The following is a 144,179-nucleotide window of genomic DNA, read 5'->3' as shown; positions in this document are numbered from 1 at the left end:
TTGGAGTTTCTCTTATAAATTGAGGTGCGTTGTGGTTGGGTGCATAAATATTAATAATTGAGATCTCATCATATTGAGTATTACCTTTAACAAATATGAAGTGTCCATCCTTATTCTAAATTATTTCAGTTGGTTTAAAGCCTATTGCGTCTGCAAACAGGATTGCAATGCCTGCTTTTTTCTGCTTTCCATTTGCCTGGAATATAGATGACCATCCCTTCACCTTGAGTCTATATCTGTCTTTTAATGTAAGATGCGATTCTTGGATGCAGCAGATATCTGCCTTGAGTTTGTGTATCAACCTATGCCTCTTTAAACCATTCACATTAATTGAGAATATTGATAAGCCTTTCGAGAGACCGGTGGACATTTTTAATCCTTTTGCAACTGTGGAAGTTGGAATTTGATCAACAATTTTTTGGGTGGGTTTACTTTTGTGGTGGAGAATTACACCGGTCTTTATGGAGGATAGGTCTAAGAATGTCCTGGAGAGCTGGTTTAGTTGTGGCAAATTTCTTCAACATGTGAACGTCATTGAAGTATTTAATTTCTCCTTCATAAATGAAGCTCAGTTTAGCTGGGTACAGGATCCTGGGTTGAAAGTTGTTTTGTTTTAGGAGATTAAAAGTCAATGACCATCCTCTTTTAGCTTGAAAGGTTTCAGCAGAGAGATCTGCAGTTATTCTGATATTCTTCCCCTTGTAGGTAATGGTTTTCTTTCATCTGGCAGCTTTCAGAATTTTCTCCTTCATATTAACTTTAGTGAAATTGATTATGATGTGTCTGGGGGATGTCTTATTTGGGTTGAGTCGTGCTGGAGTTCTGAAACTGTCTGCTATCTGAATTTCAGATCTCTTGGCATGTCTGGAAAGTTCTCCTTCATGATCTCATGGAGAAGAGACTCTGTGCCTTGTGAAGCCACTTCATCACTTTCGGTGATCCCTAAAAGACGACTATTGGTTTTCTTCAAATTATCCGAGAGCTCTCTGAGAGAGTGGTCTGTTTTTGCTCTCCATTTCTCTTCTTCTTTGAGGGTTTAGGAGCGTTCAAAAGCTTTGTCTTCAATGTCAGAAATCCTTTCTTCTGCTTGTTCCATTCTGTTACTGAGGGATTCTACTGTGTTTTTCAGATCTTTGAGGGATGCAACTTCTTGTCTCAATGTGTTGAAATCTTTGGTCATTTGGTCTTTGCATCCGTTGAATTCTTGAGATAACTTTTGGAATTGTAATTCAATCTTATTTGCTATCCAGATCCTGAATTCAATTTCTGACATCTCAGCTATTTGTTTGTGCATGGGATCTTGTGCTGTTTCTGCCCCATTGATCCTTGGGGGAGTTGATCTACTCTGATTATTCATATTGCCAGAGTTTTCTGTTGATTTCACCTCATAATTGTTTTTCACCGTTGCCTCTGGCTGTCCTCAGAGTTGGGGAGGTATCTCTCCAAGATTAGCCCTCAGCAGGATCACTCTATTGTTGCTGGATCTTTATAGGGAGTGACCCTGTGTAGTTCCTCTGGGGCTGCTCTAGCTAGGGAGTTCTGGTTGTGGAAGCAGCTCTGGTTTGTGACACACCCGGATCCAGCAACAGGGCTGGGGGTGGTACGCACGGTTCTGGGAGTGCCAGGCACCCAGTGACTTTGGCACAGAGAGCCCAAGACTCCAGCAGTCTCTGGCCAGGAGAAGAGCTCTGCGCAGAGTCAGGGAGGTCTCCAAAGGGCACGCAGCTACCAGAGTCCCTGTCCAGATGAACAGGCTAGTGTGGAAGCTGGGAGGACACAGGAGGGAGGACGCAGGGTTGTGTGGCTCCTGCAGTTCCTGGTCAGGGAATGTGGAGGCCCAGTGGGTGCGGGTCACGGGTCGGGGGTTGCTGCAGAGCTCTTATGGAGGTCTGGGCAGCTCCAAGCCCAGTAGTTTGAGGTTGCTATGAGCCGTGACGTCACGGCACTCTACCCAGGGCAACAGCCCAAGGCTCCAGTGTGCCAAAACTGTCTCACTCTACCTCTAAGGATTAAGTCTGTAAGGCAGCTCAGTCCCCGCCTTTAGGCTGCTCAGTCAGCAGGTTACTTTGACCCGCCCAATCCTTGCTCTGAGACCCTGAGGGTGGAGCTTGCCTGGGCAGTTCTTTCACAATGGCTTCCTGTGCCCAGCTCAGTGGCTCAGTCTGGGGCCCCAGACAATGCCCAAAGTTCTCCACACTCCTGCTCAAGCTCTCCCCAAGGCAGTTCAACTGAGTGCCAAGTCCAAGAACACCAAAACAGTTCACAGGTAAGGACTTTCTGGTTTGCATTCTCACTGCTGCTTGTACTCACGGTTGCCGGCGTGATTATGTGGATCAAACACACGCAACCACTTGCCAGTTTTCCACTGTTTTTGTCCTCATCTTGGGTTCCAGAAGTCCCTTGCTGGCTCCCTGTATCCTCAAAGGGATGATTATAGGCAGATCCCACTGGCCAGAGTCTTGTCTCCCCAGACTGGAGTCTTGTCTCCCCAGACTCGCTGTTCCCAGTTGCAGGGAAGCTGTTACTCGGCCACCATCTTTAATCTCTCCTACATCTTTTATAATAACCTGGAGTTGGAGAACATTTTTCTTAATAAAGTATCACAAGAATGGAAAAGTAAGTATCCAATGTACTCAATACTAACATGAAGCCAGTACATGAACAAATACATGCCCACACAAGAAAAAAGTTCAATTAATTCAATTTGGAGGGAAGAGGGAAGGAGAGGGGGGAATTGGTGTGCTCCCACATAACAGACACATGTAAAGGGTACATGACACACCTCCTGGTGGAGGAGCATAATTACAACACGGATTTTACCTAACAAACATGGACAATGTAACCTAATTGATTATAACCTCATATTAATTTGAAAAAAAAAAATACTAAGAGCTGACAAGTAATGTAGAATTCTGCTGGTTGCAAGTGTCCTGGCAGACACAAGGGACACCTGACAGCCTGGCAACAAAGTGAGAACCAAAAAACTTTGAAAACAGAGGACAACTCTTTTTAAAAGTGGATCAGTCTAGGCCACTCAGCAAAGAGACACCTCTTACCCACCTTGACAGTCATTATAGACATCGCTGTATTATAATAAGGGTATTTTTTCCCCAAAAAGATAATTCAGCTATCAATAAACTATTAAATTTTATTTAACCTATGTTGCTTAAGAAAGCTGTGAAAATATCTGAGACTATATTAGATGGAAATTTAAACTATTCTGGCATTTGATGGAATAATCTTTCAGTACATAGAAAATTAATTTCACTTGATCAGCTCATTCTAGGGCAGTAGTTCTCAACCTTCCTAATGACCCTTTAATACAGTTCCTCATGTTGTGGTAACCCTCAACCATAAAATTATTTTCATTGATACTTCATAACTGTAACTTTTGCTACTGTCATGAATTGTAATGTAAATATCTGGTATTAGTTGACCCCTATAAAAGGATTGTTTGACCCCTGGTATTACTTTGGTAGGGTAATAAAGGCATCTCAGTCTTTGATAAGCTCTACAGTGAATCTCACAGTATTTTTAATGTGAGCCTTTTTCCTCTTAAAAAATATGCATTTGTCTTGTCCTATTGGGGCTTATAATTCTGAATACTGTTCAGTTGAGGGCCATGAGGGTTTCTCTGTATCAGTTACTGCTTTGACCACCTGAATACATAGCTCATTGGCCTTTCTTGTGATCTTACCAGATTTCAGCACATTGGTATATCTATGGCACCTGGAGTACCTGGGATGAGTTCACTGACATCTACACTCTATGTAGATGTAGAAAAAGGGCGGAACCTGTGGCTCAAAAGAGCAGGGCACCAGCCCCATTATGCCAGAGGTAGGGGGTTCAAGCCCAGCCCTGGCCAAAAACTGCCCCCCCCGCCCCCCCCAAAAAAGATGTAACCATATAGTGTCAGAGAGGGTCTAGAGATACCTAATCCAAGAATTTTAATTTGGAGATGAAGAAATTGAGTCTAGTAGCTTCTCAAGATACATGGCTGGTAAATTCATAGCCCAGCACCAGGATCTGGATCTCCCAATCCCAGTCCCACCCAGTGCCCTCATCATGCTTCCATCAAATTTGAGCTAATCAGGCATCTGTGGCAATGAGTTATCTTCAAAGGTGCTCAGAACCCCTGAGTCAATAGAAAATCACTATTTAGACTTTTAATAAAAGCTACTATTCAAATAATGAGAACATAAGATATCATGTATTAATTAACTACTCTACAAATGCTCAACTAAGCATTTGCACTGACAAACCACACGTTTACTAAAGAAAAAATCCTTAAGAGGGATAAAGAAAACATTAAAAATTATGCTCCCAGGCCCAAATTCTAAGGCAATGGAGAGAAGAGGGGATGGGGGGTATAGGGGATCCCACCCAGGGAGCAGCTCTTTAGTTATCTGTATTATATTCTAGAATTACGCACAAGGTTTCTTCATTAAAAGAGCTCATTGTTAGAAATAAAGTCTGAGAAACCACTTTGCATTAACAGAAGCACTGGGCCCCATCCCTCAGCTGGAACACTCTTGCCCCTGTAGCCTAGACCACAGGCCCGTGCTCCCTGGGCTTTGTTTACAGCCCCTCCTTTCTCAGGCTCCTACTCCACCTTGGGGGTCTTTGAGAAAAAATTTGCTACCTTGTTACAATTAAGGGATGCCTATAGGAAAGGTTTACAAAGCAGTTCCCTGCTGAGTATATGAGCAGGTTCCTTTCACACCTAGGTCCAACATCCCAAGTAGTCTAGGAATTGGTAGTTTATACCCTTTTACAAATGTCATGCCAATCCAGTTACTTAAGTATTTTTTATTGTGGTGAAAATGTACAATAAATTTGGTAGCTTATAAACAACAGATATTTGTTTCTCATTGTTTTGGGGGCTTTGAGGTTCAAGATTGCATTGGAAGACTGAGTACTTAGACAGGGCCAGATAACTGGTTCATTCATAGAGAGCACCTTCTTTTTATGTCCTCACTTGGCAGAAGAGGCAAAACAGCTCCTTTGGCTACTTTTATAAGGGCACTAATCGCTTTATGAGGGCTTTGCCCTCATGGCCTAATCATTTACCAAAGGCAAATCACCTATCTCTTAATCCCATTGGAGTTTATGATTCAACTTAAGAATTTTAAGGAGACACATTCAGACCACAGCAATCTCTTATTAGATTTCTGATTTACAAATATTTTCTTCCATCCAGGGGGTCTTTAGTTTCACTCTGTAGATAGGAGTCTTTGCATCCACGAAAGATTTGATTTTATTGAAAACCAATTTATCTATTTTTTCTTTCGTTCCCTGTGATTTTAGTGTCCTACCTACAAATTCATTGCCAAATCCAATGTTATAAAGATTTATACTATGTTTTCTTCTAAGAGTTTTATAATTTTAAAACTTATATTTAGGTGTTTTATCTATTTTAAGTTAATGTTAGTGTATAGTTTAGGGTAGGGGTTCAACTTTATTCTTTTACATGTTGGTATCGTTTTTCTGATACCATCTCTTAAAAAGACCATCCTTTCCTGTTAAATAGTCTGGCAGCCTTGTGTAACATCATTTGACAATATCTGCAAATATTTATGTCTAGACTTTCTATTCTATTGTGTTGGTCTATATGTCTGTCCTTATTCTAGGACCACACTGTCTTGATTACCATAAAGTTTAAAAATAAGGATGTATGAGCCTTTTAACTTTGTTCTTCCTTTTCCAAGATTGTTTTGGCTATTTGGAGCATACTACAATTCCGTGTGAATTTTAGGATTTTTTTTCCTATTTGTATCAAAGACCATAGCAATTTTGATAGGGACTTTTTTGAATCTATAGATTACTGTGGGTAATATTGTTTTCTTTCTGTGTGCTTTGGGTTTTGTTTGCTCTTCTCTTTCCAGTTCCCTAATATATGGAGTTAAATTCTTGATTTGATATCTTTGTTGTTTTTTTTTTATGTATGCATTTACAGCTATAAATTTCCTTCTTAGTCCTATTTTAACTGCATGTCATACATTTTGGTATTTTGTCTTCATTTTTATTTATCTCTACTTTCTAGTTTCTTTTGTGATTTCTTTTTTAGCCCATTGGTTGTTTAAGAGTGTGCTATTTAATTTCCACATATTTGTGGCAGTATCAGTGACCCAACATGTAATATGAGCTTGTATTGACAGTGAAGAATTTAAGGCAGTAATAAAACTGATAAACATTTGCTTTTGTTATGTGTCAAGAATTTAAACAATGTCAGTGATAAAATCTGCTTTCCTGAAAAAAAAAAAAACCTTTCTGGGTCTAATAGCCTAAATAATCACTGTAGTTAGTACTGCATTTAAATAATATATTTTAAGCTTCAGTTACATTATATGCCTTCATCCAGAAAATAGAAAACAAAACCGGGTGGCGCCTGTGGCTCAAAGGAGTAGGGTACCGGCACCATATGCCAGAGGTAGTGGGTTCAAACCAAGCCCTGGCCAAAAAAAAAAAAAAAGAAAACAAAACCCCAAAATGAAGTGCTCAGCAGCAGCCTCAGAAACAAAACTTTTCTCTGACTTTCTCTGCCTTCCTGTCTCTCAGTTCATTTCTCTCTTGAGGCTAGCAATAGAAACTAGAATCCCTCCTCTCCAAGGTGGACATAGAAAGCAGAAAAGAGCTTTTTTCACCAAAGCCTTTATTACATATTACCAGGTTGGTTCAACTTACAAATTATGACTGAAAAATTAAAAGTTGAGCAAACATTCCACTTGACAGGAGCCAAAACTGTTGCACCCAGATCAGCTGCAGACAGCAGCAGAGCTTTCAATGGAAATTTTTAATAAGTGGGATCAAAATCCTGAAACAGTTTTTCAAAGAATTGTAATAGGAGATAAAACATAGCTTTACCAGTATAATCCTGAAGAAAAAGCATAATCAAAGCAATGGCTACTAATAGGTGGAAGTGGTCCAGTCAAAGTAAAAGTGAACTGGTCAAGAGCAAAGGTCCTGGCAACAGATTCTTGAGATGCTCAGGACATTGTGCTTGTTAACTTTCTGGAGGGCCAAAGAATGATAACATCTACTTATTTTGAGAGTGTTTTGAGAAAGTTAACCAAAGCTTTAGCAACCAACAAATAAACAAACAAAAAAACCCTGGGACAGTTTCCCAAAAAGTCTCTCTCCACCAGGACAATGCTCCTGTTCATTCCCCTCATCAAACAAGGTCAATTTTGTGAGTTTCAAAGGGAAATCATAGGCATCCACTACACAAACCTGATTTGACTCCTCTGACTTTTTTTTGTTTCCTAATATTTGAAATAATTTATAAAGGGCATTCACTTTTTTTCAGTTAATAACATAAAAAAGACTTCATTGACATGGTTAAATCCTCAGTATCTTCAGTTTGTTAGGGATGGACTAAATAGCTAGTTATCACCACTTACAAAATAATCTTGAACCTGATGGAGCTTATGTTGAGAAAAAGTTTATAATTTTTGTTGTTATCTTTTAATTTTATTTTCCATGAACTTCTTGACATTGCCTTGTATATACCTCATGCACATATGTGATTTTTTGTGTGTGTATATATGTATATACGTATATTTATATTTATACATATATAATCTTTTTTTTAAGACAGGATCTCACTGTGTTGCAGAGGATAGTCTCAAACTTCTGCCCTAAAGCAAACTTCCCACCTCAGATTCCCAGAGTGCTAGAATAAGCCATTGTACCTACTTTTCCACAAATATAAACATTTCAGCTGAGTGCAGTGGCTCATGCCTCTAATCCTAACACTCTGCGAGGCTGAGACCTTGATGCTTGATTTTGAGAATTGGAGACCAACCTGAGAAATGTGCCATCTGTCTCTACTAAAAATAGAAAAAAAACATCTGGGTACTGAGGCATGAGGATCACCTGAAGCCAAAGTTTGAGGTTGCTGTGAGCTAAGATCATGCCATAGCACTCAACCCCAGGTGTCAGAGAGAGATTCTGTCTAAAAATAAATAAATAGATAAATAAAACAAACAAACAAAAAAACCCCCCAAATATAAAAATTTCCTCATTTAATTATGTTTTTCAACACTTTGACTTTAAATAGCATACATTATAATTACTACAGCAAATCTTCTATTGTTAAGTATTTAAGCTACTTCTAATTTTTCCTTATTATAAAATACTGCTGTGATGAACATCCCTGTGAAACAAGCAAGCATACAAGCACAGTTCCTAGACTATGTCCTGGAGTACAGATCTATAATTCAAATTGACAAATCAAATTATACATCCATTTCTAAAGCCTTTTATTCTTGTTACTAATTTGGCCTACAGAAGTGAAATGCCAGTTTATGTTCCCTGCTACAAATTATAAGGATGTCCCTTTCTGATTTTTTTTTTTTTTTTTTTTTTTTGCAGTTTTTGGCCTGGGCTGAGTTTGAACCCACCACCTCTGGCATATGGGGCTGGTGTCCTACTCCATTGAGCCACAGGCACCGCCCTGTTTTACCAATTTTAATATGGTAGAGACTCAAGCTTACTAAATGCTAAGTGGAAAAAGCCAGTAGAGTGGCAACGATTGAAGGGAAGAGAGTAGAGTAAAAATAACTGACAGAGCAGGGTTCCTGAGAAAAATAAGAAATGTTGAAATTTGGAGTACAGGAGAGGGGGTTTATCAGCCTTAGACAAGAAGGGCCCTTCAACCTTGGAGTGTTGATGTGGTCAAGCAGATGGGAGCTCAGATGGAAACAGAGGAAATCTCTCATTAATAGCCTCTAGTTTCACTTTGAAGTAGGAAATAAGACTTAGAAAGATAGTAATTACCCTTGGATGATGTTGTTAATGAGGGATCAAACCAAGATTTGAGATCACCTCTCCCAATTCGTTGCTATATTCGTAATTTTAAGTAATTTTCACTAGATAATTTTGTTTCAGCTAAAGATAATTGTGGCAGACAAACACATATTCAGGAAAGAGGCAGTGATCTTCAAACACTTTTTTCCTCCGATAGCCCCTTAAATACTTATTGAAAAAATATATCACACCACTCACATTTTTAAGTAATATCTAGAATTTTAGATAGAATATCATAATTTTAAAATGCTGCAAAGAATGTAATTTTTAGGGGTTTCATACCTACTGGCATATTTAATTAAAATGGGCATATCACTACTTTAAATTTTTCAGTGGAACCTAAAAAACAATTTTATTCCTATTATCACTTATTTTAAAAACTATAGGAAAGTATCTTCTTAAGGAGTGGGAAATTTACATTATTTAACTTTCTTATTGAATTTGTGTTTTTAAAGAATTTTGTCTAGGGTGGAGCAAGATGGCAGCTGAGTAACAGCTTCCCTGGATAAGACTCCAGGCTGGTGGGATCTGCCTATAATCATCTCTTTGAGGACACAGGGAGTCAGCAAGGGACTTCTGGACCCCAAGAGGAGGACAAAAACAGTGGAAAACTGGCAAGTGGATGCATGTGTTTGATTGATCTAATCCCGCTGGCAGCCATAAGTACAAGCAGCAATGAGACTGCAAACTGGAAAGGCCTTACCTGTGAACTGTTTTGGTGTTTTTGAACTTGGCACTTAGTTGAACTGCCTTAAGGAGAGCTTGAGCAGGAGTGCGGAGAACTTTGGGCATTGTCTAGGGCCCTAGACTGAGCTGCTGAGCCGGACAAAGCTAATAGTGTTTGGCTGTGGCCGCAGAGAGCCATTGTGAGAGAACTGCCCCGGCAAGCTCAGCCCTCAGGATCGCAGAGCAAGGATCGGACGGGAGCTAGTAACCTAGTGACTGAGCAGACTAAAGGTGGGGACTGAGCTGCCTTATAGCCTTAACCATCAGGTGCAGAGCGAGACCGGTTTTGGCACACTGGAGCCTTGGGCTGTTGCCCTGGGTAGAGTGCTGTGGCGTAACAGCTCATAGCAATCTCAAACTCCTGGGCTTGGTGCCGACTGGACCTCCATAACAGCTGTGCGGCGACGCCCGACCCACGACCCACTCTTGCCGGGGCTCTGCATGCCCTGACCAGGAACTGCGGGAGCTGCGCAATGCTCGTGCTCCCTACTGTACCCTCCCTGCCTCCACACCAGCCTGCTCATCTGGCCAGGGACTTTGGCAGCCACATGCCCTCCAGAGCCCTCCCTGCCTCTGTGCAGAGCCCTTCACCCAGCCAGAGACTGCTGGAGCCTTGGGCTCTCTGTGCCAAAGTCACTGGGTGCCAGGCACTCCCAGAACTGTGCGCACCACCTCATGCCCTGTTGCTGGATCTGAGTGTGTCACACTCCGGACCTGCTTCCACAACCAGAACTCCCTGGCTGGGGCAGCCCCAGAAGAACTACACAGGGTCACTCCCTACAAAGATCCAGCAACAATAGAGTGATCCCACTGGGGTCTAATCTTGGAGAGACACCTCCCAAACTCTGAGGACAGCCAGAGGCAATGGTGAAAAACAGTCATGAGGCGAAATCAACAGAAAAACACTGGCAATATGAATAATCAGAGTAGATCAACTCCCCCAAGGATCAATGGGGCAGACACAGCACAAGATCCCATGCACAAACAAATAGCTGAGATGTCAGAAATTGAATTCAGAATCTAGAAAGCAAATAAGATCGAAGTAGAATTCCAAGCAGTAACCCAAAAGATATCTCAAGAATTCAATGAATTCAAAGACCAAATGACCAAAGATTGACACAATGAGACAAGAAGTTGCAGCCCTCAAAGATCTGAGAAACACAGTAGAATCCCTCAGTAACAGAATGGAACAAGCAGAAGAAATGATTTCTGACATTGAAGACAAAGCTTTACAATGCTCCCAAGCTCTCAGAGAGGAAGAGAAATGGAGGGCAAAAACAGATCACTCTCTCAGAGAGCTCTGGGATAATTCGAAGAAACCCAATATTCATCTTATAGGGATCCCCAAAAGTGATGAAGTGGCTTCACAAGGCACAGAGTCTCTTCTCCATGAGAATATGAAGAAGAACTTTCCAGACATGTGAAAAGATTCTGAAATTCAGATAGCAGACAGTTTCAGAACTCCAGCACAACTCAACCCAAATAAGACATCTGCCAGACCATCATAATCAATTTCACTAAAGTTAATATGAAGGAGAAAATTCTGAAAGCTGCCAGATGAAAGAAAACCATCAGATTTGCATAACCGTAGATCTCTCTGCTGAAACCTTTCAAGCTAGAAGAGGATGGTCATCAACTTTTAATCCCCTAAAACAAAATAACTTTCAACCCAGGATCCTGTACCCAGCTAAACTGAGTTTCATTTATGACAGAGAAATTAAATACTTTAATGACATTCACATGTTGAAGAAATTTGCCACAACCAAACCAGCTCTCCAGGATATTCTCACATCTATCCTCCATAAAGACCAGTGTAATCCTCCACCACAAAAGTAAACCCACCCAGAAAATTTTGATCAAATTCCAACTTGCACAGTCTCAAAAGGATTAAAAATGTCCACCGGACTCTCGAAAGGCTTATCAATATTCTCAATTAATGTGAATGGTTTAAATTGTCCTGAAAAGTGGCACAGGTTGGCAGACTAGATACAAAATCCTCAAGCCAGATATCTGCTACATACAAGAATCACATCTTACATTAAAAGACAAAAACAGACTCAAGGTGAAGGGATGGTCATCTATACTGCAGGCAGAAAGAAGAAAAAAACAGGCATTGCAATACTATTCACAGACGCAATAGGCTTTAAACCAACTGAAATAAGGAAGGATAAGGATGGACACTTCATATTTGTTAAAGGTAATACTCATAATGATGAGATTTCAATTATTAATATTTATGCACCCAACCAGAATGCACCTCAATTTATAAGAGAAACTCTAACAGACATGAGCAACTTGATTTCCTCCAGTTCCATAGTAGTTGGAGATTTTAACACCCCTTTAGCAGTGCTGGATAGATCCTCCAAAAAGAAGGTAAGCAAAGAAATCTTATATTTAAACTGAACCATTCAACATCTGGACTTAATAGACATCTACAGAACATTTCATCCCAACAAAACTGAATGCACATTCTTCTCATCAGCCCACGGAACATACTCCAAATTGACCACATCCTAGGCTACAAATCTAACCTTAGCAAATTTAAAAATATATAAATTATTCCTTGCATCTTCTCAGACCATCATGGAATAAAAGTAGAACTCAATAACAACAGAAACCTTCATACCCATACAAAAACATGGACGCTAAATAACCTTATGCTGAAGGATAGATGGGTTATAGACGAGATTAAGAAGGAAATCACCGGGCAGCGCCTGTGGCTCAGTCAGTAGGGCGCCGGCCCCATATGCCGAGGGTGGCGGGTTCAAACCTCAGCCCCGGCCAAACTGCAACCAAAAAATAGCCGGGCATTGTGGCGGGCGCCTGTAGTCCCAGCTACTCCAGAGGCTGAGGCAAGAGAATCGCTTAAGCCCAGGAGTTGGAGGTTGCTGTGAGCCGTGTGATGCCACGGCACTCTACCGAGGGCGGTACAGTGAGACTCTGTCTCTACAAAAAAAAAAAAAAAAAGAAAAAGAAGGAAATCACCAAATTTTTGGAACAAAACAACAATCAAGACACAAATTATCAAAACCTCTGGGATACTGCAAAGGCAGTCCTAACAGGTAAATTTATAGAACTAGAAGCCTTCCTCAAGAACACGGAAAGAGAGGAAGTTAATAACTTAATGAGACAGCTCAAGCAACTGGAGAAGGAAGAACACTCCAACACCAAACCCAGTAGAAGAAAAGAAATAACCAAAATCAGAGCAGAATTAAATGAAATTCAAAACAAAAGAATTATACAACAGATCAATAAATCCAAAAGTTGGTTTTTGAAAAGATCAATAAAATAGATAAATCTTTGGCCAGCCTAATCAGGAAAAAAAAAGAGTAAACTCTCTAATTTTATCAATCAGAAATGGTAATGATGAAATAACAACAGACCCCTTAGAAATTCAAAAAATCCTTAACGAATATTACAAGAAACTCTACTCTCACAAATATGAAAATCTGAAAGAAATCGACCAATACCTGTAAGTATGCCACCTACCAAGACTTAGCCAGAATGAAGTGGAAATATTGAACAGGCCTATATCAAGTTCTGAAATAGCATCAACTATACAAAATCTCCCTAAAAAGAAAAGCCCTGGACCAGATGGCTTTACGTCAGAATTCTACCAAACCTTTAAAGAACAACTAGTACCTATATTACTAAACCTCTTCCAAAATACAGAAAAAGAAGGAATATTACCCAATACATTCTACAAAGCAAACATCACCTTGATCCTCAAACCAGGGAAAGACCCAACAAGAAAAGAAAATTATAGACCAATATCACTAATGAATACTGATGCTAAAATACTCAATAAGATCCTAACAAACAGAATCCAACAACACATCAAAAAAATTATACACCATGACCAAGTGGGATTTATCCCAGGGTCTCAAGGCTGGTTCAATATACATAAATCTATAAATGTAATTCAACACATAAACAAACTAAAAAATAAAGACCATATGATTCTTTCAATTGATGCAGAAAAAGCTTTTGATAATATCCAGCATCCCTTCATGATCAGAACACTTAAGAAAATTGGTATAGAAGGGACATTTCTTAAACTAATAGAAGCCATCTACAGCAAACCCACAGCCAATATCGTATTGAATGGAGTTAAATTGAAATCATTTCCACTTAGATCAGGAACCGGGCAAGGTTGCCCATTGTCTCCATTGCTCTTTAATCTTGTAATCGAAGTTTTAGCCATTGTAATTAGGGAAGAGAAGGCCATCAAGAGTATCCACATAGGGTCAGAAGAGATCAAACTTTCACTCTTTGCAGAAAGAGTGAAAGTATCACTCTTTCATATCAATTGAAATGATATCTGCAAAACACTAGGGATTCTACTACAAAACTTTTAGAAGTGGTCAAGGAATATAGCAATGTCTCAGGCTACAAAATCAACACCCATAAATCTGTAGCCTTTATATATACCAACAATAACCAAGCCAAAAATACAATCAAGCACTCCATTCCTTTCACAGTAGTTCCAAAGAGGATGAAATATTTGGGAGTATACCTAACAAAAGACGTGAAAGATCTCTACAAAGAGAACTATGAAACTTTAAGAAAAGAAATAGCTGAAGATGTTAACAAATGGAAAAACATACAATGCTCATGGCTGGGAAGAATCAACATTGTTAAAATGTCTATACTACCCAAAGCAATATATAATTTTAATGCAATTCCTATTAAAGCTCCATTATCATATTTTAAAGATCTTGAAAAAATACTACTTCGTTTTATATGTAATCAGAAAAAAACTCAAAGAGCCAAAACATTACTCAGCAATAAAAACACAGCAGGAGGAATCACACTACCAGAACTGAGACTGTACTATAAATCGATAGTCATCAAAACAGCATGGTATTGGCACAAACACAGAGGAATATATAGTTCTCAAAGGGCTCCTCAGTAGACCAATAATGGCGGAGGGGAGTTAACCTGGTACATGATGGGCTGGAGGCGCACTAACTTGGATAGGACACTGTTAATTACAACAAATCACAGACCAAGGCCTGAAATACTAGGAAAGGTCTGTTCTAAAAACTGCTCCAAAATGTTACCAGTGACCAGGCAGTCTCTGTACTCAGAAAATACATAGTAATTCCCTAAGCATTCACTGAAATTAATAAATTAATGAATTAATGAAGGAACTAAAAGACAAATGAAAAATCTGTAGATAAAATTTTGGTCAGTAATTTCAAATGAATATACTAGACTTCCCCGAAAATGTTTCAACTGAATTATTTCCAGGTCTCTTAAAGGACAAATCAGAAAAAATAGAAACCAAAGCTCATCATTCGACCCCTTCTGTAATATTTAAATTTGCTGATGTAGATGCACTTAAAACAAAGGAATTACTCCCCCAATCCAGGGATATTATGTCAAGTGTAGGTGCAGGAAAATACTTTTCAAAATTTGTGTACAATGAATCTAAAGTTTGTAAAATTTGTTCAATAATATTTTTATTCACTTTACACCTTGTCACTTGTTCAAACATTTCGTTTAATCCTCTCCTTCCAGGGCAGTAACTTTTCTCTGAAAGCATTAATTTTATCTGTAGATGTGAGAATGTTTTCTCTTATTAAGAGTATTCAAACATTGAAATGAATCTGCAGGAAATGTAACTTTATTATACCAAACCTCATCACAAAGTAAATCACCTAATTTAGAATGTTGCATTTTTTTAAGTTGATGCTTCTTTTAGTTCATAAAATCTTGATAGAACTCTTCCTCCAGATGACCATCTCACTTCAGTATAAGAGCTGCATAGGAGAAGCATCATTGAGGAACATAATCCTGCAAACATTGATTGCAGTGGCCTGCTTTTTATATAATTAATAATTTTAATAGTGTTGTCTAGGACCTTTTGTCATTAGGCACTAATGATTTTGACATTAGCCTTTCTGTGTGTAGAAAACAGTGTGTAAAAATAATTTCTGGATTCTTTTTTTGTGAAAGTGTAACAAATCCTTTTATACTCTGAACGTAGATGGGTCTCCATCTGAGCAAATACCTTCGCAGGAATCCCAAGACAAGTTATTAGAGTTAAAGTAATTATCAATCAAATCAAAAATACCTTGGACCTTTGTTGTTGTTTAGAGTGGTCAAGAAAATAAAAACTGTGCTATGATTCCTTCTTTATAGACAAATCTACTAAATGCTAAAAGTTGGAGTTTACCACTGTTATCAGTAGATTCTTCCAACGGAATTGCAAACATATTTCTTGGAGGTGAGATATTGCTTGAAATTCTATATTTTCAGATAAATCCTTAACACGCTGGGAAATTATATTATCTAAAAGCAAGATTTTTAAATTTTCCTCTTTGTATTCTCCTCCAAACATTGTTTTTACATTTGCACAGCAGGCCGAGAAAATAACAGATTCTGTGGTTGTATGAGATTTCATTTTCCTCATATGAGTTGCTGCAATTTCTGCAACTGTGTAACTTGCTTCTTATGCTCTTTCTGATCTCATTGCATGTTTGGCCCATAGTTTTGCTTGTTTAGTATTACTGAGTGCAAGTCGTTTGAAATATCCCACCAGTTTTTTGGATAAGTAGGAATGTCTGGATTGTAAACGTCCCTTGAATTTGCTAGAAACCATAGCTTCATTTGCTAATGTTTTGCCACAAATTATACATGTGTGATGTGGTGATTTCTTTTACTACATATGCAACCAAATGATACATAATTTTCATTATATTGACAAGTAATTTTTTAATTTAGTTGTTGATGTACTGAACGAAGCAGAATTCAACACACTAGAATCCTCTTCTATTTTTTTCTCTACTAAAACCTTATCCATTTTAATTGAATGCTATGTAATAAAAATTAAAATCGTCCAATCAAAAATAATGAAAATAAGTAAATACACAATCCACACTTTGAAAAATTTTTGAAACTTAGATTTGCGAGCTAATTTCAACTACCTCACTATTTCAAGTCTAGACAGAACCGTATACACGTTCGATATGAACTCCACTTCCTTACAACTTCAGGCACAATGGGGATTGCTGAGCCATGCTGCTTCCTTCACTTCTGGTGATTATGGTTGGTGTTCATCAGCAAATTCTTGTCAAATCGTGCCATCTATGGACATGTTGTGAAATCTTATTTTTCAAGGAAACACCCTACCCACTTCCGAAATAAGCTAGCATTTACTTATTATAACAATAAAATATTTATTTATTATAACAATGATATACTTACATAACCAATTGAAAGAGGTTTTAATGTTGATATATACATTTATCATGCTTTCCACTTCTCTTGAAAATAATTTAATTAACAATCTTTAAAAATTTCATGGCACACCTGTGTGCTGCAAGACACAGACTAAAAATCAGTGCCCTGGGTGGTGCTTTTGTGTCCTCTGCACCGATGACCCAGCAGGGAGGGGCAGGTTCACTAAGAGCCTATCGTGTAGCTATTTTGTTTGTCCTGTTCCCTTGTGATTGTCACTGTTCAAGCTGGTGCTGGATGATCTTCATGCAGGGTGAAAAGTTGATGGAAATTTTAGTTAGGAGCCAGTTGAGACCCTCTCCATGGAGTCTGGTGCCATGGGAAATTGCTCCATCTGGGGTCTCTCCATGGAGGTGACAGTGGCAGCTTGGTGGTCTATCTAGGCAGTGGTCTTGGGTAAACAGGCTGTGGACATTTACTCGAAACAGGTCCAGGTGTCATGGTGGCTCAAGGCTGGGGGTTCCCTGACTGAGTGTTGGACCCTGGACTATTCCACATGCCCAGTAGCAGTGATGGAGACTCAGGAATGGGGTTTTGGGGTTCAGGCACAATGCTGAAATCTTGAGGTTGGCATCGTGGCACTAGTGGGCAGAGCCACAGGGGCAGGGCCTTGGGCCTGCATGCAACAAGAGCCTCAGACCTAAAACTGGGGATCATGAAGGCAGAGTTGTGCAGAAAGGGGTCTGTTCCAGTGGTATAGGGACTGCAGGTGCTAAGCTGCACATCTAGAGATTGTGGAGGGAGGTCAGGGCCACTGAATGGGGTTCTCCCCTGCCATGGTCCTGCTGACACTCTTGCCCAAGGCTTCTGGGTTGTGCCTATGGCAACTGAGGCACCTTCATTATCAGATCCTGCACTGGGGAAATGGGATCACGGCAATCAGTCACAGAGCATGGCACAGGAGAGCATCTGCGCTCTCCATTCCCTACCCAGACCAGCGAGGGAGATGTGAAGGGGACTGTTGCAAAGCCAACTTTTGCACAGACCTTGCGCTGTGCACCTGACAGCTCAGGATGGTGTCAGCTACAGAAACCCAGGATCAGCAGCCACCTGATCCCTGCTATGCCTGCTGTCTGGGGCAATGTCTCTGCACAGACTTGTAGCAGCTCCTTCATCAATCTAGACATCTGTGGAGGTGAAAGGAGCCCTCTCACAGCTATGGCTGCAGTGCCTGTGGGGTGAACATGGAGGCCCAGTGTTTTATCTTCCTGACCTTCCCCATTTGGGCAGCCCTTCGATCTTGCCAAAAGAATCCCCTATCATTGTCTCCTTCCCTGTGAATGTCTCCATCACTTCTCTGGAATTTTACAGTATTCTTTCCAAAAAGAACCATTGGTAGGTAGGCATCCACCTGCAACATTTGATCCTCTCCTTGAGATTAGTGTGCACAGTCTCCTAGTCTGCCATATGCCCACAAGTCTCCCAAAATTTATGTTTGACATGATCATTTTTCTATTAAAATTTCTCCAATCTTCTTTCCTTGATGCTAGTAAATCTACTGAATCTGGACTTTCGTCATTGGTTGACTGAGAAAAACATGGTTTCTACCCCTTTTCTACTTATTTTCTGCTCCATTAACATGGCTTATGATTTTCCTAAAATCAGTTCTTATTATTAGTTTTATTACCCACAATATTCCCAAGCTGATGTAGGTGATATAACAAGATTTTCATATGAAGGGTGCAGGGACTTTTCGTGTTTTGACATGAAGCGTTGTTGAACCCATTGACATTTACAGATTTGGTCATGCTTTGAAGTAGATGAGAGGTAAATCAGGGCTAAAGACTTAGGCAAGAAAAAGTAGAAGTTAAAGTTTTAAAATTACAGATTATATTCTCAGAATTTAGGTTGGTTGAAGATATGGTATTCTTTGCTTTTCTGTTCTTGTTTGTGAATTTCTAACAGACATTGGGAGATAAGATAAAAATCAAATATAAGTTGGGCAGATCTTCAAAAATAGATACTGAACCCTTATGACAAAAAAAAGGAGGCAAGGTGAGGATACATTTTGTTCTTCATATGATCTGCATCCCAACCCTCTGCAGTCAGTTCTTTGTGGAACCAGGCTGTGTCCCCTAAGAGTCTGCTTCAGGAAGCCTAGAGGCTAATCAGTGACAATTAAAAGTTTCATTGGGCACCATTAAAACTTTCAAAGTCAATGAGTTGGAATAGCAGTGGCAAATGAGTGGCAATGGGGATTGTTAAATAGTCACCGTTTGCAAGATACATCAGCCGTAGGAGTGTGCAAATTAAAAGATTTCTCCTGCGACGCCAAGTCACTGGGAAACTCATCCCTAAATAATTAGAAGCTCCGTGCCTTCATTAAGAACCAAAAATAAGTGCTTGCACCATGTGCAGGTAAATGACAGCAGGGACATGCAAAAGTTGTTTTTTAGATCAGACTCAGAAAAAATGTGTCATTTTTATTGGTTGAAGAAAAAAATTCCCTATAATAATTTTGTGATTATGCTCTCATTAGGAACCATAAGAGAGCTCAGGAAGCCCAGAGCACTCATAAAGTATCCTGTTATTTCCATCTCCTCCTCAATAACAGTTTTATGGTAAACTAACATAATGAGACTTAGGTCTCTTTAGCCCTTTTGCCTGGGGATTCTCAATGATACTACACACATTAAGGTTAAGATGAGCCTCATACCAAAAATATTAGGTGGCCAGAGAGCTACACAGTCTATAATGGGTGCTTTTTCAAAGAAAATTATGTCCAAATATGTTTGGAGTTTGGTTTGGAAAGAAGGAATGCATACGAAATAGAGGAATATGTCACCTTTTAGCCATTCTTTCATGGGAAGTAATATTTCCTCTGAGCTACTGGTAATGCTCTCTCGCACCAAGGTATAAACTCTGTTGGGATGAGCCTCATATACAGATGCTTTGTTTGATATCTTGACAATAGCTTCAGTTTGAGTGGAAGAAGGAAGACATTATGCATTCCCTTTATACACATTTTTAACTTAGACAAAAAATACTGGGGTAGGAACCAAGGGATATACAGTGTTGAATCACTTACACACCTTGACTTTCAAGAGTTTATGCACAGACAGAGAAGATAAAGCAAGTTCCTCAACACTGATAATTCAAAGTAGAGAGAGGTGGGTGTTTTTAAGTGCCTGAAAGATTTCTGGAAGACATTGTTAAAGTTGTTTGGAAAAGGCAGCTGGAAACCAGGAGTGAGACAGAGATTGTCTTTTAAAAATAATGATGACTTTCACAGCTTTTACTACGTGCCAGGAATTGCTCCAGGTGCCTTATTTTTGAGGGTGTCTAGTTATCATATGGTAGAAAATTGACGAGTTTTCTGCCTTCTCGTCTTAAAAAAAGTTCTATCTACAATAAAACACATATATGCAGAAGTTCACAAAATACAGCTTAATCTACCATAAAGCAAACATTCATATACCCACAACCCAGGTTAAAAAATACAACATTGCTAGTCTTTCTTGGGCTCCCTCTGAATCACTACTTCCTCCCCTCTTGGCACTTTCCAGTGTAACTGCAACCTATGTGTGTCTCCAACCTAATCTCCCACTACTCTACCCTACATCAAACTCTTGCAATCTCTTGATATTCTTTACAATTCTCTGCCTCTGTTCCCATTCTTTCCTTCTTCCTTAAATATCTTCTCATGGTCTCCTCCTTATATCCCAGACCTTATTCACTTAGTAAATGTCTTCAAAGATCCAATTAAAAAGTCATTCTCATTTGAAGCCATTTCTGGTGTGCTCAATTAGTATTTGCTAGACAGAAATTTATAAATGAGAAGTGTGGGCAGGGCCCTTTGCTCAGCAATGACTATTCGAAGTGAGTGAACAAACTTCTGAGGCCACTGATATATGCTTTTACTAAATAAGTCAAGAGACTGACAAGTTACAGATAATGCTAAAAATTTATTTTCCTGTGTATCTTTAATTTGGTTTGGAGTCAAACCAGCAGTGCATCTTACAAGGGTATATGTGAAACTTGGTAAACGGTCTGTGAAGATAGTGAATGCTGCCCCATGATCATATCAATGTACACAGCTATGATTTAATAAAAAAAATAAATAAAATAAAAATATAAAAAAAATGCATAAAAAAGTAGTCAATCCATGAAACTCAAGAATCTATAGGAACACTGCAATTTCTAAAAGACAACAAGGAACTTCTTCCTTTGCCTCTTAATTTGGTTCCTGCTGGAGCCTCTTAAGTTAGAACAAGTAAAATTTAAGGAAATATTGCAATAAATCTTTTTAAATGCCAGTAACTGAGATAGATACAATTTTCGAACTTTACTAAGTTTCAGCTAAATGTCTAGACACTTCTCACAATGATAGTGGCTATTGCCAAAAAGACATCATCAAATAGAAGTTCAGAAAACAAGTCCTTTCGGTTGACAGTGGACATGCAGAACAACAGATGCCCACTCCACAAACTGTGGAGATGAAGGGAAACCAGATAAGAAAGTGAAAAGGGGACAACGTCAAAGTGGGAAGAGATTCAGAAAAGTAGAAGTCATTGAAAATTTCAGGAAAGCTGAAAATGAGAAGGCATTCAAAGTATTGTACCTCCCTTTCTGGCAGAAGCAGTCCAGAAAGGCATTACTCTGTAAGTCTTAAAAGGGCAAAGCCCTATGCTAGTCTCACACAGAAACAGAGGAGCATAGAGTGTGGTCTGAGGAAAGGGATGTGGAACAACTTAGTGGTGGGAGCTGATGCCAGATTACATAATATTGAGAAGTAAATGGGTAAACAGAGAATAAAATGGAGCCAAATTTTATACTTAAAAAATGGGAAAAAAGGAGAAAAACTGGATAATGACCAAAATGGGTACCTAGGTGAAAAAATGTGGTTTGTTGGGTGGCTCCTGTGGTTCAAAGGAGTAGGGCCCTGGCGCCATATACTGGAGGTGGTGGGTTCAAACCCAGCCCTGGCCAAAAACTGCTAAAAAAAAAAAAAAAAGAAAAAAAAAAGTGGTTTGTTATTTTGTTTTGTTTTATTTGAGGATAAAAAGAAAAGAGTCCATGGAGAGAGAGACAGCAAGGGAAACAGAGAGGGCAAGAGCAAGAGAGAGCGAGATTAAGAGAGTGTGGATTCATCTGTTGAAGTCAGCTTCCTGACAAAGTAGGAGAGGTATAAATTGAGGGGTTAGTGCTTAAGAAGGCAAAACTCTTACTCTGAAACCAGAAATAAGGTTGTAGAAAATGGGTAGAAATATTCATGCTGTATGATCTCTAGCAAAAAATGAAAGAAAAGATTATTTATGAAGAGTGAAGATAGGGAGTAAACTATGAAGTAATTCTTATGGGGACATGTACTAGAATCAGCGAGGCCCTGCTAGCGTGGATCAACAGGAATCGGGTTGGATCCCATACCAGGAGGCCCTGAAACACCATGATAAGAAGCAGAGGAGGAGGAGGAGGACCCTGTGTAACGGAAGGCTGCATGTACGTGGAAATGGTGGCCGTCCCTGGTGGGAAGGGCATCCCTGGAGCAATAACCATGAAAACAAGTAGAGAAAACCAATCCCTAAGACCACATAGGAAGAGCACATTCCACATGCCCAAATATCTTTTCTAATTGAAGACATTCAGATGGAAATTTTAGTGTGAGATGGAAAGTGTGTGGTAGGCATGAATGAACACAGCTCTCATTTGAGGTCTTCTTTGGCCATCCATGGACCTAACCATACCACTGCCAGACTGCTTCAGCTGTGGGTGGGGTCTTTCTAAACAGATTGTTACCTTTTGTTAGCTTCTTGAGAGAACAGAGCCCATTTTCGTAAACATCTGTTTTTTCTTAGCAGGGCTAAACCATGTTTATGTGTATGTGAGTATGTGTGTTTTATGACATACTTATAGAATTCTTTATATAAAGAAGATTAATTGAGTAAAGGAACTCCATATACAGGTAAGTTTGAGAGAAAAACTGCCGATCATCTGCTAACTAAGCCCTATTGCTTACTAATTGTAATGTAAAAGTCTACTGAGTATGTTGAATATAAATATAAATACTATAATATTAGTATTTCTTAGTGAAGTACAACAGATATACAAAAAATAGTGACTGTATCTGGTAATAGTGACCATTGCTGGAACTAATACTTAGATTGTGCTTATTTTTCAAAATGTGTTAACAATGAGACTTTTTTCAATTTTTAAAAAAAAAATTTTTTTCTGGTATTTTATAATGAGACCAAGAGAGAAAAGGAGAGTGTAAGGCTAAGAGAAACACACACAGAGTGTATGTGTGTGCATGTCTCTGAGAAAGAAAGATTAGTTCATTCTATGTCTGTGCATCAGCTATTTGTTTCAATAATAACAGTTTTTGAATTGTTCTTGAATGTCACTGAAAGAAACTAAAGACATAAATAAATGGAAAGACATCCTTTGTTCATGAATTGGAAGAATATTGTTAAGATAGCATTATTTCTCAAGTTGATCTATAGAGTCAATACAATCTCTATCAAAATACCAGCTGCTTTCCTTTTTTTTCTTTTTCTTTCTCTCTTTCATGTTTTTTTTTTTGAGACAGAATCTCCTTTATCATCCTGGGTAGGGTGCTGTGTCATCATAGCTCACAGCAACCTCAACTCTTGGGCTCAAGTGACTCTCTTGCTCAGCCTCCCAAGTAGCTGTGACTAAAGGTGCCCGCCACAAGGCCCAGGTATTTTTAGAGATGGGGTCTTGCTCTTGCTCAGGCTGGTCTCAAACACCTGAGATGGAGCAATCAACCCACCTCAGCCTCCCAGAGTGCTGGTATTACAGACGTGAGCCACCACACCCAGATTTGCTTTCCTCTTTTGCAGAAATTGATAAGCTGGTTCTAAAATTCATATGGAAATGCAAGAGACCCAAAACAATCCTGAAAAAGAACAAATTGGAAGACTCACACTTTCTGATTTCAAAACTTACTGCAAAGCTGCAGTAAGCAAGATATTTCAATTAATAAAATAGAATTGACTGTCCAGAAATAAGCCCATGCAGTTTTGTGTCAATTGATTTCCAAAAAGAGTGTTAAGATAATTCAGTGAGAAAAAGAATAGTCCTTTCAACAAATATTACTGGAATAATTGGATAACCACATGCAAATATCATACATAATAATTAACTTGAAATGGATCAAAGACTTAAATATAAGAGCTAAAACTATAAAAGCTCTTAAAATGAAACATAGATATAATTTTCCTAACCTTGGGTTATGCAATGCATTCTCACATATAATACCAAAAGTAAAGCATAAGTAATCAAAGAAAAAATGCATACATCAGACTTCTAAAAAAATTAAAAACTTTCACATTTCAGGGGCAGCCCCTGTGGCTCAGTGGGTAGGGCATCGGCCCCATACGCCAAGGGTGGTGGGTTCGAACTCGGCCCCGGCCAAAACTACAACAACTTTCACATTTCACTCTTTTTTTTTTTTTTGGCTGGGGCTGGGTTTGAACCCACCACCTCTGGTGTATGGGGCCGGCGCCCTACTCATTGAGCCACAGGCACCGCCCAACTTTCACATTTCAAAGGACACTATTTAAAAAAGTGAAAAGACAATCCACAGAATTGGAGAAAATACTTCCAAATCATACAAATAACTCCTAAAGCTTAATAATAAAAAAACAAAGAACATAATTTAAAAATGGACAGAGGATTTGAATAAATATTTCTAAAAGGAGATACACAAAAAGCCAAAAAGCATATGTAAAGATGCTCAATATCATTAGCTATCAGGGAAAAGTAAATCATGAGCATAATCAGTGAAATGCCATGTCTTATCTAATAGGGAGGCTATAATCAAAGAAACAATAACAAGTGTTGGTGAACATGTGGAGAAAGTAGAACCCTTGCACATTGCCAGTGGGAATGTAAAATGGTGCAACCACTGTGGAAAACAATTTAGCAGTTTCTCAAAATGTTAAATACAGAGTTATGGCTCATCAATTCCACTCCTAGGAATGTATGCAAGGGAAATGAAATGTATGTCCACACAAAAATTTGTATACCAATGTTCCTAGTAAAATTATTCATAATATCCAAAATGTGGTAACAATCTAAATGTCCATTCACTAACGAATGGATAAACAAAATGTGGTATATCCATACAAAGGAATATTATTGAGCCATAAGAATAAAGTGCTACTACATGCCAAAACACGGATGAACCTTGAAAACATTATGCTAAGGAAGAGAAGCCAGACAAAGAAGGTCACACCTTGTATAATTCTGTTCACATATTAATAAAAAGTCCAGAATAGATACATCTGTAGAGATGGAAAGTAGATTAGTTATGCTAAGAGCAAGGAGGGAGAGAAGAAAGGCAAGTGACTGCCAGTAAGTAGGAATTTCTTCTGGAGGTTATGAAAATGTTCTGAAATTATACAGTGGTGATGGCTACACAGCTTTATGAATATACTACAAACCACTGAATTATATACTTTAAAGGGATGAATTTTATGTTTTGTGAATTATGTCTCAATAATTTTTAAGAACAATTAACCTTTAAATTTGAATTAGGTGGAGGGAATATAAAGCAAACCAATTTTTTTATTGCATCATCTTGTTATTTGGCTGGAACATGTGTTTGTTAGTCAGTGTGGCCAGTCAACCCAATGACCCCACATAGCTTTATTCAGAGGTGGTAGAGGGAAGGATCATTTTCTATCCTAACTGCCTACTAGACTGTATGCTATAATGGTTGAGGCTGTCTCTTTTTATAGCACTTGTAAATATGCACGGAGGCTTTCAATTAATGGACAGAGCTAATAAACATAATGAATAGATTAATAATAAAATCAAATAATGAAAGGAAAAGAGCAAATGACTGGTGTGCGCTGTTGTCAGAACAAATTCACCAAAATGAGAACAACAGCCTGTCAGATTCACCTGCTAAGGAACAGCAATTTATTGAGACAGCAGCTGCCTCTTCAGAATGGATTAGTTTCTGATAAAAGTGATGACTATGTATGTATGAAAAGGGAAGTGGGCTGGGTAAAGATTGCACTCAGGATAGCTCAGTGGATTCCTTTCAGAATTATACAACTTGGCTGGGCATTGACCTTTCAGTAGCAGTGTGGATGGAGTTGACACACACACGTTACCTTGCCCTCCATATTATACCAGTTAATTGCAACCTACAAAATTAGAAAAAAAGACTATCCCCATAAGGATTTAGGATTGGGTCATTTTCCTATTCTTTCTGTCACTAATATATTTTATGAATGTAAAATAATCACTGTACTTCTTTGAACTGCTCAAGTAAAAGGGACATTCAAGAGCAGGTCTGTGTGATGAAGAATGGAGCACTGTGTGTACATTTTCTGCAAAAAAAAACAGGTACACACACAATTGACAATAGCTTTTTGCCGCCACACCTCGTTAGGACAGAGTAAAATGGGGAGACGTGACTGAAATTGGAGGCCTTGGGTGAGAAGGTAAGAAGCCTTCCCAGCTTCCTAGATTCTTTTTGATCCTAGATAATAGGGAAGAACATTTTTGTTTCTCCCATTGGCCAAAGAAGTCTCCACTCTAGTCAGCCAAGTCCCCAATCTACCTCTGATCAGGCCAGCCAGGAGCTATGAGAAAGCAGAGTGGAGATGGAGTAAGATTCATACACAGGTCTACATCCCAGTTCTGATAACTTTGACCTTGGGGATATTATTGACCTCTTAAACCTCAGCTTCTCATCTATACGATAGAGATAATAATAGTGTGCAATCTATAGAAGAGTCAGGGGAGTCAGGGAGATAATGATAGAGCTTTGGACATTGAGCACTCAGTAAGTATTAGCTGCTGTTGTTATCATTATACTACCTCTAGTATAATAATATAATGATAATGTAGGGGGTGCAGAGATTTAGTTACCAGTTGAGAATATCAAGTGATGAATATTAATCTTTAAAAAAAGAATGATTACCCTTAGCTTTAGACTGTATTCAGAAAATTGCCACCTCTGGAATTCAGTGGCTCAGTTTGATAACACATAAGGCAGGTGCAAGTGATTGTGGAAAGCCTGGGGATGGAGTTTTCCACCCACTGTCATGTGCTGTACATAGGAGGTGGGGACTCCAAGGAGGAAATGTTTAATGGAGGGGAAAGGGAGAAGAAGGTGGCTTTCCATATGGCTGCTCTTCGCCCACAAATAACACTGGCTGTAAAGAAGACTAATTACAGTCTCCAAGGGTGCATCCTGGATGGGTCCAGGATTTGTTGAGTCAACAGCTCAACTAGACATTTTGCTCGCAGCCTTTGGTATTTATGCAATTTGGGGGTGAGAAAGAAAAATAACATTTAGAAACCAAAAGAATTGTGCAGCAATGTGACTGTGGCACATGGGTATTCATCTGACTTTTTTCATGGAGGATGTGGTAAAATGGAATTACTGAGTATCTTTGTTGTGAAGCATTGCTAAATTTTCCATTTGCTGTGTGTGTTTTAAGTTTGTCTTATCTGAAAGGCACATGGTTCCTTTTTACTGGAAGTACTTTGTTACTTCAACTACTTCGGAGAGCAACTGCTAGGAGAAATCATTTTATGCAAACTTCAGGACTTCCTAGTGAGGAAAAGCTGTTTCAGAAGAGGAATAGCAACTATTCTTTTTCTGAGGAGGATCAAATATTTTTTCCTTACTATGAACAAGTCACAGACATTCACATTACAATACTCTAGTTTCTCTCATATCATATAAATCTTTTGCCTTTACTAAAAAGATTCACATTACTCATACAGACAGCTGATGTGACCAACAGTTCTCTTTCTACTTATGTTGTTTATAAGAAAAGAAGAAAAAGAAAGAGCAGCAGATGAGCCACAGGGGAGGTAAACTGGGTTTATATTTCGTTTTAATAGTCAAGCTAGGGCAAAGAAATACTTGTGGCTGTGACCAAGGGAAGTTGTGTCAGACGAGTAAACTTTTTGACATGAAGATAGCCTGAAATCCCTGCTTTATCCCAATAGGCTATTCCAGGAATGATAACAATACAAGCACTCAAAGTGAGTTAGAAGGAAACTTTCACAAAAGCCTGAGGATATGAATCAGGTTTGGACTGAGCAGTGGTAGACACCAATGTGAAAAGATTCCTGATTTTGTCTAAGCATTGAATTTTGAATCTTGCACTTTTCAGGTATTTGTTATATTATTTTAAATGGTTGTGTTTAATGCAAGATATTTAAATATAAAAACTTTGTTTTTGTTTTTAAAATGAAGAATAATAGAATAGATATCATGGCAATCTTTCTCTGTTGCTTACCTTTGCTCAGGGTTACCTGGCTATTTGGACCATGAGATAGATAGTTATAAGATCCTGGGTGTGAAGGAAAATTTAAGAAAGCAATTAGCTACATTGCTTTCTCCCTCAAAGGGGCCAAACTTGATTTGTAACATTCTCTACCAGGAGTGCAATATTTTTTCTTTTCTGCCACACATTGGAAGAATAAGAGTTGTCTTGAGCCATAAAGTAAGTACCCAAACACTAATGAAAGTTGATGAACAACAACAACAAAAAAAGGAAAAGTTTGCACATATTTTTCATGATATCCAACACCACAAATAAGCAAAACGGGCCTCAAATAATCTTCATGCAGCCTGCAGGTTGTACCCTCCTGCTTTCTAGACAATTTTATATGCTTTTTATTTCTTATTTGCCCCTTATTATCCTATTCCGCTTTCATAATAGGAATATAACCTAAAGCTTCTTCCTTTGACTAATTTTATTATTATTATTTTTAATATACATAGAAGAAAGGAAAGCCACTAGTGTTTGTCCTAGGGTACATAGTAAAAAATGAGGGAGGATTTTAAGACTAGAAAGCAAAACTCAAAAGATCAGAGCCATTTGATCTGCATTTCCTGGCTCTGGAAAGAGGCCCACAGGAGGAAGAGGAGGGGGCCCAGACTGTATGCAGGGGTCCTCAAATTACGGCCCGCAGGCCACATGCAGTGGTGTGATTGTATTTGTTCCTGTTTTGTATAAGATATGTGCAGTGTGCATAAGAATTTGTTCATAGTTTTTTTTTAAACTATAGTCCGGTCCTCCAACGGGCTGAGGGACAGTGAACTGGCCCCCGGTTCAAAAAGTTTGAGGACCCCCGTTATATGGCATAGAAGAGCACATTGTGTCCGCTTCTGCCACACTGCCTGGACATCGCCCAGGAGCCAGACTCTTCCCCAGCTTCCATAGTCAGCTCATTGCAAAGCAATGTATTATTCTTCTATAGCTGCTAATCCCCTTCTTGTCTAATTTGGCATCTATCTGAGGCCTCTATTTATCACTCAGGATTTTCAATGTGTCTTCAGATTATGGTGTTCAATATATTCTAAACCCAGCTCAAAAGTAGACTTTTCGGTTACCCAATAAATATCTATAGAATTCCTGCCATGATGGACCTAGTACTGGTACAGCTACTGGAAACACAAAGATAGGGAAGGCAACATGCCCCCTTCCTATCATGTGTCCCGGGAAAGATGCTGTAGGAAAGACTGGCAATTAGACCAGTTGTATTTGACGGTGGATAATTATGAAGATAAAGGAACTCCCTGCAATGGAAGAACACAGCAAGGGTACTTGATGCAGGAGGGGCTGTCAGGGGAAACTTCTCAGAGTGAGTGAGACCTAAAGAGTGCACAGGAGTTAGTAGGGTGAAGAAGAAGATAAAAAGCAGAGACAGGGCCAGGCACAGTGTCTCACCTCCCACCTCACCCCGGGAGGCCGAGGCAGGCAGATGGCCTAAGCTCACCAGTTCGAGACCAGCCTGAGCTAGAGCGAGACCCTGTGTCTAAGAATAGCTGGGCATTGTGGCAGGCACCTGTAGTCCCAGCTACTTGGGAGGCTGAGGCAAGAGGATCGCATGAGCCCGAGTTTGAGGTTGCTGTGAGCTATGATGCCATAGCACTCTACCCAGGATGATAAAGTGAGACTCTGTCAAAAAAAAAAAAAAAGCAGAGACAATGTACAGCAAAGCCTAAAGGTGATAGAATTCCAGTATGGCTGGAAAAGAGAGAATGTGTGTGTGTGTGTAGATGAAAGCAGAGCATTGCCAGAGGCATGTCAGACACAGAGCACCTCCCAATTCTTACCAGATAACCCCCCAGTGGATATTATTTAATCTCCGGAAAGCAGGCCTCTACCCAGCCTACAGAGTAGATCATGACTGGCCTAAATAAACCTCTTAGTGACCTCACTCCGCTCTGGCCCACTGATTGCCTACAAGCAGGCCTGTGGAAAGAGTGGGCTCCCCTTAAGAGGGACACCGGGAACTGCTAGCCTCTGAGGAGAATGGGACTTCAATTAGAGCCAGAGGAGAAGGAATAATCTGTTAGACATAGAGGAGTTTATTCACCATTGGACAGATTCCATGCAAAGCATGGGTGGAAAGGAAACTGCAGGAGATGTAGTCAAAGGCACAGAACACAGAGATGAGAGCAAAGGGCAGGAAACGGGAAGGGATTCTATGCTGGGTAGTGAAAAAGGATAAATGGACATGTGGCCATTTGGGATTAGCTGATTAGGGTCTTTTTAGTTAAAAGTAATAGAAAGATCCCTGAAGCAGTATGATATAAAAAAGGAGAATTTGGCAGAAGGATAGAGTGCCTTCTTGGAGAACGCAGAGCAGGAATGTAGCTGGACCTGAGGAGGACTCTGGAAGCAAAAGCCTTTCTTAGGCCTTTGCTTCTCTCTGCCCATTTGCTTCCTTATATCTGTGTGCAACTAGTTTCTTTTCTGCTTCTTTATCCACAGAGCAGACACAGCTCTGTGGACAAAGAATTTGGGATACCAAATTCTTACCAGATCAAGAGGGTCTGGCCACCTGTCACTGTCCAGTCAATATGTAGACCGTCTTGCCTGCCTCAGTTACACTTCTAATAATTTTTGTAATGAAATGTCAAAGATAACATTATATTATCAGAATAACCTTTACTCTACCAATATCATGTCTCTTGTCTATGTGTTACTACTTCCTCCAAGTCGCCTGAGACAAACATCCTCACAATCATGGTGAAACCTTAGCTAGATAATTTATTTAATCACAGGGGGAGGGGCAGCAGTGTGGGAAAGAATGTGAGCTGAGCAGACTCGTCAGCTGCACTGCTTCGGCTAGGCTTCTCAGACTCCATCTTGCTGGCCACTTTTCTGGCCTTAAAATGAGTAACCAATTTTCTAACTTTCAGACCCTATTCTAAAACCACAGGAGAGAAAATCTGATGTCACATGTTGGGTGGATGTTAGGTGGCATTACATGGGACAAATGTGACAGCTAGCAGCAAACTACTCTGAGTCAGGAGCACTGTCCCAAATTGTGACCTAGGAACTTATGGCGAGGCACTCAAGATAAGTCATCTCCACATATGCTTTTTGGATACAAAGGGTTGGCAGTGGAGGGGGTCTCTTTGCCCTCTCAAGAATTAGCTCATTCCTGGGTAGGTTATCTTGCTGAGTCACTTCAGACGTCTGATGGCTGTGGAGGCCCTGTTTTCTCAGGTATGCACTGCAGCCCTGAATGAATGAGACAGATCACAGGAGAGACTTAAGCTGCACAGCACATGTGTGGCCTGGCAAGGCGTTCCCTCTCTCTCCTATCAGCGACCACCCTTTGCCCTCTTGGCTACCCTCTACTGCAGAGGTTCTCAACCCCTTATGTGCATCAGAATCAACTAGAGAGCTAGTTAAAATTCAGATTGCCAAGCCCAATTTTGAGTGTTTTTAATGCAGTTGAGGCAATACTTGGGAGTCTTCATTTTAAACAAGTACCCCAGGTGATTCTGATGTATAAGGTCCCTGAGCCACACTTTGAAAAATTTGACACTGCAGGATCTATAACTTCAGGGCCCTAATAATGCAACCACCTAGAAGTCACTCCTTATGGCTTTATTTAATTTATTTTATATGCCTACATATATCAATTTATTTCATTTATTAACTCAAATTTTCATTAAATACAAAAGCATGTCTTTTTGGCATCACGTTGTATTTATATTCACAAATCTCCCAGCATTGAAACTGCTACTTCTTAATCATTTTTGATGGATGCCTCTGACTTTATTTTCTCAGCAATGCTTTTACTTTATTGAAGAACTTACTGCTGGTGACACTCAATTCATCTGACAACCTTACTGTTCACATCAGTTGGCTAACACAGTTGTGGAGGAGCATAAGAAATGTTTTGCTGCTAGACCTGTTATTTCTACTTTTTTTAGGTTACAGTAATAATATAAAACATGCAATACACAAAAATGTTAGCTTGTGGGCTGAATGTGGTGGGAGGCCAGATAGGAGGATCACTTGAGGCTACAAGTTTAAGACTAGCCTAAGACCCTGTCTGTGCAAAAAATAGAAAAATTAGCCAGGTGTGGGAGTACATGTCTGTAGCCCCAGCTACTCAGAAGGCTGAAGTAGGAGGATCATTTGAGCCCAGGAGTTAGAGGTTGTACTGAGTTTTGATGAGGCCACTGCACTCCAGCCCAGGCAACAAAGTGAAGCCCTTATATATATATGCATATATATAAGTTGGGTAGAGTAATAAACTGAAAATCAAGAATCCTAAATCACCTATTTACTGTAAAAACAATAAAATGCAGAAATACCAGACATATTAAGGAACTTAGAATTCTTAATTCGTAATTAGATGCCTATAATCACATGAACTACTATTCATTAAGTACCTGTTCTGTGCATGGTATTTTAAGACTTTGTGTGCATTTTGTCATGTAATCTGAGGGAAGGACATTATTCCTAATAGAACCGAGATTTTAAAAGCAACTCACCAGGCTTGATGCATAGGGATAGTCAATTAACAGGGATCAATACAAAGTCATTTCCCTGGTGTTTAAATCCAGCTGAACAAGTTGGGGATAGGTAAGATTGGGCTTATTGCTATTTCTATAAGAAGACATGGGTGTTTCAATGGACTGGTGGTTACATAGACATCAGCACAGCCACTGCCCAAAAAGCTAAGTGTTCACAAGTGCACAAACAGAAGCTTTGTCCTGCTGTGTGGGGTTCATTCCAGGCAGCACAATCTATGAGAAATTTTGACTTACCAGACCCGCGGAAGAGAGCTATGGAATCTTGAAAGACATTTCCCATGAAGAATATCTAAAGGAATGCAAAATATTAAAACCCAGAAAAAGTGAGATCTGCTTTGAACACTTGAAGAGCTGTAAGAAGGACTTATGAAGGAACTGCGAGCACAATGGGTGGACACCCTAGGAAGGCAAGTTCCAACCAGTATAAAGAAGCACTTTCCATGGATAAGAGCTGTCCAGTAGGGCCTGGGCTGCCGGGGAGGCAGCAGGCTCCCCATCACCGCAGGCACGTGTAGAGACAGAACACCACTGGCCCTGGCGGTTTGGGAAGAAATCCATTCCTGGGTATAGGATGGTGGCCTGAGACCTCTTAGATCTCTTCCAACTTCAGGAATTTCTTATTCTGGTTCAACAAACAAGTATTAGGAAGCTACTATACAAGATATGCTATATCAATGTTTTAAAGGATAAAAAATAAACAAGCTATGATTCTTGCTTTCAAATGACTTGTCTATTAGTGGATTAAAGGTTGATATATAAATTCAATAATGTATGGTTCAAACTTCCCTTTTATAGATGAGATCACAGTCAACTAACATCTTTGTAGCTTCACTTGTAGATGAAAGAATTGAAATTGAAGTGATTGAATGAATACTGGACCAGTTGTCACACCTGATAGAATGCACATGCTATTAAGTAGAATGTGATCACATTTATATTGTATTAAAGTGGCACTTAATTCAGGAGATTCAAGCATCAGCAAGCCATGACCCACCACCTCTCCATTAAGAGACTCTGCGGTTTATTGACAAAGAACAGAGTCTATCAAAGCAAGATAAAGTGACACTGTACAATATCTGTAAATTAATCCCTAAGTTCCCAATGTCAGATTCCAGTGGTCTAGAATACTCCCCTGAGAGAAATACTTTCCCTACATTAGGTTGGTTTGAAAAGCCCACTGTTAGGCCCACTTCTGTGTACCTTCCACAAACCCAAATCTTCACCCCAGATCTTTCAACTATAATCGGAAACAAGGAAATGAAAAGTCTCTGTTTTGGTTCCTCACGCGGACTTGGCTTCTGCTTCCTTCGTTGGGGCTTCTCAATCCTGAGCAATAGATTCTACCATTCTGTGGGGCAAGAGAAAGAAATATGACCAAGGCTGCCCCTGGAAGGAAATAAAAGTAAAGAAGAGGAAACACCACTATCCTATATGCTGACGTTGTTCTGGTTAAGTTTCACCTGCTGGTAACAAATGTGGCCCCTCCGAATCTGCACTTCTCCTCAGAGAGAGGCTTCTAATTGATCCCAAACCATCCTTTAAGAGGGCAGGAACAGGGAAGGGTTGGATGAGAGACAATCCAAGAGGGGTTCTAGTCAGAACTTTCTAGACGTCAGCATTACTGTTTTGTTTCATGAAATTAATGATGCCTGTTTCCAAGTTACCTTTTACATTCTTTTGATTGGTTCATCACAAGTTTTTAATACGATGAGCTCTTTGAAGAAATATGTTAGCCATGTTATGGCTTAAGACTGAACATTAGTCAGAATCTGAGATAAGTTTTATAATATGAAGATAAGAATGTACTGAGCATACAACATGTAACAGGCACTATATTTACACCTGTGAATAAATCATGACATTTACTCTCATAATGAGTCTGTGAACACTAGAATAATACAAGGTTTTGCTTTCCAGCATACTACAGTTTTGCACAGCATACTTCGGTTCATTCTGTGGCAAAGTGTTTAAGTGAAAACTCTGAGTGTGGGTCTCAGTAACCTGAGATGTGCTGATGTTTTATGGGTGTGTTTAATCTACACAAATTCCACATATCTTCTTTGCTGATACCAAGTCCTGACACTTTTTTCTGTCCATTTTCTCTGTTGCCCCTCCCAGGCTTCTGAGAATTTCTGTAACACAAAGCCACACTCCTAGGGTCCATCCTGGCACATGCAATCTCTCCTAGTCTGGAGTCTCACTCTGTTCAGGCAATCACTTCACTCATCTCTTGTTGAGTTGCTGATACATCCCTCCTAGACTCTGTTCCAATTGTTTCCACATTCCTTAAGACTCCCTCCCTCCAACCTCACTCCTTCTCCAAGACCACTTCATTCTTAGCAGAGGGCCATTATACTAGAATATAGCTCCCCCATTCCTTCAAATGATGCTCCCCTGACTTCACTCCAGGGAGACTCAGTCGCCATGGCAACCACTGCTGCCTTGGGTTCATTTCATTCAGAAACCCCAACTGGCAAAGATAGCTGAATCAAAGAACTTTTGCAGGGAAATTCTTGGAGCTCTTGATACTGGGATCTGAAATCTCAAAAGCAGCTCTAACATCAAATAACTGGAAATAATTCCACAAACACAAGGAAGAAGCAAAGGTGGATGTGGAAAGAGAAATTCCTTGTTCTGCTAGCTTCTTGAGGGAAGTCACAGGTTCTATGAAAAAATCAGAGTTAGAAGACAACCAGAATTTGAGATCTGTTTTCAAAATATAGCTTGTTTTATTGTTTCAAGTATACATAAGAGGTGCATACTTTAAAGAAAATGAATGTCTAACTTGGTCTCTCTCTTAACTATAATTCCAAAAACTGACTTGTGGAATTATGGGGTAGAGTGTGATCCTTTAAGCCTATTTAGCAAACATTCATTCCTATATTCTTTGTGCCAGACCCTGTGCTGGGTTACAGGAAAGAATGGATACAATTTGAATCTGCCCTAAAGGAGATACGTGCATATTACCAGGAAACGAAAGTCTCAAATGACTCCAAAGTTAGCTCTCCCAGAGGCACTTCCTTCCCAAAGCACAAGCATTTGAAAGTCTTCCTGGGGAAATCCATGAATTTGGAGACTGCTGTCCAGTAAAAAAATTTCTCAGGCTATAAGCACATCTGGGTGACGAAAGCAGTTCTTCTATTTTGAATCAGCTCACAGTGAGTGAGGTAGCATGTGTCCTATAAGGGACTCTTCCTGCCCAGGTCTTGGGTGCTTGAATTCTCTTTCCTTCATCACCCTCATCCTCACTTGCCCAGAAGCTGAAGAAACAGTTCCCCCTTAACCAAAATTTGAGGAAGACAATTTAGGATTACACAACAAACAATTATACTAAAATGTGGCCATTCTATAATCCATGTAAGAACAAAGAACAGTGGGAACCCAGGAAAGAGGGCCTTTTGGACATGGAAGCAAAAGAATTGGAAGAGAAAATATTAGAACTGTAATTTGTCCTCTTCCTTTATCCCTAGGTGATATTTTAAATTATATTCTCCTTTTTGATAAGTTAAAAATAACATTCTTCTTATTACAAGAGAAACACATATTTATAGAAATTGGAAAATCAACATAACAGTTCACTTTGCATCAATGAAGCTTACAAGAATATTGTCAGTAATTCTGAGTACAGAGGGTTTAGAAGCCAAGTAATGAAGACAAGCATTTGTTATAATCAGGCCTTTAAAAACAAAATGGGAAAGTTGGAAGAAGAGGAACATTATCCAGAAAATTAATTCCTGTATAACTCTTGCGAGCCTCTGTCTAGACTTGCCAGAGGATCTTTTCTAGGTGATGGACTATGGGTGTTTTCATCAAGGACTGTCTGGGATAGACCTTTATTTCCCTAATCTATCCCTGAGGCAGCGTACAGTCACTGATTCCCCTTCCACATTCCTTAAGCTTGCATGACTTAATTGCTTTCTTACCATTAAAGTAGAATAAAAATTCTCTTATTAGTTTCCTCAAAGGGATTTGGAAAGATAAAGGAAACTGTCAAGTCAGTGTCTCATAAACCTTGGGGACATACGTGGCACTCAGACATTAGAGATGGTGTCTAATGATATCATTTTTAAAAATGTCTTTCATTATGTTGCCATGTCCTGAAATCCCATTAAAGCATAACAGATATGGGTTTGGGACTTTACTAAATTAAAAATTGTAAAAAGGGAAGAAAAGAAATGAAAATTTCCTCAATTTTCATTATTGTTCTTTCCAAATTCCAGAAAAAGGAAAATATTAGTGAAGATGCATACTCAAATGACTCTATTTAATAGGAGCCAAGGCCAGGTGCTGAAAATTTAGCAAAACTGATGAAAATAGAAAAAAAATCAGCAATCAAAATCTCAGGTTTCCCACTGGCAGCACTTCCTGTTCTATTCCCCAAAATGTTTCTAGGGCTCCACCTATTATACTTAGAATAATCAACATTGCTAAAAGAATTTTAAAGGTATTACTTATCTACCTACTGTCTTAATTAGCTATGGCACACATCTGGGAGAAAATCTGAAGGGGATGGGTTTCATGAGCCCCTCTTTGAGGATAAGAAACCAAGGGATTAAGAGAGGTTATTTGCCCCAAGTATCTAAAAGGCAGATTGGAAATGACAGCTGAACTGAAGTTTGGTTCATTCTAAATAAAGAAAAATGCCACCTAATTCATTAACATCAAAATATTTGCCTTCACCTACAAAATGAGGTTTTTTTTCGGGCACAATATTTTCCCCCTTCCTTCAGCCTCAGAGATGATACTAATGATTACCAGAGATGGTAGCGAAAGCCAAGCTTAATCACCATAATTGACAATTAAGTTGTGTAGCAACACAGAGACAGGTGATTTCACACAAGGCTAATGAAAATGGGCTATTAAAATCCACACACATTTGGCAGCAATTATGAGTTCCTAGAGCCATTTGCTTTGAAATGCGTGTATTTCACAGGCGGTTGCCTGCCAACTAGACAACTCTGAGCAGGACCAAGAAAGCAGGAGGCAAAGACAGAATTGCTAGAGGTTTCTGTAAGTGCCATTTCCTTTCAGTGGCTTGCTGCATCTTTATCATTACACACCTGATATTTTAAAGCTAAAGAAAGATGTAAAGCTTACAGCTCTTGAGAATAATAGCCCATTTTCCTAAAGAACTACAGTGGAATTAGAAGAGGACAGGGAATGGCTACTAGTGAATGCAGGGTGGTAGAGCAGAGAAGACACCATAGAGTAAGTGGTGGCCATGTGAGAGAGGACGGGAGGCTGGATTTCCTATCTAGAGTATGTGGAGGAGCCTCATTTTAACAGTGTTTACAAAATGTGAAATGGAAATAACCCCTGCTTCCCAAGAATGACAGAATAGTTAAACAAGTTCAGTTCCTTAAAAGGTAGTTGGATTGAGAAGGTGAAGTCACTTTACTTCAGTTTTATGCATCTCCTATTTCCCCTCTATGATTCTTTTATATTCAGCATGCCACCATTCTGATCAAAGCCCCTCTTTCTTGAGCTCATACTATCTGGATATACCAGTTAGTAAGGAAAATTAGTCAGCTTCTTTTAATGACAAAGAGCAGTGACAATTTGTCTCACAGTAGTCTAGGAATGACCTCTGTATTCAAATATAGGAGTTCAATCTTGTTTTTTATCCACTCTGGTAATCTCTGTCTTTTAATTGGGGTATTTAGACCATTCATATTTAAAGTGTTATTGATATTGTTGAATTAAAGCCTACTACTTTTCTATTCATTGTACTTTTTCTTTCATCTTCTCTTTTTCTGCATTTTCTCTTCTGATTCCATTTACACTTACTTTTTCAATTTTTTGTTACAATTTTTTTAGTATATGTACTGCCGAAGCAAGCACCCTTTCTCAGCTTTTAAGTAGTTGCCCTATGATTTGCCATAAACATTTAAAATTAACATGTCTACCTCTTCATGTATAGTGAAGGTACCATATAACAGAGCATTCCCAATTCTTTCATCCTGTCACTTATGTCACTGCTGTTGTTCATTTTACTTATCTATGTAACATATTCACCCAATACATCATCACTGTTATTACTCCAAACAATTATCTTCCCAATCAATAAATAATAAGAAAAATAAAACATTTATTTTACCTTCATTTATTCGTTCCTTAAAACTTTCCCTTTCTTTATGTAGATCCATGTTTCTGACTATATCATTTTCCTGCTCCATGAAGAACTTCTATAGTATTTCTTGCAGGGCAGTTCTGATAATAACTTATCTCAATTTTGTTTTTGTGAGAAAGTCTTTGGTTCTCTTTCATTTTTAAAGGAACATTTCAGTGGATATAGAATTCCAAGTTGGTAGATTTGTTTCTTTCAATAAGTTGTATAGTTTATTCCATTCTCTTCTTGCATGATTTCTGATAAGAAGTCATCTATTATACTTTTTCTTTTTTCTTTATAGGCAACTTAGTTTTTTCTCAGCTTTTTTTGAACAGTTTCTCTTTGTCTTGGTTTTCTAAAGATTGAATATATTATGCCCAGACATAGTTTCTTTGATATTTATTCTTCTTGGTGTTCTCTGAGCTTGCTAGTTTAGTGTCTCTGGTTATTTTGGAAAATTCTTAGTCATTTTTATTTTAAATATATCTTCTGCTCTATTCTTTTTCTTCTCCTTCTAGTGTTTCTATAATACATGTTGCACTTCTTGAATTGTTTCACAGTTCTTGGATATTCCATTGTGGGTGGTTTTTTTTGTTTTTTTGTTTTGTTTTGAGACAGAGTCTCACTATGTCATCCTCGGTGGAGTGTCATGGTGTCACAGCTCACAGCAACCTCAAACTCTTGGGCTTAAGTGATTCTCTTGTCTCACCCTCCCAGGTAGCTGGGACTACAGGTGCCCACCACAATGCTCAGCTATTTTTTTGTGGTAGGTGTCATTGTTGTTTTAGCTGGCCCAGGATGGGTTTGAACAGCCAGCCTGGGTGTATGTGGCCGACATCCTACCCACTAAGCTACGGGCACCACCCTGTGGGTTTTTTTTTTTTTAACTTTATTGTTAAATCATAGCTGTGTACATTAGTGCAATCAAGGGGTACAATGTGCTGATTTCATATACAATCTGAAATATTCTCACCAAACTGTTCAATGTAGCCTTCATGGCATTTTCTTAGTTATTGTATGAAGACATTTGTATTCTGCCTTTAGTAAGTTTCGCCTGTACCCTTTCTAAGATGCACCGTAGGTGTGGGTGTTTTGTTGTTGTTGTTGTTGTTGTTGTTGTTTTCATTCTATTTTGTTTTAGCATTTTTGTTTTGGGAGTATCAATTAATCTTAAATTTCATGGATTCTTCCTTTGGTCATCTTCAGTTTACTGAGCCTATCAAAGGCATTCTTTATTTCTGTCATAGTGTTTTGTATTTCTAACATTTCTTTTTTGCTTCTTTCTTAGAGGTTTTATCTTTCTACTTCCATTACTAATATGTTCTTACACCTTATATTTAAAATTTTCAGTCTAAGAATAAAAAATAAAAATAGGTGTTATATCTGAATCTGGTTCTAATGCTTATGTTGTCTTTTAAAACTGTGTTTTCTCCTGACTTTTAAGATGACTTGTAATTTATTTTATAGCCAGATATAACATGCTAGATAATAGGAAGTGAAATGAATAGGGCTTTAGCGTAAGATTTTGTTTGTCTAGGAGTTAGGCTATGTTTAGTGTTTGGTTTAGCTGTGTCAGAACCTTACAATCTTCTGTTTAAAACTCTTTCTCTCTTTTAGTGGGCAAAAGTCTCTGGACAGTAACTTCCAAAAAAGTTTTTAAGCCATTTTTTTTTCTTACGTGAGCCAGGAAGTGGGCTGGAACTGTCTGACTGCCCTTTGTTTGATCAGATAAGGTTCTGGTAAAGTGGTTTCTGTTGAGGGTAGGCCTTTGTTATGACGAGCAGAACACTCTGGGCTAATTTCACAAGGGTTACTTTTCCCTTTCCCCCCTGCCAAAGCACAAGGAGATATTTTTCCTCTCATCTTCACTGTGAGAATTGGGTTGCAGGGCAGCTGGATACACAAAATTATCTTAAGCAAATGCTGGGTTAATTCCAATGAGACTGTTTAATGTATCACTGATGGAAGAGGTGATTCAGTCTTCCCTTGACCCCTCATTAGCATGTCATCCAAGGGCAATTAACATTTTAACATTTTAAAGCCTTGCCTCTTACCTCAAAGAGAAACTAGAGGGTATTATGAAAGTTTATGGTGCCCCATGATCATATTGATATACACAGCTATGATTTAATAAAAAAAAAAAAAGAAAGTTTCCCTCAGCTTTCTGCCCCTGCCTTCTACCTGCTTGACTATATTTACTCACTAGAGGAGGAGAGTTCCTTTTCTGTCTATGGCTGATTACCTCCTCCCTTCCACACCCTCAGTGCTCTGAATCTAACTATTTCCCATCTCTCTCTCAGGGGCTCTGATCCATAGGTTATTTCTCCTTTCTCTCTTACCTTCAACCACTGCAAATCTGTTGGACTTTCTCATTCTGCATTTAGAAAGCTCAAATTCCTCCCATATTAAAAGTGGAAGCAGGATGTGGAGGAAAGGCCATTCTTACAATTTCTGTTAGGAATATAAATTGTCATTTCTTTTCTGTAAAGAAAATTGGCAATAGGAATCAAGGCTTTATATAAATGAATAATTTGGTTTATTAGTCTTGGTTCTAGCAATATATCCTTGGGAAATAATTTGGTATGTGCTCTTATGTGTATAACTGTTTTACCTGTTGGGAGGTTCATCACAACAATGTTTATAATAGGGAAAAACTAGAAACAACTTAAATACTCCTCAGAAATCTGTTAAATTAATATGTCATTTAATATGTCAGTGTAGAAGAATGTGAGATAATGTTTACAATACATTCAGTGGGGAAAGGAAGATTACAAAATAATTGAAAATAATAAAATAATACGTGTAAATACGTGGTGAAATTATGTATATGTTTTACACACATGCAAATGTGCACATACACACTTACTTAGAAAAAGATTAGAAAAGTATATCTTCCAGTGGTTACTTCTGAGTGTAGAATAAGACTATTTTTCTTGTTATGTTTTACTTAACTTTCTTTACTTATTATAATTAACATGAGCTGCTTTTTATTTAACTCTTTACATTTCTTTCCAGCTGATATGCACAAAAGAAAAAAACAATGGGAGGTCCAGGGACTTGATGGAGTAGGTAATGGTAAGTGAGAAATTTCTAGAAATGAGATAGCAAAGTTCTTGTTCAAAACAACCTATTTCCTCATTTCGTTTATATCAATAGCATTAAAAAAATTTATTTGTGGATCACTAAATTGGCAAGATATGTTACATTTCCCACACCCCATCCATCCCATTTTTTGAAGAAAAAATCTTGTTAATAACAGATTTGAAATGAAAAAAATCCTGCTATAAACAGCTGGCTAGTAGCTTTTATTTATATTACAAGTATAAAATATGCATATAAACCAAGGCCCTAAAGATTTTAAATTATACTTATACTGAGTTTATACTATAACTTTAAGATCAGAAATTATAGATTAAACACTGATTTATCTTCAAGTTCACCAATTCTTTCCTCAGCAGTGTCTAATTTACTGATGAGCCTGTAAAGACAGTCTTCATTTCTTTCTTTCTTCTTTTTTTTTTTTTTTTTTTGCAGTTTTTGGCCAGGGCCGGGTTTGAACTCACCACCTCTGGTATATGGGGCCTGCACCCTACTCCTTTGAGCCACAGACGCTGCCCCATTCTTCATTTCTTTTTCAGTGTTTTTTATTTCTAGAATTTCCTTTTGATTCTTTCTCAGAGTTTCTATCTCCTTACCTTACACTCTGTTATAACATGTTTTCTGGTTTTTTCAGTAGAGTCCTTACACTGTTAATCATTTATTTTAGATTCACTCTTTGATAATTTCAAAATCTACATCATCTCCAAGTCTGCTCATGGAACATGCTTTGTCTCTTCAGACCTTTAAATTTTGGTGTTGTTTTGTGTTTTGTCATTTAGTGTGCCTTGCAATTTTTTGTTGAAATATAAACGCGATAAATTGAGTAATGAGGACAGAGGCAAAAGGCCTTTAGTGTCAAGTTTATTTTAGTATGGCTGTAAATTGGGCTATTTAATGTTTACTGTAGCTATAGGTGCCAGAGACTTTAAATTCCTCTATGAACTTTTTTCTTGTAACCTCCTTAATTATTGGCTATACCTTGCAGCTCTTTCAGCTGTAATCTGCTGAGATCTGTATTACATTGAAACCCTATTCATGCAGTGGTATGATATAGGGGAGGAAAATCGTTTATAATTTTGTGATTAAATCTCAATCTTTTAATGGGCCTGTGTCCCTGTGCTGTGACTTCTACAAGTATCTTTCAGCTTCCTCTTAGGTGAGACAGAAAGGCTGAAATGACTATAGCTGCATAGATGTTCTTTTCTCTTGATGGGGTAAACTTCTGGTAAAGTTTTTGCCCTTGGAGAGGGCAGTCCCTTATTATAGAGAATGTCTGGGGCACATTTTAAAATGGTAAATTTTCCCCTCACCCCGCCAGAGCCAGGAGGACAATTTTTCCTTGGCTCTTCACCATGAAGACCTGGTCGAAGTCCTGAAAGTAAAACCCATGGAAATGTGAGGCTCGGGACTCTAGGAGTTTTTCATTCACAGTTGATTTTAGCTGTGGTTTTTTTCTATTTTTTGCCCCTCTCCAAAGTTCATTGTGACACGTTTCCCTGCAACTTCAATTCTCTGAATCCAAGAAAAGGCACTGGCTTTCAGATTTTTTTTAGCTTTTAAGTATGGAGTGATAATTCCTGAGTTATTTACCTGGCAGAGCTGATGCTGCAATCCAGTGTCTTTAATTGTAATTAATTTAAATTTAAGTATAAAAACTGATATTCAAATCTGTTATCAGAACATTTTTTGTATGTTTAGAACAATTTGGGCATGGAAATCTATTTTTTCAATTGTAAATTATATTAAGTCCATATAGATTACATGCTTTCTATGAAAATTTACCATTCAAACTGAAGTGTGCTGAAAGTGTGAAATGTACACCAGATTTCAAAGGCTTAGTATGAAAAACAAATATCCCATCAATATTTTTTGGTGTTGATTGCATGTTGAAATGGTGATATTTTGAATACATTGGATTCAATGAAACTGTTAATATTGATTAAAAAAAAAAAAAGAAAATTTCAAATTACATTATGTGGTTTAGATGTTCATTTGTCAGCATTGCCCTATAGTTTAAAATATGAATCTTGAATTTATTACAATCTATCTTGATTATTACAATAATATTGTAACATTCACTTAATTATAAAAAACCCTTAAATAGTATTTCCATTCCCTCTCTTGTCTTTTGGTCCATTGTTGTTATATATTTTACTTCTATATGTTATGAATCACACACTAAATTATTATTTTGATCTTAGTTATCAGTTATCCATTAAAGCCCTTTAAAGTGAGGGAGAAAGTCTTTTTTATATACCTGTTTATATGTAATTTCCTGCCCTCTTCATTTCTTTGTATAGATATAAGTTTACAAGTTACATAATTTCCTTTTTGCTTGGAGAATGTTGTTTAACATTTCTTATAATGCAACCTGTTTGTGCTTAATTTTGTCACCTTTCACTTACCTGAAAAATGTTTTTAGATAGTATTTATTTTTTTATTTATATAAGATTTTATTTACTGACTTCTCTGAAACATGCTGAAATTCATATGGTTAATAGAACTTAGTAAACTAATGTGTTTCTGAATATGACAAATTTCTTCGAAATTTATTCTAAGGTTGAAGTTATTCATTTCAGTCATGAGAAATCAACATGAACATTACATTTAGGTGGTAAAATTCAGTTTATAAAGTAAGATAAATATCAAATAATATACACCACTCTTCTGGTTTACCAGAAGTGACATTCATGCTTAACACTTTGGTTAAATAGCAAGAGAAAATTGGCAGGGGTGTCATAGAGATAGGTAAAGATTTCATGCAGTTCAAATAATCTTTAGCCCTTCCAGAAAATTATAGATGATAAATATGTAGTAAATACTTCTGTAATATGGTGGTTTCAGTTCACTATAGTAATTATCATTTCATTCATTCATTCAAATAACTGCTATTGTTTCTGATCACTGAAACTTAGATTTTGCAAAGTTAGTCATTGCTTAACAAGTTGATGATACTATAAAGCCCTTACACTACAAATTACAGCTTAAATCTGGAAAGGTTAAGGCAAAGCATACTGGTTATTCATAATTTTTTATATACAATAAGACTATGCTACTATATATAATCAGGTATATTATGGTGCATGTTTAATTCTAATTACCATATTTTACATTTATTGATCATCAACAGCACAAACTTTATTCTCCAAAAGAAATATACTGATCTAACAAAATGGTTACATTTAAGCTTCTTCTTCTTTTTTTTTTTTTTTTACATTTAACCTTCTTTTAAAAGACAAATCAACTAAATTGATGGAAGAACTGGCTTTTCTCTATATCTCATTTTCAAATTACTAATACAAATTTATCAAAGAATTGTATACTTTACCTACTATCAAATAATCTACAAATTTCCAAGATAAATACATTTCTTGTTCAATTTCCAAAAATAAAGGCTTTCTAATTGAAAGCATTTGCATTCCTAGCTCTCTAAAGTAGGCATTAACAAGAAAATACAAAAAATAATCTCTTGGCTTTTGAATAGTCCACTTAGTTACATGAAGTATTTTCTGTCCTAACATTTTTTCAAATTCAAAAGATGTTTACATCCAAATAACATGACAAACAGAATCTTCATTTCAAGTCTTTCACTGTTTCCGTGGTAGCACTGGGCTACCTGGGCTACCATAGCTGACTATGGAATTTCTCAGTCTTCTTTACATCTTGAGGTTGGTCTGTTCTACACATTGAACAAACTAAATCATCTGTTACTTTAATACACAAACTCCCACCCAAATACTGATATTTGAGAACTACACATGTCTTCATAAGGTGGGCGAGCTGGCTGAACTCCTCCCAGGTCTGATACTGTGACATAGTGACCCTGGGGTGGAATGAGAGAGGAGCAAGTCTGCAGGACCACACCCAATTACCTCCCCACCTCTCATAGCCACCAACCAACACAGGACATTCAGATAGTCTTTAGTTTTGAAGGATAATTTTACTCGATAGAAAATTCTAGGTTGTGGGAGCTGGTAACCCAGTGACCAAGTAGCCTAAGGGTGGGGTCTGAGCTGCCTTGCAGCCCTAACCCTCAGGGGCAGAGTGAGACTGCTTTTGGCACACTGGGTAAGTGGATAGCCACTTCAGCAGTGATTCCAGTGACAAGCACTTTCCTGGGAAAGCTTCTGCTCAGTAAGTTTACAAGTTCAAAGTGCCTTTTAAGTGGGCTGAAGAGAGATTTAGGGTATCTACCTGCTGGGGTTTGAGAAATCAGCAGCCTCCACTCGTATCAGAAATGTGATTAACATCTCATACCCCAGAAGACCACGTGTTGCCCAGACAATATTCAATAACATATACATACTGCTTTGTTTTTTTTTTTTTTTGGTTTGGTTGGGTTTTTTTTTTTGTTTATTTTGATGTTGTTGATGTTGTTTTGTTTTTTAATTTCAACCCTTTCCATACAGATCCTTTTTCTTTCTCAGTTTTTCTAGTTTAATTATAATTTCCCATTGCTGCCTTTTTCAATAACTAGAACTTCATTTTTGCTAGTGTTTCTACCGCTATCATTTGGTTTTTCACCCAATTTTATCGCGTAAAGTTTTCTGTTTGCTTGTTTTGGTTTGATTTATAGCATTTTTGTCTTCCCTGTCTACTTGGTGGAGATGGGGTATTGTGTCTGATCAGGTTAGCAAAGAGCTGCTGACCTAAAGTGAACCACCCAACTGGGCACCCCCAGAAGGTGAAGTATTTTAAGGGAGTATCAAAGTACCCTACTGTAAACCGATATTGCTCTGTCTCCCTCTTTCTGTGCCTCTCTTCTTTTTGTCAATATTCCTTTTACCCACCCCCTCTCCTTTCTCTATTTTTCTTTTTTTTTCTTATCACTCAGTCCTCCTTTCTTTCATCCCTTTTTTGCTCTTCATGCTTCTCACCCTTCTGGTCCTGTAACCCTTAGTCCACAGGCACGAGAACTTAAAGAGCAAGAGGAAGTGAAAGGAAAATTAGGGCAAGGAAACAGATAAAAGAAATCACTCATGAGGAAGAATCAGCAGAAAACTCCAGGCAACATGAAGAACCAGTCCAGAACAACCCCGCCAAGGGACCGTGAGGTAGCTACTGCAGATGATTCCACCTATAAAGAAATGTTAGGAATGACAGAAAGGGAATTTAGAATACACATGTTGAAAACAATGAAAGAAATGATGGAAACAATGAAGGAAACTGCTTATAAAGTGGAAAATAACCAAAAGGAAATCCAAAAACAGAATCAAATAAGAGATGAACGATATGAAGAATATAAAAAGGATATAGCAGAGCTGAAGGAACTGAAACAGTCAATTAGGGAACTTAAAGATGCAATGGAAAGTATCAGCAAAAGGTTAGACCATGCAGAAGAAAGAATTTCAGAGGTAGAAGACAAAGTTCTTGAGATAACTCAGATAGTAAAAGAGGCAGAAAAGAAGAGAGAGAAAGCAGAACGTTCACTGTCAGAATTATGGGACTTTATGAAGCGTTCCAACATACGAGTTATAGGAATTCCAGAAGGGGAAGAAGAATGCCCCAGAGGAATGGAAGCCATACTAGAGAATATTATAAAAGAAAATTTCCCAAATATCACCAAAGATTCTGACACACTCCTTTCAGAGGGATATTGGACCCCAGGTCGCCTCAACTCTAACCGAGCTTCTCCAAGACACATTGTGATGAACCTGTCCAAAGTCAAGACAAAAGAAAAGATTCTGCAAGCTGCCAGGAGTAAGCGCCAGTTGACCTACAGGGGCAAATCCATCAGAGTGACCGTAGACTTCTCTAATGAAACTTTCCAAGCAAGAAGACAATGGTCATCTACCTTTAATCTACTTAAACAGAACAATTTCCAGCCCAGAATTCTGTACCCTGCTAAGCTAAGCTTCAAAAATGATGGAGAAATCAAATCATTTACGGATATACAACATTGAGGAAATTCGCCACAACAAGACCAGCTCTACAGGAAATACTTCAAGCTGTTGTGCACACTGACCACCACAATGGATCAGCATCAAAGTAAGAACTCAGAAATTAAAGGACAGAGCCTAACCCCCACACTGATGCAAAAGATTAAGCAATGGACTCTCACAAAATAAGATGAATAGAATACTACCACACTTATCAATTATCTCAATAAATGTTAATGGCTTGAATTCCCCACTAAAGAGACATAGATTGGCTGACTGGATTAAAAAACACAAGCTATATCCATTTGCTGTCTGCAAGAAACACACCTGGCTTCAGAAGACAAATTAAAGCTCCGAGTCAAGGGTTGGAAGACAATTTTTAAGGCAAATGGAATTCGGAAGAAAAGAGGAGTTGCAATCTTATTTTCAGATTCATGTGGATTTAAAGCAACTAAAGTCAAAAAAGACAAAGATGGTCACTTTATATTGGTCAAGGGAAAAATACAACAAGAAGATGTTTCAATTCTAAATATTTATGCACCCAATTTAAATGCTCCCAGATTCTTGAAACAGACCTTACTTAGTCTGAGCAATATGATATCTGATAATACCATAGTAACAGGGGACTTTAACACTCCTCTTACAGAGCTGGATAGATCCTCTAAACAGAAATTAAACAAAGATATAAGAGATTTAAATGAGACCCTAGAACAACTGTGCTTGATAGACGCATATAGAACACTCCACCCCAAAGATAAAGAATATACATTCTTCTCATCACCCCATGGAACATTCTCCAAAATTGATCATATCCTGGGACACAAAACAAATATCAACAGAATCAAAAGAATTGAAATTTTACCTTGTATCTTCTCAGACCGTAAGGTACTAAAGGTGGAACTCAACTCTAACAAACATGCTCGACCCCACCCAAAGGCATGGAAATTAAACAATCTTCTGTTGAATGACAGATGGGTGCAGGAAGAAATAAAACAGGAAATCATTAACTTCCTTGAGCATAACAACAATGAAGACACAAGCTACCAAAACCTGTGGGATACTGCAAAAGCAGTTTTGAGGGGAAATTCATCGCTTTAGAAGCCTACATTTGAAAAACAGAAGGAGAGCGCATCAACAATCTCACAAGAGATCTTATGGAATTGGAAAAAGAAGAACAATCTAAGCCTAAACTCAGTAGAAGAAAAGAAATTCCAAAATCAAATCAGAGATCAAATGAAATTGAAAACAAAAGAATCATTCAGAAAATTAATGAGACACCATGGTACTCTACTGAGGGCGACATAGTGAGACTGTCTCACAAAAAAGAAGAAGAAGGAAGAAAAAGAAGAAGGAAGAAGAAGGAAGAAGAAAGAAGAAGATTTAAGAGTATAATTGTCCAAAATTCAAACTTATAAAGAAGGTATTATTTAGAAAAAAAAATGTTAGAGAATGTTAAAAACATGCTGGCAGCTAATAGAGATTTCTTTGATGTTAATCTCAAGAACTGAGAAAGAATTAATGAAAAAAAGGACAGAGGAAAAATAAAGAATGGAGAACTAAATTGGAAGTGAGGTAGAAACTTATATGAGAAGACAAAATCTGAGGACTCTGTTTCACCCTCTTCTTTACAGCCTGAGATATGTGTATGACATTCTTTACTATGGACTACTCTCAGAGATACCAGAGGGCATCAAGGCCACAACTCTTACCCTAAAATTGACCAATGAGGGTATGGTTTCTCCTCAAGACATCCAATTATAGAATAGCATTAACAGTCACATTTACTTCTATTTTCGAACTTTTTTTCCACAAAAGATCTTGGACAGCAAACTGGGAGTAATTTTCTAGCATCTCAGACATTCTGAACAGCAGACAAACAATGGCATTGCCAAAACACCCCACGACAGATTCTACCCAGCTAGCACAGCCAGACACCAAGAACCCTGAACTGGAAATGCCCAGGGAAGAACAAGTATTTTCACAAGACACAAAAAACAGCAAAGTTTCTGTCTTCTGTAAGATCAATCTTCAATAGTTTAAGTCATCACACCAGTAATGTAATAAAACCTTAGGTGCTTCTGTTTCTTAGAATCCAGATGAAGATTTTTTTCAACCACAGAAGTCTCTTCCTCCCTAGGGAATCCTGAAATGTCTGCATCTTGTGACTAAAAGACAGAGGGCAGAGCCTGGAGATACAGAAGACATTATTTCTCATCAAACCCCATTGCTGATAATTATTATGCCCTCAATCTGCTCATGTGCAAACGGGGGCAATCTGCTTAAGGTGGTTTTGAAGACCAACGAGGCAACATACATAAAATGTCCGATATGATGCCAGGCAGACAGGTGTTCCTCCCTAAATCCATGACATCTATTAGTTGTTAAAATCCTTGAAATTAATGTTACTGTAGCATTTATTACACTAATGTACCAAATGGTTAATATGAAAAAAAAAAAGAAAATTCTAGGTTGACAGGCTTTTGAAATTTTCTTAAAGTTGCCATTCCAGTATCTTTGGACTTATATAATTTCTGATGAGAAGTCAGTAGTAATTCTTATCTTTTTACTGTACAGTGTTTTTTCTGTGTCCTAACCTATATGTACAGTGTCTTTTTGTAATTGATCTGTTTTCTAGTTTTCAATAATTTTACTACGGTATGTCTTGGAGTGGGTTGGTGTATCTGGGAGTGTATAGATGTCTCTAACTTGAAGTTCATTGAAAACTTTTGTTCTTCAGAGGTTTAAAAAGTTAGAAAATGTTGTGCCACTATTTTTTCAAATATTTTTCTTCTACATCTTGTCTCATCTCTTTCTGAGGCACCAATTATGCATATACTATGTTATTTTAATATTCCCACAAGTTGTCTCAGTGCCTGTAGCTCAGTGGCTAGGGCACCAGCCACATACACTGGAGCTGGTGGGTTTGAATCCAGCCCTGGCCTGCCAAAAAACAATAATAAGTACAACCAAAAATTAGCCCAGTGGGGCGGGTGCCTCTATACTTGGGAGGCTGAGGCAAGAGACTCACTTAAGCCCAAGAGTTTGAGGTTGCTGTGAGCTATGATGCCACACACTCTACCAAGGGCAACATAGTGAGACTCTGTCTCCATACATATATCAATATATTCCCACAAGTCACTAAGACTTTTTCCTCACCTTTTTATTTTTGGTGTACTTGAGATAAAAAAAGTTTGAAATATTACAAGAATTACCAAAATGCGACACAAAGTAAGCATATCCTACTGGAAAAATTGTATTGATAGACTTGCTTGACATAGGAATGCCTCAAACCTTCAATTTGTGAAAAAAAAAAAAGTCTGAAGTATAATAAAACAAGATATAAATATTATCTTGACTGGTTTAAGACTCTTAGGTCACAGTCCTAAGTGACCTAGAAAAAAGTTGGGTGTCTTTTAGGGTCACTTTAATATAATTTTGATGAATTCTCTGCTCGTGTCTTTTGTTTGCTTTTCTCTGATTTTTTAAATCACTTCTACCCCATTTTTAATAGTTCTTTGTAAATTAATCATATTAGCCTTTTAAGACACACTGTAAATATTTTTTCCACCAATTTATCACTTATTTGCGTATAGTATTCTTTTGCCATGAGGTTTTTCAAAAGTATTTGAATTTATCAATATTTGATTTTACTGTATTTGGATATTTAGTTATAATTAGAAAGCCTTTGTATCCAGCTTAGAGAGGAATTCTCACGTGTTTTTATGTATTTTCATTTTTTACATTTAGATCTCTGATCCATTTGTCATTCTTGTATATGGTGTGAGGTATGGTTCCAATTTCATTTTTTTCCAAATGGTTATCCATTTGTCCCAATATCATTTATTATAAACCCTGTCATTTCCAATACGTTGAGATTCTACTGTAATTATATTTTGGAGCCTCTATTTGGATTTTCAATTATGTCCCAAGAGTCTGTCACTTAATGTAACTGTATGACATTATTTTATTTATAAAGACTTTTTATCATGAATTTTCAAATCTAGTAGGACTAGTCCTCCCTATGGTTTTTTTATTATTATTATTATTATTTAGGATTTTCCTAACTATTCTTGCATGCTTATTTTCTTCTTTATGAAATTTAATGTGTAAACTCTGGCCTTTTGGTATTTTAATATGAATTGCGTTAGATTTATATGTTAATTTAGGAACAATTAACAGCATTATAATATTGATTCATCCTATTCAAATATAAGAAATGTGCTTCCATTGGTTCAAATATACTTTTATGTCTATAACAGTCATTTTGAAGTTTATTCATATAGGTTTTATTCATTTCATATTCTTGATTTGTTTTTGTTTTTTTATTTTATTTATTTTATTTTATTTTTTGTGGAGACAAGAGTCTCACTTTATCACCCTCGGTGGAGTGCTGTGGCATCACACAGCTCACACAAACCTCCAGCTCCTGGGCCTAGGTGATTTTCTGGCCTCAGCCTCCCAAGCAGCTGGGACAACAGGTGCCCGCCACAATACCTGGCTATTTTTTTGTTGCAATTTGACAGGGGCCAGGTTTGAACCCACCACCCTTGGTATATGGGGCCAGCACCCTACCCACTGAGCCACAGGCACTGCCCTGTTTTGTTATTTTAAATGTGTTCTTCCTTGATATCTTCTAATCAGTTGTAGCTTCTATATATGAAGACTATTGATCACTGTATGTTAAATGGTATATCCTGCTCTACCAAGTTTTTTTAATTGATAGAGTTGGTTTTGATAGGCGTTTTCAGGTATATTACCATTTCATATACAGTTTTGTGCCTTTTCCAATTTTTATGTCTTTAATTGATTTCTATGTGCATTAGCTAAAACTGTATTAAACAATAAGACCAATATTAAATAGCAGAGAAGATAGCAGCTTTATTCTTGACCATAGCGAAAACAGCTATAGTGTTTTCACACTTTGTCAAAATATTGACTATAAGAGTAATATATATAATTTTATCATGTTTAGACTGTACCTATCAATTCCTATTTTGAGAATTTTTAAAAATCAGGAAAGATTACTGAAGATTATTATAACTCTTTTTAGCATCTAACATAATAGTATTAAGATTTTTCCTCTTAGACATATTAATATAGAGAAAATTACCTCGATGTATAATGACATATATTTATATATATTTATATAGATATATATTTAAAGCTATAGTTGTAGATACAAAAAATTTAGAGTTATATTTGCTTTATACCTTTTATCAGGATGAGATACCTTTCTTTGATGCTTTGTCCTGAATTTTATTTTGTCTATTTGCTGATCCTGAAATCTTGCTATTAGTACTGGCATGTATTTTCCATACAGTATCCTTTTGTTACAATAAGACCAATGGTTTGCCATGAATACAGTATTGGTTGGCACCTATGCAATTCTTTCTTGGTGGTGACCCAAATGCTAGATGACTTTCTTCTAAATATATGCAAATGATATTATGCTTCTGGGATCAAATCTATGGGAGAGCCAGATGTTGTGACCTCATAAATGAGCACGCGAGACACAGATTGAGAGCACAACCCTCAAGAGGTGGGGTTCCCATAGGTGCAGGACAAGTGCTAAGCACTTCTTGAAGAGTCTTTTTATTGAGAAGATACATAATGGGTGGAAAGATTACAAAGCAAAAGACATGTAGGAGCTGCGTGCTCAGGAAAATGATCTCCAAAGGTGCTAAGAGAGTATGTACTTAAGGAAATATCTCCAAAAAGACTACATGCAATTTTTCTCTAATAATCCTTGAAGTAAGTGCCACAAAACGCTTAATGTTTAACATCAGTCTTACTACTACAGGACTGAACTTTGCTCCTCTGGGATTACTGTGTTACTTGGTAGCTTGCCTTCTAAGTCACAAGAGATTTCCAAGCTTGCTACTTGGAGGCAGAGGCAGGGGAGAATCGCTTGAGCCCAGGAGTTGGAGGTTGTTGTGACCTGTGATGCCATGGCACTCTACCCAGGGCAACAGCTTGACACTCTGTCTCAAAAAAAAAAAAAAAAAAAGAGAGAGAGAGAGAGAAATTTCCAAGCTTGCCAGGAGAATGTCTTGTTCTCAGTAATTCCTCAGATGAGTTATGAGATCGTTACTGTTATAGTAAGTATGAAGTATGATGTTTAATCCTTCTATATTTACCCCTTTCTGTTTTTAAAAATTGACTTGCATAGGATCAGGAAGAAAACTGCATTTGTCTGTTTCAATTGTTGTTCTCTCTGGGAGGCTCTTCTTCGTACTAAAGAAATATAAGGGCACAAATGATAAGTAAAAGGATTATACCAGTAGTACTTGAGAAGATTTTTGTAAAAGAAAAAGGTGAAATATTAGCAATACTATCAGAAATACTTTACAAAACTTCATTTCATATAATAGATTGTCATTGTTTAGTGAAAGTATCAGAAATATGATAAACTGTTTCACCTTATCCCAGCTAAAATGAGTAACACAAAAAGAAGTATTCTTTTCTTTTTATTGTTAAATCATAGCTGTATACATTAGTGCAATCAAGGGGTACAATGTGCTGGTTTCATATACAATCTGAAATATCCTCATCAAACTGTTCAACATAGCCTTCATGGCATTTTCTTAGTTATTGTATGTAGACATTTGTATTCTGCCTTTAGTAAGTTTCACCTGTACCCATTCTAAGATGCACAGTAGGTGTGGCCCCACCCATCACCCTCTCTCCACCATAACCTCCCCCCTCCTTTCCCCTTCCTTGACCCTTTCCTCATAGTCTTGTGCTATAGTTGGGTTATAGCCTTCATGTGAAAGCTATAATTTAGCTTCATAGTAAAGCTGAGTACATTGGATACTTTTTCTTCCATTCCCGAGATACTTTGCTAAGAAGAATATGTTCCAGCTCCATCCATGTAAACATGAAAGAGGTAAAGTCTCCATCTTTCTTTAAGAATGCATAATATTCCACAATTTGCTAGTCAATTCGTGGGTCGATGGGCACTTGGGCTTCTTTCTTGGGCACTTGGGCTTCTTCCATGACTTAGCAATTATGAATTGGGCTGCAATAAACATTCTGGTCCAGATGTCTTTGTTATATTGTGATTTTTGGTCTTCTGGGTATAAACCTAGTAAAGGAATTATAGGGTCGAATGGTAGGTCTATTTTTAGGTCTCTAAGTATTCTCCAAACATCGTTCCAGAAGCAACGTATTAGTGTGCATTCCCACCAGCAGTGTAGAAGTGTGCCCTTTTCTCCACATCCACGCCAACATCTCTGGTTCTGGGATTTTGTTATGTGGGCTACTCTTACTGGGGTTAGGTGATATCTCGAAGTAGTTTTGATTTGCATTTCTCTGACGATTAAGGATGAGGAGCTTTTTTTCATGTGTCTGTAGATCGTGCATCTGTCTTCTTTATAGAAGTTTCTCTTCAAGTCCCTTGTCCACCCTGAGATGCGGTCATGTGTTTTCTTGCTAATACATTTGAGTTCTCTGTGGATTCTGGTTATTAAACCTTTATCGGAGGTATAACCTGCAAATATTTTCTCCCATTCTGAGGGCTGTCTGCTTGCTTTACTTATTATGTTCTTGGCTGTGCACAAGCTTTTTAGTTTGATCAGGTCCCAGTAATGTATTTTTGATACTGCTTCAATTGCCTGGGGAGTCCTCCTCATAAAATATTCACCCAGGCCGATTCCTTCAAGAGTTTTCCCTGCACTTTCTTCAAGTATTTTTATAGTTTCATGTCTTACATTTAGATCTCGTATCCAGTGAGTGTCTATCTTAGTTAATGGTGAAAGGCATGGGTCCAGTTTCAGTCATCTACAGGTCGCCAGCCAGTTCACCCAGCACCATTTGTTAAATAGGGAATCTTTACCCCAGTGAATGTTTTTAATTGGCTTGTCAAAGATCAAATAGCAGGAAGTAGCTGGATTCATCTCTTGGTTCTCTATTCTGTTCCAGACATCTACTTCTGTTTTTGTGCCAGTACCATGCTGTTTTTGATCACTATGGATTTATAGTACAGTCTCAGGTCTGGTAGCGAGATTCCTCCTGCTTTGTTTTTATTGCAGAGTAATGTTTTGTCTCTTTGAGGTTTTTTTCTGATTCCATATAAAACGAAGTATTATTTTTTCAAGATCTTTAAAATATGACAATGGAGCTTTGATAGGAATTGCATTAAAATTATATATTGCTTTGGGTAGAATAGACATTTTAACAATGTGGATTCTTCCCAGCCATGAGCATGGTATGTTTTTCCATTTGTTAACATCTTCAGCTATTTCTTTTCTTAATGTTTCATAGTTTTCTTTGTAGAGATCTTTCATGTCCTTTGTTAGGTATACTCCCAAATATTTCATCTTCTTTGGCACCAGTGGGAAAGGAATAGAGTCCTTGCCTGTTTCTTCGGCTTGGTTATTGTTGGTATATATAAAGGTTACAGATTTATTTGTATTGATTTTGTAGCCTGAGATATTGCTATATTCCTTGACCACTTCTAAAAGTTTTGTAGTAGAATCCCTAGTGTTTTCCAGATATACGATCATATCATCTGCGAAGAGTGAAAGTTTGATCTCTTCTGACCCTATGTGGATATGCTTGATGGCCTTTTCTTCCCTAATTGCAATGGCTAAAACTTCTATTACAATGTTAAAGAGCAAGGGAGACAATGGGCAACCTTGCCTGGCTCCTGATCTAAGTGGAAATGATTTCAATTTAACTCCATTCAATATGATCTTGGCTGTGGGTTTGCTGTAGATGGCCTCTATTAGTTTAAGAAATGTCCCTTCTATACCAATGTTCTTAAGTGTTCTGATCATGAAGGATGCTGGATATTATCAAAAGCTTTTTCCACATCAATTGAAAGAATCATATGGTCCTTATTTTTTAGTTTATTTATGTACTGAGTTACATTTATAGATTTACGTATATTGAACCAGCCTTGAGACCCTGGGATAAATCCCACTTGGTCATGGTGTATAATTTTTTTGATGCGTTGTTGGATTCTGTTTGTTAGGATCTTATTGAGTATTTTAGCATCAGTATTCATTAGTGAAATTGGTCTATAATATTCTTTGCTTGTTGGGTCTTTCTCTGGTTTGGAGATCAGGGTGATGTTTGCTTCGTAGAATGTGCTGGGTAATATTCCTTGTTTTTCTATATTTTGAAAGAGGTTTAGTAATATAGGTACTAGTTCTTTTTTAAAGGTTTGGTAGAATTCTGATGTAAAGCCATCTGGTCCTGGGCTTTTCTTTTTAGGGAAATTTTTTATAGTTGATGCTATTTCAGAATTTGATATAGGCCTGTTCAAAATTTTCACTTCATTCTGGCTAAGTCTTGTTAGGTGGCATACTTCCAGGTATTGGCCGATTTCTTTCAGATTTTCATATTTCTGAAAGTAGAGTTTCTTGTAATATTCGTTAAGGATTTTTTGAATTTCTGAGGGATCTGTTGTTATTTCATCATTACCATTTCTGATCAATGAAATTAGGGATTTTACTCTTATTTTCCTGGTTAGGTTGGCCAAAGGTTTATCTATTTTATTGATCTTTTCAAAAAACCAACTTTTGGATTTATTGATCTGTGGTATAATTCCTTTGTTTTCAATTTCATTTAATTTTGCTGTGATTTTGGTTATTTCTTTTCTTCTGCTGGGTTTGGGATTGGAGTGTTCTTCCTTCTCCAGTTGCTTGAGATGTTCCATTAAGTTATTAACTTCCTCTCTTTCCATTTTCCTGAGGACGGCTTGCAGTGCTATAAATTTCCCTCTTACGACTGCCTTTGCAGTATCCCAGTGGTTCTGATAATTCATGTCTTCATTGTTGTTTTGTTCCAAAAATATGGTGACTCCTTCTTAATCTCATCTATAACCCATCTATCCTTCAGCATAAGGTTGTTTAGCTTCCATGGTTTTGTATGTGTATGCAGATTCCTGTTGTTATTGAGTTCTACTTTTATTCCATGAGAAGATGCAAGGAATAATTTCTATTTTTTTTTTTAATTTGCTGAGGTTAGATTTGTAGCCTAGGACTTGGTCGATTTTGGAGTATGTTCCATGGGCTGATGAGAAGAATGTGTATTCAGTTTTGTTGGGATGAAATGTTCTGTAGATGTCCAGATGTTGAATGGTTAAGTTTAAATCTAAAATTGCTTTACTTAGCTTCTTTTTGGAGGATCTATCCAGCACTGCTAAAGGGGTGTTAAAATCTCCAACTACAATGGAACTGGAGGAAATCAAGTTGCTCATGTCTGTTAGAGTTTCTCTTATAAATTTAGCTGCATTCTGGTTGGGTGCATAAATATTAATCATTGAAATCTCATCATATTGAGTATTACCTTTAACAAATATGAAGTGTCCATCCTTATCCTTCCTTATTTCAGTTGTTTTAAAGCCTATTGCATCTGCAAATAGGATTGCAATGCCTTTTTTCTGCTTTCCATTTGCCTGGAATATAGATGACCATCCCTTCACCTTGAGTCTATATTTGTCTTTTAATGTAAGATGAGATTCTTGTATGCAGCAGATATCTGGCTTGAGTTTTTGTATCCAGTCAGCCAACCTGTGCCTATTTAGAGGACAATTTAAACCATTCACATTAATTGAGAACATTGATAAGTCTTTCAAGAGTCCGGTGGACATTTTTAATCCTTTTGCGACTGTGGAAGTTGGAATTTGATCAAAATTTTCTGGTTGGGTTTACTTTTGTGGTGGAGGGTTACACTGGTCTTTATGAAGGATAGGTCTGAGAATATCCTGGAGAGCTGGTTTAGTTATGGCAAATTTCTTCAACATGTGAATGTCATTGAAGTATTTAATTTCTTCGTCATAAATGAAACTCAGTTTAGCTGGGTACAAGATCCTGGGTTGAAAGTTATTTTGTTTTAGGAGATTAAAAGTCGATGACCATCCAGTTCTAGCTTGAAAGATTTCAGCACAGAGATCTACAGTTATTCTAATATTCTTCCCTTTGTAGGTGATGGTTTTCATTCGTCTGGCTGCTTTCAGAATTTTCTCCTTCGTATTTACTTTAGTGAAATTGATTATGATGTGACTGGGGGATGTCTTATTTGAGTTAAGTCGTGCTAGAGTTCTGAAACTGTCTGCTATCTGAATTTCAGCATCTCTGGGCATGTCTAGAAAGTTCTCATTCATAATCTCATGGAGAATAGACTCTGTGCCTTGTGAAGCCACTTCATCACTTTCGGGAATCCTTGTAAGACTAATATTGATTTTCTTCGAATTATCCCAGAGCTCTCTGCGAGAGTGATCTGTTTTTGCCCTTTTTTCTTACTCTGTGAGAATTTGGGAGCATTCAAAAGCTTTGTCTTCAATGTCAGAAATCCTTTCTTCTGCTTGTTCCATTCTGTTACTGAGGGATTCTACTGTGTTTTCCAGATCTTTGAAGGATGCAACTTCTTGTCTCAATGTGTCAAAATCTTTGGTCATTTGGTCTTTGAATTCATTTAATTCTTGAGATATATTTTGGGTTACTGCTTGGAATTCTAATTTGATCTTATTTGCTATCCAGAGTCTGAATTTGATTTCTGACATCTCAGCTATTTGTTTGTGCATGGGATCTTGTGCTGTGTCTGCCCCATTGATCCTTGGGGGAGTTTATGTACTCTGATTATTCATATTGCCATAGTTTTCAGTTGATTTCACCTCATGCTTGTTTTTCACCATCGCCTCTGGCCGTCTTCAGAGTTGGGGGGGTGTCTCTCCAAGATTAGACCCTAGCGGGATCACTCTATTGTTGCTGGATCTTTGTAGGGAGTGACCCTATGTAGTTCTTCTGGGGCTGCCCCAGCCAGGGAGTTCCGGTTGTGGAAGCAGCTCTGCAGTGTGATACATCCAGATCCAGCAACAGGGCTGGGGGGTGGTGCACAGGGTTCTGGGAGTGCCTGGTGCCCAGTGCCTTTGGCACAGGGGGCCCAAGCCTCCAGCAGTCTCTGGCCAGGAGAAGGGCTGTGTGCAGCGGCAGGGAGGGCTCCAGAGGGCACACAGCTACCAGAGTTCCTGACCAGACAAGCAGGCCTGTGTGGAGGCAGGGAAGGTACAGGAGGGAGGACACAGGGTTGTGCAGCTCCCACCATTCCTAGTCAGAGCATGCCTAGGACCGGCAGGCATGGGTCACATGTCAGGGGCCATGGGGCAGCTCTTCTGAGGTCCAGGCGAGCACCAGTCACGGTCACAGCGTAGCAGTTATGAGGGTCTGGGCCAAGAGCCAATCACAGTCCTGGTGCAGCTTTTATGGGGGTCGGGGTGGGAGCCAATCACAGTTGCAGCACAGCTTTTATGGAGGTTCAGGCAGGCACCTATCGGGGTCATGGCAGAGCTCTCACAGAGGTCCAGGCAGCGCCTATTATCAGCCATTTGCAGGAGATCTGCAATGTAAGGATCATCTGGTGGGGAACTGGATATGAACTGACTTCAGAGGAAGGAACTGGTTCATTGATTAACATATGCTGATTCCCAAAAGCAATGCTTCTTTCCTTGCCACCGGCAGCTCTGCCACTGCTCCTTCCTTTTGCAGCGGCATGGCCCGTGTGACACGCCTTCCTCCATCCTTCTTTCCCCTGGCCACTGGCTCCGGAGGTAGAATGGTTTGAAAACCACCCAGACAGAGGTTTCCGTGGGTAGGGAGGAGAAAAGAAGAAATATTCTAATCACAACATAATTTGATTTGTCTTTGTAAACTAACTAATTGATCTCCTAAAAGGATCTAAGCTTCTTTAAATCAATTCATTTATTATTCATTTCAGAATCTATTCTTCATTGTATAGTCCAGAATGTTTCTGAGTCTTTATACCAGCTTTGAACAAAATCAACTGTTTGTATGCTTTGATGAAGGGCCCCTCCAACAGTAGCTGCTATGGCTGTAACTGCAATAATACCTATAATAATGGATATGATGAGTCCAATCATTCTTTTAGTTCTTTTCTTTAAGGTTTCTATTATATGTTGAAGATGAAATGCTGACAGAGAATCTTGCCAGGGGCAGTTCATATGAATAGGCAGCCAAATACCTATATGAGCTCTTAAAACAAATACTTTCAAGATTGTGATTAAAAGGAGTAGAGGAATTAAAACAAGTAAACAAAGTACAGTTTAATAAGTAACGATAGAGTCTTTTGGACGCCACTGAACAGGTCCTTTTATTAATAGATATGGAAGTAATAGATATGGAAGTCCCACACAGGCTCTGATAACATAGGACTCATTACGAGTGAAAGTTAACATGGTATTGTTATTATTATCAACAGAAATATTACCTCCTCAAGCAAATAATGGTGAGAACACTGAAGAAAGTTTCCAAAGGTAATGCTGTGTGGCTCCATGCAGCATAGGCATAGCTGGAGACATATCTCCCCCATGCCAGATGATACAGGAATGTTCAACTATGGTTTTGATTGTGTTGTTGTTTTGATACCAGTGTAACTCATTACCTAGATGTTTATCTCAATCTGACCCATGGGACACTTCCATAGGAAGTATTAACTAGTACCCGAGGTTTCTCTCCTCTGCAAGTAGTCCATTACACCCATTCAGACAACTGAGTAGCAATAGGCAGGGTGCAGATAGGTAGGTCAGGTGGAGGGATGGTATTATTTATGATTTCAGAGCCATGCCAAGCTAAAGTCTGGAGGAATAGTATAGTTTTAACATCCTTAGTTTTGTACTATTGTGAAAAGTAGAGAACCATACAGTAGGAGTCAGTTGAAGACAGTCCCTGCCATTTCCTATGCATATGGATAGGTCAGAAACTCCCAAAGTGTAATTAAAAATGTGAGTTCCTTCTTCTCTGGGTTTAAGTGGTCCCTGGGTGTCATTAGGACCAGGTAACCAACTTGAATCATTGACATAAATAGGAATAGTAGGGTCATTACAGGATATAACTCTATTTAAAGAGATTGGGAATATAAACCCAGTATGAAAAGTTTGTGGTGGAAACACTTACCTTAGTCTATATTAATGCAATTATGGCCAAAAACAGGAAGTCTTCTGTTAGTGGTTTACCTTGTCATCTCACTAAGTTTTCAGCTGCTGTTGACAACTTCTTTATCTTTCCCCAAGAGGGGAAGGTGGCATTAGTGGCTCCTGGAAGGGGGCAGCATATACTGGTTTGCTGAATGATCATGTTGTTAAAGATATCAGTGAAGGCTGATTCATCAAAGTGCTGGCAAGGTCACTTGCTCATGCAGTGGCTTGATCCAATGAGTGGGTAGCCACTGTTTCTCTTGTTGTTCTGTAATGATATGAGCAAGACCTTGGCCCCATTGTAACATACCCAGGCTTCCATTCTGCACTATCAGGTTTTTTATAAAAAATAGATTGTTGTATTTGAGGAGGTTTTAGGTGAGTAAGAGACCTCCAGTGATGTTCTGCTGCTTTAGTTCCTTTATTATCCAAATTTTAAAAATTAAGAGTAAATAAGGCTTTTGTAAGATTATATCTGGGACTATTGTTAATAGGGAGTATATCATCATTTTCTCCCCCTTTCTGTTTTAAAAGCATGGTTTTGGGGGTTCTATGTTGATGTTCAATAATAGCTTGTCCTTGTGTGAATTATATAGAATGCCATGAGAAAGATATATGTTCCAAAATGAAAGGACAGAATGTAGTTTCTGAGCTGAATAAGAAGGGGCATTGTCAGTTTTTATAGATAGAGGTAACCCTATAATATTGAAGCATTCTTATAAATGTTAAATCACATGGTGGGCTTTTTCTCTGGGTAGGGCTGTAGCCCAGAAGAAGTGAGAATATGTATCAAAAGTATTGTGTACATATTTTAATTTACTAAAAGAAGGAATGATGGTTACATCCATCTGCCAAATTTGGTTGGTTGTTTCACCTCTGGGATTTGATCCTTCAGAGAATGGTGATGATGGTATTTTTGAATAGGATGGACAGGTGGATAGAATGCGTTGAGACTGAACTTTTGTGAGATTGAATTTTTTACAAAGTAATTTTGCCTTTGCGTGTATATAAGAAGGAAAAGTTGGGGTTGCATGTACTGTATGTGGAGCAGTTTACAGTGAAGCGGAGGCAGAGTGGCTTCGCTAGCTCCTCTCCACTTTCCCACAGAGAAACACTGACCAGACGCTGAGTGCCAGCCACACACTCCCTCACACCTGGAGGTCACTATCATATGACAAAGGCTTTGCCGCACTTCATTGTCCTCCCTGTGTACTTTCCATTTGCCTTCCTGGGGGAGAGGCGGAGCAAGAGGGCAGCTGAATAACAGCTTCCTTGCATCTGGGCACCGTGAGTCTGGGGAGATAGGACTCCAGGCATCTCTGGCTGGTGGGATCTGCCTATCATCATCCCTGTGAGGATACAGGGAGTCAGCGAGAGACTTCTGGACCCCAAGAGGAGGACTAAAACAGTGGAAAAATGGCAAGTGGTCACGTGTGTTCAATCCATCTAAAACCGCCTGCAACTGTAAGTTCAGTAGCAGCGAGACTGCAAACCAGAAAGGCCTTACCGGTGAACTGTTTTGGTGTCTTTGGACTTGGCACTCAGTTGAACTGCCTTGGGGAGAGCCTGAGCTGGAGTGCGGAGAACTTTGGCCATTGTCTAGGGCCCCAGTCTGAGCCGCTGAGCCAGACGGACCTAATAGTGTTTGGCTGTGGGTCACAGGGAGTCATTGTGAGCGATCTGCCCCAGCAAGCTCCGCCCTCAGGGTCACAGAGCTAGAATCGGGTGGGAGCTGGTAACCCAGTGACCAAGTAGCCTAAGGGTGGGGTCTGAGCCTCCTTGCAGCCCTAACCCTCAGGGGCAGAGAGAGACCGGTTTTGGCACACTGGGTAAGTGGATAGCCAGTTCAGCAGTGATTCCAGTGACAAGCACTTTCCTGGGAAAGCTTCTGCTCAGCAAGTTTACAAGTTCAAAGTGCCATTTAAGTGGGCTGAAGAGAGATTTAGGGTGTCTACCTGCTGGGGTTTGAGAAATCAGCAGCCTCCAGTCGTATCAGAACTGTGATTAACATCTCATACCCCAGAAGACCACGAGTTGCCCAGACAATATTCAATAACATACACATACTTCTTTGATTTTGGCTGTGTTTTTTTTTTTTTTGGTTTAGTTGTTTTTTTTGTTTGTTTATTTTGATGTTGTTGATGTTGTTTTGTTTTGTAATTTCAACCTTTTCCATACAGATCCTTTTTCTTTCTCAATTTTTCTAGATTAATTATAATTTCCCATTGCTGCCTTTTTCAATAACTAGAACTTCATTTTTGCTAGTGTTTCTACCACTATTATTTGGTTTTTCACCCAATTTTATCCCGTAAAGTTTTCTGTTTTCTTGTTTTGGTTTGATTTGTAGCATTTTTGTCTTTCCTCTCTACTTGGTGGAGGTGGGGTACTGTGTCAGATCAGGTTAGCAAAGAGCTGCTGACCTCAAGTGAACCACCCAACTGGGCACCCCCAGAAGGTGAAGTTTTTTTAAGGTGGTATCAAAGTACCCTACTGTAAACCTATATTGCTCTGTCTCCCTCTCACTGTGCCTCTCTTCTTTTTGTCAATATTCCTTTTACCCACCCCCTCTCCTTTCTCTATTTTTCTTATCACTCGGTCCTCCTTTCTTTCATCCCTTTTTTGCTCTTCAACCTTCTCACCCTTCTGGTTCAGTAACCCTTAGTCCACAAGCACAAGAACTTAAAGAGCAAGAGGAAGTAAAAAGAAAATTAGGGCAAGGAAACAGATAAAAGAAATCACTCAGGAGGAAGAATGAGCAGAAAACTTCAGGCAGCATGAAGAACAAGTCCAGAACAACCCCGCCAAGGGACCATGAGGCAGCTACTGCAGATGATTCCACCTATAAAGAAATGTTAGGAATGACAGAAAGGGAATTTAGAATACACATGTTGAAAACAATGAAAGAAATGATGGAAACAATGAAGGAAACTGCTAATAAAGTGGAAAATAACCAAAAGGAAATCCAAAAACAGAATCAAATAAGAGATGAACACTATGAAGAATATAAAAAGGATATAGCAGAGCTGAAGGAACGGAAACAGTCAATTAGGGAACTTAAATATGCAATGGAAAGTATCAGCAACAGGTTAGACAATGCAGAAGAAAGAATTTCAGAGGTAGAAGACAAAGTTCTTGAGATAAATCAGATAGTGAAAGAGGCAGAAAAGAAGAGAGAGAAAGCAGAACGTTCACTATCAGATTTATGGGATTTATGAAGCTTTCCAACTTACGAGTTATAGGAATCCCAGAAAGGGAAGAAGAATGCCCCAGAGGAATGGAAGCCATACTAGAGAATATTATAAAAGAAAATTTCCCAAATATCACCAAAGATTCTGACACACTCCTTTCAGAGGGCTATCAGACCCCAGGTCGCCTCAACTCTAACCGAGCTTCTCCAAGACACATTGTGATGAACCTGTCCAAAGTCAAGACAAAAGAAAAGATTCTGCAAGCTGCCAGGAGTAAGCGCCAGTTGACCTACAGTGGCAAATCCATCAGAGTGACCACAGACTTCTCTAATGAAACTTTCCAAGCAAGAAGACAATGGTCATCTACCTTTAATCTACTTAAATGGAACAATTTCCAGCCCAGAATTCTGTACCCTGCTAAGCTAAGCTTAAAAATTGATGGAGAAATCAAATCATTTACGGATATACAAACATTGAGGAAATTCGCCACAACAAGACCAGCTCCACAGGAAATACTTCAACCTGTTCTGCACACTGACCACCACAATGGATCAGCAGCAAAGTAAGAACTCAGAAATTAAAGGACAGAACCTAACCTCCACACTGATGCAAAAGATAAAATTAAGCAATGGACTCTCACCAAATAAGACGAATAGAATACTACCACACTTATCAATTATTTCAATAAAGGTTAATGGCTTGAATTCCCCACTGAAGATACATAGATTGGTTGACTGGATTAAAAAACACAAGCCATCCATTTGCTGTCTGCAAGAAACACACCTGGCTTCAAAAGACAAATTAAAGCTCCGAGTCAAGGGTTGGAAGACAATTTTTCAGGCAAATGGAATTCAGAAGAAAAGAGGCGTTGCAATCTTATTTTCAGATACATGTGGATTTAAAGCAACTAAAGTCAAAAAAGACAAAGATGGTCACTTTATATTGGTCAAGGGAAAAATACAACAAGAAGACATTTCAATTCTAAATATTTATGCACCCAATTTAAATGCTCCCAGATTCTTGAAACAGAACTTACTCAGTCTGAGCAATATGATATCTGATAATACCATAGTAACAGGGGACCTTAACACTCCTCTTACAGAGCTTGACAGATCCTCTAAACAGAAATTAAACAAAGATATAAGAGATTTAAATGAGACCCTAGAACAACTGTGCTTGATAGACGCATATAGAACACTCCACCCCAAAGATAAAGAATATACATTCTTCTCATCGCCCCATGGAACATTCTCCAAAATTGATCATATCCTGGGACACAAAACAAATATCAACAGAATTAAAAGAATTGAAATTTTACCTTGCATCTTCTCAGACCATAAGGTACTAAAGGTGGAACTCAACTCTAACGAAAATGCTCGACCTCACCCAAAGGCATGGAAATTAAACAGTCTTCTGTTGAATAACAGATGGGTGCAGGAAGAAATAAAACAGGAAATCATTAACTTCCTTGAGCATAACAACAATGAAGACACAAGCTACCAAAACCTGTGGGATACTGCAAAAGCAGTTTTGAGAGGAAAATTCATCGCTTTAGATGCCTACATTCGAAAAACAGAAAGAGAGCACATCAACAATCTCACAAGAGATCTTAAGAATTGGAAAAAGAAGAACAATCTAAGCCTAAACTCAGTAGAAGAAAAGAAATATCCAAAATCAAATCAGAGATCAATGACATTGAAAACAAAAGAATCATTCAGAAAATTAATGAAACAAGGAGTTGGTTTTTTGAAAAAATGAATAGATAAACCATTGGCCAGACTAATGAGGAATAGAAAAGTAAAATCTCTAGTAACCTCAATCAGAAGTGATAAAGGGGAAATAACAACTGATCCCACAGAGATACAAGAGATCATCTCTGAAACTCTATGCCCAGAAACTTGACAATGTGAAGGAAATGGATAAATATTTGGAATCACACCCTCTCCCTAGACTCAGCCAGGAAGAAATCGAGCTCCTGAACAGACCAATTTCAAGCACTGAGATCAAAGAAACAATAAAAAATCTTCCAACCAAAAAATGCCCTGGTCCAGATGGCTTCACTGCAGAATTCTATGAAACCTTCAAGGAAGAACTTATTGCTGTACTGCAGAAATTATTCCAAAAAATTGAGGAAGAAGGAATCTTCCCCAACACATTCTATGAAGCAAACATCAACCTGATACCAAAACCAGGAAAAGACCCAAACAAAAAGGAGAATTTCAGACCAATCTCACTCATGAATATAGATGCAAAAATTCTCAACAAAATCCTAGCCAATAGATTACAGCTTATCATCAAAAAAGTCATTCATCATGATCAAGTAGGCTTCATCCCAGGGATGCAAGGCTGGTTTAACATACACAAGTCCATAAACGTTATCCACCATATCAACAGAGGCAAAAATAAAGATCACGTGATTCTCTCAATAGATGCAGAAAAAGCATTTGATAAAATCCAGTATCCTTTTCTAATTAGAACACTGAAGAGTATAGGCATAGATGGCACATTTCTAAAACTGATTGAAGCTATCTATGACAAACTGACAGCCAATATTTTACTGAATGGAGTATAACTGAAAGCTTTTCCTCTTAGAACTGGAACCACACAAGGTTGTCCTCTGTCACCTTTACTATTCAACATAGTGCTGGAAGTTCTAGCCAATACAATTAGGCAAGACAAGGAAATAAAGGGAATTCAAATGGGAGCAGAGGAGGTCAAACTCTCCCTCTTTGCTGATGACATGATCTTATACTTAGAGAACCCCAAAGACTCAACCACAAGACTCCTAGAAGTCATCAAAAAATACAGTAATGTTTCAGGATATAAAATCAATGTCCACAAGTCAGTAGCCTTTGTGTACACCAATAATAGTCAAGATGAGAAGCTAATTAAGGACAGAACCCCCTTCACCATAGTTTCAAAGAAAATGAAATACCTAGGAATATACCTAACGAAGGAGGTGAAGGACCTCTATAAAGAAAACTATGAAATCCTCAGAAAGGAAATAGCAGAGGATATTAACAAATGGAGGAACATACCATGCTCGTGGATGGGAAGAATCAACATTGTTAAAATGTCTATACTTCTCAAAGCAATCTACCTATTCAAAGCCATTCCTATCAAAATACCAACATCATACTTTCAAGATTTGGAAAAAATGATTCTGCGTTTTGTATGGAACTGGAAAAACCCCGTATAGCTAAGGCAGTTCTTAGTAATAAATTAAAGCTGGGGGCATCAGCATACCAGATTTTAGTCTGTACTACAAAGCTATAGTGGTCCAGACAGTATGGTACTGGCACAAAAACAGAGACATAGACACTTGGAATCGGATTGAAAACCAAGAAATGAAACTAACATCTTACAACCACCCAATCTTCGATAAACCAAACAAGAACGTACCTTGGGGGAAAACTCCCTATTTAATAAATGGTGTTGGGAGAACTGGATGTCTACATGTAAAAGACTGAAACTGGACCCACACCTTTCCCCACTCACAAAAATTGATTCAAGATGGATAAAGGACTTAAATTTAAGGCATGAAACAATAAAAATCCTCCAAGAAAGCATAGGAAAAACACTGGAAGATATTGGCCTGGGGAAAGACTTCGTGAAGAAGACTGCCATGGCAATTGCAACAACAACAAAAATAAACAAATGGGACTTCATTAAATTGAAAAGCTTCTTTACAGCTAAGGAGACAATAACCAAAGCAAAGAGACAATCTACACAATGGGAAAGGATATTTGCATATTTTCAATCAGACAAAAGCTTGATAACTAGGATCTATAGAGAACTCAAATTAATCCACATGAAAAAAGCCAACAATCCCATAGATCAATGGGCAAGAGACATGAATAGAACTTTCTCTAAAGAGGACAGACGAATGGCTAACAAACACATGAAAAAATGTTCATCATCTCTATATATTAGAGAAATGCAAATCAAAACAACCCTGAGATATCATCTAACCCCAGTGAGAACAGCCCACATCACAAAATCTCAAAACTGCAGATGCTGGCGTGGATGTGGAGAGAAGGGAACACTTTTACACTGCTGGTGGGACTGCAAACTAGTACAACCTTTCTGGAAGGAAGTATGGAGAAATCTCAAAGCACTCAAGCTAGACCTCCCATTTGATCCTGCAATCCCATTACTGGGCATCTACCCAGAAGGAAAAAAATCCTTTTATCATAAGGACACTTGTACTAGACTGTTTATTGCAGCTCAATTTACAATCGCCAAAATGTGGAAACAGCCTAAATGCCCACCAACCCAGGAATGGATTAACAAGCTGTGGTATATGTATACTATGGAATACTATTCAGCTATTAAAAAAAATGGAGACTTTACATCCTTCGTATTAAGCTGGATGGAAGTGGAAGATATTATTCTTAGTAAAGCATCACAAGAATGGAGAAGCATGAATCCTATGTACTCAATTTTGATATGAGGACAATTAATGACAATTAAGGTTATGGGGGTGGAAGCAGAAAGAGGGACGGAGGGAGGGGGTTGGGGCCTTGGTGTGTGTCACACTTTATGAGGGCAAGAAATGATTGCAAGAGGGACTTTACCTAACAATTGCAATCAGTGTAACCTGGCTTATTGTACACTCAGTGAATCCCTAACAATTAAAAAAAAAAAAAGAATGAAAAGTTGATGCCTCTTGAATGGTGGCAATAAGAACTTGCTCTATTTGAGAGTTTAGTGAGGTCATTTGACATGGTAAATTAGTGTATGCTCTAATGATTGTGATGTATAAAGGACAAATGTGGCATCGAAGTAGGTTTTTGTTGGTTTTTTGGGGGGGTTTTTTTGGGCAGTTTTTGGCCAGGACCAGGTTTGAACCCACCACCTCTGGTACATGGGGCCAGCACCCTACTCCTTGAGCCACAGGTGCTACCCTGAAGTAAAAAGAGAAGAAATTTCATCAGTAGAAGTAATAGTAGCTGTCTTTAAATGTTTAATAACAAAACAAGAATATTGAGAGTCATGACAATGTTCATAGAATAGAGAAAATCCTGGAGTAAAGTTAAGATAGCATACATCTCATTCTTTTGTACAGAATTATAAGGAATTTGAACAATTTTTTAGTTAGAGCCATGAGTATGTCCAACCTTGCCATTTTTGGTAGCATCTATATAAAAGGTAATGATTTGGGAATCTTTCACAATTTGAGGAAGAATCCAAATGGGTAAGTTTTAAAAGGTAAGTTTTCAAAAATTGAAATCTTCTATCAGTGGAATAGTGTAATTAGGCCAACAAAGGGAGCAAAAACTACTTGCTAGGGCAGAGATAGTTGAAAATTAAGCTGAATTTGTTTATCTGTAAAAGGAACAATAATGGAACTTGGATCATATCCAATAAGTTGTCTAATTCTATTTCTGCCTTTTGTAACCAATTCCCAAATTTTGTGTAGACAGTGTTGCAATTTTTGTGTGCTTTTATTAGAGATAAATAACCATTCAAGAAAAGATTCTTCTTGATAAATAACTCCTGCAGGTGAATGAGAGGTTGCAATAATGATTAAATGAATGGGAAATTTAATATCAACACAATCTAGTTCTTTGATAGTGAACTTCTTTTCAATTAACTATAACTTTTTCCTTGCTTCAGGGATGAGTAATTGCGGACTATTTAAGTCTGCAGGGCCTTCTAAGACTTTAAAGAGATTAGTTAAAGCATAGGTGGGAATTCCTGATGTGGGTTGTAGCCACTTGATATGACCCAACAGTTTTTGAAAATCATTCAAAGTGGAAAGAGAATATAATCTAATATTGAGATGTTGAGGAAATATTTTTGTTTCTGTTAGTTTGTATCCTAAATAGTTATAGGGAGATGTAGTTTGAATTTTTTTCTGGGGCTATTTGAAGGCCACATGATTTTAATACCAAAACAGCATGTTTAAATATCTTTTGAAGCTTTGCTAAACTTTAATGTGCAAACAAAATATCATCCACATAATGAATGATATAGGCTGAAGGAAATTTCTTTATTTGTTGTAATGGTTGATCAACAAAATGCTGACACAAGGTGGTGCTATTTAACACACCTTGTGCCAGGACTTTCTTTTTTTTTTTTTTTCCTATGATTTTTGTTTTTAATTATGTTATGATCACACATCATTTTAAAATCTGTGTATATCTCTTCTAATTCACATAATGAGTTGGCAAAAGCACCATTACTAATCACACACATATAGTTGTTACACAGTTTTATGTGTTTCTGAAGAGTTGCTGAAAGACAATCCCAAATTATAACTTAACCTGACTTAGGTAGTAAATAATTCAAAAGTTTAATTTGCCATTTCTTGACATATTGACTTTTAAAAGCATGACCTTATAGATTGTCTATAAAATAAATGTTAAATATTTTTTATTTGACATTACACATAAACCACACTAAAATGCCTTTCAATAAATAAAAGGCAGCATTTTAGTAGACCCAGGGAAATTATATTGGCGTGATAAAGATCAAAAGTACAAAGTAAACATTGCTACCTTCTTTCCAGCCCTCACCTTTAACAGGCTAATGAACACCAATTAAAACATCAGTGAGTCTTGCTTGGTTCTGAGACAGTGAGGGGATTTCCCCAGAATTAAATATAAATATAAATACTAAATATTTTAATACCAAAACAGCATGTTTAAATATTAAAAATATTAAATAGCATATTAAATATTATATTTTATATAAATATTAAATATAAATATAAAAACTGATTATGTGAATATATTTAAATGTAAATATATTCACATAATCAGTTATATAAATCTTAATATAAAACCAATCTTTAATAGGCTTTGGGATGGCAATTTACATCTTTGTGAAAAGGTAAACATCACTAATTAAATCTGAACATATCTTTAGAAATGGAAAACAGTGATGCTTTTACTGACCTGGAATCACTATCAAAATCCAAAAAACCAATCATATTCATTTAACCACAAGCCAGTCTTAGTTAAACCGGGACTGTCCAACAAAAATATTCTGTCACTCATTTATGATCTGAATTCTGGTAAATGAGACCAATTAAATTATGGTACACATAAGAAAAAGCCGTGAGATATTTCTCTTTTGTAATAAATAAGGCAATGGCCATCTATTACTCATTTGTAGCTTTTTTGAGATAAGCTATCAAGTCTGCCCTTTCTCCCTTCTTCTTAATGCCAGCGAAGATCATTTTTGTTCCACGGATGTACTTCTTGGGATTCTCCAAATACTCCATCAGTGTATCCTCTCCCCAGGTTATGCCTTTGTTCTTTTTGGCGTCTGTGTAAGAGAAGCCAGAAGCCTGACCTGTCTTCCTCCCAAAGAGACCATGGAGATTTGGCCCAGTCTTGTGCTTGCCTTTTTCCACAGTATGGCACTGGGCACACTTCTGAACAAAAATCTTCTTGCCTTTCTCAATATCACCCATATTTAATTCTCTCTTTGGTTGCTAACAGTACTAAAGTTACGAGCTGGAAGCCAGACGTCCTGCCATCTAACTGTGCCAGGACTTTCAATTGAAATCTTTAATAAGGTAACTGTTGATTATAAGAGGGGATTGAAAATGCAAAATGAGGCCTATCTTCAGGGCAGGGATATATAGTGAAGAAATAATCTTTTAAATCAATTACATATACATATACCACTTAGAAGGAATCATAGATGGTAGTGGCAACCCTGGATGTAAGGGTCCCATAGGAACAATTGTTTCATTAACTTTATGGAGATCAGTAAGCATTCTCCATTTTGCCTGATTTCTTTTTTATAACAAAAACTAGGGAATTCCACGTGCTAGTAGGAGGTTCAATATGTTGTTGTTCTAATTGCTCTTGTATTAATATTTGTAATGCATCCACTTTTTCTTTAGTAATTGGCCACTGCTCAACCCACACTGGATTGTTGCTTTTCCAAGATAATTTGAGAGCATATTTTGGGGCAGTGGCATCTAGGCTAAATTTGACATCTGAAAAGAATCATTCATGGATGGTATAGTAACTATAGTTTTCTGTTGTTGGAGCAAGTCTCTTCCTCACAAATTAATGGCTATATCAGCTATGTAAGGCTGAATTTGAGCATCTTGATTATCCGGTCCAGAACAGCACAAAGGTAAAGTACCTTGAAAGACTGAATTTAAAGTTCTGATACCAGTAAAGGTGACATCAACTATTTGCTCTGGCCATTCTTTAGGCCATTGTTTTAAAGCCATGACAGACACATCAGAACCAGCATTTAACAGGCCAGTAAGACTTAACTTTTAAGCTGAGTGTTCATTGAGGTCTGTTTTGATTAATGGCTCTTTGCCAGAAAATACTGCCCGTACTGCCAAAGCTGCTTGTGCATTTCTTATCTGTGGTTTGTAATTTGATATAAAAGTAATAATTGAGCAATTCTTTGTCCAGCTAAAATTTGTGTTCATCTACTGAGATCATAGTTTGTATTTTTCCCATGAGATCATTATCAATTACACCAGTGTGTACATGAACACCATGAGATGTTAAACTACTTCTGCCTAATAATAAACCAACTGAAGTTGGAGGTATTGGGCCGGAAATGCCTGTTTTTAGCTGTTTCACTCCCATGTTAGGAAGTAGTAAAACATTATCAGAGGCTGGAAAATCTAAAGCGGCACTTCCTCGAGTGGCATGTAAAAGGGATTGGACGGGTTTAAGTTGCTGGTGAGTGGGTATATCCCCATACCCATATTGTTTGTCTGTGGGCTGTGGGTCGGGCCCAAGTGATAGTTTCCCTGCTGGAGGGGTGTCCCATCCTTATCAAATTGAGAGTGGCATTCATTTGCCCAGTGAAATCCTTTCTTACATCTAGGACAAATGCCTGGAGGCTTGCATCCACCCTGTCTTTGTTGGTTATTAGTAGTAAAGTTTCTCTTATTACTATCATTATGACTCTTTCCTTTGTGGCACTCCTTCCTCACATGGCCTAATTTTCCACAATTGTGACACTTGATAAAATTTGATTTGAATCCATCCTTCAAGGCTGCGGCAAAGATATTAGCTGTGTATGGTTCAGTCCCAACATCTGAACATGCCCTTATATATTCTTCTAAAGGGTTGTTTTGTGCCCTTACATGATGTAAATTTTTTTTTTTTTTTTGCAGTTTTCAGCCAGGGCTGGGTTTGAACCTGCCACCTCCAACACATGGGGCCAGCGCCCTACTCCTTTGAGCCACAGGTGCTGCCCAGGACGTAAAACTTTTTGACATTCTGAATTGGCATTTTCAAAAACTAAGGTTTGAAAAAGCATATCCCTAAGTTCAGGTTGCGCCACAGCCTTATCGACTGAAGTTTTCAGTCATGCCAAGAAATCAGTGTAAGGCTCATTCCCTGACTACATTACCTTAATAAAAGATTTGGAGATATCTCTGGGAGCCTGGACTTTCTCTCATGCTCTAAAGCAGCATAACCTGGTTTGTACTATGGCTATATCATCATATTGTAATTGGGTGGAATTCCTATCCATTGTCCAGACCCAGTGAGTTGTTCTGATGTTATAGGAACATTTCTTTGCTGGTCTGTCTACTCATTAAATCAGCCTCTTCTCTCCACCATGTTTTAAATTGTAAATATTGTCGTGATTCTAAAATTATTCTAGCAATCATGTCCCAATCATATGAAAGAATATGCTGTTCTTGCTCTGGTCCTTGCAATATGCCTCTAGAAAAAGGCATATTTTTGTGAAATTGTGTTACAGCCTGTTTTAAGTCCTTTAAAGTTTTTAAGGTAATCATATGATGGTCATATTGTTGTTCCCCTGTGGATACTGCGGACTGGGTGGAATATCAGTTACAACAGGAAAAAGTCCCAAAATGTCCTCAAAAGTAAAATCTCCTGTTTTCCTGCCATCTAGTAAAGCCTTCATGACAGATGTTGTAGAGGAATTACCTGGGTTTGAAGGCTTGTCTGGATATGGAGGTGCTGAAGGAGTGGTGTTTTTTGTTACTAGGTCATTTAATCAACTTTGTTTAATTTGAGTGGCCATAATGGTAACAGGTGTCTTCCCTTTTCCTTATGTTTCTGCTGCTTAATTCTTCCTCTGAAGAGGAATCAGAGGAATTTCCATTAGATCTATAGTACTCCTTTTCTGTTGCTTTCTCCTCATCCCCTAGTTTCTTAGTGGGCGAGAAGGCACAGAGTCAGTAGGCTCATAGCCTCTCAGAGTTTTTTTCTTGCCTTTTATTGTCTTCCTCTGAGTTTTATGCACTATAACCTTCCCTTCTTCATCAGTTTCTGACTGAAGAGGTTGCAATGCCAAGTAATTAAGTTACATAGGGACCATACCTATAATGCTATTGTGTCCCCTAATTGATGAGCTCTATAGAGAGCTCTCACAACCTGTTTCCAAATCTTTACATTAAGAACTGCCCTTCCTGTAGGCTGGACCTAGTAACAATATTTCTTAACATGTTAAATAATTCTTCAAAAACTTTTTGTTTCACTTTCACTCTGGTCAACTTTAATAATGTCTTTAAAAGCTGGAGACATTGTGATTCAATTTTGTTTCACTTTCACTCTGGTCAACCTTAATAATGTCTTTAAAAGCTAGAGACATTGTGATTCAATGAAAGGGGTATTACCCATTGCTCCCCTGTAATCTCCCTGTTATTGTTTCCCACACGTTTTACTTACCCCGAGTAATTTTTCTCCTTTGGTCTGTGGCCCAGTCCACATCCTGCTGACTGCACCAGATGTTGCGACTGCATAAATGATCATGCGAGACAGATTGAGAGTACAAGCCTCAAGAGGTGGGGTTCCCATAGGTGCAGGACAAGTGCTGAGCACTTCTTGCAGAGTCTTTTCATTGAGAAGATAACATAATGGGTGGAAAGATTACGAAGCATGCAGGGGCTGCACGCTCAGGGAAATGATCTCCAAAGGTGCTAAGAGAGTATGTACTTAAGGAAATATCTCCAAAAAGACTACATGCAATTTTTCTCTACTAATCCTTCAAGGAAGTGCCATAAAATGCTTAATGTTGAACATCAGCCTTACTACTACAGGACTGAACTTCGCTCCTCTGGGATCACTGAGTTACTTGGTGGCTTGCCTTCCAAGTCACAAGAGATTTCCAAGCTTGCCAGGAGAATGTCTTGTTCTCAGTAATTCCTCAGATGAATTATGAGATTGTTACTATTATAGTAAGTATGATGTTTAATCCTCTATAGCCAGATATTCTATTTTCATTATACCTACTATCCACAAATGTTAAAATAAAATGGCTGTTTTCTCATTGTATTTACTAGCTTTTGCTTCATAACAAACAACCACAAACTCTAGGTGGTATAAAACAATCACATTTATTTCACACATGGGTGTACAAGGAGCCAGGGTCGCTCTGTTTCAGGTTTTGCTAACTTGTGTGGAGGTTTTTAATGTTAGCAAGCAGTACTGTCACATAGTGAGTACTGTTACATGCCAGATATATTAGTGAACTGATAAAATGTATAGTGAAAGGTGGTGTCTTAGGAAAAAATTCACTGAAGATGAGATGCAAAAAATCTGCTGTCTGATTACATTGGGACAAGACACTTGTAAAAAGTTGGAGGGAAATCGTTTTTAAACCCAGCCCCAGCCAAACTGCAACCAAAAAATAGCCAGGCGTTGTGGCGGGCGCCTGTAGTCCCAGCTGCTCGGGAGGCTGAGGCAAGAGAATCGCGTAAGCCCAAGAGTTAGAGATTGCTGTGAGCCGTGTGACGCCATGGCACTCTACCCGAGGGCGGTACAGTGAGACTCTGTCTCTACAAAAAAAAAAATAAAAATCTAGGAAAATGCACTCAGTTGGCAGATATGTCTTAAATTCTGTCACTTGTTAAATTATGAGAATATATTTACTAATGTTAATCTGTCAAATACATAGTATGAGGTCAGTTTAACCCACATTGGTCAACACATTGGTGAATCTGATTTGCTATTATATTGTTTAGAATTTGATTTTGTTTTTGTTTTTTTTTTAGAGACAGAGTCTCACTTTATCACTCTTGGTAGAGTGCTGTGGAGTGCTGTGGCATCAGAGAAAAGAGAGAATGGGTAAAAAATATTCAATGCACTGAAAATACAATGGCTCCTGGGTTTAGGTGATTCTCTTGCCTCAGCCTCCCAAGTAGCTGGGACTACGGGTGCCTGCCATAACACCCGGCTATTTTTTTGTTGCAGTTTGGCCGGGTCTGAGTCCGAACCCATGACCCTCAGTATATGGGGCCAGCGCCCCACTCACTGAGCCACAGGTGCCGCCAGAATTTGATATGTTATTAATGTTGTTTAGAATTTTTGCACTTCTCAGGTGGTGCTTCGTCATGGCTGTGACATCATGGCACTCTACCACTCCCAGGGCGGTAAAGTGAGACTCTTGTCTCTACAAAAAAAAAAAAAAAGAAAGAATTTTTGCACTTCTGTTCATTAATAAAAATGACCTTTTTCCTGGCTTATCTTAGTTTTATTAAGGTTACCCTAGCCTTATAAAATGAATCAGGGGTACTATTTCTTTATCCTCTGGAAAAAAAATGTATGTGTGTATGTGCATGTGTGTAGTACTTGTGTATATATCAATAAAAATATGTATATGCACACACACCTAAAGGAAATGATTTTTTTTTTTTTTTTGTAGAGACAGAGTCTCACTTTACCGCTTCAGTAGAGTGCCATGATGTCACAGGACTCACAGCAACCTCCAGCTCTTGGGCTTCTGCGATTCTCCTGCCTCAGCCTCCCGAGCAGCTGGGATTACAGGCACCGCCACAACCCCCTGCTATTTTTTGGTTGCAGTTCAGCCGGGACTGGGTTTGAACCCGCCACCCTCGGTATATGGGGCCGGCACCCTACTCACCGAGCCACAGGCACCACCCAGGTAGAACTTCTTGGTGAAGTCCTTTGAGCCTGGGATTTCATATTTATTTGCCTGAATTCATTGAAAATGTCTCTTTTGTTTTTTTGAGACAGAGTCTCACTTTGTCACCCTCAGTAGAGTGATGTGGCATCATAGCTCACAGCAACCTCAAAGTCTTGGGCTCAAGCAATTCTCTTGCCTCAGCCTCCAGAGTAGGTGGGACTACAGGTACCTGCCACAAGACCCATCTATTTTTTAGAGACAGGGTCTTGAACTTGCAAGCTCAGGCAATCCACCCATGTCAGTCTCCCAAAGTGCTAGGATTACAGGCATGAGCCACCGCGCCCAGCCTTTGTTCTAATACTTAAATGTTACTTTAGCCAAGCAAACAATTCTAGGCTGTTTTGTTATAGCAGTATGAAGAATTCTATTATTTTCAGCCTTCCATTTGCTGTTAAGAAATCACTCTCAATAGTATGGCAGAAGGAGGAAGGAGGGAGGGCATGAGAAAAAAAATTGTGAAGAAGAGACAATAAAAAGAAGTTGCCCTTTCTGGGGAAAGAAAAAGAAGGGAAAGGGAATCACTCAATATAAATGTTATTCCTTATAAGTCATCTAGTTTAGGGTTTTGTTATTTTTTCTGTATGTCTAAACATTTTCTCTTGGTCTTTGGTGTCCTGAAATTTTACTATGATATGTTTAGGTGAGGATTTATTTTTATTTAACCTGTTTGGGAATCATTGCTTCCTAAAACTTAAGTTATCTTATCATAAATTTTAGAAAATTTTTAGCCATTGTATTTTCAGTGCATTGAATATTTTTTACCCATTCTCCCTATTCTCTTCTTTCATGTTTTCCATCTCTTAGTCCTTCTTTACATTCTTTAGACCTATATTCCATTCTACTTTTTTCATTGGGTCTAATCTGATTAACCCATTGTATTAATTTTATTGCTGCTATAAACAAATTACCATAAATTTAATGGCTTCGAATAAACATGTTTATGTCCTTACAGTTCTGTACTACATAGTTGAGAATTTCTAAATTGGTCTCACTCAGCTGAAATCAAAATCAAGGGCTGTATTCTTTTCTGAAGGCCCTACAGAAAAATCTATTTCCAAACCCTTTCCATGTTTTAGGAACTATTCACATTCCTTGGGTCATAGCCCTCTTCTTCCATTTTGGAAGCCAGCCACAGCAGGTAAAGTCCTCATGTCCTTCACTCTGACACTCACTGTTTTGCTCTGCCTCTCCCATCTTCAAGTAGTCTTGTGATTACCTTGGGCCCACCCAGATAATCCAGACCAATTTCCCTCTATTAAAGTCAGCTGATTACCAAACCTGATTTCACCTTCACCCTTAATTCTTCTTGTCATGTAAGAAAATGCATTCAGACTCTGAGAATTAGGACATAGACATCTTTGAGGAACATTATTCTATCAATCCATCAATTGAGTTTTAATTTCAATGATTTGATATCTCACATCTAAAAGTTTATTTGGCTCTTATTTAAATTTGCCTGGTCATTTATTATAATCTCTTGGTCCCTGTTCATGTTTTCAATGCCCCTTTATTTCTACAAAGTTGTAAATATACTTCTTCCAATCTGAAGTCTTTAGGGTCTAAATCTGCTGTTTGTTACTCGTGATCTTTCAAGGGAAGGATAATAATAGAGGAATACACAAGATACTTTGGGAAACATAGAAGGGTATTTGGTATTTTCTTGAAAGTCAACAGACAATTCCTAAGAGTAATTTAAGTAAGTTATGTAGGATGAGTTAATACTCTTAAGCAGGAGGTGTGTCAAGAGAAAACAGCATAGACAAAGGTACACAGCCCCACAGCAGTGGTGAATGCAACAAACTAGAAGAGTCTGGTGTTACCAGGACAAATGGAAAAAGGAAGGTGAAGGAAAATGAGGCTACAAAGGTTGGTAGATTCTGAATGAACTAGGGTAAATTGTATGTGGTGCTGTGAACCCTGTCAATGATAAGAGCTACTGAAACATTTTAGGGAGGGGATGTTACAGTCAGATTTGGAATCTTAACTATACAGCCCTACATGTTTTTACTTTTTAAAATGTGCTCATTTTGCTTTATGCAATATAAAAAGTCTTTTAACTATCAATTTAGTTCATTTACATTTACTGATTAGTTACATACTGACTTGTATTACTTTTTTGTCGATTATGTCACTATTTTTTCCTTTCTTGATTTGTTGTTAAATTGGTATTTATATCTTCCTTCTAAAAAAAATGAAGAATCACTTCTTTGTCTCATCCCCAACTGTAACCTCTCTAAATGTTGGCAGTTTATGCAAGCAGACAATGGGGTACTATTTTGAAAGACTGAAGAAAAACAGGCTTGAAATAAGTTTTATTTTTCAGGCAAAAATATAATTAGATAGTTAGAATGAACAGTAACTCATAGCACAACAAAGTGACTGTAATACTATAACACTTTAAATACTATAATACTTTAAAATAACTAAAAGAGTGAAATTGGAACATTCCTAACACAAAGAAATGATAAATGTCTGAAGTGAAAGATACCCCAATTATAATCTTGTTTAATTCATACTTTGTGTCAAAACATCTCACATACCCTGTGAAGACATACAACTATTATGTACCCAAAATGATTTAAAATAATTTTTTAAAGATATCCAAATGTGCATGGACAGTAAAAATTCTCAGACTCCTTAAGTTTCTGAAGTGGGATGAGGCAGACATGTTACTAAGACAGAAAAGTTGTACAGGAGAGCATCTGCTTGTTTTATTACTACTGTTTAAATAGTTCTTCCACAAGTGTTTTAAAAATGTGTCTTTTATGGCAAAAATTCTGAGACTTTTGGGGATTTCTGTACTATAAATCTAGGCATGGGTTCTTACCTCCCCTCTGTAGTGCTCTCTGAGCTCTATCACTCTCAAATAGCTCATTGTTCAATTATAAATTTAAGTCCAATATTTCTTCAAGTAATTTTTCATCTCCATTTTAATACTAAGACAACTATTTTAAATTGCACATGAACTTTATGGCCACGCTGTATTTCTCTTCTACTATTATCCAGATGTTGTCATATTTCCTGTTCTCCCATATATGTATTTCTCCTTTTTTAAAAATTTAAATTGATGTATACATGTAATATTGCATATATTTCTCATGTATAATGTATTTTGAAGCACTTGTCCCTCGTATCCCACATCCTTGCATAGCTGATGTTTAGAGCACTGAGAGGTGGGGAAGGCCGAGGTTGACTCTACTAGTTAACAGTCTACATGGTGGAATGGTTGAATCTAGATAATTAACAAATGTATCACACCACATAGTTATTTTTGTGGTGAGAATACGTAAAATCTACTCTTATCATTTTTTCAAGAATACAATGTCATTGTTAAGTATATTCACCTTGCTATGCATTATTAGATCTCTTGAGTCTTATTTCTATCTACCTGTAAGCGTGTATCCTTCGACCAACATCTCCCCAAATCATCCATGCTGCTAACCACCCAAGCCTCTTGCAACCACCATTCTACTGTTTACTCCTACTTATATGAGTAATATCATGTGGTCTGTGTCTTATCTGTGCCTGGCTGACTTCACTAAACATAATGTATCCTGGGTTCATCTTTGTTGTCACAAATTATAAGGTTTCCTTCTTTTTTATAGCTAAATAAGTATTCCATTATGTATATATACCATGTTATCTTTATCCATTCATCCACAGATGGGAGGACACCAGGTTGATATAATATCTTCACTGTTGTGAATAATGCTGCAATAAACATAGGAGTATTTTTGACACACTGATTTCATTTCCTTTGGATACAGACTTAGTAGTGAGCTTGCTGGATAACACGGTAGTTCTATTTTTAACTTTTTGAGGAACTGCCACACAAATTTCCATAATGGTGGAGCTAGTTTACATTCTCAGCAATAGTGTGCAAAGTTTCCTTACTTCCTCACCAACCCTTGTTATCTTTTGTCTTTTTGATGATAGCCATTATAACTAAAGTGAGGGGATATCTCAGTGTGATTTTTATTTCAAAATATTAAATGTTTTTGTTATAGTTTTTATAATGCTTAAATCAGGATTATCAGTGTGCCCGTCACCCAAATAATATTCATTATACCTGTCAAGTAAGTTTTCGATGCACAACCCCTGCCCCACCTTTCCACTCCCCCTTTTTCATTTCCAATGACTTTTACTTCTCTCTCTGCCTATGTATCCCCATAGATTAGTACCAAACAATTTAGTAGAGAGTACATGTTGTGTTTGCTTATCCATTCCTGAGATACTTCACTTAAGATAATGGTCTCTAGTTCCATACAAATTGCTGCAAAATACATTACTTTCTTTTTATGGCTGAGTAGTACTTCATAGTATATATACACCACATTTTTTAAAATTATGAATTGATGGCTGTTTAGGTTGATTCCACATGTTTTCAATTGTGAATTGTGCTATAATAAACATTCAAGTACAAGTATCTTTTTGATGAAATGACTTCTTTCCCTTTGGGTAGATACCAAATAGTAGGATTGCTGGATTAAATGGTAGGTCTACTTTTTAGTTTTTTGAGGAATTTCTATACTGTTTTCCATAGAGGTTATACTAATTTGAAGTTCCACCAACAGTGTATAAGCATTTTCTTTTCTCTACATCCATATAAGATCTTTCTTTTTTTATTTATTTTAGTAACAGCCATTCTGAAAAAGAAAAGGTACTATCTCCTTGTAGTTTTAATTTGCATTTTCCTGATGATTGGTGATGTTTAGCATTTTTATTCATGATCCTTGGCTATTTATCTATCTTCTTTTAAAAAACTTTTGTTCATGTCTCTTTTGCCCACTTTTTAATTGGGTTGTTTTGTTCTTGCTGATTTGTTTCAGTCTGGGGTTTTAATTGTGTTTCTAGTTGTAGAGGAGACTTAGATGGAAGTCCATAGCTTAAAGTTATTATAATAACCTACACATAAGGGGCTGGTGGGAACAGTAGTTAAAAATCAATGCAAGAAGTTTTAGGAGAATAGAATTAAGGAATCATGAGTTCGGGTCTAATATTAATAGATCTTCAGCACAGATGTTCAACTGTTGAACACTGAGGATGTGGGAAGTCACAGAACAGTAAAACATAGGTGCTAAAGCTACCATCTTCCTTAGAAAGTCACAGTCTTGGCTCTGAACCCAACAGCAAGGATCCCTTGCATCAAAGCCCAGAGCTAAGGCCTCTGCAGCACAGCAGGTGTTGAGGGCCTCAGAAGAGCAGAAATTAGTTTGGCTAGGGATAGTTCCTCAAGATTGGAACTTCATACACCAAAGTGTGAGAAACCACGAATTACAAGTGTTCTCCACACAACTCCACTTCTGGTGGTTCTCAGTCCCTTACCCTCCTCAATACCTTCTGTGCTGGCTTTGCACCAATTTCACAATTCCTTTATTTCTTGAAGCTGAATTGGACTTATTGGCTAAAGGAGAGAAGATCCTTTGGTTTTACTGAAGTCACATTTGATAGGCCTCTAGTCCCAGGTGTTTGCTTCCAAATATTGATGCTGAGCTATACAAAAAGGGCAAGAGGCACTCCACTTGCCTAGCTCAAGAATCTCTGCCCCTGAGGCCTGTCTTCTGAAGCACATTATTGGCTTGAAGGGGCCTGCTTCTCCCAGGGACCCCCTGGTTCTATTACCTTTCATATCTCCTTAATCCATACAGACTTTTCCTCTGCAAAGAAATCCGTCTGGAGAAGAAAACTAGATATAAGAGAAGGAAAGCAAGGAAACTACCAGAGGTAGAAAATTTATTATCACACAAATAGCTATGGAAATTGGGGACAAAGGGCTTTCCCAAGTAAGTTTTGCTTCCCTGTATTACAAAGTACTGGACCAGAGTGACACATCCAGGAGAACAAAATTAAAATCCTAATTCCTTTTTGAAATACTGTATTACAAGTGGCTCTAGTTGCTGAAGATTGGATCAGATGCAAGGCCAATTGTTAAGGCACCAGCTGTCATGAGAAGGAAGATGAAGCTTGCGAATGAAGGACAGCAGCCTTGCTTCTAGGAAAGTAGTATCTGATAAGGATGGTCAAGGAAGATATTTCATCACTTTAAAGCCACTTTAATAAAACTACTAGTTCTCTAGTTATTTAAAAAACTGTTCTGGAAGTACTATGCTTTAATTCTCTTTTACCATACCACAAATACTTCTAGTATTGTTAGTACTCAAATAATAATAGCACTATTAAGTACTAACACTCTTTGGATACTGCTTCAATTGTATAAGCATATAAAACATGACTTCTCTACTAAGTTTATAGTGACTTAAATATCTTGAAGACTATCACTGAGTGACTTAATTTCAGTAAGTACCTAAGTAAAAACTAGTTTCTGTCTGATTATAGGACTTCAGGTCAATTCAGCTTCTTCTAATGATTCTGGATTCAGTCTAGCAGTCCAAACAATGCTAACTTACACAGTGAGAAAAGACTAGTCTAGTGAAAGGAAATCATGGCTTAATAGCCAAAATGAATTTCATTTGACTTTTAAGAGTATATCAAAAGGTTCAGAAACAGTTCATTTGTTTAAGTTATTTCAGTTAACAAGTTCTCAGAGTTAGGCCTTGATCCACAGACTCGATGGATCTCTAGGGAAGTGATGTGGAAAAGATTTAATATGTTACCAAATGACAATTGTTCAATGAATTCTCCCCTTCACATTTTTTTTTTTTTTTTTTTTTGCAGTTTTTGGCCAGGGCGGGGTTTGAACCCGCCACCTCTGGCATATGGGGCCGGCACCCTACCCCTTTGAGCCACAGGCGCCGCCCCCCCTTCACATTTTTTAACCTATCTGTTGGCATTCAGACATGACCGGGTGTGTTCATGTTCTTAGCTATATGTGCTGGATACACAGTTATAAAAACTTGGTCTCACTGAAGGAAGGGCAGAGTGAAGAATGTGGCAAAAGAGGACTTAGCCCTGGATTAAATAGTGACACTAGAAAATGCAACACACTTTCCCTCTAGGAGAACACATTACCAAGAACAAAAAAGGATACATGTACGTTGGGATGCCTCGTGCAGCCAGATGTTTCCGAATAAGTCGCTCAGTACCATACCAGTTAAAATCTTTTGTAGCATGTCCAAAGCGTGGAAGATGAACACTTGCTATTAAAAAGAAAAGGACAGGGCGGCGCCTGTGGCTCAGTCGGTAAGGCGCCAGCCCCATACACCGAGGGTGACGGGTTCAAACCCAGCCCTGGCCAAAAAAACTGCAACCAAAAAAAAAAAAAGAAAAGGACAAATCCTGAAGTCTTTACTCATCAAAACTTGAGTAAAAATATATACACAGGAGTAAGCAACTGACCCACTCAACGCATACAATTACAATATCAAAAATATTCTGGAGAGAATCTGTAATAAGGACGAATTAAATCATTCTCTTGAACATAAGGACCTAAGCTCTGGAAATAAGTAGGTATGATGGAAACAATATGATTGTGTCAAAATGAGCAAAGATTCTCTAACGAGCCAATCAATTCAATAATCTCTGAGACGTACTAGGTTTAGAAATAAACTTTTTTGGCAGAGAACTGTCTGTTGTTGTGGACTATGATTCTCCAAGAGGAGAGATAATAAACAGTATTTCCTAACTGCGTAAGACCAAGTTAATTCGCTCTGGTCATCAGTAAAACCATGATAAAAACACTCAGTAGATGGAGAGGGTCCACTGGGATAATGGACATGAAAGTGTTTGGAAAGACAAAGGGCTATACCAACACAAGATCACGTGGTCATTACTCCTCGGGTTTACCTTTACCATGTACACTAAATGAGGCTGTGACATTTCTCACCTGCTTTCAGAAGGCATACCAGCAAAAACTTACCTACTCCTGAGCACAGATGGAAGGGCTTACCTTTCCTTTTCTTTGCTGCTAAAAATATCTTCTTCAGGCCTTCTTCTAGGGCTGCCATCTTAATACCAGACAGGACATTGGAGCGATCACGGAGCTGAGCCACAATCAAGGCCAACTAGGAAGAACAGCCATCAAATGACAGGACATGAGACAGCCACACTGTGTGCTAAGTGCCCTGCCCATGGAGGGACTCAGCCCTTTGTGGGTTACTCGGGCTTTGGCTCCGTCTCTTGAGGATGCACTGCCTGAAGGTAATGTCCTACTGAAGGTAGCCTTCATGCCCCATCAGAATTCTCTTCTTTTGGGGTAAATCTGCGTAGGCTTTTCTTCCTCTTTTTAAGAGATGTTAAAAGAGTCCAAAACATGTACTTTCTAAATGCTCTCTCAAAGGTAAAGAAGGACTTTTTCAGAATTGTAGGCATACAAAGAATTTGAGGTTCTAATATTCCAAGTCTCTATCTGATGCTCGAATCAACTCCACCACGCCCAGGAAGAACAGTCATTCCATCTCTGTTCAAACAATTCCCAGGAAGACAAAATGCCAGGTTTCTCCTGCAACATCCTAACCTAAGTGGGGTAGAGCTAGAGAGCACTAGGGAGCTTCTGGGACTCACATCACAGACATGTACTCTGCTCACTAGAAACAGTTTCTATAGTCACCAGACTCTCAGTTTCTTAGGCACAGATACTATCAGTCTCTTTTTCATAGCATTTTAGAAACTACTGCAGGAATGACTAAACAAACGGAAAAGAAGAAATTTAGAATCTAGGCTGAAAGAGTTCCTTCCTTATTGGGAAAGTAATTTCTTAGTCAGTAAGATTTGGCTCAAAATCTGAATATAAATCCAGGCATTGGAGAAAGCTAGAAGACTCATCACAGGCATTCTAAAAGATAGATGAGTAGAGATACCTAAGGTCTAAAAGGATTTTGATATGGCCCGAAGAAATATGTCTGGGCGCAGTGGTTCATACTTGTAATCCTAGTACTCTTGGAGGGCGAGCTGGGTGAATTCCTAGAGCTCAGGAGTTCAAGACCAGCTTGAGCAAGAGTGAGACCATGTCTCTACTAAAATCAGAAAAACTAGCTGGGTGTGGTGGTGCCTGCAGTCCCAGCTACTCAGGAGGTTGAGGCAAGAGTCTCTCTTAAGCCCAAGAGTTTGAAGTTGCTGTGAGTTACACTGACACCAGGGTACTCTACCCAGGATGACAGAGTAAGACTCTGTCTCAAAAAAAGAAACATGGATTGGTTCCTTTGCTCACAGCTGACTAGAAAAACACAATCTTTTATAGAAATGTTCATAAAATAAGTGACAAAACCCTCAGTTTGTTTTGAGTATCTTCATACTAATTCAGTAAACATTTACGAAGCATTTCCTGTGAGGATATGCTTAGGGTACTTAGGATGAAAAGACAAATAGGAGTCCCCATACTTAGGGGGGCTGCTGTTGAGGACAGGGCTACAGGGATGGAAAGACAGGAAGCCTAAGGCCAAGGAGAATGTGTCAGCAGCTGAACTGTGTCCCCAAAATTCATATGCTAAAGCCCTGTATCTTAGAATGTGACTATATTTGGAGACATGCTCTTTGAAGAGATGACTAAGTTAAAATGAGACTTTCAGGGTGGGGCCTAATGCAATCCTTCTGATGTTTCTTTTTAAGAAGAAACTTGGAGGCACAGACCCCAGGCAGGGACATGCACGAGACAGAAGGCAGACATCTGTAAGCCAAGGGGAGAGGCCTCAGGAGATACCAGACCTGCTGACACCTTGATTTTGGACTTGCAGCCTCCAGAACTGTGAGGGAATGGGTTTCTGTTTCAGCCACCCAGTCTGAAGTACTGGGGCAGCCCTAGCAAATGCACACAAACTGGAGACCAGTGGGAGCAGGAGAGGCGTCAAGAGAGGGTGAATGGGCTGAATTCTGGCACTGGTAAGAGATGTGGGTTTTTCCCAACTTACCAAATCTTGTCCTTGTTTTCTTGATTCTTTATCATCAATAGGAAATAAAAGGACACTTCCTAAACTCAAGTCTATAAAATTAAAAAAAAAAAAACAGAAAGAACATTAATCTTGCTAAGGACTGAGACCACTGAAAGGAGATGATTCTGAGTTCTTCTCATACTTTGCATTTTGCAAATCCCATCAGGTTTAAAACCTCACTTTGCTTCAGAATCTATCATACTTTTTTTCTCATTCTCCTGGCCTCAGTCAACACGTTGGCTAGATTCACTCCTAAACTTTTATCATCTCCCAGTTTAGTGCCCTTCAAATGTTACAGAGGTATCCGAGGGACGGAGCCCTGAGCATGGAACTACAAGGGGAATCTGTCTTACATCATTCAAATAAATACTGAATTATACTCTGGATCTTTTTTATATCTCCCTACTCCATCCAAATCAAGTACCACCAATAGTCTAGACAAATGGGCTAATTCAATTCTATGTCTTTACACAACCCAGCATTAGAGAACCAAAATGGAGTCACTTGTGTTAAAACCCCTGGTAACAGAGCTGGGGAAGGCTGTGAAGAGAGGGCTCTCACGCACGACTGCCTGACAATGAGGGTATCTGCCCAGCAATCTAACCTAACCTCAGACTGGCACCACCCTTATCCCTATAGCCAAGGATTATTATCTCAAAAATTTTGTAATTCTTCTCATTTTTTCTTTAAAATCTTTTGTCTTCCTTTACCTTCCTGAATATACATACATTTACTATGGCACATACATCCCATTTCAATGCCCATTCCTGAAAAAATAATTTTTTGAGTCTCTCCTGCCTGCTATTTAGGTTAACATAAGTTTGAACTTTTTGTTCAAACAAAAATGATGGCTGTTTTACACCCGCCAATCTTTTAAGTTATCTAAAATACTGGCTGTGCTATGACACTCCTTTGGTCAAATCTCACAAATGACCAGCCATTACCCATTGGGTAAATTTAGACTGAGAATGGCATCTCTCTGGAAAAGCCATATATAGTCTTCCATGATGTTGCCCAAGGCTCCTTTTAAAATCTTAATCTCCTCTCTCTATTCCTCTGCTTTAACCCTCTACGCTGCCTGCTCAGGTCCTTCAATACCCACAGGATGGGCACAGTCAAGCGCTATGAAGGCACCAAGAAGCATGAGAACATTAGGGACTTTCTTGCCATTATCTCCACCTGCTCAAACTCAACCCAACTTCATAGGACCAAGAGAACTCTCAATACCACCACTAAGCCTCCCCTGGTAATCTTGCCCATGGTCCCATCTACTCGCTGTACCTCATTTCAACCCTTCTTCAGAGAAAATTGGACACAAACACCTGCATTTCCTATTGAGTATTTATACCTTACATCTGAGCAACCAGATTTAGTGTTCATACTCTTTTCAAAGTGCTTCAAGGTCATGTGACTGACCCTGTATCAAATCCAGCAGCCTTTTCCCAACTCTCATCTTCACCTCATTGTCAGATCCTGGGAGCGACTATGTCTTCCTGATATCTTCTCCTCCCTTGACCTCAAAATACTACACAACCTTCTCTTATTTTCTGACAATTCCTCCTGTCTCCTCTTCTTGCCTCAGGTGCAAGTGGAGGTGTTTTTCAGGTTGCCTTCTTTGCTCTCTTGTTTCTCCATCCTACCTTCTGCACTGCTTCAAACGAGGACACCAAATAAGGGCTCCTCAGTCTGCTCCTCCAGCTCTGACTGTTCCTGGGTGCTCTATTTTTCCAGCTGCCCAATCACTATTTAGATCTCAATGACAATCTTAATACAAATTAAACTCTTATTTTATTTTCTTTACAAAAAAGAATATTCACTCTAAGTCCTCACCTCCCTTTTCACCCAAGAGAACTGGGCAGAATTAGGAAACACCAATCACTAAGAAATCTGAAGAGCCCTTCTCTATTGGACCAGGCCCTTTTACCTCTCAACTGCTTTAGGAAATGATCAGGGTCATAATTTTACTCCTCTGCTACTTTGAGATTTCTGCACAAAAAAGGAGTACCCTTCACCCTTCTCTCTGTGCCAAATGAAAATACTGTTCAGACTTCTAAGTTTCCCTGACCCCAAACAGCTTTGCTTCTGTCTTCACAAAGTGCTGCACCCCAGGCTGTGCTGACCTAATGACACACCCTCCTTCCTTTCAGCACCAACACAAGCTCGTGCTGGCCTTTTAACCCAGTGTTCCATTTCTCTCCCATAGGTCTTGGACAGGCAGAGAAAATAAGGGAATGTCTCAAAGCCACGTAACAACTAGCTAACTGATGACAGAATCAGTCCTGATCCAGTCCTTCTGACTCCTTAGCTAGTGGTCTGTCAGCCTCTGACACTATCTTAGTGTCCTCTTCTGTCTCTTCTATGCCTAAACCTTCCCTCTACTTTGCTTCTTACCTTTCATTTTTCCAGCCAGCTCATATATTTTTCTTGGCTCAGCTGATCGTATTTCCAGAGCTGTGAATAAACCACCTCTGCCCCAGCGGCCAGAGTCATCTGATGGAAGAAAGAGAAAATTTTCAAATCTAGGAGGCAAAATGCAAGCCACAATTTAGAGAAACAAAGGCACACAAAATAGGCTGTGGAAGAATGACTTTTCAAAGGGAAGGAAGGAAACATCTGATCTAGAGTGCCACAGGTGGGACTTTCCAAGTTAATTTAGGTTTTCTGGAAGATAAACCTAGCCACTGTAACAGAAAAGCCATCTCAAAAATTTGTGTTCTGAATGAGCAGAATCTCTGTGGTACATCTCATTACTAGAGAGGACAGGGAGGACGAGCAGTGGGACCGTAAGGCAAGCTGAAGCACGGGGGGTGCGTGCAGCAGCATGGGATTCCCATGGTCTGGGGGAGGAAGGGAAGGGGAGGGGAGGGAACTCACTCACACGGGCACTGACACTGCTGGCTAGTACCTCATCTCCACAGTCCTTCACTCATTACTACTACATACCTGTTGGCTTACATTACATGTCAGGCATTGGTTTAGGCACCAGGGTCATCACAGTGAACCAAAAAACCAAATAACCATGAAGCTTATTTCCTAATGCAATGATAAACAAGTATGTATATAATACATCAGGACAGGGGTAATAAAGGAAAATGAGAGAACGAGGACAGGAATAACAGAGGTCGGGCTGGGGTCTGTTTTACTTGAGGTGTTCACTGAAGGACTCTGGGGAGCAGATGTTGGACATGGCTTGATGTGACTATTTAGGCAAAGAGGGATCTGGGCAGAGGATGCAAAAAGTGCAAAGATCATAGGGGGAACAAGCTGAAGGTTTGCTTTTTCTCAAGGGGTTGGTTCATTTGTCTTATGTTGCCTCATTTTATTCTCTAAAAACTGCGTACCAATGACACAGCAGGTAATATCCTACTATGTGGATAAGGTAGAGGCTCAGGGAGTTTGGGTAACTCAACCAGGTGAACTGGGTTTGACTCTGGTGCTAAAAGTTGAATCCATGTCTCTTGATTGTGAACTTCAAGATTTTGGACCACACGATAGCACACTGGGACTGTCACCCCTTTGTCAGGATTTTTCCTCATCCTTCCCCATTCTTGGCACCATGAAGACTGAGGGCCCCAGCCCCACTGAACCACTCCTCGTACCTACGCAGTGCACGATGACAGCGTCCTCGGCCCCAGCCTGAGGATGGGTGACATCACCACTGATGTACTTGACTGAAGTTGGATCTCCGTAATCCAGCTCGGCAGAGCTCTCGTCTTCCCCACCCTCAAGGTCTTCGGGCTTGCTCTCCTCGGAGGGCAGGCAGAAGGACTGGTAATTGTTGGACTCCCACCAGGCCATCCTTCAGTGGGCCAGAGAGAAAAGGATATGAGCCCAGCCTATCATAGCTTCCCTTGGAACACATTTTGTACTGCTGTTCACAAACAATAACTGCCAAGTGGAAATTGGGCAATTAGAAACTCACCCTGACTGAAGTTCTCCTTATTTATAAATGAACAAGTCCCACTGATTAGCCTAACTGCCTCCTGACTACACTCCCATAATGAGTGTCCACTGAATGTTCCAATTTTCAAGGGCACAACTAAAAGGGATTGTTCGTGTAAACTGCTCTTTGTCAGACAGCTACAATAAAATCTTAAAACTTTTCCAATTTCAACAGAAGGCTTCTTCTCTACCTTAAGGCACTCAGGGCTTTTCATTTACATAGAGTAAATATCAAGGCTAAAGTTCAACCTTTAAAAAAGTACTCTGTTACCACAGGAAGGATCAGTCTTAATAGAAGTCTTCTGTATGTTTAAAGTGACACTCAAATGTGGTCTCTCTATACAACAAAGACTCCTCCGCCAGCTGCAACCCTCGGCCATTGTTAGTAACACAGACGCACTTTTTCGCACGCTCAGCTTCTTCCTTCTCCCTCCTCTTCTCCTCTATTCGCCTCTTTCTCTTGGCGGCTGCTGCCTGTCTTTTCTTGCGTCTGTCCTCTAGCTGTTCTGGGCTCAGAATCCGCTTCCTCGTGGTAGACCCTTCCCCTAGGCCTGGTATAAGAACCTGGAGGAAGAACAAGAGCCACTGCTGGCAAGGGCGGAAGCTGCCTGCTCCTCCCTACAGCACACTCTGTTCAGAAGCAACATGACCAACAGCCACAGCTCACTGCAGCTCCACCTGCTGGCACGCTGGGGGCTGGTAGCAAGACACTTGGATATCTCACAGGCATGGTGACCAGGACACTGTACTCTGAACTCAGCTAAAGCAAGGCTGACATGGTCAGTACAATCATTTTGATTCATTTCATTAGGAATACGGTACTTTAGAAAAAGTCCCTTTTCTCCTTGACTGAAAGCATACTCTACAGGATGCCATTTAAGCTTAAACCATTTTTAATGGAAATTTTTCTTTAAAGTATTATAAAATTCTTTCTAAAACAGAATATTTCAACATGATTATCTTAATGATAGCTATCATTTAATTAGCACATGTTAAGTGCCAAGCACTGTGACCATTATATATATCATTTATGACTACTGTCCCCTATTAATGACACAGGGTCTCAATTATCAACAGCAGGACGAGGGGTAGCATGGATGGACAGGGCTGCTTTCATCTGCATTAGGACGTACAATATACTCTCCTTATTAACGTTTTTTTATGTCAATGTCTTACATAGTTTTATACTAGGATACAGTTAACTATAGTAACATTTCAACGAATACTTACATACTTATTTCTTAACAAATCATCCTAAGAGGACAAATGATTCCAGCATTAGTTTTTGTTTTCTTAGAATGTCAGTTTGGAAGAATTTATTCTTTTACATGAATTAACAGTTCTTACACTGCCTTTCTTTCGGAGTGACCGGCCCTCTTGACTCGTTTTCTCCAAAAGGGTTTTCTGAAGATTTACCAGTTGTTCAAATGATTTTCTGTCTTCTTTACTAGGCTCTTTAGAATAATCCTTACCTTCAAATAAGTACATATGGTTTTCTACGAACATAAAACACAAAGAGAAATTCAGATACTGAAAAAAAAAGGATGAATGCTATTCAAAGAAATAACTAGAGTGAAAAACAGAAATAGCCTGTATTCTAAACTGCCTAAAACCAGCTTATGATGAAAGTTTTCACTTCCCATTCCACTGACACAAAAGGGTTTGAGTTCTACATGGAGATTCTACATGTTTACTTTACCTTGACTCACATTGTATTTCCAATTTGAGCAATCAGGTTGACTCTACCCCTCCCTTTTCAAAGGAAAATATTAGAGTTTGTCTCTGGAAAAAAGTGGGGTGTCGCTGAAAAAGCAGGGCTTGAAGCCCTTTTGGTCCATCTCTAGATGGTCTGTGAGTCTTAGCCGGGTCCCTCCACCCTGCTGAGTCTTGGATCACTGGTTCCCAATTATTCCTCAGCACCAATCTCAAGGACATTAAGATTACCTAATAAAATCTATAATTTCTCATTCCAAACACACTTTGAAGACTCAACTGGTTTTTCCCCTTTTCTATAAAAGGAAGAAGTTGCAAACATATGAGAAAATGAAGAATCACAAAAATAATCCCTGGATTAACAATATCCTTTGCAGGTCTCATGAAGCATCTTTGTGATCCTCACCATATACCTGGTATAACTAACCCCACTTATGAGGGGAAACTGAGGCTCAGTCAAGGATTAAGGACCATCCCAATTCTCACTGGATTTTTGACTGTAAGGCCAGGGTGCTCTTTCAAGTGTATTAGTGTAGAAGGGTAGAAAGCCAAAGAATTATGCAGCTGAGAAAAAAAAGAAGAAGAAGGGTTGAAAGCTATCAGGCTAGCAAATACTAATTATGGTAATAACAATGAGGACAACAGTGTAATCCTGAACACCACTTCATGCTATCAGAGCACTTTCATACCTATTCTCACATTTCATTTTTACAACTGTATAAAGAGTCAAACACACATGAATAGCACCATTTTACAGATGAGGAAACAAAGGCTCCATGAGGTTTGGTGATCTGCCAAGATCATGAATCAAGGGATAAAGAGAAAAGTCATGACCAGGTAAGACTACAACCATAGACAGGTAAGATGATGAATGAAGCATATTTAATAGCACATGTTACCAAATAATGTATTTTCACAGCATTATGAAATCAGTTATGTTTTCCCTAGAGAATATGAAAGCAAAACATTTTCTCTCTCAAGAGATCAATTGCTTCACACTTGTACCCGAATCTAACCAGCTGTAATTCTAATTGGCATTTGCTAATTAAATCAGCAGGGGGCTTTCAATGAGGCACTCTATCAACAAGTGGAGAAAAAAATGAAGAGCTGAAAAGTGTCAAATATGATCAACATATGTAGCTTCACACTGCATGAGATTTTCAAGTTCCAAACATGCCTTTTAAAAACTCTGGCATTCAAGATAAACCAACACTTTTTAAATTTAATTTTGATAGGGGCTGCTTTAATTACTCACGCTCCCGTTTGTAATCTATAGCCACAAGGAGGCTGGAGATCACAGGGCTAGAACTCTCATCTCTGTTCTACCAGGGGAATCACCTACCACAGAACAAATCTATACCCACTAATGAAAGAGAAAATTCCAAATTTTAATACAATTGGGGGATTCTTTCCTGACATTTCGACTGTCTGAAAAAATATCATTATTTCAGTAGTTGGACTGACTGAGAAATATAATTATCTTTCTGAAAAACAGTGCAATTTTATTTTGTTCTAGTAAACATTATGGAAATAAGCTGAAATTAATCTAGATAAGTGCAAATTGAATGTAAGCTTTGATACTTACTATAACCAATACATAACTTAAAAATATGACCACATGCATTTATTTCTTCTCTCGTCTGAAAGCACTAAATGACAGGAAAGGAATTTTTAAAAAAGATAAATGAGAAAAATGTGGATGAAAAGTTCAATAGCCCCTTTGGAAAATGAACGGATAACAACAGATTAAGAAGAGACATAGAAGCAAAACAGAGGTGCTAGCCAAAGGGTAATTATGAGACCAGAGACCCTCTCGATCCTCCGAGAGCCTTGGATTTACATGTACAGGGCACTGCAGGAAGACCCACACAGCAAGTAGCCCCTGACTCACACTATATTTCCAATGTGAGCAATCAGGCTGACTCTCTATCCCTACCCCTTCAAAGGAAAACTAAGATTAGAGGATCTATCTGTTTGTTTGTTTTGCAGTTTTTGGCTGGGGCTGGGTTTGAACCTGCCACCTCCGGCATATGGGGCTGGCGCCCTACTCCTTTGAGCCACATGCGCCACCCTAAACACTTTGGATTTCTTTTTTGTTGTTGTTGTTGCAGTTTGTCCGGGGCCAGGTTTGAACCTGTCACCCTCGGTATGTGGGGCCGGCACCCTACTGACTGAGCCACAGGCACCGCCCAAGGATCTGTCTCTGGAAAAGTGGGGTGTCACTTAAAAAACTTCAATTACAGACATCAGGAAAGGCTCCCTCAGGGTCAAAGGTGACTTGCCAGTCAGTAACTCTGGAGTAAGTCCTTAGAGCCCATGTACCTGCTCGAGCCAGGGTTGCCCGGTACATGTGATGAGACAGCCAGGGGACAGCAGATGGTTCAGGAAAACTACCAATAAGAACAAGAGAACCCAAAAGAAATTTAAAAAGAGGAACCATGGATCCTACAGTTAATGATACACTATATTCCTGAGAAATGTTAGGAGAGTGGATGGTCAGTGTTCCCATCACAAAGACGATAACCATGTGAAGTGATGTAGTGCATTGGCTAGATTTAAGCATCCCACGGTATGTAAGTGCTTCAAGGCATCATGTTGTACACAACAAATATAATTTTTATCTGTCAATTAAAAAAAATTAAAGGCCAAGTATGATGGCTCAGGCCTGTAATCCTAGTACTCTAGCAGGCCAAGGTGGGAAGATTCCTTACGATCAGGTAGTTCAAGACCAGCCTAAGCAAAAGCAACACCTCCATCTCTACAAAAAATAAAAAATTAGCTGGGTAGGCATAGTGGCATATGCCTATAGTTTCAACTATTCAGGAGGTTAAGGCAGGAGGATCGTGGGAACCCAAGAGTTTGAAGTTGCAGTTGGCTATGATTACACCACTGCACCCTAGCCCAGATGACAGAGTGAGATCCTGTCTCTGAAAATAAATGTATATATATATATATATATATATATATATATTTTTTTTTTTTTTCTTTTAAAGGGAGAAGGAGAAGCAACTGAAGAAAAGAGAGAATGCAGTGAGCAAAACACTTTTTAAAAAATACCGTAAATATCCTGCCTGGAATACATTTTAAAAAATTATAATGAATGACCCTAGAGAGGATATTTTGTCCTTGAAATGAGAACAGGCTTACAGTTAAAACAAGCAGCAAACAATAAGCAGTTCTCGAAGAATGTAAATGAATACTATTATAAGGAATTCAAGATAAAGTCGAGGAAAGTCAGAGAGCAGAGTCCTGTAACAGTGCCAGCTGTCTAAATTCCAGTCTCACCACACATCCTATAAAAACCATAAGACCAAAAAGGATAACAAAACCCCCAATCCACGTCACCTGTAAAATTAGGTGTCAGAAAATACCATAAAGTAATCTGCGCATGGGTAGAGAAATGAATGTCCCAAACCACCTGTGGCAGCTCTGAAGCCCGCTCTGGAGTGGAGAGTCAGGATGGGAGGGCACTGGGGTTCTAGCAGTGTCAGATCAAATTTATCCCCCAAACAGGCTCACACCCCACATGGGAAAATAATGAGGACGGGTCTGAGACTTGGTGGATCAGAGCAGTGGCTACTAAGGAACTGACAGGGGACTAGGAAATACGTGCACCTGAGCACTTGGGAAGGCCCACTGCTGGGAGGGAGGGACAATGAGAAGGAGGGGACATCTTGACAGTTTGGGGGCAAAGGGAAAGAAGGAAGCAAGTGATGGAAATTCACATTACTATAGAAACAAAAGAGAATCACAAAACCAGAAATCATGCCAAACTCATTTTCCACCAAGAAAAGAAGGCACCATTTAGCAAAGAAACTGCAGTTTTCTATATGAGTGAAAGAAGGTACTCTTGGAAATAAGCCTGTTAAGTAGTCCCAGCCAGTAGGGAGGCCGACACAAGAGGATCACTTGAATCCAAGAGTTTGAGGTTGCTGGAGCTATGACGCCAAGGCACTCTATCCAGGGGGAGAGAGTGAGACTATGTCAGGAAAAAATAAAATAAAATAAATAAAATAGAAAAAAAAAAATGAACCTTTAAACTCTCACCCCAATCTATATTAAATCCCTGCTGTAGCTGGTTCAGGAAAATAAAGTCATTTCAACATAAATTGAAATATACAGAATAGAAAGGAACAAAAAGACAAATGTTGACCACATTCAAGAAAAAAATAATTACCAAACCGACACTGTTCACGCTGTTGATGAGCACACAATAAATGCTCAATCAACATTAGCTGTTACTCAAAAAACAAATCATTCCCTGCTCAGAAGAGGAATCAACTGTGCGCAGAGCACCATGCTAAGAATAGCAGGCTTTACAAATAAACAATGAGCAAGATACTTGATAACCAAGGGAGGAAAGGTACAAATTCAAATACTTGAGTCTGATACTACCACAAGCATTAATATCAAGATTTTGGTTCAAAGTTCAGCTATAAGTGAACAGCCTTGAAGAGTTACTGGACTAAGCAAGTCTTAAATAGTTGGCCTAAGATGACAATAGGGCTGGGTGGGAAAAAGTGCCCCAGCGAACATCCAGGCCTTTCCCTGGGCTCTGCTCACCCATGTTCCAGCTTGGGGGGGCTGTGCCCTTTGCTCTGCTCTAACTCTCAACTCACTTCCTTCCTCTTGCTCTCTGCTCCCTCCTTCCGCTGCAGGCAAGGCATCGGAGACCCACTGGCCATCTTTTGTTTCTCCCAGGATGGACTCCAGATCTATTTCATCCATGATGCTCCCGTCAGAGGACAGTAGTTTATCCAAACCAAATTTGAGTATCTCACTCAACTTGCATGGAGAAAATAGAAAAGTCCAGTTAGTTCTCATGAAAACAAACATCCGCATATCGGAGATGGGCTAAATGGCTTAACAATACTCGGCATATTCATTCCCTGATGGACAGAGAGGCTGTCTTCTCTCTCCCCATCATAAATGACACCAATCAGCGCTGTTTAATAGATGGATGATGGGTAAGCAGAAAGATGATAAATGATGACCAAAGCTGTTGACTTTTGCCAACTCTCCATAACAACAAAAAAATTTATAAGCCTCCATTTTGGGGGGAAGAATAACCTTTATTTCCTGAATTTCCCATAGCACCTCTCACTGAGTCTTTTTCAAAGGCAACCCTAGCAGCACCATGACAAGTCAGAGACCCTGTTAGCTACTTTCCCACCTCTCCACTGCCAATGTCTTAGGAAGAGAAGGTGACACTGGGTACTTTACCATGAACTGACTCCTTTCCTTTGGCAATTTATTTTCTTATTGCAGCATCTATGGAAACCACCTTGGCAAAGACCAGTAACCACTCCTGATCACCAGGCCCAAATGAAGGCATTTCCTAGTCTGAATCTTCCTAGCTATTCCTCGGGCACTGCATTATACTGCTTCTCTTTCCAGGGTACCCTCAGCCTAGTCCTAAAGGCCATAGAAATCACCCAGAAAGCTTAGGTAATTTTTTCTGGCTTTCACTTGTTATTCCCAACTTTGCGCCCACCTAAGGTCTAACTCCAAGATCCTAAACCAAGTCGGATTCACACCTTGGGTCCTTGTTCATATCTTCCTTTAGGAGTAGGTGAATCATCTTTACATCACCTATTTTCTGAGTATTCTATAATAGGCTGGGAAAAAGTTAAATAGCTCACTTAAGTATGAACACACCTGGATATATTTACAGTACAACCTCTGTAAGTTGACCACCCAAGGGACTGTAACAAACTAGTCAACACACAGAAGTGGTCAACATAAGGAACTAGGCCTTAGTACATGTGGTGCATGTCTAGTCTATGAAAATTAGGTCAATTTAAGGAGGTGGTCAATGCAGGGAGGTGGCCAATTATGGAGGTTCTACTGTTTATTTAACTTTGGCATACATAACCAAGATGATTAGCTTTGGCAGCTGTTACCAAAAAGATTAGAAATCCAACTATTTAAAATAAGAATCATTCCATATTGGGACCCTCCTCTCAACCCCCACATATTCACACTTGCCTCCTGGCTTTCCCTTGTTATTGCTCTCTTACGATGTGTATTAGTCTTTAAGGAACTACATGTGTTTTTATGAGAAGCAATACTTTATAGTAATCAACAGCATGTGCTTAGAGATTACAGAGTGCCTGGATTGGAGTCCTAAATCTGAATGACCTTGACCAAATTACTTAAGATGGGACTAGAGATAGTACCTGTCTCTTTCTGTTGTTATTGTATTCACTGAAAACAGTTGGAAGAAGAGTACCTAAAACAATACTTAGTACACAGTAAGCATTCAATAAACAAATAAATAAACGTTCACTACATCTATGTATGCCTTTCTGTTTTTACTGTGCTCTCCCTGCAGGAAAATAAACCTGCTTCCTCTTTCAGGACTTCAGAACTCCATACTGCTTAGATTTCCCAAACCACAACAGTGTCCTTTACTATTGATGTCGTGGCATTAAAAAAAAAAAATCCCAGGCTCGGCACTTATAGCTCAAGCGGCTAGGGTGTCAGCCACATACACTGGAGCTGGCAGGGGTTCGAATCCAGCCCAGGCCCACTAAACAATGATGACAATTACAATCAAAAAAAAAAAAAAATTGCCGGGCATTGTGGTGGGTGCTGGTGGTCCCAGCTGTTTGGGAGGCTGAGACAAGAGAATCACTTAAGCCCAAGATTTTGAGGTTGCTGTGAGCTGTGACACAGCACTCTACTCAGGGTGACAGCTTAATACTCTGTCTCAAAAAAAAAAAAAAAAATCTTACAAGGGTATATGTGAAACTTGATAAATGTGGAATATAAGTGTGTTGGCACAGTAACTGAGAGAATGCCAGGAAGGCTATGTTAACTAGTGTGATGAAAGTGTGTCCAACAGTCTGTGAAGCTAGTGAATGATGCCCCATGATCATATCAATGTACACAGCTATGATTTAATAAAAAAAAAAAAAATCCCAGAGAAGGGAGGGAGTTTGGTGGACTCTGACATAACGGGTACGATGTAGGGGTATATGGCACATCTCCTGGGTGAAGGGCTCAACTACAACTTGGACTCTACTTAACAAATGCAAACAGTGTAACCTAATCATATGTACCCTCATGCTAATCTGAAATTTAAAAAAAAAAATTCATTTCTCTAAATAAGGACCCTAAATGAGATATTTCTATGAAGTTTTCTGGCATTTTGTTATTGAGAACCGTATTTAAGAGTATCTACAGTATATGCCTTTGTCTCTCTCAAGCTTTTTTCATCTAACACTTGTAATTGCCTCAAAACACGTGGCTTATCCTACCACCATTACAGTTAAGCATGTACATCGGAGTCAGAGCAAAATAACAACCAACAACAACAACAACAAACACCCCACACTTACCTACGATCCTAAGATAGAAACCAAACAAATAAAACTCAGCATTACTTTTTCTAGTTCTAGTCCCAAATAAATGAAATCTTGAGCCTTTCCTATAAGTAACTGACTTCCTAACAAAAATGCTGATACATGAAGATATTCATTGGCCTCTGTGGATCTAACAATTGTATGAGAAAATTGCTGTTTTTTATGCTATGCTCAGACGAATTATAAAGTTGGTAACTCAGCTTGTAATACACTGTGTGACTCTTTTCCCTTTTAAATACCTACTGTATCTTTTATTTGATAAACTAGTCTTCTTATAGCCTAGTCTCTCTCACAAACTTCTGCAAATCAGACTCTTTCTCTCTCTTTGAGTCTTCTTCTAACAACAGTTTATGTTACAGGTGTCCCCAAGTTATAGTACATCTGACTGATGCACGACTCACACTTATGAATGGAAGTGATTATAGGTAATAAGTACCTGTTCAACTTACAAATTCAACTTAAAAACAAACCCATAAAACCTATACCACTCAGAACCCAGGGTCTTCCTGTATATTGTACTTTTACTGCAAACCCAGCTGACTAAAGCCTAAATCATCCTCCTATAACTCTGCCCTGCTCCTATCTTCCTAATTTCATTCTCATTATCCAGGCTTAAAACCTCACGGCTATCTTTGAATTTTCTCTCTCCCTAACCTCTATCTAAGCAGCAGCCCACCTGTCACATCTTCTTTGCCATGTTTCTCACCTCACACCCTCACATTGCCATTGCTCTTCATGCCGGGGTCTTTCTAGTATCGGAGGAGTTGGGCCCTCTGCATCCAGCCCTTCATTCCTGGGCAGGACCAAATGACCTGGCAGCTCTTATAATATGTGTTCTAATTTTACCCAAGGGCTGCTGTACAATAACTTTAAGTCCTCTTCCGAAAGAGAACTCTAAAATTTTCCAAGACACCATCCAATAGTCCCCTCTTCAAGCATATTAACTCTAGTCCTTTCATCCATTTTTTCTATGGCACAATTTTGAATTCCTCATCTTATTTGCTCTCCTTTGAGTACAGAACAACTAATATAAGCCAGTCGTCAAAGGGTCTGGAATTAAGAAGGAGGTTCAGAATTAACTGTTATTGATTATGCCAAGTTCTTTATTTTAACCAAGGCTCTTCATAGCCCTCTGAAGTAACTAGTGACATCCTCATTTTTAGAAAAAAAAAAAAGAGTCTATCGAGGAGGTTAATGCATCTGTTCAAACCCACACAGGCAGCAGGTGATGAGGCGTGGAATTCAAGTTGAATGGCCAGGAACCCACTGTCCTCTGTCTCTGTTCTCCTCCCTTTCAGGACCATATTCATTCTTGCACCCAGCAGGTATGAGGGCAAGTCCAAGTTAGGCCAGGGAAGAAACGTATGGGGGGGCGAGTGGTGGTTAGTTCTAGATCTTTCATTTATATTCTCTTCCACAGAGAGCACTGACGCAGCCTAAAGTGAAGAACAGTATGTTATACCTGAAGGTCAGCATCAGCCGAAGGTTTCTGGGCTCCCAGAGTAAAATGGCCTCCTTCTATGATGACGTTGGTGAGCTGAAGTTTGGAGGCTGCCTTCCTGTAGACTATTTCTTCCACAGTGTCCTGGCTGATCAGCCGAATAACCTTAACAGACCTGTGAGTAAGTCAAATGAGAGCAGTGTGCTGTAAGAATAACAAAGCTGGGCAAAAGCATGCAAGGTAAATACACCTAAAAAGAAACAAGGTTAAACACTATATTCAGGGTACAATTAAAAGGAGATTCTTTAATTTGGATCTAAGCATTTGTTATACAGGATTCAAATTTCCTCTGAACCTTTCCAAAGGAGTTAAGGAAGAATGATGAGGTGATAGTAACTAGGATTCCTTATCCCCTCCCCCACAAAAAAGAAAGCTCTGAAAGATCTAAATTACCCTGAGGTCCAAGAGTAGCACCTATCTTTTTAGTTCAGCTGCATAGCCTCATAACTCCATTTTTAACTGAGTTAGACCCTAACACAAAAATGAGTTAACGTCTAAAGAATCCTTCTAATTCTTTCACAATTTGATTTTGCTCTTTAAAAGTGTGTCTGGCCAACACTTGGGAGGCCAACATGTGCTTACCATCAGGAGTTCAAAACCAGCCTGAGCAAAAGCAAGACACAATCTCTACAAAAAATAGAAAAATTAGCCAGGTATGGTGGCAGGCACCTGTAGTTCCAGTTCCTCGGGAGAGGCTGAGGCAAGAGAACCATTTGAGCCCAGAAGTTTGAAGTTGCTGTGAACTATGAATCATGGCAGTCTAGCCTAGGAGACAGAGCAAGATCTTGTCTTTAAAAAAAAAAAAAAAAAAAAAGGTCTATACTGATAATGTGACCCATCCAGCGCTACTCTATCAGTCAATAGCACAGACAGGACTAAAACGTGGTGGTCTCTCAACTCACATTCTGGGACTTTCACCAGGACTACGCTCTTCTCCTTCCTCCCCAACCCAGAACCACCACCAAGCAAGCCAAAAAAGTGGAGAAGCCTGATGTTAAAGTCACTCACTTGCTCTGGCCAATTCGGTGAGCCCTGGCAGCTCCTTGCAAGTCATTCTGAGGATTAAAATCACTATCAAAAAAAATCACAGTATCTGCTGCCGTTAAGTTCATGCCAACTCCACCTACAGAACACAGAAAGGAATGTGATGAGAAGCACATGAAGAGAAGGAGAAAATAAAGACAGTGAAACCGTCAAACCTGGCTCACCTTCCAAGGAATACCCCCATCACCAACTCTAGAACTCTGCAGAGGCTCTAAGTGCTACCTGACCTCACACTGTGCTTAGTGCTATGAAGCCATTTTAAATTTCTTCTACTTAAAAACCTTTGATTAGAACAAAAACATGCAAAAACAATACATAGTCTTTCAGAAAACAGCTTTCAATATGAGAAGACTGCTGTGGAGATGAAAAGAGTGTTCACTTCAACTGCAAGTTATTACGGTTATTAAGTATGAAATGTCTGATTTCCTTAAGAACTGTTTGATAGTTCTTATTACTGACATTTCACTCTGACACTTTTTGTTTTATTTTTATTGTGAAGATGCATCCTCATTCTTTCAAAGTTATGATTTTGCTTGTGACTCTTTCAAACTTTTTTAGAGCAATTCTTGTGATACCATGGATAAGTCAAAAATTCACGTTATTTTCGAATGTGAGTTCCATCGTGGAACCAATGCAGTGCAGACAGCTCCAAGTCAAGTGTTGGAAAAGGATGTGGCTAACAAACACACAGTACTTCAATGGGTTCAGTAGTTCGATTCTGGTGATTTTAATGTTTGAAAATGAGCTACGTGAGCTACCTGAGACCCAGGTAGGTAACTGTGAGCTGAAAGCTGTAATGGAAGCAAATCCATCTCAACCTATGCATGGATTTAGCAGCAAGGTTTGATGTTATTACTCTAACAATATTGGACCATTGGAATTAAATCAGCAAGGTAAAGAGGCTGAACAGATGGGTTCCGCATGAATTAAAAGAGCATCAGAAGAGAAAGCATCTCCACGCTTACCTTTCTTTGCTGTCATAACATAAAGGCAAACTATTTCTACACCTTATCATTACACGTGATGAAAACAGTTTCTTTTTGACAATCACAAACATTTGGCATAATGGTTAGGTAATAATCAAGTGCTGAAATGTAGTCCAAAGTCAAATATTCAGCAAAACAAAGCTAACCATGCTTGCTTGGTGGTCCAGTGCTATTGTTACCCACTAAAGCTTCATGAAACCTGGTAAGTCAATTCCAGTAGATGTCACTGCAACCAGCTGGATGAAAGGATGAGGATGCTTGCAATCAAGCAGCCAAAACTGGTCAACAGGCAGGCCAATCCTCTTGCAAGACAGTACTTGCCCACTTGCCATATATATAGCAGTGTTCAATCTACAGAAGCCAGATTTGGAAATCTTCTGTCATCCACTGTATTCACCAGAACTTGTACCAACTGGCTACCACTTTTCCAGGCTTTGGACCACTTATTGGAAGGAAAAATATTCACTTCTCAACAAGCTGTGGAAGATGCCTTTTGTGATTTCATTGCCATTTGCTCTCCAGACTTCTTCACTGTTGGCATAAACAAGGTGGAAAACCGTGTCCATAGTGTAGGCGCATACTTTAATCACGTTGCTTCTTGTTTGAGACAAAATAAACTACACTTTTTATTTAAAATCAGACATTTCATATTTAATGACCTAAGTAGAACTAGGTGGTAAGACCCCGATACAAGTAACTGAGAAGAGGGGTGATATCCCAGTCCCAAGCAGAGTAGGAAATGACCTCCGTCCGATTAGAGAACACTTTCAAGAGTCTTTTCTATAAGTGTTTCCTCATTAATCAAGGAGAAAGTAACAAAACCAATGGCAAGGTAAGAATGCTTCATGAAACAACTTTCTGGTCGGCCTTTAGTGCTGCAGGAAAGGGCTGAAGAGGCACTGGGTTACAGGAACTAATTAAGAGAACCACCAAGGTAAACTGCAGCTTTCTTTCTGACTAATGTGAAAAAAGGTACAAAACACACTCCCTCTCGCCAGGACCATCAGAACTCACTGCTGAAACAAGCAAGCCTGAAAGAGCCTGTTCCAACAGACTGGATTAAAGACCGACTTTTGAGAAGGACTACTGACCCCAAGCTGGATCTCAAGACAAGCTAGGCAGGAATATTCTAATTAAAGCCTTTATGTAAAATTAAAGTTGAAACAAGGAGATAATTATTATTTCATGTAAAATTAAAGTTGGAAGGAGGAGACTGATTACTAGCAGGTGTTAATTACACCTAATAATAATAATGAGAGCCACACTGAGGCTGTGCGTCATACTTGGCAGGCGTTGTTCTAAGCACTTTACAGATATTAACCCTCACAGCAACCTTAAGAGTAGTTACTATGATTATCCCCATTTTATAGACGTTGAGATGGAAGCACAGAGAAATTAAAGTACTTATCTGAGGTTGCACAGCTAGAAGATAAGAGCCAGGATTCCTTCCCACATGGTCTGGGTTCACAGCCTGTGTATTTAACCTCTACATCATTAAAAATGTGTTCCATAAAAAATTACTGAGTTAAGGTTGTCTGAGTTCAACTCTTCACTGAGGGGTGATCATTTTATGCTATAAATAAGCTACATCGCACTTTTCAGGACGTATTCATGAGCTAACACTGCCATCTGGTGGTCATAGGACTCAATCACAGAAATATTTGAAAGTTGGAGGGAAATCATTTCATTTAAATAAATGAAAATGCTGCAAAACTACAGCCAAACTGTGACAGCAAACATGACAGCGTATGGAAAAGGCCGCTATCCAGGTCTGCTTCAGCTCCTAAAAGAGCTCCTCTGAATCGTTCAAGGAGATTAACTGAAAAGCAGAGATGTCCTTCCTATATTTAGATACTTCAAACACAATGCTGCTTTCTGAATATGAAGATTGATGAAATTATTAAAGCATAAACGGAACTGTTTTTCCAGCAATGATAATGTGTTCACTCTGATCATTCCAGTTTCTCTGAAGATTTTATTTCTGGCCTCAGGGCTGATCAACTGATCATATGAGTAAGTAGTCTATAATCATAGGAAGAAAGTGAAGACAAATAAATCTGACTATGTCTTATATTATTATTTTATTAGGAAGAAAGGATATACATAGGTGAAATAATCTCCTTATAGTCAAGGATTATATCCACCCTTCTTTCATATACCCTTCTAGTACCAGGCACTTACAAAACTTATTTTAAATAAGACTGAATTCTCTTTTTATAAAAATATTGATCTGTCTTTAATAGAGGACATATATCCCTTTCATGTTCCTACGTGTCCTGTCAATTCACATGCTACCTCCATCAACATTTAAGTCTATAAAAAATAAGATAATGTGACACACTTTATGGGGGCAAGACATGATTGCAAGAGGGACTTTACCTAACAATTGCAATCAGTGTAACCTGGCTTATTGTACCCTCAATGAATCCCCAACAATAAAAAAAAAAAAATAAGATAATGAAAACTAAGATTTTTATCAATTCAATACTAATTTAAGGTCAGCTTGCTCTAGTTCATGTGAATAATATCCTCTCCAAGAGCTGATTTCAAATTAATTGTGTGAACACACCCTGTAACTGGCAAAACACTACAAATGCCATATTTATGACTTAAGTCATAAGTAGACTATCTCTTAAATAATTCCAAAAAGCTGGCAGTTTCATTATAATCACATTTTTTAAACAATTTGATTTTTGCTAAGCTTTGACAACACTATTCCAGAGGTACTTACGGAGGAAAGGCAAGTGGCAGACAAATCATATTTCCCAAATACATAGTCGGGAAGGAGAATTGCCTCCATTGAATATAAATACAACTTTCTAGAAAATTACAGAAATCAAAATCTTCCAGGATACTTCCAAGTCAAATTCTAGTTTGTCGAAGCAAACTAGAATTACTTTCCATCCGCTGTAAGTTTCAGTCTCACCCCTTTGATAAGATGGTAGCTTGGAAAGGTTGGTTAGAAAAGAGCACCATGCCAGAAGTCCAGTGTCTTGATAAACTACACCAACTACCTCGATTCCCCTTGTTTTACACACCTCAGTGATAACCTCACCTTTCAGAGAATTAAGGAAAATGTACTAATGGCAGGGATCATCACCCCATTTGTCTGCTTTCCTCAATGCCTGTATGGCCTACCTGCCCTGGTGCTCAGAAGAAAAATGAAAACGGGCTGCTGACCAAATTTCTTAATGGCCAAATGTCTCTCTTCTCCTCTCACGGAACCATCCACACGCTCATAGCTGTAGCCTTTACACAGAGGAAGAAAAAGAGAAATCTTCAAGTACTCTCTGGAGAACAGAAAATTAAGTTAGCCCAAATCAAAGGGTAATTTTGTCCCTAACCACATATAGACATGGCCCTACATTAAGCAAATCCCACAGGAAAAATATAAATATACGGGGATAATTTATCATTTAAAAAAAAGAATTCACCATAACACACTCCTCTGGGTTTTTCAACTACATGCATTTGGGGTCTTTGGCCATTTATGGAATTAAGACTCAATTTTAACTATTCCCAAGCAGCCTTGAACATCCACACTGCGTGGTGGTTTCTAGTTTTGCTGAGGCATAATTCTTCTTTATGCAAGTAGTCAGCCAAGCACTTAGAGCAGGTGAGTGGGCCTGCCTGATGGTGCCGATCTGCCTTTCAGTGAAGCTCTAGGATGCTCTGCCAGTTCCCTGGCTTCTATGTCAGAAAGGGAGCTGTTCGCTCAAGCCAGCCTTGTGCATCTTCCCAGAGTGCCAATGAAATTTCTGAAAGTGCCCACTGGACCAGGTGTCCTGTAGTGTGTAGGGGGCATCAAGCGGATCCGGGAGACCCACCCTGGACTAATTTTTTAAACTGTAAGGTCTAGAGCTGATACTTCTTCACCACTAGGCTCAAGATTATCCCCACGTCACAGACTTTTCCCATCATCCCACATAAGTATTACTACACATTAAATGGAGCTCCCAGGTAGTAAGCTACCCTACATTCTCTATTATCCATGTAGAAAAAAATTAATCTTAACCTTTTCTCTGATTTGTGTAAACTCTTTTATTGTAATATTTGTCTTTTTCACTGATTCTCAGTTAAGTACACAGTTGCTGAGGTGAATGTTATCTCATTATCATATATTTTCAAAATCACATTTCCATGACATTTGCTCGTAATATTAAGTCACATAAATAATAGCACATGAATATTGTGCCCATGTGCCTCTCCCCTGCCCACAATCCTTGCCTTCACACTCACTCCCCACTCTCTGCACTTCTGATCTTTCGGTTCTGAATAACGTTCAGACTGCCTTCCTTTGTAACATTCCCATACCCTGTATGACTCCTCATGGACCCATCTGAACTGTGAAGTCTAAAAATGCCTTAGGTAACATAGTGGCCAAGGGTGTCACCTCTGTAATCCATATAGTCTTGGAGAATATCCAACATCTGGGTCATCTGGGAGAAAAGTAAAACCCGATGGCCCCTGGCAAGAAAAAAAAAAGGAAAAACTGCCAACTCTAGTAGTATTTAAGGTGAGTTTCCCTTAGGCAAAACTTACCAAAGAATACATTATACAAGTTTATAAATAAATACTGAAGTAGAAATATAAATGTCATAACATTTATACAGATTTCTTCAGAAACTCTAAATGCTTTATATAAGAATAAATCTCCACATGTAGCTATGTCCTTCACAGCAGGGGTCCTCAAACCAGAGTGGAAATATTCCCAGGGGCATGTGTCAACGCACCAGAGGGTATAAGAAGCTCTAGAGTGAACAAGGTGCCTCTTTCTGGAATTTCAATTTGCTCAATGGAAAGAAATACAGCATTTTAACAGCAAAATAAGTAAGATATGTTAAGAGTAAAATTCAAACATACCAAAAAATCCAAGAAAAACTGGAGACCTGAAAAGCTTACAGTCAGCCATATTTAGTTATTCTCTATGAGGGAGTATAAAGTCACTGTCCTCTCATCTGCAGCTATACTGCTTGAAAAGTCTGAGAAGTAACACTTTAGAGAAGCAAGGGGCAGTGACGTCTCATCTTCCATGATATGACAAACTGATGTACATACAGGAAGAGGAGAGGAAAGAAGGGGCCAAAATGACGGACTGAGTGAAGGATAAAGTCAAACATACCAGCCATTATTTTAAATTTGCATAAACAAAGTAGCACAGTACTGTCAAAATAGCATACTTATTATGCAAATTAATTTAATCTGAGCTTGCAACAAGTGTAAGAGGAACAATTATGGAGACTCTTAGAACTCTAGCCCCAAGTGAGTAGGAAACGCACTGAGTGTGAAGTTGAGGCCTCGATTCTAATCTCATCTGCCATTTGCTGGCTTGGTGACCGTGGACAAGTCACATACTCTTTCTGAGTCTATGAAATGAAAATGTTGGGCAGAAAGTATTTATGGGTCCTTCTCCAACTCTAACACACTTATGGTAAATACATCAGAGCTGGTAAAATATAGTAAGATGTGCAATTATTTAACTTGCACATTCCTAAGTTGAGTAATTTTGCCTAATCAAAAGAGATAGAATCAGGGCAGGAGTGTATTTACAGGGAAAGTAGAACCTGAATCAAGGTCTTGAAAAAAAAAAAAACCCAACAGATCAGTGAGCCCCTCATTATTTAAGTTTTAACAGTCACTAGCTGAAAGCAGAATATATGAACCTGTCACCTACCTGGGATACAGGAATACTAGCAGCTTGTCCAGCAGGTGAAGTTTCCCACTAGCCTCAATCAGGTGGTCTCCAACTTCAAAAGGCTCTGGCTCCACACCTGAAAGAGAAAGATCCCGCTCCCAGGAATGTGCCCTCAGTCGGGCAGACTTCCTGATACAGAGCCAATAGCCAGGCTGTAGTGAGCAAGGCCATGTTCCTTCTTGCTCTCTCAGGGATTTGCTGCATGTAAATAGTTGTTTGCACAGTGATCAGTGCTGCTTAGCACCAATCACAGACCCTGGAACACAATAAAAACCATGGGTCTGGGGAACAAACCCACTCTTAAGGAAACTGAGGCACAAGATTCTGAAGAACAAGGAGACCCAAAATTGAAATCTTGGGATTCTCACCCTAGAAATGAATCAAGAAATTGGTTTCAAAGTATAAACTAGTGACTCTCAAGATATAGGGAGATGGTCAGAGTAACTTAGAGGGCTTCTTTCAAAATTTTCATGTTCCACAATACCCCTTAAAAAAATTCTGATATGCACCTAATCGAGATTCTATGAAATTTTTGAACAGTTCCTAACACCACTTGGCAAAGACTTCCTTAAAATGACTGCAGCAAGAAGTCCTGGAATTGCTCCATGGTACATCAAAGCAAAACAAAAAGCTCCCACTCTGAATAAAAATGAAATCACTGCACATCAAAATTTGCAGGATGTACCTAAACCAGTGCTTTAGAGGGAAATTTACAGAAGCCTTTAAGATGAAGGGGCAACAGGAAAGGAGACTGAGGAGGAACAGAAGTAAGGTGGGCAGAGAAGAGAGTTATCCCAGAAGCCAAGGGACGAGAGCATTTCAAAGACAAGTGATCAAGTGTGCCAAAGGCTTCTGAGAGGGTAGCTGAAACACAAGTGGACAAATAACCACTGGTTGGGTAACATGGAGATCACGGTTAACTGCAGAACATTGGTGATGAAACACTGAGTGGGTTCAAGACAATGGGAAATCCAATCATGAAGAAATGATCAGAGAACAAATCTAGACCATGGCACATTCCATAAAACCACTGGCCTTGATTCTCTGTGTAAGCCAAGACCAAAAAGGTGCGTACACACACAAAATCCGAAGAATGTTTCTAGATTACAGGAGAATAAAGAGACAAGCCAAATGTAATACAGGACCTATGACAAGGAAAGGGAAAGGAAAGGGAAAAGAAAGGGAAAGGAAAAGGAGGGAAAAAAAGGGAAAAGGAAAGGGAAAGGAAGGGGAAGGAAAGAGAAAGAAAAGAGAAAAGAAAGGGAAAGAAAGGGGAAAGGAAAGGAAAAGGAAAAGGGAAGGGAAAGGAAAGGGAGAGGAAAGGAAAAGGGAAGGGAAAAGGAAGGGCAAGGGAAAGGGAAGGGAAAGGAAAGGGAAAGGGAAGGGAAGGGAAAGAAAAGAAAAGGAAAGGGAAAGGGAAAGGAAAGGAAAATATAGCCATAAGGAATATTGTGGGGATAACTGAAGAAATTTGAATGCAAACAATATATAACACCAATACAAAGAAATTGAGAATAAGAAATAGTAAATATAGGCAATTCTAAAGAATTTTGCTGTAATTTTGCCCAAAGAAATGTTACCAAAAAAATAATGTAGGGAAAAAAGGCACTGCCTTACCATCAAACAAATATGGGTGATCCACGCACTTTCGAAGCTGGGACAAGATGTTCTGAAGTTTAACTTTTTTTGCCCCTTCATTTTCAAATGCATCTGAAATTTTAAAAAAAAGAGACAGACATTACTGAACCAAAAAAAACCCCGAAAATACATATCCCTAAGTTTCCATAAATAACATTACTTGTTTCAACAATATATCTTTCAAATCTATACTAACCTTCAAAATTTTTCTGAATTGCACTGAGAATAGCACATCCATATGCCACTTTCTTAATCATCATTTTGTTTTAAGAAGGCTAAACTATAAATTGAACTCAGGAATGCTTTGTTACTCTTTTGCAAAATTCTAAATTTCCTTCTTTTTTTTTAACTTTTTTTTTTTATTGTTGGGGATTCATTGAGGGTACAATAAGCCAGGTTACACTGATTGCAATTGTTAGGTAAAGTCCCTCTTGCAATCATGTCTTGCCCCCATAAAGTGTGACACACACCAAGGCCCCACCACCCTCCCTCCTTCCCTCTTTCTGTTTCCCCCCCCATAACCATAATTGTCATTAATTGTCCTCATATCAAAATTGAGTACATAGGATTCATGCTTCTCCATTCTTGTGATGCTTTACTAAGAATAATGTCTTCCATGTCCATCCAGGTTAATACGAAGGATGTAAAGTCTCCATTTTTTTTAATGGCTGAATAGTATTCCATGGTATACATATACCACAGCTTGTTAATCCATTCCTGGGTTGGTGGACATTTAGGCTGTTTCCACATTTTGGCGATTGTAAATTGAGCTGCAGTAAACAGTCTAGTACAAGTGTCCTTATGATAAAAGGATTTTTTTCCTTCTGGGTAGATGCCCAGTAATGGGATTGCAGGATCAAATGGGAGGTCTAGCTTGAGTGCTTTGAGGTTTCTCCATACTTCCTTCCAGAAAGGTTGTACTAGTTTGCAGTCCCACCAGCAGTGTAAAAGTGTTCCCTTCTCTCCACATCCACGCCAGCATCTGCAGTTTTGAGATTTTGTGATGTGGGCCATTCTCACTGGGGTTAGATGATATCTCAGGGTCGTTTTGATTTGCATTTCTCTAATATATAGAGATGATGAACATTTTTTCATGTGTTTGTTAGCCATTCGTCTGTCGTCTTTAGTGAAAGTTCTATTCATGTCTCTTGCCCATTGATCTATGGGATTGTTGGCTTTTTTCATGTGGATTAATTTGAGTTCTCTACGGATCCTAGTTATCAAGCTTTTGTCTGATTGAAAATATGCAAATATCCTTTCCCATTGTGTAGGTTGTCTCTTTGCTTTGGTTATTGTCCCCTTAGCTGTACAGAAGCTTTTCAGTTTAATGAAGTCCCATTTCTTTATTTTTGTTGTTGTTGCAATTGCCATGGCAGTCTTCTTCATGAAGTCTTTCCCCAGGCCAATATCTTCCAGTGTTTTTCCTATGCTTTCTTGGAGGATTTTTATTGTTTCATGCCTTAAATTTAAGTCCTTTATCCATCTTGAGTCAATTTTTGTGAGTGGGGAAAGGTGTGGGTCCAGTTTCAGTCTTTTACATGTAGACATCCAGTTCTCCCAACACCATTTATTGAATAGGGAGTCTTTCCCCCAAGGTATGTTCTTGTTTGGTTTATCGAAGATTAGGTGGTTGTAAGATGTTAGTTTCATTTCTTGGTTTTCAATTTGATTCCAAGTGTCTATGTCTCTGTTTTTGTGCCAGTACCATGCTGTCTTGAGCACTAGGGCTTTGTAGTACAGACTAAAATCTGGTATACTGATGCCCCCAGCTTTATTTTTGTTACAAAGAACTGCCTTAGCTATACGGGGTTTTTTCCCGTTCCATACAAAACGCAGAATCATTTTTTCCAAATCTTGAAAGTACGATGTTGGTATTTTGATAGGAATGGCATTGAATAGGTAGATGCTTTGGGAAGTATAGACATTTTAACAATGTTGATTCTTCCCATCCATGAGCATGGTATGTTCTTCCATTTGTTAATATCCTCTGCTATTTCCTTTCTGAGGATTTCATAGTTTTCTTTATAGAGGTCCTTCACCTCCTTTGTTAGGTATATTCCTAGGTATTTCATTTTCTTTGAAACTATGGTGAAGGGAGTTGTGTCCTTAATTAGCTTCTCATCTTGACTGTTATTGGTGTACACAAAGGCTACTGACTTGTGGACATTGATTTTATATCCTGAAACATTACTGTATTTTTTGATGACTTCTAGGAGTCTTGTGGTTGAGTCTTTGGGGTTCTCTAAGTATAAGATCATGTCGTCAGCAAAGAGGGAGAGTTTCACCTCCTCTGCTCCCATTTGGATTCCCTGTATTTCCTTGTCTTGCCTAATTGTATTGGCTAGAACTTCCAGCACTATGTTGAATAGTAAAGGTGACAGAGGACAACCTTGTCTGGTTCCAGTTCTAAGAGGAAAAGCTTTCAGTTTTACTCCATTCAGTAAAATATTGGCTGTGGGTTTGTCATAGATAGCTTCAATCAGTTTTAGAAATGTGCCACCTATGCCTATACTCTTCAGTGTTCTAATTAGAAAAGGATGCTGGATTTTATCAAATGCTTTTTCTGCATCTATTGAGAGGATCATGTGATCTTTATTTTTGCCTCTGTTAATATGGCGGATAACGTTTATGGACTTGCATATGTTAAACCAGCCTTGCATCCCTGGGACGAAGCCTACTTGATCATGATGAATGACTTTTTTGATGATAAGCTGTAATCTGTTGGCTAGGATTTTGTTGAGAATTTTTGCATCTATGTTCATGAGTGAGATTGGTCTCAAATTCTTTTTGTTTGGGTCTTTTCCTCGTTTTGGTATAAGGGTGATATTTGCTTCATAGAATGTGTTGGGGAAGATTCCTTCTTCCTCAATTTTTTGGAATAATTTCTGCAGTACAGGAATAAGCTCTTCCTTGAAGGTTTGATAGAATTCTGGAGTGAAGCCATCTAGACCAGGGCATTTTTTGGTTGGAAGATTTTTTTATTGTTTCTTTGATCTCAGTGCTTGAAATTGGTCTGTTCAGGAGCTCTATTTCTTCCTGGCTGAGTCTAGGGAGAGGGTGTGATTCCAAATATTGATCCATTTCCTTCACACTGTCAAATTTCTGGGCATAGAGTTTCTGGTAGTATTCAGAGATGATCTCTTGTATCTCTGTGGGATCAGTTGTTATTTCCCCTTTATCATTTCTGATTGAGGTTACTAGAGATTTTACTTTTCTATTCCTCATTAGTCTGGCCAATGGTTTATCTATTTTATTTATTTTTTCAAAAAACCAACTCCTTGTTTCATTAATTTTTCTGAATGATTCTTTTGTTTTCAATTTCATTGATCTCTGATTTGATTTTGAATATTTCTTTTCTTCTACTGAGTTTAGGCTTAGATTGTTCTTCTTTTTCCAATTCCATAAGATCTCTTGTGAGATTGTTGATGTGCTCTCTTTCTGTTTTTTTGAATGTAGGCATCTAAAGCGATGAATTTTCCTCTCAAAACTGCTTTTGCAGTATCCCACAGGTTTTGGTAGCTTGTGTCTTCATTGTTGTTATGCTCAAGGAAGTTAATGATTTCCTGTTTTATTTCTTCCTGCACCCATCTGTTATTGAACAGAAGATTGTTTAATTTCCATGCCTTTGGGTAGAGTCGAGCATTTTTGTTAGAGTTGAGTTCCACCTTTAGTGCCTTATGGTCTGAGAAGATACAAGGTAAAATTTCAATTCTTTTGCTTCTGTTGATATTTGTTTTGTGTCCCAGGATATGATCAATTTTGGAGAATGTTCCATGGGGTGATGAGAAGAATGTATATTCTTTATCTTTGGGATGGAGTGTTCTATATGCGTCTATCAAGCACAGTTGTTCTAGGGTCTCATTTAAGTCTCTTATATCCTTGTTTAATTTCTGTTTAGAGGATCTGTCCAGCTCTGTAAGAGGAGTGTTAAGGTCCCCTGTTATTATGGTATTATCAGATATCATATTGCTCAGGCTGAGTAAGGTCTGTTGCAAGAATCTGGGAGCATTTAAACTGGGTGCATAAATATTTAGAATTGAAATGTCTTCTTGTTGTATTTTTCCTTTGACCAATATAAAGTGACCATCTTTGTCTTTTTTGACTTTAGTTGCTTTAAATCCACATGTATCTGAAAATAAGATTGCAACTCCTCTTTTCTTCTGAATTCCATTTGCCTGAAAAATTGTCTTCCAACCCTTGACTCGGAGCTTTAATTTGTCTTTTGAAGCCAGGTGTGTTTCTTGCAGACAGCAAATGGATGGCTTGTGTTTTTTAATCCAGTCAGCCAATCTATGTCTCTTCAGTGGGGAATTCAAGCCATTAACATTTATTGAGATAATTGATAAGTGTGGTAGTATTCTATTCGTCTTATTTTGTGAGAGTCCATTGCTTAGTTTTATCTTTTGCATCAGTGTTGAGGTTAGGTTCTGTCCTTTAATTTCTGAGTTCTTACTTTGCTGCTGATCCATTGTGGTGGTCAGTGTGCAGAACAGGTTGAAGTATTTCCTGTAGGGCTGGTCTTGTGGCAAATTTCCTCAATGTTTGTATATCCGTAAATGATTTGATTTCTCCATCAATTGTGAAGCTTAGCTTAGCAGGGTACAGAATTCTGGGCTGGAAATTGTTCTGTTTAAGTAGATTAAAGGTAGATGACCATTGTCTTCTTGCTTGGAAAGTTTCATTAGAGAAGTCTGCGGTCACTCTGATGGATTTGCCCCTGTAGGTCAACTGGCGCTTACTCCTGGCAGCTTGAGGAATCTTTAAATTTCCTTCTTTTAAAATCATTTTGGTGTAGTCAAGCGCCAAAAACATGCAAATTGAGGTTATTTTACTTCCATTCCCATCTCTTCCCCAATTACTCCCAGTGAATTTAATTCCATAAAGTAAGTTTTGTAATCTATTGTAGTAGTCCCCACTGGCCTGTAGGGGATGGGCTCTCAGATCTCCAGCGGTTGCCTGACACACTGGACAGAACCAAACCCTATACACACTTTGATTCCTTCCTATACATACATATCTATGATAAAGTCTAATTTGTGACTCAGGCACAGTAAGAGATTAACAACAACTATTAGTAAAGAGTAGAATCCTTATAACAATAATTTCACAGAAGATTCATTCCTAGCAACCTCAGCATGTGATGTTTTTTCCTTACTCAAGATCTTTCACTTTTTCTTTTTTTGAGACATAGTCTCACTCTGTCATCCTGGGTAGAGTGCTGTGGTGTCATAGCTCACAGAAACCTCAAACTCTTGGGCTCAAGTGATCCTCTTGCCTCAGCCTCCCAAGTAGCTGGGACTACAGGCACCCGCCACAAAGCCCGCTAATTTTGCTATTTGTAGTAGAAACAAGGTCTCACTCTTGCTCAAGCTGTTCTCGAACTCCTTAGCTCAAGCAATCCAACTACCTCAGCCTCACAGAGTGCTATTACAGGCTGAGCCATCACACCCAGCTAATCTTTCACCTTTTCACTTAAAGGAGGCACCTTAGGCTTCTCTTTGGCTTTATTCAAATACCAGTGTCATTACTCTTGTGCTTTGGGGCCATTATTAAGTAAAATAAGGTTTACTATAATGGAAGAGAGTGCTGAGATAGGGACACCGCAACACTCAGATCTCACAACAGAGCCAGGGACTCAAGGGACTAAGGTTGGGCATGGGGACAGCATGGAGCCTCAGGGACAAATGGAGGAGTTGGCCTAGCTGGGCCCGCATGTCAGTTCATTGTGCTACTTAGTGGAGCATGCAACTGAAAACTGATGAATAGTTTATTTCTGGAGTTTTCCATTTATATTTTCAGACTGCAATTCACCATGTGGGTAGCTGAAACTGTGGAAACCAAAACTATGAATAAGGAGGGGGACTCCTGTATCTGAGAGGGTAGAAGGATGAGAGGCATGACTGGGATACCAAGAAGTGTTTGCTCAGTTAAAGGCAATAAGGAAAAGTGGGAGGAGGAAGGGAACCTGCATGACTGTAACAACCACAGCTGAGCTACATTCACAATACTCTTGCCACAGTGTCACTGTAGCTGACCTGGATTATGCAAAACACAAAATCCCATCCCATACTCTTAGTATACAAGGTGAGTCTAATGATAAAATATTTCTCTGCATAAAAAAAGCACCCCTCTGATTACCTAGGTCTTTCATCAGAATGGCCTTGTAGTATTTTTTCTGCAATGCTGACATGCCGTGGTATATCACTACTTCTGTCTTCCTGGGAAGCTCTGTAGCTACCTCGGCTTTCACTCGCCTCAGCAGAAATGGCTGCAAGAGTCTGTGCAGTTCACTGGCTATATAAGAAAAAATACAAGTCTGGGACAAAAGGCACTGAACTACTAGCAAACATATAACAATTTATTTTTGTTTCTCATTTTCATGTTAATCTTACATTCTAGGCCAGTATGGTAATTTTTCATAGTATTTCTTCCTTCACTGGGATCTTCTTCCTAACTCCTTCCGTAATCATCATTAGCTCTTAACCCAAGAACCTTAGTAACACTCAAAGAACTTGATTCTTACTAATAATGTCATTTGGATGAAGCTCTTTTGTTTCCACAGTATTATGCCTTTAATTTTTTTGATTAGCGTGACAGTTTAGAAACACTCGGCAATACTGTTCCCATTTTTATAACCGAGTTAAGTGAGGCTCAAAGAAATAAAGCAATTCATTCAAACTCACAAAGATGGATGTAAATGTCTCCAACATTCAAATTTGATTCTTTGACTTCACATACCTTGTTTCCTCGAGTGTCTTTTTTAAATGTCAAAATAAAGCCCAGGTGTCTCGAATTTCAAAAACCAGACTAAATTAGAATTATACTTAAATGTATGGGGCGCCAGATACAGCAAATAAAAATATAGGTGTCCAGTTAAATTTGAATTTTAGACAAACAATAACTTTTTATTTTATTTTTTATTATTAAATCATAGTTGTGTACATTAATACGATCATGGGGCACCATACACTGGTCTTATAGACCATTTGACATATTTTCATCACACTGGTTAACATAGCCTTCCTGGCATTTTAAAACAACTTTTTAACAGAAGTATGCTCCATGTAATACTTGACCTGTATTTTATCTGGTAATCCTAAACAGGGGAGTAACCAGAGTGGGCTCCCCAGGAAATCTTCAGCTTTTGGTATGGGCATTTTTGCTGTAAGAAGCTCCTTGAACTCTTAGTTACCTAGTACATAAAATACTTTCTACTTGGCATACCTCCCATTTGTTTTGAAAAATCATCCCAGGATAATGTCACAGGGATAAACAGATAATTCTACAAGGGGGGTAGGGGGAGGTATGAGAGCAAGAAGATTACAATGATTAGCTATATGAATGGGGAAGGCTTTCCTCCTCATTTCTACCCCCCATCCTTCCCAGACTCTTGGTTTTGGTGCAGTGCTGAAAAACACACAAGTGTTAGAGAATGCAGAATAGTAGTTTCGGACTGCAGCACTCATATACTTTCCTGTCTCAAGAAGCGGCATATAGAGTTAATAAAGTTTTTTATAGCAATTACAAGTTGGGGGGGAAAAAAAAGTCTGCAGATTAGCAGGCACCTTCTACTTCTTCCAGAAATGAACCAAATAAGCTCTCTTATAGAATAACGTAACAAACCAATCAGAGTCAGGAATAGCAGACAATTGGGAACAGCATTGAGGGATTTATTATTTAATAACATCTCCCTTATGCCTGTGGCTCTTTATCTCCCTGGAAAGTGTTCTCTGGTTTTCAATTCTCTTTCTTTTCTGTCTATAATTATTATGTACTAGGGCAGTTCCTACACCAAGACCCCTTGGGAATGATTCATAGGAAAGAAACTTGCCTGACTCAGACTCTTTCTCAATATCCTGGTAACGTTGAACAAAATCTTCCACCTGTTCCTTGGGGAAAAGGTCAGGTTCCACAAAACTGAGGAGGGAGTAGAGTTCTTGCAGGTTGTTCTGGATGGGAGTTCCGGTCATCAGGAGACTGAAGACTACTGAGAACTCAAATATATAAACAAAATAAAACCTCCTAACACTGGGAAGCAACATGAGCTACCCATCACCACCTCTACCTACACAGAGAGGCACGATTTAATGGCATAATCAGTGACCACAAGGACACATCAGAAGGCTCAGGTTCAAGTTGTATACTAGCTGTCTGATGTAGAAAATAATACCTCTTCGGTTTCAACTATAAGAAGGAGCTAATCCTCAGAAGAAGACACTATTATTAGGATGCAAAAACACTTGGTGAACTCTTAAGTCCTAGTATAATATATTATATTGGAATATAAGCAAATTACCTGGTACCTGTTGATCTGGCGTGGTTATCGTTACTCAGTCTACGTGGCGATTCAAACTGTCTTACTACCCTATGTAGGGACCAAACTTCAATTATAGCCACAGAAATTAATGTATGTACTCTCATGAATGAACAAGCCTTTATCAGGCTAATAATAAAAAGCAGCCCCTTTCCACTGGCTCCTCAGAAAAAGGCCAAGTCTTCAGTTCTTAGTAATAAAAATAAAGCTGGGGGCATCAGCATACCAGATTTTAGTCTGCTACAAAGCCATAGTGCTCAAGACAGCATGGTACTGGCACAAAAACAGAGACATAGACACTTGGAATCGAATTGAAAATCAAGAAATGAAACTAACATCTTACAACCACCTAATCTTCGATAAACCAAACAAGAACATACCTTGGGGGAAAGACTCCCTATTCAATAAATGGTGTTGGGAGAACTGGATGTCTACATGTAAAAGACTGAAACTGGACCCACACCTTTCCCCACTCACAAAAATTGATTCAAGATGGATAAAGGACTTAAATTTAAGGCATGAAACAATAAAAATCCTCCAAGAAAGCATAGGAAAAACACTGGAAGATATTGGCCTGGGGAAAGACTTCATGAAGAAGACTGCCATGGCAATTGCAACAACAACAAAAATAAAGAAATGGGACTTCATTAAACTGAAAAGCTTCTGTACAGCTAAGGACACAATAACCAAAGCAAAGAGACAACCTACACAATGGGAAAGGATATTTGCATATTTTCAATCAGACATAAGCTTGATAACTAGGATCTATAGAGAACTCAAATTAATCCACATGAAAAAAGCCAACAATCCCATAGATCAATGGACAAGAGACGTGAATAGAACTTTCTCTAAAGATGACAGATGAATGGCTAACAAACACATGAAAAAATGTTCATCATCTCTATATATTAGAGAAATGCAAATCAAAACAACCCTGAGATATCATCTAACCCCAGTGAGAATGGCCCACATCACAAAATCTCAAAACTGCAGATGCTGGCGTGGATGTGGAGAGAAGGGAACACTTTTACACTGCTGGTGGGACTGCAAACTAGTACAACCTTTCTGGAAGGAAGTATGGAGAAACCTCAAAGCACTCAAGCTAGACCTCCCATTTGATCCTGCAATCCCATTACTGGGCATCTACCCAGAAGGAAAAAAATCCTTTTATCATAAGGACACTTGTACTAGACTGTTTACTGCAGCTCAATTTACAATCGCCAAAATGTGGAAACAGCCTAAATGTCCACCAACCCAGGAATGGATTAACAAGCTGTGGTATATGTATACCATGGAATACTATTCAGCCATTAAAAAAAAATGGAGACTTTACATCCTTCGTATTAACCTGGATGGAAGTGGAAGACATTATTCTTAGTAAAGCATCACAAGAATGGAGAAGCATGAATGCTATGTACTCAATTTTGATATGAGGACAATTAATGACAATTAAGGTTATGGGGGGGGGAAGCAGAAAGAGGGAAGGAGGGAGGTGGGTGGGGCCTTGGTGTGTGTCACACTTTATGGGGGCAAGACATGATTGCAAGAGGGACTTCACCTAACAATTGCAATGAGTGTAACCTGGCTTATTGTACCCTCAAGGAATCCCCAACAATAAAAAAAACAAAGGCCAAGTCTAGGCTACAGTGCTATTTCTCCTCTGCTTTGCCAGAATGATGCAAGAGGTAAGAGAAGGGAATGAAAGCAAAAGCAAGACAAAGATAAGAGACTGGAGGTAACATTCAATAGCCTGAAGTTGGCCTCTTCATGACTCCATAGAACTTCCAATATTTTAAACAGGTAAAATGGGGGAGGGCACAACATACCCCATATATAGCTGCTACTGCAGGGTTATAATGAGACTGGCTGTGTTAAATGAGCTTCCCCTTTGAATATGATCAAAAGAAAGTTGAAACATTCCCAAAAATACAATGTGTTTTATTGCGATAGGGTCTTATTTACTTGATAGTCAGATTTTAGTAAACATTATCTCCTACAGAAAAGAGGAAGAAGAAGTTAGGCCAGATGAAGTAGTACTTCTATCATCCGCAAAATGTTCATATATCCCAGCAGACAGGAATGAAAAAAAAGGTTTCAATTTAAAGGGAGTTATGGGGGGAGGGAGGAATAAACAGGTGGAACACAGGGAATTTTTAGGACAAACTACCTGTACAATACTATAATGGTGGACACATGTCATTACATACTTGTCCTACATCACAGAATGTACAACCCCAAGGCAAACATGATGTAAAACTACAGACTCTGGATGACAGTGGTGTGTCACTGTAGGTTTATCAGTTGTAACAAACATACCACTGTGGTGCAGGACGCTGATGGGAGGTGCTGTGTATGTATGGGGGTGGGGAGCATAAAAGAAATCTTTGTATTTTTCTGCTAGATTTTGCTGTGAACCTAAAACTGCTCTAAAAAAACAAAGGCTATTTTAAAAAGGGGGTTGGAGGCTTGATAAAAATTAGACCATTCTAGGAGTTTACCTCTGAGAGAGTCTTATGCAGCAGGGAGTTTTGGTTTTTCAACCTGTGAGCTTCATCTACAACAAGAACACTCCAAGGGAATCTGTAAGGGAAAAGAAAAAATCCAAGCTTTCAGTTTTATGTAACTTAAACACGTATCTCACAATCAAAAGTCTTAACAACAAAGCCATGATTGTTATTAAAAGATTAACAGTAAGCCCATCGTACTAGAAATATAACCAAATTACCTTCCATATATACACATAAGACAGTACTTTAAGGTAATAAGGTTTAGGGAATTTTCTTTCTACGATAGGACAAACCCAGGCAGAAAGGAAGAAGCCAGAGACAGATAAAGTAAAAAGAAACATGTATGAGTTCCTACTATGTGCCAGACAATGACTTTGGGCTTTATGAGTTACTTAATCCAAAAAAATTCAGAAAATCAATATAATCATGCTCATTTGACAGTAAGGAGACTGAAGCTTAAGCAAAGGTTAGGTGACTTGGTCAAGGTCACAAAGATGGTGACGTTCAAACACAGAAGAGAAATCAAGAGACTGTGATGTTATAGTAGATAAAGAAGTGTGACTTTAAATGGAGAAGTGGTGAATAGAATCAAATGCACATGAAGATATATCTATTGGATTTGTTAATATGTAGGTCATTGATGATGCAGTTTTACAGTGTTGTAGGGAACTGGGGGTCCAAAGAAAGTGCAGATGTCCAAGGACAGGGCTGGGTAATGTGAGCAGAGGACATGTTTAAGGATTACTAGGAGTAGGGTCCAGATGGAGTTAAACAATGGCCCTGAGATAAAGTGTCCATGCATGGCTCTGTTTGAATTAGCCTCCAAACAGATTAGGTCCTATTCCCTTGTGAAAAACTAGACACAAAGGTGTTTATACACGCAGGCATTCAATAAATGTTTGTTCAATGGAACGGGACACAGGAAGGTGGATCTAGGATCAGTAAAAGGAAGTGGGTCAAATTACTCATCAAAGGACATTCTAAACGGGATGCTCCCTGAAGAGGAAGAGATGGAAGGAATTCCAAAACTGAATGGAAAGACTGAAGAGGTAGCATCTAATCGTCTTCTAATCTAATTTTCTGATCCAAAGATTGTCTATTGTCCAAAACATTCCAAATTTTTTCATATTAGCATGCACAGTCCGAATTGTCCACAACTAACCTCTTATATTAAACTTCTCTGCTACGCTAGTTTCAGAATGTGCAATACTGTACTATGCAATATAACCTTACCCAAGATACTGAAAGAATACATCATGTTTTGGTAGTCAGGCTATAATACATTATTAATGTCCCTCTGTTACATGGCTCGTAAATCCACCTGGATTCAAAATAGATTATCTGAGATAGATTACATTTCTTCTGAATAATGTGAACTCCAGTGCACCTGGATCCTTTGGGAAGTTCTCTTAAAAAGAGGATCCACAGCAGTGAGTGCTGGGTTTAAACTTCTGCTTTGCCACTTATCAGCCATGTAGCCTTGGATGCAACATTCAATTGCTTATTTTACTCATATTTAAAATAGATGATAATACCTGCCTAGGAGGGTTTTCATGAAGATTAATATATGTAAAGTACCCAACAACATCTATGTCCCAATTTTATTGTCTTTGAGATGTCCTATATATTGCCATGTATTATGAACATCTGTGTACTTCTTATCCCTGTATTGGAGTCTATGTCCTCTTAGGGCAGCTCTATGATTTACTTTCCACTATTGCTGATAGCTCTTAGAACAGTGCCTTCCCAGGGAGACATTAATAATAAAAAGAAAAGGAAAGCATTATCTTCTTCCTAAGATAATATGCTCACTTGAATAAAATACTAGGGTAGAAGTTATAAAATCTATGACCTAGCCTTCAGTATTTCAAAATAAGATGAAAACAGAAATCCAACTTACAAAAAACCAGATGAAAAATAACATTTAAAATATTGATAAAGCACTTTGAAGACAAACATTTTGGAATATTAAAATGAAGAATTTCCTACTAACCATGTCATAACTACACCAGTTATGAAGAATGAAATTCCATAAACATTCTTTCTTTCTTACTTACCTAAAATCTAGCTTTTATTTAATTTACACTGTAACCTTTCTCTTGACCTAACCATATATTGCAACATGTTATTCCTATTATCAGTTGGTATTAGAAGTTAAATCTAAGTTTCCTATACTTCACGAACCAATATGAGGTCTAAAAATTAATTAGACGTATACTTAAAATTCCCTTTCTCATTCTACAGCTCACATGAATCACCTCCTACAGTATATTAAAATCTCCAAACAGCAGTCCTGAAAAGTGTCTGTGGAGGTTGGAATATAAAGAATCTAATACAGGGGTCCTCAAACTTTAAACAGGGGGCCAGTTCACTATCCCTCAGACCATTGAAGGGCCGGACTATAGTTTAAAAAAAACAAACTATGAACAAATTCCTATGCACACTGCACATATCTTATTTTGAAGTACAAAAACAAAATGGGAACAAATACAATCACACCACCTCATGTGGCCTGCGGGCTGCAGTTTGAGGACCCCTGTATTAACCACATCACTTATATTTAATCTCATTTAATTCTCATAACAGCCATCCAAGGTAAGAAACAATTATCCTCATTTTACAGATGAAGAAGCTGCAGTTCATGGAGATTACGTAACCAACCCGAGGCCTAAAAGCCAGAGTGTAGGACTTCTGTCATGCTGCCTACCATAAACAGGACCATAGAAGACAAGCCAGACACATGGGGAAAGGGACAAAGTGCTAAAATGCAAAGGACAAACACGACTTTCATGAGGCCTTCAACATAGTTTCTAAAACAGGGCAACCTACTCACGATTTTAGAAAAGATGCATCTTTCAAGCAAATCTGAAAAATTAAGGAAGACAAATTATAAAGGCCAATATTGATAAACTCTGGTATTAATAAGCTAGTTTGGGGGGAACTCTCTTAAACTACAGGATTTACCTAAGTCTTATTTGGTCTAGGTAAAAAATGTCTACACATGACTTCTAAGTAGCACTATCTTAAGAACAAAAAGAAGGGAGGCCTGATTAGGGAATAGGTACTACTTAAACAGTGATCCAGACAGTCTTAGACTGAAACTAAGCATCTATATTTCTGTCTCCCAATAAGAGTTACAAGGCCTCAGTTCACAAAACCCTTTTCCTGGCCTGCCTGATTTCTATCAAGTAACACCTTCCTGGGAAGCCTTCCCTCTTGATCCACCGGGAAAGAGGGGGAGAGACATCTAACTAATTTGAAGTACAATGATCCTTCACTTCTTTTGGTCATACCCTCTTCTTTGAGAATCTGATGAAAACAGAATCACTTCCCAGAAAAGTATGTTCTCTCAAAAAAATTAAATATAATTTTAGTCAATTCTACAACTTATAAGGTAGTTCTTGTTATAGAGAAACAAAGGGATACCTCATAGGTGGTCAACAGCACATGAAAATGCGACTCTTGTTTCAGGTCTCGCTGAAGGTAGGCTCTTTTTTCCTTATCACCTGTGTATGTTATACAGGAAAGACCTGGAGCAAATCTGAATCCAGGAAAAGATGCAAATGAGCACAATTTCCAGAGTCATGGGCCATGGTGTGCATACTGGGAAAGTTACATTTCATGGGAGGCTTGCAGTATGCAGCCCTCATGAGGTGCGAACACCAGAAAGAGTCCTGGGGTTCTGAATCTTATTTCAAGTCATGGTTAATCTTCAGCCCAAGTTCCTAGGTGAATAGGTAGAAGAGTCAGATTCAAAAAGGTCTTGTGCTGACTCTAAAAATATAAGTTGTTTTTCCAGGTTGGTTCCTTCCTATTATCACCATGAAAAAGATGGCTTCTCCTTTAAATCATCAAAATTCCCTAAAACTGAGTATTAACCAAATCTCAACTGCTAACAGTAATCCTGTAGTAACATCCATTGGACCCTCCCCCTATCATATCCTGAGTTCTACTTACATTGCATTAGTTTGGAGTTTTCTGGAATCAATAAACTCGTTGAATAGGACAACGTATTGTTTTATATTTCACATATCATTCAGAAAAAAAAAATCTTCACCAACATAAATAATAAAATTTCACTTTTACCTCTCCATCTCTTCTTTCCAGTTGCTCAAAACAGACAAGGGACAAAGAATCAGAAATGGTCTTTCATCATTTAATCTTCCTGCCAAGTAAATGAAGAGAGCGATAGTCTGGAACACAGAAAAAGAAGGCAGTTTGGATTACATTTCCCCATGAGAAACAACCACAGAGTTCCCACAACCCTGTAGGGAATACAAACTCTTACATAAAACTTGCTTTACAAAGAAATGATGTTAATCCTAGCATGAAATCATGTAAACCTCAATATACTTGCCACAGAAATTTATAGTACTCAATTACTTCAAGTTAACAAGCAAAGAAGCTCAATATTTAGGTAACTGAACCTCTAATGCAAAGAAAAACATTAGGAAAGACAGCAGAAATCAAGAAAAATAATGCATCTGGTAGACAAGATCAGGAATACTCTGAAAATACAGGCAGTCCCGAGTTACAAACATCCAACACACGTACAGCTCACACTTACAAATGGAGGTTAGTCCAGGTAACAGGCAAATGTACCTGTTCCAAATTACATACAAATTCATTCTCAGAAAAAACATACAGAACCTATCTTATTCATAACCCGGGGACTGCCTGTATAAAGGGCTAAGACAAGACCGTGAAAACGACCCACCATATGGAAGCCCTCTGCTGCTTGCCGGGCTCTCCTGAGGATGCTTTCCTTCCTTCCAAACTTCCTCCTTCCTTCTCCTACTCTTTTCCTTCCTCCTGTGCGTATTTATAGAGCATTTTCTATTTGCTAAGCACTCCTCTAAGCTCCAGTTATACAACAGTGAACAAAATAGACAAAACTGCTAGCTCTCCTGGAACACACATTCTAATGGGGACAACAGATATTAAACAATCTTCCTATGCTTCAGTAAGGGTATAAAATGAAAATTTGTGTAAAGGCAGATGGACATACATCAGGAAATCCCAGCACGTGCTTCTGGGAAAGTTGCTATGATATACAGAGAAAATAACACTCTTTTTTAAAAACAAAAATGTGCTAGGAGCCTCCATCACCAAATGCTCAATTATTTCTGAGGCAAATCTATCCTAAGGATATAATTCAAAATGCCAAGAAAGCTATACATCCAAAAATGTTCAGATCAGGACTAATTTAAATAGCACAAAAATGGAGGGGAATCACCATTCTTCACTTGTAAAACATTTAAGTAAATTATGATAAATTCTCATGATGGAATATTATGCAGCCAGTTAATAAGAATGATTAAGAAGAACATACATGTAATAAAATGTAAAATGATGATAGTGTCAAATTGACAAAATACCTACCATATGTGCACTATAATTTCAAACATGCAAACCATACATTATGACTCATGTTTGTGATTAGACAGACACTGCGATTATAAGGTGGCGGTGGATTTTTATAATGAAAATATAGTTTCTCAGCCCAAACTGTGCCCAGAGCAATCCTTTAATGAGTGACTTACTGGACTAAAACCATTCTGTTTAGCTTTCTCAGAGGACACAATTTAGTAAAAGTTTTTCTCTTATTACCATAAACCAGGTTTATTTACAAAACAAATTTGGAGTCACCAGTGAATTCTACCAAACATTTAAAGAAGAAATGATACCCATCTAGATAAACTCCCCCAGAAAACTGAAGAAGAAGGAATACTTCTTGTTTCATTCTACAAGGCTAAGTTTACTCTAATACTAAAACCACACAAAGACATTACCAGAAAAGGAAATTACAGACTGGTTTGCTTCATGAACATAGATGCAAAAATTCCAAATACAGTTTTAGCAAAACAAATCTGGAGGGTTTTTTAGGGACCTTACCACAGAGCTACACAAATACCCTGGGGAAAGGATAAGCAGAATTTGCTGCTCCGATTGAAGTCAGAAGAGCAATTCCAGTGACCAAGGCAAAGGAGACCACAGGCAACACTCTTTCCTAGTGCAGGAGCCAGTTAGCCTGGATCCCAGAGACATCTGCAAAACTGATCTTTGTTCTAGGACCACAGATACCAGATAAGGAATGTACCAGGCCCAGATGTGTTTGTCAGAGAAAGCCGAAGATGACCAATGTGGTACCCTGGGATACTCTATCTACTCAAAAGTCATGCTGCATTCTGAATAATTCTGAGTTTGGTAAGGTGTACTTGGTTTAAATAAAGTAGTCTCCAATACACAGTCACACTAGCCTATGTTTTGTAAACAAAGTTATCCTTGGTGGTGGGGGTAGTTGAGCTTCCCCCAAATTTGATGAAACTCTTGCTCATTCTGAGTGTTCACTGACAAAACCTTATTGGGATTGGGAAATATATTTCAATGGTTTCTGATGAAGCTGCCTCTGCTGTGTATCTTGACTGCACTGACCTTCTTTGTCACGCTATAGGTATGTAAACCTTGTGGGATTAACCTTAGGGGTGTCTACAATTGTACTTTCCATCGATCTAAGCCCACCTCTCAACACTGACATTTGTCAGCCTAGGGCAGTGCTGGTGATCATCCTGCCACAAGCATCACTCTCAATGCACGACCTGCCTGCCAACACACAAGGAGGCCATATCTGATCCCCCAGGTCTTAAGATTATCCCACTTCCTTTTAAGGTCATTAGATGGCCTTAAACATAGGGTATGTTCTCTGCACTCCTCTTGCATGGCAGAGAAGTGGGAAGTGGCTGCACCCCTACTGAGAAAGGGCCATTTATATAAGAAGTGACCCAGCTAACTACAGGAAGCATTGCTGGGAAGGTCAGCTAACTACATAAGTATTGCTAAGGTTAGTGAGTTTGACCCCTGGGTAGGTACACTTGCTTTTCATAAGGAAAAACTCTTTGTCCAAGCCCATTAGCTGCAATTTTAACTCAGGCATATATAAATGGCCAGATGAGATAAGGAGAGGAACATAATTCAAAACCTTCCCACAACTGGAAAAATTAACTCCAAGGTTGTGATCTCTTGATAAAGGTTCAGACATTTCACCTCCTAATATAAAAGTAAATACTATAACTACCAGATAAAGATTAGGTAACAAGTTATAAGGAAGCATTTCTGTGGGGGTGAAGAGTGGATGTCCCACAGTAGCATACGTACCTGGCAGGTCTTACCCAGCCCCATCTCATCCCCCAGGATGCAGCCATTTTGACAATGGAAGCACTGGGCTAGCCAGTTGACTCCCTCCAGTTGGTAAGAACGTAGATGAATCCCTAGAAATAAAAAACACAGCAAATCTGAAGAGCAGATATTTCAGCACATATATAGGCAACGTTCTAAAACTTTGAATAAAGAACATGGCCTACATTCCTGTAACTCCAAACCTTACTGGCTGTATCTTTTGCTGGGAAGTTACAGTTAAATAACTGCTGACTTCCAAAATACTTTTTAAGCAGACTTAGTCAACATTATTATTCAAAGCTCTAAAACAGCCTGTCATTGTTATGTGATCCACTTGATAGATTAGAAAGTCATCTTGGGATTTGGCCTCTACTCTGCCCATGTCTCCTGCCAGTGCCCATTCTAGGAAACAACGTATTACTGAAGCAACTTAGCAAACAACACATGGACTGTGCATGCGCCTGCTTGTTTAATTGCACCCAATTAAATCTGCTACTGGTGCTAAAGGAAAAACCTCAGACAGGACTACATAAATAACACTTCAAGGTTTAATGGGCAGGAAATGCCCCAAAGATGTATCTTTTCTAGGACATGGTCATAGCCTCTTCTGTGACCATTACTCTCTCTGAGTGCTCACAAACCCAGCAGGGTATTTGTAAGCTGCATCCCCAACAGGCTAGAATTTCAGAAAAGCTTCAAGTGAGAAAGGTAAGACTGTCTTCAAGTGAGAAAGAGGCTCCCGTCCAGAAGGAGAGTTAAAGGACAGAAATTTAGCAAGTAACCTGGCAAATTAGAGCTGCACCAAGACAGAAGGTTGAGGAACGCATATCAACCCTGCTGAGGCACGCTGCAACCCCAAGGATACAAACAAAAGGGCCTGGACTGCAGCTGGTCAGCACTGATTCTGCGGCACGGGAGTGAGGAGAGGACGGTCCGCTGAGAGGGAACCACGCCCCAGCAGTGGTGCCCCAAGGCGCAGAGCAGCAGCCATTTTTGGCAACAATAGGGCTCACCCCTGGATATTCTGGAGTCACACCCCCTGTCTCTCTGGGCAACCAGAGGAGGCTGGGCATTTTCTCAGGTGGTAACCACCAGTGGAACAGATCTGGGACGGAAACGCAGGCCCCGGGAATTTAGCCGGGACAGGAACAAATTCCGCAAAGTTGTTCACTTCAGTGAGTAACATCAATCAGGGGTGGCACTGGAACTGAGTGAACATCCCCTAGCCTCCATCAAGCGCCCAAGGTTGTCAGGCCTCACCTCCCCCTGCAGCATAGAGGCAGAGAGCAGCAGCCTGGCTGAGGAGACATAGATATCCTTGTGATTCAGGCAGGTGCAAACCCCTAGAGTATCTGCTCATTGGAGGCAACTGGGTCACAGCCCTGAGGGGTTATCAGTGACTAGGGGTGACAGAGGTACAAGGTGGGGAAGGAGGCATCAACCCTTCCAGACAAATCTATTTGCTGGGTGGGTCCGCCTGACCTCACAGAGCACTGGAGCAAGTCATATTTGAGTTGTCAGCAGACCCCTGTGATCTAGTTGTCAGAGACCTTTTAAACTCTTCCACCTGAGACAGGTGCTGACTGAAACAATTGATTTGGACCTTTTGAACTGAGCCAATCACCCAAGGACTATACAAGTGGTGCCCTGGGTGTGTGGTTGCAGGAAGGTTTGATTTTCCTTTTCCAATTGTTGCCTGTAGGGGGCGGGGTGACTTAATTGCTGGTATTTCTCCAGTTGAGACTTCAACCCAGAGTAACTGTTTCACTAGGGTCAGACAGTGACCAGCTGAAAACAAGACAGAGCCACTTAGCCCCACCACAACAAGCAGGTTCCCAGTTTCTCAGGACGTAGCACTGTACGGGTCCTCGGCAAAGCTCCAGGGTAAAAGTCAAATGATGTAAAATAATCATGGGGCGGAATCAGTGGAAAAACTCTGGTAACATGAATAACCAGAGTAGATCAACCCCCACTCCCGCAAAGAAAGATATGGCAGATGTAACTGAAGATCCCATTCATAAACAGATAGCCGAGATGTCAGAAATCAAATTCAGAATCTGGATTGCAAACAAGATTAACAGAATGGAGGAAAATTTGGAATTAGAAATTTGAGGAGCAATTCAAAAGTTGGAATTAGAAATTCGAGGAGAAATTCAAAGTTGTCTCAAGAATTCAACAAATTTAAAGACAAAACCACCAAAGATTTTGACACATTGAAGCAAGATTTGCAGTCCTCAAAGATCTGAAAAATACAGTAGAATCCCTCAGTAACAGAGTGGAGCAAGCAGAAGAAAGGATTTCTGACATTGAAGACAAAGCCTTTGAACGCTCCCAAACTCTCAAAGCTAAAGAGGAATGGAGAGCAAAAACGGATCATTCTCTCAGAGAGCTCTGGGATAATTTGAAGAAGGCTAATATCTGCCTCATTGGAATCCCAGAAAGCGATGAAGTGGCTTCGCAAGGCCCTTCTCCATGAAATTATGAAAGAGAATTATCCAGACATGCCAAGAGATTCTTTTTTTTTTTTTTTTTGTAGAGACAGAGTCTCACTTTATGGCCCTCTGTAGAGTGCCATGGCCTCACACAGCTCACAGCAACCTCCAACTCCTGGGCTTAAGCGATTCTCTTGCCTCAGCCTCCCGAGCAGCTGGCACTACAGGCGCCCGCACAACGCCCAGCTATTTTTTGGTTGCAGTTTGGCCAGGGCCAGGTTTGAACCCGCCACCCTCGGTATATGGGGCCGGCGCCTTACTGACTGAGCCACAGGCGCTGCCCATGCCAAGAGATTCTGGAATTCAGATAGGAGACAGTTTCAGAACCCCAGCACGACTCAACCCAAATAAGACATCCCCCAGGCACATCATAATTAACTTCACTAAAGTTAATATGAAGGAGAAAATTCTAAAAGTAGCCACAGGTAAGAAAACCATTACCTACAAAGGGAAGAATATTAGAATGACTGCAGATCTCTCTGCTGAAACTTTTAAAGCCAGAAGAGGGTGGTCATCGACTTCAAATCTCCTAAAACAAAATAACTTTCAACCCCAGATCCTGTATCCAGCTAAACTGAGTTTCATTTATGATGGAGAAATTAAATACTTCAATGACATTCACATGTTGAAGAAATTTGCCATAACTAAACCAGCTCTTCAGGATATTTATCAGACCTATCCTCCATAATGACCAGCACAATCCTCACTCAGAAACTTTTGATCAAACTCCAACTTCCACAGTGGCGAAAGGATTAAAAATGTCCACTGGACTTTCGAAAAACTCAATACCCCAATTTTACCAGACTTATCTATATTCTCCATTAATGTGAACGGCTTAAACTGTCCTCTAAAGAGGGACAGGTTGGCTGACTGGATACAAAAACTCAGGCAAGATATTTGCTGCATACAAGAATCACATCTTACCTTAAAAGACAACTATAAGGATGGTCATTCATATTTCAGGCAAAAGGTAATCAGAAAAAAGCAGGTGTTGCAATTCTATTTGCAGATACAATAAGTTTTAAACCAACAAAAGGAAGGAAGGATAAGAATGGTCACTTCACATTTGTTAAAGGTAATACTCAATATGATAAGATTTCAATTATTAATATTTATGCATCCAACCAGAATGCACCTCAATTTATAAGATAAACTCTAACAGACATGAGCAACTTGATTTCCTCCAGCTCCATAATAGTCAGAGATTTCAACACTCCTTTGGCAGTGTTGGATAAATGCTCCAAAAACAAGCTGAGCAAAGAAATTTTAGATTTAAACCTAACCATCCAACATTTGGATTTAGCAGACGTCTACAGAACATTTCATCCCAACAAAACAAACTTCTTAACATACTTCTCCTCGGCCCACAGAACATACTCCAAAATCGATCACATCTTATGTCACAAGTCTAACCTCAGTGAATTTGAAGGTAAAAATTATTCCTTGCATCTTCTCGGACAACCATGGAATAAAAGTTGAACTCAGTAACAACAGGAATCTGCATACTAATACAAAAACATGGAAGTTAAATAACCTTATGCTGAATGACAGCTGGGTCACAGATGAGATTAAGAAGGAAACTGCCAAATTTTTGGAACAAAACGACAATGAGACACTAATTATCAGAACCTCTGGGATACCACAAAGGCAGTCCTAAGAGGGAATTTATAGGACTGCAAGCCTTCCTCAAGAGAATGAAAGACAGGAAGTTAACAACTTCATGGGACATCTTAAGCAACTGGAAAAGGAAGAACATTCCAACCCCAAACCCAGGAGAAGAAAAGAAATAACCAAAATTAGAGCAGAATTAAATGAAATTGAAAACAAAAGAATTATACAACAGATCAATAAATCAAAAAGTTGGTTTTTTGAAAAGGTCAATAAAATAGATAAACCTTTGGCTAACCTAACCAGGAATAAAAGACTAAAATCTTTAATTCCATCAATCAGAAATGACAAAGACGAAGTAACTACAGACTCCTCAGAAATTAAAAAAATCCTTAATAAACATTACAAGAAACTTTATTCTCAGAAATATGAAAGTCTGAAGGAAATTGACCAATACTTGGAAGCACATCATCTTCCAAGACAAATGGAAATGTTGAACAGGCCAATATCAAGTTCTGAAATAGCACCAACCATACAAAACCTCCCTAAAAAGAAAGCCGGGGACCAGATGGCTTCACGTCAGAATTCTACCAAACCTTTAAAGAGGAACTCGGACCTATATTACTCAACCTGTTCCAAAGTATAGAAAAAGAAGGAATACTACCCAATGCGTTCTATGAAGCAAACATCACCCTGATCCCCAAACCAGGAAAAGACCCAACAAGAAAAGAAAATTATAGACCAGTATCACTAATGAATATAGATGCAAAAATATTTAACAAGATCCTAACAAACAGAATCCAGCAACACTTCAAACAAATTATACATCATGACCAAGTCGGTTTTATCCCAGGGTCTCAAGGCTGGTTCAATATACGTAAATCTATAAGTATAATTCAGCACATAAACAAATTAAAAAACAAAGACCACATGATTCTCTCAGTTGATGCAGAAAAAGCTTTTGATAATATCCAGCATCCCTTCATAATCAGAACACTTAAGAAAATTGGTGTAGAAGTGACCTTTCCTAAACTAACAGAGGCCATCTACAGCAAACCCACAGCCAATATCATATTGAATGGAGTTAAACTGAAATCATTTCCACTCAGATCAGGAACCAGACAAGGTTATCCATTGTCTCCACTGCTCTTTAACATTGTCATGGAAGTTTTAGCCATCGCAATTAGGGAAGAAAAGGCGATCAAGGGTATCCACATGGGGTCAGAAGAGATCAAACTTTCGCTCTTTGCAAATGATATGATTGTATATCTGGAAAACACCAGGGATTCTACTACAAAACTCTTAGAAGTGTTCAAGGAATACAGCAGTGTCTCAGGTTACAAAATCAATATTCATAGATCAGTAGCCTTTATATATACCAACAATAGTCAAGCTGAAAAAACAGTTAAGGACTCTATTCCATTCACAGTAGTGCCAAAGAAGATGAAATATTTGGGAGTTAGTATCTAACAAAGGATGTGAAAGATCTCTATAAAAAGTATGAAACTCTAAGAAAAGACATAGCTGAAAATGTTAACAAATGGAAAAACATACCATGCTCATGGCTGGGAAGAATCAACATTATTAAAATGTCCATTTTATCCAAAGCAATATACAATTTTAATGCAATCCCTATTAAAGCTCCACTGTCATAAAGATCTTGAAAAAATAATACTTCCTTTTATATGGAATAAAAAAAAACCTCCAATAGACAAGACATTACTCAGAAATAAAAACAAAGCAGGAGGAATCATGCTACCAGACCTCAGACTATACTATAAATCAATAGTGATCAAAACAGCATGGTACTGGCACAAAAGCATAGAGGTAGATGTATGGAACAGAATAGAGATCCAAGAGATGAACCCAGCTACTTACCGTTATTTGATCTTTGACAAGCCAATTAAAAACATTCAATGGGGAAAGATTCCCTATTTAACAAATGGTGCTGGGTGAACTGGCTGGCAACCTGCAGAAGACTGAAACTGGACCCACACCTTTCACCATTAAATAAGATAGACTCTCACTGGATTAAAGATTTAAACTTAAGACATGAAACTATAAAAATACTAGAAGAGAGTGTAGGGAAAACCATTGAAGAAATTGGTCTGGGCGAGTATTTTATGAGGAGAACCCCTGGGGAATTGAAGCAGCTTCAAAAATACACTACTGGGACCTGATCAAACTAAAAAGCTTCTGCACACCCAAGAGCACAGTAAGTAAAGCAAGAAAACAGCCCTCAGAATGGGAGAAGATATTTGCAGGTTATGTCTCCGACAAAGGTTTAATAATCAGAATCCACAGAGAACTCAAATGTATTAGCTAGAAAAGAACAAGTGATCCCATCACAGGCTGGGCAAGGGACTTGAAGAGAAACTTCTCTAAAGAAGACAGGCGCACGGCCTACAAACATGAAAAAATGCTCATCATCCTTAATCATCAGAGAAATGCAAATCAAAACTACTTTGAGATATCATGTAATTCCAGTAAGATTAGCCCATATCACAAAATCCCAAGATCAGAGATGTTGGCGTGGATGTGGAGAAAAGGGAACACTTCTACACTGCTGGTGGGAATGCAAACTAGTACGTTCCTTTTGGAAAGATGTTTGGAGAACGCTTAAGAGATCTAAAAATAGATCTGCCATTCAATCCTGTAATTCCTCTACTAGGCATATACCCAGAAGACCAAAAATCACATTATAACAAAGATATTTGTACCAGAATGTTTATTGCAGCCCAATTCATAATTGCTAAGTCATGGAAAAAGCCCAAGTGCCCATCAATCCACAAATGGATTAATAAATTGTGGTATATGTACACCATGGAATATTATGCAGCCTTAAAGAAAGATGGAGACTTTACCTCTTTCATGTTTACAAGGATGGAGCTGGAACATATTCTTCTTAGCAAAGTATCTCAAGAATGGAGGAAAAAGTATCCAATGTACTCAGCCCTACTATGAAACTAATTTATGGCTTTCATATGAAAGCTATAACCCAGTTATAACCAAAAATATGGGGAAGAGGGAGAGGGAGGGTAGGGAAGGGAGAGGATGGATGGAGGGAGGGAGGGCAATTTGGTGGGATTACACCTACGGTGCATCCTACCAGGGTACATGTGAAACTTAGTAAATGTAGTTTACTAAGTAAACTAAGTTACGTAGTTTACACAATAACTAAGAAAATGCCAGGAAGGCTATGTTAACCAGTGTGATGAAAATATGTCAGATAGTCTATAAAACCAGTGTATGGTGCCCCATGATCACATTAATGTACACAGCTATGATTTAATAATAATAATAAAAAAATAATGCTTCAACAGAGGAGGACTGTTAAGAATGGAAATGATACTTCATAAAGGGAGTTTAACAGCATTCAAGGATGGCAGAAAAATTTCTGAAATCCACACAGAGCTTCTGCTACCTCTCTTTTCTCTTAGGAAAAAAAAAAAAAATCCAATTTCAGAGATAGCCAAATTTGGGGAAGGCAGACTAACCATTCTTTACGTAAGAACTATTTGCAACAATATAATTCATAATTTTTTTTAAAAAAACTATACAATATATCATAATTGCAGAACATTACAAACTTAAGTTATTTTTCTTAGGCGCTCACTAAAAATCAGAGAAATGAACACTTTACATAAATTGCAGTATTTCAACTTAATTCTTATAACAATCCTACACAGTCGGTATTATTCCTATTTCATAGATTAGAAACTTGAAATAGTCAAAGAAAACTGACATGTGAAATTTGGAGACTTGTTTCCAAAAAGATGTAGTGTATGTACTTTCTCCTATTCCTTCTGACAGGCGTGGAGGTGATATATAACACAAACATAGGAGACTCTGAAAGGTATAGTAAAGGAGCAGACTGGCTAGAAACCCTGGAACCTGAGGAATGATAGGATAGTAAGTTCCCTGGAATTTCTTTTTAAGAAATCAGTAAACTGGAAACATCACTTGGTGTAGACAGAACAAATAAAACACACCCAACAAAAGCCTGCTCCTGCTAAAAATGACAGCCTAGCAAGACAGAAAACTTTTAGACAATATTCTACAATATTCTCTATTCTAACTGCCAAACACCATGGGGGTGGGTCTGTGGCTCAACCCAAACCAGCAAAGCAGATTGAGCAAAGATTTTTTTGCACAAATACAAGGAGTTGCCCCAACACTCCAGCAGGTTGCTATAAAAGAAGGCCAAGTAGGAAGCTGGCATTTTTATCCCCACCCACCAGTTGTGAGGCCCTTCCATGCCCCTTTATCTGCCTTTAGTCTCCTATATTTGTGTTATACATCACTTGATTTCAGCCAGTAACAGGAGGAGCCAGAACTCCCACCCTCCCCCAGCAGGAAAGAAGAGACGTTGACAGAGGCTGAGAAGATGAGCCTGGACTGCTAGCTATCTCAATGATGTCCAGGTTCAAATTAAAAACCATTCATCACATCAAGAACTAGGGAGGTTTCAAACTGAACAACAAAAGATAATCAATAAATGCTGGCACCTCGATAACGTGATGTTGGAATTATCTGAGAAAGATTTTAAAGCAGTAATGAAGAAAATGTTAAAACAAGCAATTAAACACTCTTGAACAACCGAAAAAGTAGAAAGCCTCAGTTGAGAAATAGGAAATGCCCACAAAGAACTAAAAAGATGAAAAAAACACCAAAATGGGAATTTTAAAACTGAAAAATACAATAACCAAAAACAACCTTAATAGATAAAATCAGCAGCAGAATGTAAGGAAGAGAGAAAGAATCAGTGAACTGAAAGGCTCACAGTCAGGTGGGCAAAGAAAGAGAAATTAGACTGAAAACAAATGAACCTCAGGAAACTGCAGGACCATAACAAAGGATTATTATGGTATGCGATATATGACCATCAGACAAATTGAAAAGTTCAATAGGAGTCTTTTATTTAAAGCTGTATTTTCAGACTGGCCAGCAGGCTACCCCACTGATAGAAAATCGGGGGGCGGGGGGGGCAGCGACCTCCAGCTTTAAGACAGTTTATATAGGTTAGCATGTGTAACTAAAAATAGCTTTTTTTTTTTTTTTTTGTAGAGACAGTCTCACTTTATGGCCCTCGGTAGAGTGCTGTGGCCTCACACAGCTCACAGCAACCTCCAACTCCTGGGGCTTAAGCAATTCTCTTGCCTCAGCCTCCCGAGTAGCTGGGACTACAGGTGCCCGCCCCAACGCCCAGCTATTTTTTGGTTGCAGTTTGGCCGGGGCCGGGCTTGAATCCGCCACCCTCGGTATATGGGGCCGGCGCCTTACCGACTGAGCCACAGGCGCCGCCCTAAAAATACCTTTTATTGAGCCAGCAAAGCAAGCTACGGGTTTCACAACCTAGAGCATACAGAAGTGGTTTTGTGGTAATTTCTGGTATGTCTGGCTAGCTTAGCAAAAATTATTTTAAAAAACAAGAACTATAAGGTTAGTATGCCTCAGCAGTGCTGGCAGCTTCACTGGGGTGGCCTCATCCTGCTTTCCCAATCCGGACCCCATTACCTCTTCCAGACTAACTTCTTGCTTTTAGCTTCCTCCTTAACAGGGTGTGGGGAGGGGGTCGTTGTACAGCACTGGAGCCCACTGTCTCAGGATCTAACGTTTGTTCACTGATACTCAGTAAGGAAAGGATAAGAAAAGATAGGGCTGAAAAATGCTTAAAGAAATAACAGCCCAAACTTCCCAAATTTTGCAAAAGACCTACTACAGATTCAAGAAGCTGAGTGAACCTCACACATGATTATTAAGCTGCTAAAAATAAAGACAGAGAGTAGCTAGAGAAAAACAACATCTTCCTTATAGGAGAAAAACTATTCAAATGACAGCAAACTACTCATCAAAAGCAAGTGGCACATGTCTGGAGTATTGAAAGAAAAAGGGCTTATTGTGTAAGGCTTACTACCGGGCTATGAAATAAACCTCAACAAATTTAAAAGAACTGAAATACTGAGTGTGTTTTCTGACCACAATGGAACCAAATTAGAATCACTGACAGAAATGTAAGAGGAGGGCGGTGCCTGTGGCTCAAAGGAGTAGGGTGCCGGCCCCATATGCTGGAGGTGGTGGGTTCAAACTCAACCCCCGGCCAAAAACTGAAAAGAAAAAAAAAAAAGTAAGAGGAAATCTGTAAACCCTGGAACCTAAACAATACACTTCCAAAAAATAATCATTCAAAGATTAGTCTGAAGGGAAATAAATATCCTGAACTAAATAGAAATGAAAATACAAGATATCGAAATCTGTGGGGCAAAAATTAACTCAAAATAGATCATGAATAAATGTAAAAATATAAAAATTTTTGGGAAAAAAAACCCCAAACTCTTTAGCATCTCAGCCTAGGCATTAAGTTCTTATACCTGACACCAAAAAACCCACAACATCAAAAACACGATCCATAACAGGAAAAATTGGTAAACTGATCAATTTAAGTCAAAATTTAAAACTTCTGCAAACCATGTATCTGAGAACAATACTAGTACCCAGTATTTGTGAAAACACAAAACCAACCAATTAAAAAATGGGCAAAAGACATGAGGTACTTTATCAAAGGGGATATATATATCATTAGCCAATATGGAAATTAATATTAACACTGCAAAGAGATATTACTACACCTATATTAGAATAGCCAAAAATTAAAAGTACCAATACCGAATGCTGGCAAAGATGTAGAGAAACTGCATCACTCATACCATTCACTCTGAAAAAGGTTTAACAGTTTCTTTAAAAAAAAAATCTGTGGCAGATTCTCTTGCCTCAGCCTTCAGAGTAGCTGCAACTACAGGCATCCACCATGATGCCCGGCTACTTTTTTCTATTTTTGGTAGAGACGGGGGTCTCGCTCTTGCTCAGGTTAGTCTCTAACTCCTGAGCTCAAGCAATCCTCCCACCTCAGCCTCCCAGAGTGCTAGGAGTACAGACAGGCATGAGCCAGCACATCCGGCCCGCTTTGAAAATTAAACATGCAACTACCACATCAGGTACCCACAGCACTCCTAGGAATTTACTACAGAGAAATGAAAATTTATAATCACACAAGATCTGTATACAAATGTTTATAACATCTTTTTTTGTAACGGCCTCAAACTAGAAATGACTCAGACAGCCTTCAGTTGGTGAATGTTTAAAATAAACTGTGGCATATCCACACTGTGTAGTAGTGCTCAGCAATAAAGAGAAAACTAGGTCAGCACGGTGGCTCTCACCTATAACCCTAGTACTCTGAGAGGCTGAGGTGGGCGGACTGCTTGAGTTTAGGAGCTCGAGACCAGCATAAACAAGAGCAAGACCCCATCTCTACTAAAAGTAGAAAAACTAGCTGAGCCTTGTGGTGAGCGCCTGTAGTCCCAGCTACTTAGGAGGCTGAGGCAAGAGAATCGCTTGGGACCAAGAATTTGAGGTTGCTGTGAGTTATAACGCCACAACACTCTACCCACGTCGACAAAGTGAGACCCTGTCTACCAATAAATAAATAAATAAATATCGAATGCCTGTATCACTGATTACTGATGCACAACTTTGTCCCACTGCCAAGGCCCGCAATGGTCTCCCAATGTAGAAACGGGAAGAACGAGGCTGGGGCGGTCTGTTAGCCGCCGCAGACCGCAAACTTCGCGCCTTGAAGACGCTCCGGAAGCGCCAGTGGAAGCAGACCGACCGTACGCGCGGCGGGGAGCAGACCAACTTTGCTCGGCCGTCTATTTCAAAATACATCGTTGGCGGAGAGATTATCAGGGGCGAATTGTAAAGTACCTGCACGCGCACAGCAAACGGAGAAGAAAACTGAAGCTGGGCGATGAGTTCTGATAGCTTTACTGAAGCAACCAACGAACCCCCCAGGTCAGGAGCCAAACCTACACCACCGGCGCTCCAGGACGCCCTCTCGCCTTCGGAGGCTGCACTCGCGCGGGCCTCACTTACCAGTCTCCCCTCCCGCGGGCTCGGCCCGCTCCCGCGCCCGCAACGCCAGTAGTTTCGCGCCTGCCGGCCCGTGCGGCACAGGCGGGAGCCGGGTCCACCAGCCCCCGGGCACAGGCTCCTCTCCACCCACGATGCCGGCAGCAGGAAGGGAAAGCCCCGGCCACAGCAGGCAAGCCACCCACCGAGCAGTCCTCCTGCGGCGCCCGCGGCCCGAGCGAGGCCAGTCCCGGCGAGTTGGGCGGAAGTTTGCCCGGAGCCCACACACCTGTCAGCCCCCACTGCCGCAAGTCCTGCTCCTGCACCCGCGCCTGCGCCTTCTCAGGTCTGCCCCGGGTCTGCAGCGCCACTAAGAAGCCGGGAATGTTATCCCGGCGCGCTGCAGCCGGGGTGTCCTCCATTCCGGCGGGAGTGGCCCCGCCCGCGCTGCCCCGTGCGCTTTTCCGTCGCGTCGCTGGAAGGCGGGTCCGCAGCGCCTCGGCCAGACCTGCGCGCGCAGTGACCGCCAGAGGGCGCGTGGTGCGCGGGTTCCCCGAGCCGCGCCAGTGCTCGGAGTTTCCGGCTGCTGGCTCATTCCCTATGCTCCCGCGGTGCGGACTAGGAGGGCTGACTTGGTCTGGCTAGTGAGCTTCTTTCTGATCGTGCTGAGGAGTGTGCAAGGCTATTGTCAACCTGAAATGCTCCTCAGGGGGATGACATGTGCTCATTCATTTATTATCTAATCAACATTGACAGACATGTGTCCGAAACCCACCCGAGCTCCGGGAGGTGGAGAATTCAATAAATCTTTGTCCTGGTCCTGCAGGATTGTAAAGGGTAGCATGCGCAAATTTGGTTCACACTAGTGATTAAATTGGTTTAGTTAGACCCTGCAGTCCTCTTACTTATTCACTATTAGCTGCAGACCAAAGTTAGGTACCTCTGAATGGTAGTAAATTAAGATCATGACAGTCGTCTTTGCCGTGGTATCGCGAGTGAATTATGAGGAGCAGGTGGGAGCAATGTGTTCAGTTAGGGGTCACCAAGAGTCAACGTCGGCTGTGAGTGGATTTATGTACGCGGTATGTAACAGTAGTATAAATATTATGATAACAACAAAATAGCTGTGTTTTTGACGTAGTTCTAGGTGCTGCCCAAAAGGTTTTACATATATTTTATCATTTAACTCTCATCACCCGATAACTGGGTACCACAGTTGTCTCCCCAACCACCCTGGGGTGAGGCCAGGTGAGGATACTGAGGCTTAGAATGGTAATTGGCAAAACTGGAACTATTATTATTCTCTGGGTAATGTCAGAATACTATTCTCCTTTAGGTTAATCTTGATGCTTCCCTTTTCAGTAAACTCACATTAAAGTCACACCTCACCCCTATCCTCACCTTCCCTTGAAATAAATTTCGTGTATTGAGTCGTTCTGTAAATACTGACAGATCGTTTCGGCCTTTGGGCTAAGATCAAGCGTACTGATTGAGCCTCATAGAATGTGCCCAGCCGTCCCTGTGGTACTGTAGATAAGAGTCCACCAATCTCGTGGAGCTTGTATGTTAGAAGGAGGAGATAGGCAATAAACAAACATCAGGTAGGATCAATGCTAAACAAAAGTAAAAGCATCACACAATGTGGCTGTAGTGCTTTTTTTTATAGCAGCTTTCCTACTTTGGCATTTTCTGAAAACCTTAAGACAGATTCATGTTCTTGGGTGGCCTCTCTAGGAGACCTTCTGTCCTCTAGGTTGCTCCTGGGTGGTTTTTGCATTCTGGTCTCCATGTTTGACTTATTTCCTTCCCTCCAGACTACTGGTAAGTTTAACTGCTGAAGCAGTAGTATCAAGCATCTACCCCTTGAACAAAAGCCTGTTTATTATTTTAACTTAAAGCACATTTGTTTAAAAAAATACTAGAGATAGGGTCCTATCTATAAACTAAGTAGACTGTTGGTATATTGAGTCTGGCATCTAAAATACAACTGAGTGACTCCAAGTTTGCTAGTGAAGATTTACTCCAGATGCTGAATAAAAACAGTCTATAGAGAGGGCAGGTTGGCAGTAGGGAGGCCAGTTTGGAGACTATTACACTAGTCGGGTTAAGAGATGATTGTTTGGGAGCCAGCAGGGTGACAATGGAGTCGTGAGGAGTCGTCAAATACTAGACATACTGAAAAGATAGAGCCTATGGGATTCACTGATTGAGCATCTGGGACAAATGGAAGCACAAGTGATGATTTCATGGATTTGGCCTGAGCAAGTGGTAGAATGGAGTTGCCATATGGAGGGAGGAAGATTGAGAATAAGGACATTTAGGGAATGTCAAGTGTTTATTTCTGAAGAAAAACAACTCATTTTTGAAAGGGTAACATGAAATGATTATTATATATGCAAGAGCAATTTTGATTAGGTAACCAAAATATAAATATAGAAGTCAAAATTTAGGATGAAACCTAAGTCTTGGTACTGGATGGGACCTCCTGTGGATGACTGAAACTATAAAGAGAATAAGACTTGCCTAAGTGATATTTAGAAGTGAAGAAGATGAAGAGGAAGCAGCCAAAGACATAGTATGAAGACTAAGAGGATAGGATCCCTGAAGCCAAGTCAAGAGCAGTTTCAAGGAAAAGGGAGTAACTGTCAAATGCAGCTGAGAGGTGAAGTGAAGACAGCACAGAGAAATAATCACTGGGTTGGACAACATGATGGTAACTAATGGTCTTTATAAGAATAATTCCATGCATTGGTGAAGCCAAAAGCATGACTGAAGTTGATTTAAAGAGAGAAT

At 39.0% G+C, this 144,179-nt stretch overlaps 2 protein-coding genes across 2 annotated transcripts; both read right to left on the bottom strand.

The window, feature by feature from the left end:
* Window positions 1-71,526: 71,526 nt before the first annotated feature.
* LOC128586618 (cytochrome c, somatic-like) lies at window positions 71,527-72,261 on the bottom strand. Its single transcript, XM_053592614.1, has one exon. It carries the CDS (start codon window positions 72,195-72,197, stop codon window positions 71,883-71,885), a length of 315 nt encoding a protein of 104 aa, XP_053448589.1. The 5' UTR covers window positions 72,198-72,261; the 3' UTR covers window positions 71,527-71,882.
* Window positions 72,262-79,965: 7,704 nt separating this feature from the next.
* CHD1L (chromodomain helicase DNA binding protein 1 like) lies at window positions 79,966-141,837 on the bottom strand. Its single transcript, XM_053592606.1, has 23 exons — window positions 141,676-141,837; window positions 129,355-129,467; window positions 126,286-126,392; window positions 125,626-125,740; window positions 125,033-125,064; window positions 122,191-122,272; window positions 119,206-119,372; window positions 117,517-117,668; window positions 111,358-111,450; window positions 109,720-109,816; window positions 108,439-108,512; window positions 107,184-107,294; window positions 103,024-103,138; window positions 101,977-102,130; window positions 97,767-97,932; window positions 92,782-92,930; window positions 91,835-91,998; window positions 91,092-91,291; window positions 89,884-89,982; window positions 87,472-87,542; window positions 85,515-85,629; window positions 84,657-84,765; window positions 79,966-83,675 (listed from the first exon to the last, which is right to left on the bottom strand). The coding sequence occupies exons 1-23, from the start codon at window positions 141,806-141,808 to the stop codon at window positions 83,612-83,614; spliced, it is 2,682 nt and encodes an 893-aa protein (XP_053448581.1). The 5' UTR covers window positions 141,809-141,837; the 3' UTR covers window positions 79,966-83,611.
* Window positions 141,838-144,179: the final 2,342 nt, after the last annotated feature.

The sequence above is a fragment of the Nycticebus coucang genome, chromosome 5, assembly GCF_027406575.1.
Source record: "Nycticebus coucang isolate mNycCou1 chromosome 5, mNycCou1.pri, whole genome shotgun sequence".
In the NCBI taxonomy this organism is placed as follows: Eukaryota; Metazoa; Chordata; class Mammalia; order Primates; family Lorisidae; genus Nycticebus; species Nycticebus coucang.
This window is presented reverse-complemented; position numbering and strand designations above follow the sequence as displayed.

Excerpts from the sequence above, each read along its gene's own strand:
- CHD1L (XM_053592606.1), bottom strand. The coding sequence starts at position 141,808 with ATGGAGGACACCCCGGCTGCAGCGCGCCGGGATAACATTCCCGGCTTC. Across the intron at positions 111,451-117,516 it reads CATTCTGATGAAAGACCTAG|ATGCATTTGAAAATGAAGGG; the intron begins GTAATCAGAGGG and ends TTAAAATTTCAG. Across the intron at positions 102,131-103,023 it reads CACCGAATTGGCCAGAGCAA|GTCTGTTAAGGTTATTCGGC; the intron begins GTGAGTGACTTT and ends ACTTACTCACAG.
- LOC128586618 (XM_053592614.1), bottom strand. The coding sequence starts at position 72,197 with ATGGGTGATATTGAGAAAGGCAAGAAGATTTTTGTTCAGAAGTGTGCC.